Source organism: Lepidothrix coronata, unplaced genomic scaffold, assembly GCF_001604755.1.
Source record: "Lepidothrix coronata isolate B3197 unplaced genomic scaffold, Lepidothrix_coronata-1.0 Scaffold5, whole genome shotgun sequence".
NCBI classification, from domain to species: Eukaryota; Metazoa; Chordata; class Aves; order Passeriformes; family Pipridae; genus Lepidothrix; species Lepidothrix coronata.
In genome coordinates this window covers 5,167,008-5,281,248 of record NW_016690185.1, presented here as the reverse complement: position 1 = coordinate 5,281,248, position 114,241 = coordinate 5,167,008, and the positions used below count along the sequence as shown (strand labels likewise).

At 40.2% G+C, this 114,241-nt stretch overlaps 2 protein-coding genes and 1 long non-coding RNA gene across 5 annotated transcripts; 2 read left to right on the top strand and 1 right to left on the bottom strand.

Moving 5' to 3' along the window:
* Nucleotides 1-16,954: 16,954 nt before the first annotated feature.
* On the top strand, nt 16,955-90,097 carry ROS1 (ROS proto-oncogene 1, receptor tyrosine kinase). Of its 2 annotated transcripts, XM_017829170.1 has the most exons (44): nt 16,955-17,228; nt 18,924-18,977; nt 20,660-20,719; nt 21,412-21,438; nt 24,213-24,273; nt 24,911-25,059; nt 26,213-26,351; nt 26,829-27,030; nt 27,693-27,769; nt 30,076-30,198; nt 31,158-31,342; nt 32,707-32,804; nt 33,331-33,839; nt 34,798-35,010; nt 35,879-35,989; nt 36,514-36,695; nt 37,647-37,838; nt 42,832-42,932; nt 44,494-44,708; nt 45,040-45,197; nt 45,800-45,962; nt 46,805-47,067; nt 47,658-47,721; nt 48,354-48,556; nt 49,082-49,293; nt 49,801-50,087; nt 51,066-51,242; nt 53,655-53,872; nt 54,530-54,671; nt 60,110-60,342; nt 61,258-61,434; nt 62,444-62,618; nt 63,094-63,211; nt 66,045-66,232; nt 66,857-66,946; nt 67,662-67,797; nt 68,212-68,374; nt 68,651-68,715; nt 71,320-71,449; nt 72,404-72,501; nt 73,112-73,315; nt 74,456-74,590; nt 79,817-79,980; nt 89,698-90,097. In XM_017829170.1, exons 1-44 carry the CDS (start codon nt 17,106-17,108, stop codon nt 89,841-89,843), a joined length of 6,930 nt encoding a protein of 2,309 aa, XP_017684659.1. In that variant the 5' UTR covers nt 16,955-17,105; the 3' UTR covers nt 89,844-90,097. The 2 variants fall into 2 exon arrangements, with proteins under 2 accessions (XP_017684659.1, XP_017684668.1); XM_017829179.1 differs by lacking the exon at nt 37,647-37,838.
* VGLL2 (vestigial like family member 2) lies at nt 86,692-109,918 on the bottom strand. Of its 2 annotated transcripts, XR_001877078.1 has the most exons (5): nt 109,774-109,918; nt 107,205-107,496; nt 104,988-105,500; nt 103,145-104,032; nt 86,692-86,706 (listed from the first exon to the last, which is right to left on the bottom strand). XR_001877078.1 is itself a non-coding variant. In XM_017829192.1 (4 exons), the coding sequence occupies exons 1-4, from the start codon at nt 109,852-109,854 to the stop codon at nt 103,989-103,991; spliced, it is 930 nt and encodes a 309-aa protein (XP_017684681.1). In that variant the 5' UTR covers nt 109,855-109,918; the 3' UTR covers nt 99,934-103,988. The 2 variants fall into 2 exon arrangements, 1 of the variants encoding a protein (XP_017684681.1); XM_017829192.1 differs by lacking the exon at nt 86,692-86,706 and having other exon boundaries at nt 99,934-104,032.
* On the top strand, nt 109,738-110,993 carry LOC108504364. The gene is made up of 2 exons (XR_001877083.1): nt 109,738-109,830; nt 110,389-110,993. It is a non-coding gene; the product is annotated as an uncharacterized LOC108504364 (long non-coding RNA).
* Nucleotides 110,994-114,241: the final 3,248 nt, after the last annotated feature.

The following is a 114,241-nucleotide window of genomic DNA, read 5'->3' as shown; positions in this document are numbered from 1 at the left end:
GGGAGGCTCCCCCAAAACCATGCAGCCCCCAGCATTGCCTGAGAAATCCCGAAGTTGGCAGGCCATGTGCATGCCCACGTATATACACGCACAGTCGTATATACATGTATGTTTATAAGGAAGCAGGATTATTTTGCCTTTGCAGGCTAATTCCCAGGAGTCGCTCCCGCTGCCATAGCGGGAAGGGTCGCGGGGGTGCCTACGCAGTGGGGGGACACGAGTGGGGCCGGTGGGCAGCGGAGCCGACGGGGCAAGGGGGAGCGTCCGACCCCTTCAACATAGCCGGGGTCGTGATGGGGCTTCTCTCCTGTAACCTGCTCCTTGGAGGGCATCTCCATGCAGGGCTGCAAACGCAAGGTTAACCTATGCGAGCTTTTGTGCGTTACCATTATGGGCTGAATTAAACACAGCCTTTGTAACGATGCTGTGTGCATCTTTCTGTCTGGGTGGGATGACCTCGGCTCTGGAGAAGACCTGTGGCACAGAGAGGGACACAGGTGCGTGGTAGGGAAGCAGTGCCAGTGACCACAGGAGACCCCCATATTAAGCAAGCCCCAGCGGTTGGCCTTTTAAAAGTATTCTGGAGTGTTGAAGGTAGCCTGTCTGACTCTATACAGGCTTTTCAGGGGTGAGTTGCTGTGAGGCAGGTGGATTCACACTGCTGGCAGGTCAGAAACACTGTACTGCTATGCTAAAATGAAGTACAGAATTAACTTGTATGTCATAGAGATAAAATGATTAGGTTTTATATTATGTTAGAAAAAAGTGAAGTTTAGTAAACCTTTATTTTAATTGAGTTCTTGTTTTATAAGCGTTAATGTCTGTTTTTTAACTTTTCAGACACCATATGTGATCAGGCATATTTTTTACCACGTACTCAGTACATTATATTCTTGGTATATGTATTTAACACACGTTGTTAGTATTTGAGACTTACCCTTCTTTACAAAGGAGAGTTTGAAATCTAGACTAAAATGCTCTAAGATGTAAGGCAGAAAGAATGTTTGTTAATGCAGGAGTTTGGTGGTCAGACTAAGCCTTGCTGGATTTTGCCAACAAATGGCAGCATCCTTCTGGTTGAAGGAGGCTGGGATGGGCTACTTGCTTCAAGATTCTGAAGGCTGAGAGGCTTTTAAAGAGGAGTGTGTCCATGTGAATAAAAGTGTCTTGTACTTGTACTCGTCTCGCAGATTGTCAGGAACAAATCCATACAAATGAAGGTGATTATGAAGAGGAAGGGACCAAAAAGTAAAATTCTGCGACATCCTCAAGATTGGATTTGAAAACCTCACAGAATTGATGAAAATACTGTAGTCATAGAAAATAGTTTTTCCAATACCAAATACTGGTTCAGAATGTACAAATGAGACCCAATATAAATGAAAACACGAGGGAGATAAATGAACAGGACAATATATATGTTGCAAAACATATATCATCCTTGAAAGAGTTGCAGTTATTTAAAAGCAATATAACAACACAAGAGAGTGCATTGTTTTGTGTCAATCTGAGCAGGCAATCAAAAACAGTCAGTCACACACGGGTTGGTACTGGGAATTGTACTGATTTGTATTCCATCAACTGAGATCTAAAATATGTTCTCTAAAAACAGATTCAGGTTCTAGTTGTATTTGTTAAGGGTTATTGTAAATATTGAGAGAACAGTCCTGTGGGTCGATCCCAAGTAATCTTGGCCAAGCAGTGATGCAATAAACTGATTCTGGTGAGCTTGAGCAATTTAATGTGCAAAACATTAAATTTGCCATGGAGCTTGCAGATAATGTCACTAATGTTGAGCTCTCCACAGAACTTGGGTGGCTGGTAATTGTTAGAGGCAAGTTAGCAGCTTTGGAAATCCAAAATGGTTTTTGCCTGTCACACATGTTTAGGAGGCTCAGAGCGAGGAGGAAGCTTTCTCCTTCTGCTGGGTGCTGGAGGCTTGGCAGTGCCCTCTGGAACAGATATACAGAGAATAATTTCATTCACAGTTATTTTTATTTCAATGATTTGTAGTAAAATGGTAAGTTGTGCCCTTGAGACTGGTGATGTAAAATGTCTGGGAGTGGTATTTGTTTTTTGTTCATGGTTGGTACAGGAGAGCACTGGTCGAAGGAAGGGCATGCAGGTTGCCTTTTCAAACTTCTCACCACCCAGGGCTCATCCGGAGCTGATTGCTTGCCCAAGGCTACATGTTTCCTACTGCAAATGTATATAATGCTCCCGTGGAAACTCTATACCTCTTGCAGGTGTTGGAAGCACAGCTTTCGTATTGACTTCAGTAGGATAATAATAACAATGTAATCAGTGCAGTAGCTTCTGTATTATTTATTTTGCTATTAAATTCACATTACCATACCATCTCCCTGTCAGTTTTCAATATGCTGTAGGCAAAGAACTTACTGTCATCTTCCAAGATTAAATAATCATTAAGACAAATGAAGTAGTCTATAGCTCTCAAAGCTCTTATTCAAGGACTTGTGTAACCCATCACATTGCTACATTGGTTCATATGTACTTTTCCCAATTTCTTTTTGTAAGGAGGAGAGTTAAAATGAGCTTTTAAATAAATACAGTTTTAAAGGCAAGGACTTGGAGTCAAGGCAAAAGATTAGTTTGGAAAGAAGGCATACATGGAGCCTGACTAATTAAAGTTTTCACACAATGGGAGCTTCACAATATAAAAGTTCCCTGGCAGACCACTTCTGGCAGCTTAATGAAGCTTATTTTGGTCACTAAAACTGACTTAATTTGGAAGAGCAATAATTCACCCAAGGACATGGATGGGCTACTTTTTAGCATGAGCATGTGCCCTTCATTTACAGGTAGGTAGTTTTCCAAACATACGATTTAGGAGTATTTTGTGTGTTTGATGAAATTGGTATTAACTGAGTCACCTGCAACTAGATAATATGTATCATCTCGTATTCATTATATGGATACTTTTACTGTGCAGCCACCTGCAAACGAGAAATTCAGTTTTTACTTCACAGCTCTCTGGCCTCGGGGTGAAGAGCAAGAGAAGAGACTTCAGGACAAAATCAGCTCAGAACACTTTAGAAGGTGGTTGGTCAGTATGGCAGGGACATACGCAGGTTTCATTTATAGACTTATACAGTTTCTAGCTTCACAGATTTACCTTCTTAACCTATACTTTTTATATACTGTTGCATACTTGTATGTAGCATGCGTTGAAAAGCTGCTTCTAAACAGACGTAAATAATCCGATGAGTCCTTGAGTGCCTCGTGTGATGTTAAACTGGTAGTTTGTCTGGGGCAAGGGGCAGGGGAGGAAGAAAAAACACACTGGAAAGTTCACCTAAGCTTATCTTGCAAACATGACACTTTCTTTCAAACATGCTTTCTTTCAAAAGCATCTTGTTCTGTACATGTTCTGGGAAAAAAAAATAGAAGCCAAAAACATAATACACACAAAGACATTCAAGTTTAACCTTCTTGGAGCAGCCTTGCTTTTGTGTGGCTAACAGGAAAGTTCCTGTTAGTAAGTGGAAAGCGTTTTCTTTGCTGACTTTATAAAAGAAGGGGGAGGAATGGAAAGCACAATGAGATGGAAAGGACCCGAGGTTACAAATTGCAAAGCACAAGAGCAATTCTAGACATTGAGAGGTATGCTAATCTCTTCATTAGCAGAAGGATAGCTTGCAGATTGAGAGGTCTTATAGCAGTCTTTATACATGGGCCAGGTTTTGCATTTTCACTGGGGCAAAACAAATGATATAATGAATTTACAGGATAAAGCTGAGATCAAAGTGCTCTGGTTGCTGATCTCTGTGTATTCAGATACTGTGTTCTGCCAGAAGTGTATGTGGTGGTTGTATAAAAAAGCCAGAAAATAAAACATGTAAAGTAGCAGCCTGAGATGTGTCTAGATTCAACATTTGTATATCATATGCAAGGAGCCCTCTCTGTTAAAAATGGTTAGGCTACAGCAAAGTCAGAGCTGATGCTAGGCTGTGGCATGGCTTAGAAAGTTTGACAAGTTCCTTAAGACACACATGAATTATTCTGTATATTTAGAGTATTTAATGGACACAGTGCACTGTGCTGCGTTTTTTCCATAGAAAGGCTTCATGCCATGCCCATGAAGCAGCAAGAACATTTCAACCTGTATAACATCACCCTCTATTAAGGTCTGCATACCATTAAACCAGCAGGAGATGGACTGACCTCCAGGACTCCTCTGGGCTTCTGGATATTTATCTAACTACAGTTGCAAAAAAGGTCTTACCCATTTGTAGTAAACTGTGGGACTGAGTTCTCCTTCTCAGAGCCAGCCTTGGTTCTGGTGACATTCATGTTAGCAACTTCCATCCTTGCTTAATGTAAGCATCCCCCTCCAGGTGTGAAAATGCACAGGAGTGACGGAGTTAGTAAAATAACCTTTCCACTTTTTAAGTGGTTCTGAGCAAGTAGCTAAGAGGATATCCTGACCAAGTGCTTCATTAGTACTTTAAGGCAAACACGAGGTAAGAATCAGACAGAAAAAAAAAATCCTGATAGAAGAAACAGTTTGACTTGCACTAGCATAGGTCACTGCCCACACCCATATGGATGAGTTAGAACCATAGAGTGGCATTATGCAATTACACTGGTAACAGAAATCCCCAGGGGGTAGAGACCATAAGTATTCTTAGACCTTAAGAATATGGAAGAAGAAATTACAGGCAATAAATACTAGGAGAGAAAACTAAAATGCACTAGGCTTGAAGACTTTGTCTTTTCAGGACACAAGAACTATAGGTCTTGTCTGGGTGGGAGTGATAGCAGGGCTCTTACCATCACTGGCAGGAAATGTCCATGGGATAATTGGATGCTAAGAGATAGGCAGTCTCATTCACTACAACAGCAGCAGTTGGGTGTAACTCTAATGAGAGTCATAAAGGGGATGAATGTGCACTTTTCATCACTTTAATTGCTGTAACCTATCCAATCATGTCACCTATTATGATGTAATTATGAGATCAAGTTGAAGACTAATCGTTTGTCCCACTGCCACATATTTTGCAGTTTCTCACAACTGCTCAGTAGTCTTAGGTCATAATTTTTCTTAGTTTCAAGCAAGAAGAAAAAGTTGCTAATCATCTGGATTTTGAAGATAATCAACAAAACATGCTCTGCTGCTGTCAAGAAATATGGGGCAGAATGTTCCTTTTCATTTAAACATATTGTTTTAGTGTTGCCTTGAAAAATATTATGATCTAGAGATTCATGACACTCTTTGTCAAAACAGAGCCTACTATTTTATAACTTACTAGTTGGCAGCATCCTTGATCAATTTGTCAGTGACAAAGCTCTCATTGTTTTTTATAGGTGTTTTAAAGAGTTCTCCTGTTTTTGTAAGGTATTAGTCCGCATACTTTTTAAAAATATCAAATTTTGTCCCTTAATGCATAGATAGTATATGATTTTTAACTGTAGCATGTTTGGGATTTTCAAGAGGGAGTTCACAGCTGAATTTGCATAGTCTGCATTTTTTTCTGTGAGAAACAAGTGGTCTTAATCATTACTCATGTTTATGAGTCTGCATCCAAGTAGGAGCTAAAAAATAACTTGTGCAAACTGTGAAGCAATCCCCTGGTCACTTGCAGGAATAACCAACTGTGTTTGCATCATGACTTAAATAAAGAGCAATTGGTCTAATTATATTCTTCCTCCAAAAGGTGTGGAGTAATGGAAAGTGAATGAAATTAAGTAGTTTGACCATTTCTGATATAAAGACTGTAGCACTTTTTTATACTGGAGAGGGCAGTTTACATGTTGTTTTATTGATCATTATACACCTGGCTATTTAAGTAAGAGCTTAAAAGCTGAAAGCAAGTACGAGCTGAGTGACTGCTTGATTTAATAGAAATCATCCTGTTTACACCAGATCTAACTCTTCCTAATTTCGAGTGTTCATGCCATGCTGCAGTTTTTTTGCGTGGTGTGATATGAACTTAGGCTGAAAGCCTCAGGAGTTGAAAAGTAAGACCAGAGATGGCCTTCTTTCCCTTCAGTTGATTTGTTTCAAGAGAGAGGGTTGGGAATCATGCTTATTCATTTAGTAATTAGTGGTGTGCTCCATCCCTTCTCCCTGTGCTCTGTTCAGGCCCTGTGGAAGTCTGCAGTCCTCACGAGCTTCACGGAAGTAAGCCAGTTATGCGTAGTGGAAGCATAGCTCATAAATCTGCAATAATCATTATGTATGGAGAAAAAGATTCTTGTGCAGCTTTTCTACATAGCATTGCGTCATCACACCATGGAATCACAAGGTCAAATTCTTGTAATTCATAACTATCACAGCTGTGGGTTACAACTGTATATACAGTTTAAGGGTTCACTGTCAATAGCTTTTAAGGCCAGGCTATTTGTCAAATGTAAAAACCTGGTCTAATGTTATCTGTTTTATAAAGACCTTTTTGCCTTTTTTGAAAATAATTTAAAAAAAAATGTGGGCTTGAGTGAATATTTTCTCATGTTTACTTACAGTATTCAATGTATTTTTGTGGCTGTTTACAAAATACAAAAGGTTAGAGCCTGCCTTAGGTTCCTTGTCAAAGATAACTGCTCAACAGAAGGTAAATATAGTATGTTGGTGAACATCCAAATCAATTTTAAACTTTCATTCCTCATAAGATAATAAATGACCAATAATCGAAATTTTTATCCCTGAAAGTCAGGTTTATTTGGACAGTATAATTTCTCAAATATTCCGTTTGGCATCCTTCTGTCTACTTCTTTTCATTAAAGATATTGTATACTTAGTTATGCTAGACATGCATAGTGGTCGTTGTTCTTGGCCAGGGTTCACAAATGGTCCTAAAGGCCTTTTTCAAAATATGCTATATGTAGTTTAGCCCCAGTTAGATCTACCTCTTAGACTTAAATTGAGCCTGTATTTAAATTTTTTCCCCTATATCCAGTATGGCATTTGTCCACCGAAATCAGATGTTCTTTATCCTCTTTCCCTTGAGCATGATGGTGGTTTTGGTGTAGAATGGCGGGGTTGGGCTGATTGCCCATGTGGATTCAGCCCACAAATTCATCTCCTGTGGGCTGCTTGCCTGCACAGATGACAGATGTTAGGGCCAGGGCCAGGAATTCACCGTGTGAGTAGCTCTGCTGCCTAATCTAAATTTCTAGCTCCTGCTGCCTGGGCATGCTGAGTTCCCACTCTAAAGGCTCTGCAGTAGATGTGTTTTCTTATCTGTTTCATGCACGTTTGCCCACACCTTAAAATGTTTGAGTGAACCCTTCGTGGCTTCATGTGAAGACATTCCTCCAGTGAGTCAACAGCTCTGAGCATCTAGGTATAAGGAAACCTTCAGCTGGCATGACCAAGCCTGGCAGACGGAGTCAGAGCTGCTGACAGAGCAGCAGCTCTGTTTGGCCACAAACAGAGCTGCTGTTTGTGGCCAAAGTCCCTGCAACAGTCCCCACTATCCAGCCACAGTTCCTGATGCGTCAAGAGAAACAGGCAGCTTCACTGAAGAGATGCCAAATGTTGAGCACAGTGTTGGTGCAGCTAACCACAGCTAAGGCTGTGTTATTGACTGCTCCAAGCAGGGCAAAACTAACCCTTATAGTAATTACCAGGCCTAGTCTTGCAGTGGAAACATATACTTTTTTTTCTCAAAAGAAGACCCAAGTCCCTGTGGTTTCTGACTTTCTCATGCACCACCCTGCTCATCAGGTAACTACCAGGACTCAGCACCACTTCAAGGGTCACCATAATCTTTTAGGCTCAGACTTCTGCTGTCTACATTTGAATACAGTACCATTTAGACATTTACAGGTATTTGACCTACTGTTTCAATAAAGATGGGCATGTTATAATAATCAATCACCAGGATTCATGTTGGCACTGTTGAACTGTCTTCTAGCTGACTTCATGGCTTTTACTTGGAAAAGAGAGAGATCAAATGGATTTTGATTCATTCTCATTATGTGATTCTTCTCCCACACTCCCACCAACGTGCCCTCATTACTAGGGATCTAGAGAGGCAAATCCTATCCTCTAAATGAGCAGGAGCAGGAAGCTTGGCTGCTCTTCAGCCTTCTATCAGTTACAAACCACTGTTGGAGCACATGTAGGCAATTTTATGTTGGTTTCTGCTGGTTACAGAGTTTGGATTTGGTGGACCATGAACCTTTACTTACTTCCTTGCATCTTAAAACTTAAAATCAGTATTTTTTTTCTTGATGTTCCTTGTTCTGTGTTAGTGTCCCAGGAATTTTGTTGTTGTTTCAATTGGTGGAATTACACTAATGTGATACAATAGCAAACACTGAAGCAAAGGAAACAAAACCAGCATGACAGAGATACCACGGTCAGAAAATAATGATAACATTTGCAGACAGCTGTTCTACCAAGTGAAGGCTAACTTTTTGCTACACAAAGGAAATATTTATAGCTGTTCTATTTTACTAGTCTTATAAAAATACACTTACAGACAATTTCTCATATGTATTATATTTATCTGAAAAACTTGTGTGAAAAAGCAGTGAACTATTTTGATTGGTATACAGATATTGTATATGTACCTGGGCACCTGGAACTTTGTGCACCTGGAAACTCTACTAAAGGAAACATTACTGCTTAGTAGTCCTGCTTGTGCAGAGTCTCTTCCTTCAGATTAGTTCTTGGACCTAATCTAAAGCACACTGAAGTGACCGGTGGAGCTTGTGTTGACAGCGGTGCCCCAAGTGCTCCTTTGAGCCCATGCTTTCTAGATGCTGATGCTGTAGTGTTTCAAGATATTGCTGTATCCACAGCTCTTCATTCTGCTCAACTTCTGCAGTTTGCAAAGCAATGGAAGAAAGCATTTGTCTGCAGCTCTGCTGTTCAGCCTTCACTTAAATTCTATTAGGATGGACATCCACCAGTACACTGGACAGTGAACACAAATGCCCGGCAAAGCTGAAGGGTATGGTCTCTACTGTAGTTGCTGCTGTGGATTACTGCCAAAGGGCACATTACCCTTTTTTCAGAGTAGTCTTTCTCTGGTTTATAATTTAGTACAAATTCCAAACTTCACTCTAAAATAAATTAAAAAAACCCTCAAAACAAAAACCCCTAACCAAATTAGAAGAATTTTCTCAGAAATAATTATTGCAGTTGTTGTTTTAAAATAAGTAATAAGTTCTATATAGAGGTTTACTCTTTATAATGTATTCCTTTCTTCTTTGAACTCCACTGAGTCCTTTCAGCCTTAGAAGAGGCATATGTGTGCTTATGTTTGTGCATGTAAGTAAAACTGGAAAAATAATGTACTTTTCATAAACCAATTTATATCTTTAATCTTGGGAGCATAAACATATGAATCAATATGACATCCCTTTTTTAATGTTTCTCCAGTCTTAGCCTGCTTTACCTTGAGGTTGTGTTTGTCTTTACAGCTTAAGCATGTTATTGTTTTGCAAATCTTTTAGGAGTCCAGATGTACTCACAATTAAGGGCCAACTCTTACTATTTGTGTTATCATAATGCAGAAAGAGGTCACAGCTCTGTTGTGCAAGATCACATTCAAACATGTCACAAGCGGCAGACCCTGCACCCCAGGCTTCTCTCTGTTAAGGGACAATGATGCATCAGACCTAAATTTAGTTAACAATAGCAGCTGTTAGAGTGAAGGTTCAAACCAGCTGGGTCAAAGGGTTCCTTTCTTGGCCTTACTTCCCTGCTTCCTGGTGTTCACCTGATGTTGTGTTGAGCTAATTCAGTTTGCTGAGCTAGCAGAACATTTTCTTGACAACAAGGTGAATGGCCTTCTGCTGTGTTGGGGACCTGAATTAACTCAGTAGAGGATCAAAACAGCACAGGAGCTGGTGCACCAGGAAGCGACCACTCTGCTAGGGCAGAACAGGGAAACTGAGGTCTGGGAACATGGTAGGGAATGCCAGGTCTAATGTCTTTCACAGAGTGATAACTCCTCTCAGCATTGGTGTGCACCCTCACTGGCAGTGTGCAGGTGTAGCTCTGTGTATCTGCCCCCTTCTTGCTCTGGCAAGTCTGCTTGACTTCTCAGTGAAGAAAGCTTCCTCAGCTGGAGGGAAGTTTCCTCAGCAAAAGAAAATAAAAAACTTGTTCAGCACCCAAACCACCACCTTTTTGTGAGTCTGACAACATGTCAGTCCAGCTCTAGGGGCAGCACACATGGCTGTGGGCAGATAATACTTAGGATGTTTAAAAGCATTGTAATTAATTTAAAATCAATACATCTAAATTCAAATGACTGCTGCTGCAGTCGATGGAGATGGCAGGCTCAATTCAGTGGCCTTTTGAGGTTTTTGGATGATCCCTCTGGCTCTCAGCTACTGGTTCAGAAGGGCAGGGGCTCCATTGCTCTGGGTGACATCTGCCAGCCTGGGGCCTGAGGGTACCCCTGGGATCAGCATTCCCTGCCCCACTCCACAAGGTTTCCTCCACCCCCCACCTCTGCTCTACCCAGGGACCAGGACCCCATGTCAGCTCCTGAGGCCATCAGCTTCTGCCCCAGTGATGCCACAGGCAGGGCCAGTCTCCAGCCCTTTGCCCTGCCCAGCCATGGGCCCACATCCCAGTCTGGCCTTGGCCTGTCTCTGTCCCCAGGGAAGTGCCTGATGGTCACCCTGACTGCCCTGCTCCTGGGTAGGAATGGGATTAGATGCTGCCCTGGGAGGCCCCTGCCAGGGTGCCTAGACATTGACAGCCCTGGAGTAGTATCTGGGGTACCCTGAAATAGTGACCTGTATTTAGGGACTGGGACCAATCCTTGTGTTCCCTAGAGCAGAGGAGCAGGTGCATAGTTGAGGAGCTCAGCATGGGCTGCCCCTCAGCAGGTTGATTTGAATATGGGGCCTGTGGAGGTGTGCTCAGGCCTTCCCCCCCATCCAGAGGGGCAAGGAATGGCCGTGTCTGAAATTGTGGCTGCTGGTGGTATTCCAGAAGGGTTTAAAACCCTCAGAGGATGAAACCTGAGTTTGACTGGACTGCCTGAGGTGTTGGCACATGTTAGTGAGTGAAGACAAAATTTATCTCTTTGCCTGTTAATGCAGGTGGAAATGATGTGCTGGACTGCCATCCCCAGGATTTCTCATGATGGTCCCAGCTAACCATGGTTTTCCCAGGGGATTTTTCCTTGTCCCTCAAACAAGAAGAGATCAGACATATCTTCACCTGTTTGTTACAAGTTTGTGTTTGTTTGTTTGAGGCTCAAAAACATTTTAGAGAATTGTTTAATTTTTTCCCCTACTACGAGGAACTTTGCTTTTGCTTGTGTAGATAAAGGGATCTACTCGTTCCTGTGGACTAGTGTCAGTGCCTGTACCCAGGGGTATTCCTCAACGAAGGAGAGGAGGACAGGAAGTTTTGGAGAGAAAGGCCGAAACTCTAGATATATACCAGAAGGTTATTAAGCAGTACATCCAAACACTCCAGCAACACACACAGGCAGGTGACTGAAATGGTCAAAACAGCCCCTGTTAAATCCCATCTCCTTAGTGGACACTGTTGCTTCTTTATCTGTTAGAAACTCTATGCAGGTGGGCTCTCTTTTGGATTGCTGCATAAGCAATTTCTTTTTATGGAACTACTGGGAGATAAAATGTTCAGGTATTTGGGAATGCCATGGAAACCGGGAGGTGTTAGAGATAAAGACTTCTGTGGGAGATGTTTATGCAAGCTGAACATCTGATTGTTCTGAAGATCTCTACAAAGATCCTGTAATCTACACTATTACTTCTGCAGCTTTTGTCTTTTTCTCCTAATCTCGGCTTTATATCTGCTTATACACTGATCTACATGCTCAGAGTAATAAGTCACTTGCTCTGTAGTATGCAATCTTCTTTCCTTCTGTTCCTCTCTAAAAATCTTTGCATGCCTTTTCCATGCAATCCTCTTCAGAAATGCTGCAACAGGCCATTTTACACTTACACTGTTGCACTGCCTGATACCTGTGTATGTTGAAATCTAGTTTTCTTCAAATTTCAGACTGCACATTTGATTAGTAAAAATCTGGATATATCTAATAGACAATACGGTTGAACAAATCACTAAAAAGCTTTGCAAATACTGTGCTAACCTATCCTCTTTAAAGCAATACAAAAAGCAGTGCAAGCTTTACCTACTTAACAGCAAGGCTTTTGTTATCAATTTGTGCTTGCTCTCTTTCTCCCCTGGTGTCATGTAGGATGATTACACAAACATAATTTAGTAAGCCTTAATATATTCTTTTCCTTTCAGATTTGAATCTTTCAGCGACATACATATAGATCCATGTTACCCTTTAGCACTCCATGTATTTTCTATCCTGGTCTAGCTTTCACATCTCTTAGTATTGTTAATCTCCACAGCTCAAATTTGCCTAGTCTGAAATCCATCATTGTACATCCATCATTTCATGAGGCATTTCTCCAGTCGTCATTACTGCAGATCGATAGAAACAAATCCCTGTCTCCTGACTGGTTTAGCTAAGTATCTCATGCATGACTGTCTTTCCAATTTGATCCAGTTTAACAGTCTGCTTCTCCCTCCCCCCCAACCCCACTTCTCTAATCTGCACAGATAGATATAAATCTTCAGCCAGACTCCAGGGGGTTTCTCTTGTATGGTCTTCCCTCTGTTTGTGCACAACACTCCCTGACTGACTGGCTGCTATTGCCAGACAAACAGCTGTCTTAGCAGTTGCGCTAACAAATAAAAGGGGCAGGAGGAAGGCCTGGGCAGTGAAGGGAAGGTTTTTGCCCTTGGGGTCCTTGTTCACTTACTTTAGTGATAAATTCAGAATATAATGGGGGCCCATTGCTGAAGGGAAAACAAGAATAATCTGTGATCTTTGGAAAAGAGTAAAAATCCATCACCTCTAGTGAGTGCTTCACATCAGCATATTTTTTCAAGATGACCTCCCCAAGACAAAGGAGTTAGAAACTGATAAGTAAAAGCTGAGATTTTTCTTTTCATTGCTCTGCCCTATAGGCTGGCTGAGGGATTGATAGTCTCTCCTGTCTCACCTCTCCCAACTTTCATCCCCATCAAGGACTCACGAGTGTGGTCCATCTTCAAGATGTTTTTAGTGCTATGTAACTGGACAAAACCAGCCCAGATTAGACACGGACATCTGTGGGCTTTGGGTGTCCCCCTCCTTACCTCCTCAGCCATTCCCTCTTCCATTTTTGTTCTTCCAATTGCTGCTGTGTGCTGCTGAAACTCTGTACAGACATGTTTAAGTGGCAGCACATAGACAAGGGTTTCATTAGAAGAGATTTTAGATGCTGGACTCACATGTGGGAGCAGATCAAAATTAAATTGCTGGAGTGGGTATTGCCTTGAGCTGCTTGGACTACCTTTATGATGGAGTTTGCTGCCACAGGGGCAGGGATGATGACCTGGCTCCAGGACTGGGTCAGCTAGGAGCTGCCCTGAAATTTGAGAACTTTTGTCCTGTAGTATTAAAAAAAAGTTGCCATCAGTTGGTGTTAATGCACTGCGCTATAACCTTTGGCAGCCCAGAAGATGTTTCCCAGCTGATCTTTCTGGCTGTAAGTGCAACAACCTGTGTCTGTGCACTGGGGTGTGTGGTAGAGGAGGCTGCCAACTCACTTTGAACTGATAATTCAGTGCAGCAAGGCCCTAAAGCTCTGTGTCTTAGATCATTAGTCTGCTTATATTGTACCATTCATGTATACATATACACAGCCGTGTGCATGTTCACACAGAGGAAAGGTTTGTCTTTGTGGATAATGAAAATTTCATGTATAAAGAAAATAAGAGTTACTTGTTTTACTGGCAGTAATAATGTGCATGTTTCTCCTCAAGATATGAGGGCTGATTATTTGTCTGTACATAGTTCTATTTATCTCAAAAGGGTTTGAAAGATGAGTCCATAGTTTGCAAAGTGCTCTGATATATGCTGCTGTTCAGGTAGGGAACTGTAATGGAGTTTTCTCAATTTTTGTCCTCGTTCAGAGTCTTCTCCCTTGCATATCCTCTCCTTGTGCTGGTCTTTGGAATGAAGGAAATGATGTTTTGTAAGCAGATCTATAATATAAAGGACAAGGTTATTAATGATATATCATAAAATTTGGATCCACAACTCCATGTCAGGATGCAGTGTTACAACAGGGATGCATTTAAAAATTACACTTAATGCTCGATCATTTACAGATGTTGCAAACCCTCCTTTTAAAGTTTGGCTTCTAAAGCCCATAAGTATTCTATTTATGAAGAATTTCTGAAATTCAGGTGAAAAATCCCAAGACACAGTTGACTGTTAGTGTTTGTTCGATCAGCGTATTCAAAGGAATATAAAAAAGAAAGGAGATATTTCAGTGGTTTTTTTTTCTTTGAAAGTCGTGGTTTATGGGATGTTACAGTGACACCTGGTGGAAAACAGTGTTGAAAGTCTAAGAAAAAATTCTACATCATTCGACTAGTTGTTCATTTGAATAGTGTCTTTAATGTTATTATTTTATTAACTATCGATAATGTTTAGAACCCATTTCTGCAAAGTATGCATGTACTACCCATATATGAGTGTGCAAATGCTCACTGACAAGAATTGTTGGCATCAGTAATAGCCAAGCTTTCCAGTGATACAGAAAGGGTTAGTTATGTGTATTTCATAGTAACCAAATTTCCTTGTCCTAAAAGCCAAATGCCAACATTTTTATGGTACTGTGGACTTTTTCTTCAGACTTTAAGATGCACCTTGATTGTAGAGTCACCATCCCTGAAAATATTCAAGAAACCACCGGACATGGCACTCAGTGCTATGGTTTAGTTGGCATGGTGGTGTTCAGTCCAAGGTTGGACTCAATGATCTTGGAAGTCTTTTCTAACTATAATGATTCTATGATTCTGTGTTTCTCATCTCCTACTGCTCCTCCCTATACATCGCAAAAAAAGACCCAAGACATCCTAACAATCAACCAATTTCTAAAAAAAACCAAACCAACAAACCAAAATAAAAAAGTGCTGAATAATTAAATGCAATTAAAAGATTTTTAAAAAAAGTTTGAACTTAGACATATTTGTTTACCTGCGCTACATGTAAGATAGTAACTTAAATCCATACCAGCCAGCATTCTTAATCCTAAGTGACCACATAGATCAATCATTGAACTCTGTCTGATTTTGATTCACATCAGCACTAGCCCAACCAGAAACAGTCTGGCATATAGTAAAAGCTAAGAGCCATAACCCATGGGTATTTCAGTTGCATCTATCCTCCTTTGGGGTATGACTGGTTTTTAAAACGTGGATGTGGGTTATCCTGTGCCACTTGCTAGGGCATGGGTGTCGGTACATTTATTTATTAGTATAGACCTGCTAGTCCTGGAAACCAAATACTCAGGGTCCTAAATGTCCTAACTATCCAAAGCAGCCTACATCTGCCTGTCACCAGCTTCCTCTTCAGTTTTGCTGATTACATGAGCTCTGATGAAGGTTCTTCAACCAAGATGAGCTGGGTTAGCAGAGAGCTACTGTTTAGGCAGTAAGACTAAACTGACTTATTTTGGCTGGAACTAAGGAGTTCCCCCTTCAGCAGTTTTGTTCATGGGCTGGGGCGGGGGTAGCATCTTTTGGAGTGGAGAAGTGACAAGCAAATGGGGCAGTAATTCCCCCTCACCTGTGTAGCTGGAAGCCCTTAGCTGAAAGCTAAGCTCACCCTAGATAAGTCTCACTCTCATCTAGGAGTTCCCGTGAGTAGTGGTGAGGACACTGAGATAATGCAAAAGGAACCCCCCAAATGCTTCTGAGAGCAACTGGCAGAAAACGAAGGAACCCTCTCCACAAAGTCTTTCCTTCCTCTGGCCACCTTTGAGCCCCGTGTTTCGCAGTGTTCATTGACTGTCTCCAGCCTGGCTTACCCTTTCCTCCTGCCTTGGTTGCTTTTACTTCTTTCACTGCAAGGACAGAGCAGCACAGAGGATTGTTCTAGAACCTGAACCAGAGAAAACAGCATCAGGTTCATGCTGAGCAGTTCACTCCTTCAGTTGCTGGGTTAGTGTTAACCAGATTCTTAGCCTATTTTATTACATGACTGTAGAAACACTTGCTTGGTAAGTGAAAGGGGCTTGGAAAGATATGGTGGAAAAGCAGGTACCCTCTTTAAGCAGCAATGACAGGATGTGCCAGCTTCAACTGATCATCAAAATGCTATATTATTTATAAAATAGCAAATTTTATTTCTAATGAGTAATATACATACACAAAATGTTATAGCATTTGTTTTTGTATATATATATATGTAAGCTGGATTGATTTTCTGCTGCAGAATGACTCTGTGAATAGCTCTGCCAACACAGCACAGATATGCCATGGACCAGGACTGGATGTGTCTTAAGCTTGAATTTCCACTGACCTCTTTAATGTGAGTCTCCAACTCTTCACCACTCTTTAAATCAGGTACATGATTTATTTATCAGCTTCAATTTTCTTCCATGATTTGGGTACACATTTACTACCACAATTGTGCCTACTCATGTAGAAAGCCCCTAGCAGTTTGGTTCTGCTTATTTTGTTTGTGTCTAGATTGCATCAGAGGGCAGACGGGAGGCTGTTTTGAGTGGTATTTTGGTGTGGAAATGGAACATTTGGAAACAGTCATTAAAACAGAAAATTAATTAAAATTTTTGTCATGCCTGATATGGCCAGGTGAGTTTTAATAAGGTTGTTCATCATCACAAGCAGATTTTCTTAGTTGCATTCACTTGAAAATATTTAGAAGTAGCCTAATCACTGTAAAAATTAACTTTAGGCCTTTATTTCCCATTCTTTCCCTGTTTCCGTGTTGCTTGGAGCACCTGATTAAAAATATTGCACTTAGTTTCCGTTTTACGTTAATGATATTTGTGTAAGTAGATACACTGACTTTCATTGGTCTACTCTTTTGTTTCAGTGGTTTAATAAGAAACTATGAAAGAGATGTTGCGTAAGTTTGAGACAAGTGCTCCAGGAAGCTGAGAAGCTGTTGAAGGAACAGAGTGCAAACAAGGATTTTAAGAATATTCTAATAACCTGACATGCAGAAATTTCACAGTTGTGTCTCTGTCACCCAGACTAAAAGGAGTTTGTATGGCCAAGTGGAGGAAAGAATCAGGCTGACAGACAAAATTAAGTTTGAGTTATGAGAAACGCTTGCCTGTGGGTTTTCCCGCTAAACAGACTTTTCTTTTTTTACAGTCTATGGATTTCTGCAGTGTACTGTACTTTCTCGAGGAATTGCCAAAACTTATGTACAAGTAACCTGGTAAGTTTTCAAAAACTGCACCTAATCTTTTGAAACACAGATGGTTTTTATCACTTTATACTACATATCAGCTCTTCCAAAATGATTTTAAAGAATGTATTCTAGTAAAAGCAGAGTTTGAGAGCCAATGTTTGACATTTGAATTTTTGGAAACTGATAAAGAAGAAATCCTACTGATTAGATTGAATGAAATTACTATGAATGCTAAAGACCCTGGAAGGTGGGGGAGATAAACATTTTTTCTTTATTTATTCACTTTATTAAGTAGCTTCTGTCTAATGCAGGACTTTTTTTTATAAACCTAGGAAAACTGTAAATTCACAAGAAATGGTCTGGGAATCTGTGGCTTGCACAACTATACTGAATTGGTTGCAGCTTAATTTTCAAGTTAACTGGCTTAAATTGTAGGTGTTTCTATAAATATTAAAATTAGTGGTCAGATCCTTAGTCTTATGCTTTCTTAATGTTCCTTTGAATAGTGGTGTGGAATTCAATACATTTCCTTCTACAAATGCAGAACAAAGATTAGCAAAACCTCTCAAATCCAAACAATTATTCTGCTTTCAGGAATTGCCTCCTTGCTTCTATTTACCTGAAATGTTGATGTGATTTAGAGGACCATGTATCTTTGCTTTGTAAAAAAGACATTTTGTGCCTTGGTGCTAACTAACTGTGGAAACCTGCTGCAGAGGACTATCACTATCATCTGCTCCATTTTATTTCATACATTTCCTGACAGTTCCTTTAAAACTAGTTCTAACTCTTGCATCAGTGAAAGAGTTAATTATCTTCCCTGATGGAAGCCTATCGTGCAATGATAACTTTAATGAGGATCCTTTGATTTAAGCTTAAATTAATTCAGAATAAGAAGTAAGTTGCTCTTCCTTTCAGCTTTGAAAGACAGGAAAATCACGTTCATGTTCAGTGAATGTATTGTGTAAGGCATTCAGATGAGGAAAATGTAATTTTAGAGTCTGAGAGATGTAAATCTTATTTTACTCCTCCAGTCTACTTGTTGTGTTCAAATTTGCTTTGTGAAACTTTGATTCTCACTATTGTCACAATGTGTCTAGTTTTGCAGAAAATTTCTTTCTGACAGTTGTTTTACTAAGGCTGGCCCTACCCGTTTTCAGGTCAAAACTTAAGAGCTAAGCTTCTCTAAGGTTGTTGCATACATCCTCAAATCATTTACATTTCACAGACAGTGATTGGTTTTGCACACTTTGAATTGCATAAAAAACCCAGGCACAGTAGCTGGAGAGCACTTTTGGCAGGAGAGGAAGGATGGTGGAGGTCACCATATGGCTGGGTAAAACCCTTCAACAGGCGGCCAGACAAAAGGCATTTAGCTTGAAGGAAGGTCTTTCTGCTCACAGAGGTCAAAGCCACTTGGCCCAACATATTTGTGAAGCATTTGTTATTGACTCAGTGAACCAGAATCAGGAGATAAGAGCCAAACTCCTACCTGAGATAATTTAATTAACACCAACCGATTCTTCCAGTGTCTCTGATGGTACTCTGACATTAGTCTGAGTGAGAAGCTACTGGTGTGTCAACAATAAATTTCTCCAGGTGAGGAAACATTGGTCAAAGAAAATTTGTTTTACAAGGAACCAATGCTTTATTACATCTTAATCAAAGAATTTTGGGGAAATATTCTGGCTCTTTTTAAAAATGTCTGTATTTCTCTTACAGGAAGGAGAACTTGGAATTACTAACCTTTGTTATGTTAGTGACATCACTGGAGCAGTGAGTAATGATTCACTTTGTTGTTTAAAGGCATTTTATATTACTGCTGTTTGAGTATAACGGGTACAATGATCATATTGTCAAAGTAAATGTGCACAGTTGCTTGTCTAGCAAAAGTCTCTAGGTTGTGTGGTTAGACTTGGCTCGCATTCCTAGAGACATGGCTATCTTTTTTGTTTAAAGAAAATGTGTAAAGGGTATGGATCTCTAATGTGAGTCATGTTCACATTTGTGATCTACAAAGTTCATAGTCTCTCATTTTTGAGACAAGAAGTCAAAATGAGTGTTACCTGCAAAATGCATATCAGTAAGACTGTCTTATTAATTTTCCATTGTACAGTTAAGTATTTTGCTTTCTCAATGATTCAATGGTAGAAAACTTATAATTACGATTATTGAACATTTATAGTTTCTAGGACTTCAAATGGTTGTCTCTATCATGAGAAAACTTCAGCTTAACATGAGCTTTCCATAGGAGCATTCTTGGAGGACTTCAGCTGATGTTTTCTTAGTTCAGATTTCAAATGCAATTCAAGCTGGTGGTTACACATATTCCTTGAAGAGTGCTGGAGAACTCAGTCATCAATATTTTCTGCAGAGACTGGTGGGAAGCAGCCTCTCAGCACCTGATATCTAGTGAGGCTGGGTCATTTATGATGCTGGGACCATAAAAGTCTGGGTTGTCATGACAATACATAGCAAGGTTGACTCTCCTGTTTAGATTACAATTATCTTTGCTCAGTGTTATCAAATCTTAATTTGTTTTTTCATGTGGCTTTGCAATACTCAATATCAGAGTCTTCTGCTTCTAAAGTTGTTCCAGCTTCCCTTTTAAGAGAAAAACCTTCATGATCATTAAGAAGTGGGACGGTAGAAACAAGAAAGGTCCAACATAAAAACTGAACTATATAATATTTATTACATCTTTGAAAACTCAGGGTTTTAAAGCTGGTGGCTTGCCTATTGGAGGGGGGGGAGCACTCGTGTTGAACAGCTTTCCACTGTGCTTGGCTGTGCTGCATACTGCATATCTGTTACTTCTCCACAGAGAACAGATGCTAAAATAAAGCTGGGATGGTTGGAGCACTGGCCACACACATCATAGCTGGCTGAATAAACTCATTCCCAGAGCAATACTGAATGTGGACTGTCTTGGCCAGGGCTCCTTCTGCCCCTGGAGCTGCATATCAGCCCTTTCCCAAGGCCTATGTAAAGCTGAGCACCCTCCTGAAGTGATAGTCACAGTCTACTCAAGTGTCCTGCTATCCTTTAAGTGCTCTCAATACAAGCGACAGTGTCACAGTCTTTACCAGAGCTGAACAGGCAATTGAACATCTCCAGTTTTTCATAAACCAATCTCTAAGAATGATTTCTTTTTCCTTTTCACTGTATTTGGTTTTACATTGAGAAGGGCACTATACAACATAATTCTCTTACTGTAAGATCTGAGTACCTATAATGTTTGGTATATTTAATATATTTTTTACAGAGTCTAAGTGCTATAAATATCTATTTTATTGCTAAAGAACCAGATCATAAAGGAGATAAGTGACTTGGTCACGCAGAATGTTGTACTACAGCTGAAAATTGAACCAATGTCCTTACCATTAGAGCTGAAGTATCTCTTCTCTTAAAAAATGTACTTTCAAAGTCATTTTTAAAGCCACTCTCTGTCTTTGCAGTGCATACAGGGATGTCAGTTTTGGAATGAAACGGTGCAAATCAATTGTCCATTGAAATGTGTGAGTATTGCCTTAGCCTTAGCTCTATAGCACTTGTCTCCAGTCCATCAGATGGCTTATCCAATGACAGACATTTGAAATCTACTCAGTAGTGTTTCTATGAAAAGATGTAATGTCCATATCTTTTCTCAGTTTGTTTTATAAATTTATTTATAAATTCTGTTTTGGGAAGCTACTAATTCTTGCTATGCAAGTTGCCTGTAATATCAGAAGTTTTCATTATGTTTGACAAAATGCGTGGGCATTCATTAAGCTCAACCGCTCAACCACTCAGATTTTCAAACAGTGAGAAAGAACAAGTGCTTTTCAGGATTTTACTCTACTAGGGACTGTCTCAGAGTTGCATGTAGATGTAAATGAAGCACATGGTCTTTATTAGATTGATTTCTTGATTTTACTAAAATAGATGGATGAGAACTAGCACTGCTCTGGGACAACTGCCTTGATAATTTTTAAAATGCTCTTTTTCTTCTGGACCTCTGGAACACCTAAATCTCATTCATCCTTAGCATCGTTATAGTGTTGACTTTCTGTTTTTTCAAGTGTGTGTTTTTCGTCTTTCATTATTTGCCAAAGGTTTTGTAGTGTACTTTCACTGCAAGAAACTTCTTATTAATAGGCATTATCTGTTTGAAATACTCTGTGATTATATTTATACTAATCCCATATTTTATTAATTTGTTTCTCGGCAGAATGAGACATACACCAAAGCGTGTGAGGTAAGTTAAATGCTATCAGAGCAGTAAAAAAAAAATAAAAAAATAAATCACAATTTCAGTGATTACTGTGTCCACATAGTGCTAAGAAAAAAAAATGTAGACACACAAACTTGTCAATTCAGGTCTAATTTTTTTATACTTCTGAAGATGAGTTAAGTACCTGAATCCTTTCTTTTCAGCATGGTGGCTAAGGTCATGTTTGTGTTAAACACTGCTCTATGGCAAAGAGCATTGCTGTAATGAAAGCACACTAATCTCAGACCTATTTAAACTATGTTCTAGGCTCTCACCAGAGTCTTGTTCATCCAGTTTTTCATTAATGACATCAAAGACTATCCAGAGAGAATGCTTGTTAAGGTTGGTCTAATACTAGCTTGGTAAGAAGTGGAAACAAGGAGTGAGAGCTAGAAGACAAAAGATAAGTGGGTCAACAAAGTGCTTTTAAAGAGACAATGCCTTTCTGGGGCCCTTTTATCCTGAACACAGAGTGTAAGATGGGATAGGATAAGGATGAGATGATAAGGATGAAGGTTGTTCTCAGCTGGGGGCAACACACTTCAAGCAGGTGATGGAGGAGTTGGAGAGAGTCCTGAGTAGAATACAAACCCATTGACAACCTGGAAATTTGATTGAAAGGATCATTTTTATTTTTTTAAATACTTTTTAATCTATCAAATTCTTACTATAAGAAAGTTTTACTAATGCACTAAACAGTGGTTTTTGAATTTAGGAACTGTCCAAGAAGTAACCAAGTTACTTTGGTAAAAACACAAGATTAGTGCGGGGGTTTTGTTGCTTTTGGTTTTGAGGTTTGGTTTGTTTGTTTGTTTGTTTGTTTTGTTTTGTTTTGTTTTTTTGTTGTTGGGGGTTTTTTTGTTTTTGTTTTTTTTTTTTGTTTTTTTTTTGTTTTGGTTTGGTTTTTTTGGGTTTTTTTTGCTTATCTGGTTATGCAATATGCCACTTAAATTCACTGTCACTGCAAGGGCTTTTTTTTGGGATTATCTTTCCACTGGATTGGTTGACTGACTTCACTACCCACCTGGTCAGGTGTGCATCATGTCACTGCACAAAGAGGATCAGGTCATTGCAGTCTCCAGAGCAAAGGAGTGGGAGTAAGAGTAAGACTTTTCTTTTGACATTAGCTCAGTTCTGTTGTGTGACTACACCTTGGGACTGAAATCTGGTAGTATTTCTCCTTTCACCTGGGAGCAGGGGAATGCCACTGAATTTGGTGGGAATATTCACAAGAAAGGACAGCATACTCTGGCTCATACAAGGGCATTTCTGATGGATGGAGAATATATGAAGATTTATTGTTTTCAGGTAGAACACATGACAAATTTTCCTCTAAATTTGTAAGGCTAGGAACTTTTGCAATCCTCAAGCAAAAATTTGGTTTATGATTCAGGTTCAGACAAAAATCAGAAGAAGAAAGAATAACACAACAAAAAACAAATGCTCAGAAATGTCTGTGTTAAATGAAGCAGAAGGAACTATGAATCAGTATGTAATCTGGGGACACTATCCTCTAAAACTAAACAAATATTGGCTGTAAATCAAAGCTCCAGTGTAGAGCTGATAACTGATATCTGCTAATACCCAGTTCTTTGCCCACTAACAGTCATGATGACTCACTTGGAAGTATTTCATTTCTCTGAATATGAAAACATTGGATAAAATTTTTTAAGTGCTTGCACTCAGCATTGAATGTCTACATGTGAGATACTGTATATAGGAGGATACTGCTAGGCAAGTTTTCAAATCTGTCTCAGCTGCAACTGTGTTGTCTGGAATAATATGTCTTATCAGTTTCCAGAGGGTGCCAGAAGTGTGTATCCACAAATCATAGGAAGAGCAGTTAAAAAAATTTCCTCACTTACCATAATGAATTGCTTCTTAGTGATCTAAAGGTTAATTATCACTTGAAAGGTGGCTGCTGTATGAAGGAAACGTCAAGATTTTATAGGCCAAGTGAACTTGAAGAATAAAATTAGCCCAAATGAAACACCTGTCTAGCAAAGGTCAAACCACCACTTCTCAAAAGTTTTCGATTTTCAGGAGACTCTAGAATGTCATTTTAAAGCTACTGAAACCCACCTGGAACATGTTTCAACCTGTTCTCTACCTATAATGCATGGTAATACTATATCTATGTTTCCTACCTAAACTGAAAAGTCAGGAATTTTCTGTTCTTAGGACATGAATGTGGAGCTCACTGCCCTGGGATATTTGTTATGTTTGTAGCTTGTAGACACAACTGTACCAGAAGGAGTAACTACTGAAAAGGAAGTGTGAATTAGGCGTGACTGCTCTTACAAATTGCTGATTTCAGACTGTTTTGAAAATTCACTGGAAGTACATCTGTAAGAATGCGCCTCATTCATAAGGAATACTTGAAGTGGGAAAGGGTGAAATCCAACATGTGGAATACATCACTAACAAGTCAAAAACCTTGGTTAAACTCCATAGTTATCTCTGAAGTCTATTTCCAACTTTAATATAGCTCCATATTCGTGCTTTCCACAAAGGGACAATGTGTAAGTAGGTAACCCTTAATTCAGTGCCCAGTGAATTGACAAAAAGGCTCTCAGTAAAATCACTAGAGTGAGTTTATGATACTGATATCTTTCAAAATGAATATGATTATTTTCACAGGGTTTATGTATATGCAAAATGTCCACAGAATTTGTATGTATTTAAAACGTGTCTGTATGGTTCTGGAAGGAATTTTGCCTCTACACAAAGCTAACCAGTGACTTCTGTACCCTACACAGACAGTTTCCTGTAAGTTTGGCTGTAGCCGTGCAGAGGATGCATATGGAGCTGAAGCACAAAGTAAGTCTGAATAGAGTCCTGTGTCTAATTGACAGTGATAAATTAATTTTTAAGATTATAGTCTTGTTCTATGATCTGGATTTCTTTAAAAAATAGGAATGACTTGAGTATTTTCATTAATCATTACCACTCATTATCACTCATTACCAATATTACCACTCTTCTTTTTTTCTTTAACAGATACACTGAAGTTTATCTTAGAGTAAAACTTCTTTCCCTCCCTTTCATGGACATGAGATTTTTGAATCCAGTCTCAACTCTTTAAGATGATACCTTGGGCTGATGTAGGGCTAATGAAATAATTCCCTTGAAAATCTCTTCAGAGGCCTCCTACACCTTCTCTAGGTTTCTATTCAGTAAAATTTTACTAAGCACCTGTAACTGAAAGTGCATTTATAAAAGTGCAGAGTTGTAGTCACATTTGTTCATATTGAACTTGGCCCATTTCAGGCTTACTTATCAAACTGTCTTTGAAATGTTATGGGATTTATTCAGCAACATTTTCAATATATTCTTTTGTGTGTTTTTATTGGCTTCACCACTTTCAGGTGTATGGGGTAATAGGCTTTTACCTTTGAGACACAGAGATTGCCTTGAAAGATTTTTTCCTTACAGTTGCATTTTATTTTCCCCTCAGACTACTTGAACAAGCCTAGAGCACCATTTGCATCTGCCATTGGAAGCCATAGTGTCACATTAGGGTGGAAGCCAGCTAATATCTCTGGGGTGAAATATATTATCCAGTGGAAGTACAATCAGCTCCCTGGAGACTGGAGGTACACAGAGGTAAAGGACACTTCCTTTTACTTTGCAAGGAAATAGGCTTTTTTCTGTCCTTTTTTAAAAAAATATTGTTAGGTACATAAAAGAGGTTAGCAAAATCATGAGTAGCATGGAGAAGCTGAGGAGTGGTCGATTATTGCCCATTTCCTTCAACATAGGAACTAGGGAATTTGACATAAACTAGCAGGTAGCAGGTTCAAAACTATCAAATGAAGGTATCTCCTCACAGAATGTGTAGCTAAAATGTTCAGCTGATTCATAGCCTACCTGGATGTTAAATTACTATAAACTCCTTAATATTAAAATTGCTAAAATTACTAAATAGGGTTGGAAAAGTGACTGGAAAAATTAAGGACAAAAATATTGAGTTCTACTAAATGTAAACATTCCCATAGTTTCGTGTTGAGCCACACTTATGAAATGCCAAGACTGAGAGTATTCAAGAGAAATACGGCTGTTTGCTTTCTTTCTTTTTTTTTAAATGCCTTTCCCTAGGGAAATTTATTTGGTTCTTGTCAAAACACAATACTTGGCTAGAAAGAGCTTTTTGCTGACTCATTACAGTTATTCTCATACTATGTTCTTTTGCGTCAACTATACACTTGTTATCTTGCCATCATCTCTATTGGACCAATTTACAGAATATGACAAGTTGCTGCTGCAAATCAAAGGTAAAGGTAATTGGCTAAGCAGGAAGTTCTTCTGAATGAATCATTCATGAAATAATAGGGAACAATTACTTCAGACAATAAATATTTCAGTGTAGCTAGGAGCCTTTGGATCTTACAACTGTAGTGTATGCATCAGCAGTTTAAAATACATGGCTCATAATAAGTTATTATTTTAGTTTTTTTTTTAGCTACCTTCTTAAAATTTACTATTATATTGCATCCATCCTTCCCTCCATCCGCTCATTATTTAGGTTTGGTCACATGTTCTAAGGAAAAGAGAAAAAGTTCTGAAAAGATGGAAAATTAAAGTTTATGAGGAAAATAATTCCCAGAATTTCCTCTTATTTAAACTTTGGATGCTGAACTTTTTTATCCTGAAATATGTACGTTGTTGTATGAGACCTCTTTTGCCCTGATACCATCCTACATATTAGCTGCAGATGGAGGAAGGCAAAAAACCCACTTGTGTCTGTGCATTAATCTAGGTAATATCTGAAACTTCATATACAGTCAAAGACCTTCAAGCCTACACAGAATATATGTTTCGAGTAGTTTGGATCATTACGTCTCAGCTGCAGCTCCATTCTCCATCTAGTCCCAGCTACCGGACACATGCTTTTGGAGGTAATGAATTGTGCTGTTAATTACATCTTTCAGGACTTTAACAGAAACATTTAGGTTTCATTGCTGTTTCTTTTACAGAAAACATTGATGTCTAATCTTCAAAATGATGTGTGTGTTGTCTGTTGGGTAGCTGCAGAAGACCAAACTAAAATATCACAGGTTCTTTTTTTTGAAGTAGGGCTCCTTCCTCCTTTTGGTTTTAAAAGCAAGCACAGAAAATTACATGGTCAAAATTGTGAGGACACACTGGACACTTCTGTGTATAATTATGCATGCTAAATTCTTGACTGAAACACACACCTGTTTTCCTGGACATTAAAAAAGTTAACTGTTGTTGAAATTTTATGCTGTCCCTAATAATGTTTATTGGTGTATAAATGGATTAAGAGGTATGAAACCTAAAAATGTACTTAAAAAAAGAAAAACCATTAATGTCTTTAACACCATACCAGAGTCAGATATTTCTGTCTCTTGCAGCTCCTGCAACAGCTCCTGTCATTAAAGATATTCAAAGTTCAAGTCCAAACACTGTTGAAGTTAGTTGGTCTCCACCACTTTTCCCAAATGGATTGATTATTGGATACAACTTGCTCCTGACCAGTGCAAATCATGAATTGTTGAGAGCCTCAAGGGGCCATAGCTTTCAGTTCTACTCCACCTTCCCAAACACCACTTACAGGTACAAAAATAAAAGATAAATGACGTGGCCAAGTGTGCTGTCACACTTCTTACTCCCATAGCCCAGAGTATGCCTTAATACCACTTCTGCACAATTATGCTATTTACTTATGTTCTTGCCAAAATGAGGGGTGCTTTCCTTGAGGTAACAGAGTTATTCCAGGTACGTTGGCTGCTTATGCAAAAGTCAGATGGGTAGGAAGGAAAAGCAACTTGATATAGCACCGGGAGGCTGCATTGTCTTAGCTGTTGTTTTTAATTTTTTTACGTTTGTGTGACATGTTTTTAGTATATTCAGGAAATGATATAGCAGTACTCTCTAGTCCTTTAAGAATCTGGAAAAATTCCTTTGTTTTTATTAAACATGAAAGCCTGCATTCTGATGGCACTGGTAAATACAGATCTTCCTTTGAAATGAAATTGAGTTGTTCTTCTCAGTCTGCAAATTTATTTTGACTTTAAATTTAGAATATTCTGTTGTTGTTCCGCCTTTGGGCAATTCAGATTTTGGTTGGTTTTGTTTTTATTATAAATTTCCCAGAGCATTATATTTTCTAAAAGGCAAACACTTCTGTAGCAGCTTCCCTACTCGATATAATGTTTCTCAGGCAATCTTTCAAAAGAAACCTGCAAACCAAAACCTGTCTCTTTGGTTTACCATAGGTTCAGTATTGTGGCAGTTAATGAGATTGGTGCTGGACCCCCTGCTGAAGCCAACATCACAACCGCAGCACCCAAAGGTACAAGAGTCCTTATCACTGTCTGTTCATGGGGACAAAACTCATGTTCATTGGCCTGCCGTGTACCTGGGAGAAGAGAATAATATTTAGACTGTAAACAATGTATGTCAAGGAGTTGTATACTGATGAGTCAATAACATTTCAGAGAGAGTCCTGTTCTTTAGCTGTAGACATTATTAGGCTACACACCATGGTAATGACCTGTGAAGCTGGCAGGCCCAAACAGATTTGGCCTGAGTTGCATTACAGATGAAAAACACCTCAGTGGTCTGGGGTGGCGACGAAAAAACATGATTCTGTTTTCTAGATGAGATTTTAACAGCTGACAAACAAATATATTTCTTCTAATAATATTAAATACTTAACATAAAACTCTTTTGTTGAAACTTCCCAGTTGTCTCAAGCCAAATATGTGAGATCATTTCAATTTTTGTTGTTCTTTCATGAAAGTATTTATTTTGCTATATGAACTAATTAATACTGAAAGTAATGATACTCTGTAGGTATCTCTCAAAGAACTGCAGAAAAATTAATTAATTGCCAGAGAAAGGTACACGTTGAGATAGAGCACAAGAATGAAATCAATGTTACCAAAAGAAAACAAAGCATACTCCCCTCCTCCTGAAGAAATTCAGTTGTCAAACACCTGGAAATACTTCAACTCTATGAAAACCCTTCAAACCTGTCTCTGAATCGCCAGTCTTCTGCTATTGGTTAGAGAAATTGAACTTACTTCTCTAGTGCTTTTTTTTTTTTTAATAATAGTTCAGACTCTGATATGTCCTTACTTGGTGACTCCATGGAGTTTTGCTCTAGGGTTGGCTGACCCTGAACCATAAACATTTGTGTCTTTTGTGAGAAGTCCAGGCCATGTTCATTCATTATGTCAATATGACTACCAAGCAATTAATTTAAGGTAGAAAACAAACAAACAACCCTTTCCCCCCAAAAAAACTTAATGGGGATGGGGAACCTCCCTACTTCCCCTTACTAGTCATCACATAAAATTTCAGTTGTTTCCTACTGAATTGCATGGGCACATGCCTTCTCCCTGTGCTAACATTGAACAGGAGCAACCCTTCCTCATATATTGTGTTCAGAAATGGTGTTACTGCATGAGATACTGAGCTGTGTAGATCTGAGCCCCAAGAAGAGTCAGCAAAAGAATTTGATTGCTGTTGTAGATTGCAAGAAATGTTACTTGAAAAGAGATGAGGATGTAATATTGCCCTGTTGTACTCTGCTCTGGAGGCGTCACTATCAAAATTACAGTGTGTGCATCATGTGAGAAATACATGCAGCTCAATCTATGCAGATTATCTGGGAATAAATTAAGACAGTGTTTAATGACAGTTTTGTGATACTCATATGAGGAAATGATATCTGATAGCAGACAACTGTTTACACTGGAGAAAAAAAAAGGAAAGATGGTTTGGCAATGGAAATCAGCCAAATTCATACTTGAAATAATACACCACTTTTTGAAACGAAGGTTACTACCTCATGAATCAATTTCACAGGGTGTGTGATAGATTTTCAAGGATCTGAGATTCAGAAACAAGGTAATCTGTCTTTCTCAGAGTCATGCATAGCCCAGACAGAAGGTGTGGATTTACTGCAGATGTTTTGATATAAGTTACTTGGACCTGAAGCATAAAGTCAGCTTATGTGACCAAATCTCTCCTTCTTGACTTTAAATTCTGTGACTTTATTAGAAAAAAAACCATTATTAAATTTATCAGCTTTGAAGTAGATGATATTATCCAATTGTCATCTTTATGAAAGATAAAAGCTACTTGTTTCTTGAATAAATCACTTGTCAACAGGATGAAACATATGAAATAAACATAATTGCCTTGCTCTTCCTCAGCTCTGTGGGATAATATTCTAGTTTCACTGAGGTTTTCAAAGAGGTCCAGAGGGGTTAAATATCCCACTTCTGCTGGATCCTGGTATCATATGGATGTCTTAGTGCCTTCATTTCCTTGGGAGTCAGTAGAGCTTCATTTGCTCCAGTTTACTTTTTCTCACTAGGGACTCACTATTGTTGCAGGAAATGATGGTGTGAAATTCATGTGGTGCATTCTCATCCTGTGTGAGGAGCCAGAAGGCACTGTATAATAACTCCGTACACTTTCAACACTCAAAGAGTTTAGGTTTTAGTCTGTCATTCCAGTGTAAGAATATATTCATACATGTACATATGTGTACACGTGTATGTACATGTCTATTAATGATGTATCTGAGCTAGCAACATTATTCTCTGTGCTGCAGTCATCTAAATTTTGAATTTTGCTGTTTTTTAGTTAAGGAAAAAGCATCATGGTTCTTCCTATCTAGGAAAGAGTCTTTAAGGAAGAGATACACAGAATATTTCCTTGCAGCTGCTCAGTGCCTGCCAGATGAAATTATACACCACCACATTACAGGTAAAATCTAATTGGACTCTCTCCTTTTCTGTCAAGTGTGTCTAAGACCTTGGTGTTCGCCAAGGGCAGAATGCACCTCACATAGCCTGAGCCAGTATCTAGCCTCCTTTTATAGTCAATCAAGAGAAATAGGAACTTTCAGGATATGATTAGACCTATTTGAAGTGACAGGCATTGGGAAGAGATGAATTGTTCTCCCCAGTGCAACTTTTTCTTCACTGTATTTAGGCAGCTGCTTCAGAGAGAGACTTTTACACTGTAGGTATCTAAATTGAGGTAACATGAATGCATGTTTCCCTATGATTAATGTCTATATTTTCTCAACATGAATATGGGGATGTACTTCAAACTTCAGAATAAAATAATACCTAACGCTAAAGGTACTGGCTGGTGTGTTAGCATACTAATGAGAGATTTAGTAGTCAAAGTCACCAGACAACCTTGTTATCTCAAATTCCTCACAACTCTAATGTTTCTTATCTACACTGCTCCTTGGTGACAGTGTGGAAATCTGAGTTTACCAAATTTCACAGAGGCAAAGACTCCAGAGAAAGAATGTCGCCCCTGACTAAATAGCCTTTGACAGTGCAGGGGTGGCACAGATTATGTCAAGCTTGACTGTTAAAGTGAATTGTACTTTGTGAGGTGATGCCAATTGCATCTGTTTGCCCTATAGAGGGGCAATCAGTGTCGGTTTGCATATTACATATCTCCTCTTTGTCTGATTACCTTTCTGAAGGACAATTCTCTATAATAACGTCATTTACATAGCAAATGGGAAAGTTTCCTTATTGCTTTAAAGAAGACAAGAAGCGTAGGAGAAAAACCAGTTAACTTTTCTCCTATGATGATGAGTTGCAGATTGAAAAATACATATTTTTAAGGCAAATAGAAATATTAACTGAAAAACTGAAAATTATTTCTTATATATCTGTGTGCACATATCTTTCTATTTTTAGGAATTTCTGTGAATATTTATCAGCAAGTTGTCTATTTTTCTGAGGGGAATTCCATCTGGGTGAAAGGAGTTGCAAATATGTCTGATGTATCTGACCTAACACTCTTTTATGCTGGCTGGGGTAATATTACGTCCATCTCAGTAGACTGGCTCTACCATAGAATATACTTTGTCATGAATGAAAAGGTAATGCTCTAGGGCTTACTTAATTTTTTACTAAAGTTGAACCATTACTGTGATTCATTTTACATGAGAAAATACGGTTTATATGTAGATATGTATGCACAAAATATACTTACAGAAATATATTTTTAACTTCAGTAATACCCACATATTTCATAATTTAAAAAATAAGGAAGACCTGAGTATCAGATCATATTTAAAGTAACTCCCCTATGTGGAACTCTGGCTCCTTGTCTTATTTTCCCCTTAGGACATAAGTCTTTTAGTTTTAACTGCTTTGTTTTTGAGACGGACTTCATGCCTTCCTCATACCCAGTATAGGCACTTTGTTTGTCCATTTGGTTCCCGTCTAATCTGTTTGGTACCATCTATAACGCTGCTCTCTCCTTTGAGAACACACGCAGGATCACTCTCGAGGAGAAAAGGCAACGCAGAAAGAACCGTGTTTTGCAGAATATACCACCCAAAGAGTCTTTCTGCTGTGCCTTTTGCAATCGGATATGTCTGTCTTGTATTGGCCTCATAAGTCTCCAACGTGCTTGTAACAAATGTGGATAGAGCCTTCCCAAATCTTCATTCGCGAAGTCCAGCCATGAATCTGTTTGGTTCCTGCTTGCCTCAGGAAGATGGTCAGATAACTAGTTAGTGATTATAATGCCCTTCATAATTGACAAAAGATGTTTAAGAGGGAAAGTGTTTCATACAATGATGACAGCTCTGATTACAATGGCTTCAATCTGAAGTAAAAATGGAGATGGCAATCCTGCACTTGATTTCCTACTCATAAAACATCAATTATGTTAACGGTAAGACTCTGAATGTACTTATGTAGTCTCCTGCTGTACTAAAGACTAGAAACTTGCCCTAAATGGTTAAGGGGGCAATTTTTTTTTTGTAATCCTCTTGCCATGTCTGATTTTTTGCTTACTGCTCAGGGAACAGGGAGGAGGAAAAGCAGTAGTGATAAAAAGACACAACTGAGCTGTACATGAACAGACTGATGGCAGAGAGTTCTGAATCCCAAGCTATTGTTTCCAGAATCAGAAAAGCACTTCCCTTCCCTGCCAGATCATTTCCCAAGTATAGTTTGCCTAGACCATCAAAACTGGGCTTTTCCCTCCAGCTTAGAGGTAGGAAGAGAAGATGACTGACAGAGAGCTCTTTCAGGGTAAGCTGTCATGGCTGCATTTGTGCTTGTGTACAAGTGTTATATTTGGCTGACTGACAACTCAGGAGCCCAGAAGGACCTAGGATTTTGAGAGAGCTGTTTCATTGCCTGATTCCCCCAAAGGAATCTTGGGTCAGCTTGTTTGCTCTTTAGCAAACACCCTGTGAATGCATGACCAGTTTTTCTTCTCATTTGCCAGATACATGTCTGCCATTTAGAGAACTGCACGGTAGTTGAAGACATCACTCCTCTTTATGTGACATCTCCTAGGAAGGTTATAGCTGATCCCTATAATGGGTAAGTGTCCTCCTTTGAGCACTTGATGTCAAAGGTGCTATAAAGCTCCTCTCTAAATTTCTCCACTTCATTAGTCATCTGGGTTCCTGTTTCAAGCACTTGCATTAGCTAAACACAAGTGCAATTGGTAACAAATAGCAAACTACAAAACAATTGGAACAAGAGTGGTGCCATGCAGTGTTGTTTTCTGCACTTTATTTCTTAAGGTGTTAGTAGAGGAGATAAAGCATTTCCAGCACAGAAATTTGAGTTTCAGAAATTTTGTGCTTTATGAATATGAATCTCTATGCATTTTAAATGTTCATGTTTAACACTTGAAATATTATGGAAGAATATTCTCCAATAATCTGCTATCAAAAGTCCCAGAAAGTAAAAATTTATGTGGTTACTTCTTGAAGTATATATATATTAATACTGCCAAAAGCATTTTCCTGTTGTGCACATCTCTGAGCTTTTAAATTATTTGTGTGTCACTTACAGAGTGCTTGCACTGTAGTTATTTGGGTTTATTTTGCTCCATGGCCAGTTATATTTTCTGTCTCCTGGAGGATGGCATATACAGAGCAAACCTTCCACTCTTTCCTGGCACTGCCTCCACAGCTTCACCAGTAGTGAGATCCAGTGCTCTGAGAGCCTTCATGATCAACTTCCAATCTAAGAGACTCATTTTCTTCAACAAAACAGAACATGCCTTTGTGTCAGGTTTTCTTGATGGTTCAGAATTTCGCATGCTGCGATCACACGTGCCATTTAATGACGTGGAGAGCTTTGTTTATGAGGATAACACATTTACAGTCACAGATGGCTCTGCAGTTTTTCACGAGGAGGTCTCTCCAGGAAGTTCTAGCTTCAATGAGTATACTGTGGATTGCAATTTGGTGTATCCAGAATACTTTGGCTTTGGCAACTTGATTTTCTATGGGGCATCAGCTCAGCCTTTTCCTTTACCAACTGCTCCTCGTCTTGTCATGGTGCTGTTTGGATTGGACCAAGCTGTGATCAGCTGGAGACCACCTGAACACAGTATTGGAACCAGTAAGTTCAGTTGTTTCTCCCTGAAAGTCTACTCCTTTTCTTTCTAGAAGAGTAATTTTCTGGTTTCCCTTTTCTTGATTTGGGCTTTAGTGACTTCAATTGCAGGTCCTCATAGAAGTTGTGGAATTACCTCAGTTTGAAAAATGTAAGCCATAATTTGCCAGTAAAATAGCCAAATTGTCTGTCTGAATTAATACAAGTGTATATTGGTAACTCATCTGTCCTCTCCAAGGATTTTAAGTAAGGCTTCATCTTAAGAGTGGTGTGGAGCAGCAGTAATATTGGTTGCTGATATCACACAGAACATGTATGCCAGAGATGTAACGACTTTTGATCAGTGACTGTGTTACAGTTTCTATCCTCTGTGTATGAGTCTTTGACCAGCAGAAAATTACCTGGTTGGGGAAAATTTTGGTTCTTCCAACTTCATTCTTCATGGGGGATTGAACCACTGCTCTTGGTTGGTCCCAGAGATGAAGAGTGTACATTTTTAATTTATCCCTCTCCCAATTCCCCTGATACTGGCATTTTTGAAAGGAGTCTCCAATATACAGTTTTCTCAAAGAATGTGTATCATCTGTTGCAACCTAGTATGGCCAGTCTTCGCGAGCGAAGATTTGGGAAAGGTCATTGACCCTTCGAGCCTGCGCAGTGGATTTTTTAGGTGAGACCCAGTGTGCGCTGAACTGAGCCCACCCTTTAATCCTGAGGTTCATCTGCCGGGGCAGAGCAAGCTTGGACAGTGGCAGTGAGGGTCTCAGGACGTAGGTTTGTTTAGAGTGACCTTCTCTTAGATGAATTGCCTTACAGGGCTAATGAGCTCCATCTGCCCAGGGGGCTGGGAATCGAACCTGGGTCGCAGCGGTGAGAGTGCTGCACCCTAACCACTAGACCACCAGGGGCCCCACTCTGTTGCAACCATCTCTTCTGTAATAACATGATGATTTGCTTCTCACAGGTTTATCTGCTTGGCAGAAATGGACCTATGATGTGAAAGTGTCATCTCAACACCCGTTTGAGGAGAAATGGATTGTCTCAAATGTTAGTAACACGAGGCTTACAGTGAAGGGTCTGGCCAGCTTCAAAGTGTATGAAGTGTCAGTTAGAGCTGTGTCTCCTGCTGGTGCAGGGCCATGGTCAGAGTCATTTAGAGGCACAACTTTAGAAGAAGGTGAGAATTGCTTTGTCTCATAGGAAAAATGAAGAACAAGTTTTATATGCAGATCTCCACCTGGTGAGGCCTAGACCTTGGGCAAAGACTGTAAAATAAGGGACACGGAATGGTTTGTCTTAGAAACATTAAAGAACACAAGATAAATAAATTTGCTTTTAGTCAAAGTAGTGAGATTCTTAAAATAGTATAATGATATTAAATATTATTTATGCATTTAATATTGCTACTTATCTACATTTTTCTAATGCAAATACGCTATCAAACACATTATTTGATACATTATCAAATTAACAGTATGAGACGTGTTATTCCTTTCCTCTGCTCTGTAAAGAACTTTCTACATTGAAGTGGTTTGCACACTTGGGGGTTAACGACAGTTCATGGAAAAGTGCAGCTCACTGAATGCTGAAAATCCTTGGTTTGAGCATAAATAATGAGAGGAAATGGATGTGTGTGAGATGTCTGAGATTTGTAGGTCTTTGGAATGTGGTTTGAAAGCTAGTTCACCCATAATAACCTATGTCTGAGGGGAAAATACCATTCAGCTTGAAGTGCTGGACTGGCTCTTAAGATTAGGGGTGACTTTTACCTGACTTTGGTAAGGCCAGGTCAAAACACACAGTGGTTTTTAAGCACCTAATAGGATTTCAAAATGCCTTATTGTTCTGTGTCTAAACCTACCCTTAACCTCTGTGTTTGTCAAATTATGATATTTTCATGCATTTCTTTGTCCACTATTCCTTAGGAATAAGTGTTAAGGGTGATTTTGTAGCTTTCCAGAAATAAGAACCCCGTTACTGAAATACAAATATTATACAAAAATTGCTTCTTAGTGTGCAAAACCGCTGTTTTCTTTCTTTATCAGCTGAAGAAGATCCATGTATGTTGGCAGTGGGGCCTGAAGGTCTCTGGAAGCAGCGATTGGATAGCTATGGGCCAGGAGAACTCCTCTATCCTCATATAGGAAACATTTCAGGTGAATACTAAACAAATTGCATGCTGCTGCTACAGACTTATTGGAATTTATTAGGTTTCCATAAATTTCAGCAGCAGAATTGAAAGACAAGTGTTCCTATTGCAGCAGTCTAGACTTGAATATAGTGCAGTGCAGTGCAGTGCAACAGCTTCACTCAGCCAAGCTTTTGTCCTCATTCTCTTCTATTTTATGAGTCAAATGAATCCCTAGTGAAACCCTACTGACATCACCCCAGTTACAGCAGAGCTAAAATCAACTCTCCGACCTAAATAGTTATGTCTCCAGCATCCCAGTATATGCTTGTCATACATTTATAGTCATCAGGGCTATATATGTATTATTTATATACATTGTATTCCTATAGAGAAACATCTATCTTCATGTTAGCTGAGCCTAACTGTGGATTTGTATTGATTTTTAAAAAGCTGAAGTGTCTGGCTACATTTTATTCTTTAAAAAACATGAGGGTTTTATTTGCATGTTTGTGAAATGCTTAATATCTTCCTTTTTTTTTTTTCTTCAAGACCTCGATTGGTATAATAACACTCTTTATTGGATTAATTCCATGGGGGAAGTTCAGACCTGGTCATTTAACACAAGAAAGGGTACCACTGAGAATACTTACATACCTGATGTCAGAGATGCAAGGATGCTGGCATTGGATTGGTTGGGTCAATGCTTGTATTGGGCTGGCAAAGCAAATACGGTAGGTATAGCTGCACTTCTTAAGAGAAAAAACATCCATTATGTCAACAATAAAAGACTGTAAGGCAGAATTTAGAAAGATAACCCCTACTTCTTGCAATCTGAGATGCATTTGGACCTCTGTTATGATAGTGTAGAACATGGGGGTCTTTCTTTCTTTATGTGATTTTCCAGAGTTACACAAAAGTTTGGGGTAAAATGTTCACTAACATTCACTAATCCAGGATAGTGAATTTACCAGGTGCAAAAGAGGCAAATCAAACATGCTATCAAAGGTTTTGGTGGATTCAACATTTTAAAAATGAGAGAAGATAGTGAAAATGGAGTCCACCAAATTGGTCTTGTCTAAGAAGTAGATGGACTTTATTTTAATCAAATTTGACACTATTTGTTTACACTGAGATTTTCAAGATTGACCTCTGTACTGTGATATTTTGCAGATCACTGCAGTTAAAAAATAATTACAAGTGCACTTTGTACACTCATATCAGGAACACTGACATGTGAATTATTTAAAAGGTATCTGACTTCAAAATTGTAGTGCTAATTTATGCAGTGCTGTCAAATTATGCTTTCATTTCTTGTAAGTGCAAAGTCAGAAGCTGTTTTAAAAACTGGAGCTAGAAGGCCAGATTTCACACTGCCTTGCACCCTCATTTACACTTGTGAATAGTGAATATGAAGCGGGTGAGAAACTCTGTCAGACAGAAGGCTGCCAAAACTGGGAAAATGAAAGGGAAAAGCTATTTCAGCTTTTTTTCTTTTGTTACTTTCTGGCAAAAATGAACTAATAATTTTTGAGCTATTCTTCATCCTTATACTTTGAATGTAAAAGGTTTAGGCTTTGAAAGTCTAAGGATTGCATAGGCTGTGGAAAAGTCGCCACTGTATACTCAATTGAGCATGGCTGATGATTTAGGTGTGATGTTAAAAGCAATTCTTTTGTCCCTAGATATACAGAAAATCGCTGCGGGGGGGCCATATGGATGTTGTGGCTCGTGTCATGCTCCCAGTGAAGGATCTAGTAGTGGATTCAGTAAATGGCTATTTGTACTGGGCCACAATGTATTCAGTGGAGAGCACAAGATTGAATGGAGAGGAGTATCTGATGTTACAAGAGCAGCTACAGTTTTCTGATAAACAGGTGACTGGTTTTTTTTTGTTTATTTGTTCCGGGTTTTTTTGGGTCATGGGGGTGTGGGTTGGTGTGTGTTTTAGTATTTAGATCTCTTGAATATAGTCGGTGTTCATGGCTGCCAAAATTGACATTTTACTACCAGAAGAATAACATGCCTTACTTACAATAGTTTTGTATCATTCTGAGAATAGGGTAAGAATTAAGTGATGTAGTAGCTGTACTAAAACTGTGGCTCACAATTCTGAAATCAGATGTTTGCAATAAAATGTGACATTAGAGATGTCTTTGTGGTTGTAATGCTGGTCCTTCCCAGGTGAAAGGTACTTGCTTTTCCCCAAATGATTTAAGTCTAACGGTCACTTCGATCTTTCACATCAAAATAAGTAGGCAGAGCTCCATAGCATCCTGCCTATTTTGTGATGTTGCCCAGCTTGCAGGTCCTGACAGGGCCAGTTTTGGGGCTAGACACTTGCCAGGGACATCAGATTTGTGCTTCAGGCCACAGAGGTGCTGCTGTAGAGACAGGCTTTGCCTGTGGTGATGAGAGAGGGGGAATGGCAGCTGGTGCCATACTTGCACTCAGCGCAGCTGGTCCCTGCTGAGGCCTGGCACAGCTCGCTGCTGCTTCTGCCACAGTGCTGATGAGGGTGCCACTGACAGTCTCCATTCTGCCTCATCCTGTCCCTCCTGTGGTGCCAGGAACAGCAAGTCTCATACTTTGAGAATTGTCAAGGGTCTCCTCTCCCAGCTCACCTCTTCCCTTCTCCATTTTCTCTTTATCCTTTGCCAAGTCAGATGCAGGCCTGGCCCCAGCTTGGTGCCTCTTTCTTTGCTCCAGGCTCATGGGGAACTCCAGAAGGCTGTGAAGAGCAGAGCAGCTCCTCAGGGAGAAGGAAAGGGGGCTTCTTATAAGAGTGAGTAAAGACATTGTACAGTATAGGAGGAAAAAGGGGATGAGGGATTATCATTTTAGCTGTATTAGGGTGGAATACTCCTCCTACATGCAGGAGTAGGCTGGTAGAGGGCAAATAGAGATACCATTTCCACCTATGGATCATCAAAGACCCTGCAGTTTGTGAGAGTTCATTAACTCCTCTTCCCTACCTGAAGACATTTTGATGTGCTCTGAAGCCTGTACAGACAACCTCTGTATCTCTGCTGATCTCTCCATGCCTTTTCTTTTTCTTTCACCCTCTCTGAAGTCCTATCAAGTCTCTTAAAACTTTGGATCACTGCTGGCTCCTCATAGATTATTGTTGTCTTCTCCAAAACCATCCTGCCTCTGCCTCCACATGGTATTTGTTCTCATTTTTGCTAGGCAGGATTCAGTGTTGCCTATGCAATGAAGGATCTCTGAGACTGAATATTTACCTCATGAAAGATTTACCAAGATCTTAGCAGCTGCATATCCCTCCCTCCCTCCTTCCCTCCCTCCTGTTTTTTCTTCTTCCCTCCCTCCCATGTACCTGGAAGAAAAGTGATGGATGACCCAATTGCCTGGCAAGTGAATCCCTTACTCTCTTAAAAGGGACTCAAGAACTTCAGGAATCAGTGTAATTGGGACTGTAGACCCAGTGGTAGCTTTGAACCTTTTCCAGGTTGTGTCCTGAGCAGGTCAGACTGAGGGACTGTTCCATCTACTGTACTGCTTTTACTCTATGGAGTCTCTCTTGAGGGAGAGCTGAATGCTCCTCAGCATAAACCACAGCCTGTGTGGGCTTGTACATTCTGTCCCGAGTGCTGGAGTGAGACATAGTTTGACTGCCACAGAACTGGTCAGCATAGATATATTATTTGCTGCAACAGCTTTCTTTAAAACACAGCTCATGATAAAGAAGCCTTTGTTTTTATTCCATCTATTATACAATTTGTGTTCCCATCTTACCTGATGCCAGATTCTCTGTTAAAGACCCATTACAATTTTAGAGATCTATCTTTCTTGGTTAGCTTTGTATCGTTCCCCAGAGCATTTCAATTTTCTTTCCCAAAGGAAAAGAAGATACTGTTTCTCCAATTATAAAAAAAAGCCAGGCCTGGTTTAGCATGTGAAAGGGAATTAACATTCAGAAAGACCAGCTAATCTCACAGGTCTGTTACATTCCTGAGGGCTTGGGAAGAAGGAAAGCTCTTTCTGGTGTGGTACCTACTCTACTTGTAAACCTTAATACAGAAGAAATGGAGAACTTTTGTACATGACAGAAATGTCTGTGCTGCAAAAGGTCAAATATCTTCCAGTATTAGCCTCCCACCTCTCTTTTGAAGGTGGCTGGTGTGGACTGTCTTCATGGGAAAATATATGCTGTACAAGCCCAATGGCACACTTAGACTTATCACATATATTCTGAATGATCTGTTTCAAAGGATCCAAAACTTGCAGTTTATTCTAAGAGGTGAACACTACCTTCCTTATCCTTCTCTTTTGATTCACTACCTGCTTCTCTTAATCGCCTTATGCTAACCTCAGATTTCTTGTTCCTCTTTTCAAGAACCTTGGCAGCAATGAGACTTCTTGTCTGCTCCTGTCATTTTTTTTCTGCACCTTTCTCTATGTCAGTGATATCAGCCTTCAACCATCCACTTATTCACACCTCCTACAAGCAAGCATCTCCTCTGCTGATTCTCTGCTGCCCTAATCTATGCACTGACTTCCTGAACTCAACCTCCTGCTGTGATGCATACAGGAAAAAAGCCAACTAAAAATACTGAGATTGAGAAGTTACCAGTTATAGCTTACAGGTGTTTATTAAAATAAACCCCAAAATAAACCAATCAGAAAAAAAAGGGCAGCACAGCATTCTGTAATGGCAGAATTATTGAGCTGGTCATATTGTCTCAATATAAAGATGCAAATATATGTTTGCACAAGTACTAACGTATCTGCCTTGCACAATGGAGTTCTTTATCCTGGAAAGAGCACTTCTTACCTCAGTATTAAAATGCAGATGTAATCGTTAATTGTTGTTATTCAACAGTTAAAGCATGTTTTCCACATAACTGCTTCTTACTGGTGTTACTTTTAGCTTGAGTGCTAGGAATAGGAATTGAAGAGACTACTGTGAAAAAGACAGCTTTCCTAAACCAATACAAAGGCAGAGCTTTGAAAGTCTAATTTCTTTGGCAGGAAGGAGATCCCTTTATTACAATTATTTTATTTTTCAATCAGCTCTTTAGCTTACCTAGTGTGTATTGGCATAGCCTGATTGATTTTAGCAGAGCTATTCTGGTTTATACCAACTTAGAACCTGGCGTAGAACTTTCAAAGCGCTTAGTAAGCCATTTAGGCTGTACAATGGCTGGAACAAAAGTTATTTGTAAGAGAACAGCAAAGTGCACTATATGGAAGGGGCCCAGGACCCTCTAGGTGTCGTCTCTTAATGTATCTAGTAAAAGGGTGTTTCAAATAGCTAAATTTATACTCAACATCTTATGATGTTGAGTTACATTGCATCATCACAACTACATGATGTGTCCAGAAACTAGTACCTCTCATGAACTGGAAAAAGTTTTTCTGTTTTTGAAGCACAAGAGAAGGGGAGATGGTAAATTACTACCTAACTCCTGAAGATGAATAGTACAATTATTTATTTGCCTTTTATTAATGGTGATACCAGGGATTAGGAGAAAGAAAATGGACACACCTATGGGAAAATATAATAGTTGTAGAAAAAAAATGGGGCAAGGACAAAAAGCCCAAATGTTTAAAGAAAGAAGGATAAATTCCAGAAGATGTCATTTGTTGTTGAGCATAGGAGGGAGAATAGGTAAACAGGATAAAATATAACATGGTTAACTAAATATACACTCAGACACGTACATGCTGTGAGATATTTTTAACAGGACAACCTACGGGAGCAATCATTCAAACCTTAATTTTCTGACATACAGTGTCAACAGAAATATGTCAAGAATGTGATTACATAAGGAGCAACAGACAACTAAGTGATATAGCATTTGCTTTCCTGTCATCATCTTCTGCAGTTTATTAATGAAGAGTTAGGGGAAAAAAAAAGGCTGTTCCACTTACATCCATAATGGAAATTTAAGCTTATAAAAGAATAGCTACAGCTAGTGTTTGGATGAGAAGTTTGAGAGCTGCTGGAAAACATGTTCAGAGAGGCCCATAACAACCTGTAAGCTGTGCTAATGATATAACATAGACTAAACTTGATAACATTTAGCAGACTAACTTGTGGAAGCAAATTCTTTTTTATTTGTAGAACAGATTATTAGATGTCTGATTTCTATTACTGTTGCATATGGTATTGAATCTGTTGTTTACTGCAAAAGCAAGAAAGTTCTATTTTGTATATTAGATCCTATGAAAAATTAACAAAACAATCTTTCACTTTGCTTAAATGAGGGTAAAACATTGAAGTAATGAACAGGAAGATTGTTTAATTTCCTGCACACCCCCTCTTTTTAAAATAATGAATTATTTACTAAAATGTAAATATTTAAATTTCCCACTTAATGAAATAAACAAATAAAAATTTTGCACCTATTTTTCATAAGTAATGCAACACATTATATATTCTATGTATAGACTCAAAACCAGAAAACAAAGACAAAAGATCTGAAATACTTCTTTTAAAAGGTGATTCTGATGTTCAGATTGGATATCAACCACCTGTTTCAGACAAAGATTGTTAAAATACTGGAGGTATTCTAGAGATTTTGATAGGTAGTTCCATTAATCACTTTATCCACTATTGCCATCCTATCTGAAGTACTCAGATACTCTGAGGATGAACACTGTGACAGGTGTTAATAAAATCCTATCTAGAAAATAACCAGCTGCTATAAATAGGTGTCCACCAAGCACCTGATTATTTTCTAGAGCTGTCTCTTTTTGTGTTAGAATAAACATTCATGGTAGTAATGTTATTTTTGCCAATAAATACCCATGCATGAAGTTGTCTAGACAACAGTTATGCCTAAGGGCTTTTATCTCAGAAGTGAAGATGTGTTCAAATTGCCATTTGGACTGGTTTTTTCCTAGGTGGTTGGTTTAACTTTGGATCTCACCCAAGGTTTTCTTTACTGGCTTGTGCAAGATAGTCTATGTCTAAACCTATACAGAGCTTCTCTCTGCAAAGAACAGTAAGTAAATGTATAGCAGAGTTAAGAAAGTCTGTATTTTCTAGCTTTTGTGATACTCTTTGAGAAAAAAAGAAATTATCCAATGCTGGACACACTATTTACTAATTTAACAATGAACAAAAAGAAGAGCTAATGATCACAACTGGCTGATTGCAAACTACATGTTGAGATGGTAACAGTCCTACAGTGAGAGAAACACAATGTGGAAGCTCAGCTTAACTGAGATAATGCTCATTAATGTTTAGACTTAGTTTTAGGAAATAGTCACCATTTATTGTCTATTTTATCTTAGCATTTACAACATCTGACAGTTTCCAAGTGCCTAGAGCTCTTTAACTTGTTCATCTTGCATGAAGCTCAGGACTCAAACTGACACTACTTTCTCATCTGAGCAATCAGTACTCAGCAGGCTTTCCTCTTGATCATCCTGAACATGAAATGGCTGCATTATTCCTAAATGGTGAAGTTTAAAAAGACAAAACATAACAAAACCATGTTTATGGGTTAGCTTGAATGCTTACTAAGACCTTGAGAAAAGTGGTAATTTGTTCTCTAAGTGCCAAGTGTGTGATGAGTGGTAGTTTGTGAAACTAATCTTTTGCTCCTTTCCATGTGGAGAATGCCTCTATTTTTTTTTCAAGCATCAGAATAAACTTCTTAAACTTACCTGAACAGCATCTGTATTTACATGTGCTTATAATGTTGCAGGATGGCTTTGTGTGGAATCAGCTGAATTTTCTGACTCGTTTTAGACTTGCTATGATTAACAGAAAATACTTAAAAGAATCAAAATACCTTGATTAGTTTTAGCTGGAATATGCAGCCCCATTGTGAACCAATTGGCCACCATAAATCATTATGCCTGACATGCCAGAATACAGAGATCAGAAGTAATCCATCCTAATGGACCTGCTGGTGTGTCAAAGCTTTTCCAAATTTGTTTTGGATAACATGCATCTAAGCTTAAAGACATTTCTGAGATGGCAAAATGATGCCTCTAATGAAATATATAATCTCTTACACAGAAGATAAATTGGAACCTAAAAAGACCTTTTTAGTTTTGACATACAATATACAAGGCAGATTAAATCATCAGTGATCCCAGTGGAGGAAAATTTTAATAGAATTTAATAAAAGAAGGAAACTAGCAGGGTCAAATTCATCTGGGTTTCTGATATAATGAAGTGGAATGAATCTTATTCTGAGAAGTAGACTCTGTTTCAGTGAAATTGCTGAGAGAAGATGAGCTGATTGTTCAAAATATTCACTTTTCTGCATCAGAATATTAAACCATTTTATAATTGTTTTCCAATGAAATCAAGGGAATGAAAAGGGCTTTTTTTGTTTGTTTGTTTAGATTTTCTTGCAGGTGTTTCTGCAGTGTTTCATATTCTGAAAAGTGTTCTGATTTAAAGAGCTTAAAGAAAACTTTGTTTTCCTGTCTCCTACATGAGTATTAAGAATCTGAATTATGAGAAACATAAATGTGTCAAACATTGCATAAATCTGTTCTCTCTACATGTGTGCTTTCAGTTTGCTAATTTCATACGCGTTTTCACAGTTGTGGCAATGCCATAGTCACAGAATTTGCAGCATGGAGTACTTCAGAAATATCTCAGGGTGCACTGGAATACTACAGTGGTCGTCTGTTCTGGATTAATAGGCTTCAGTTCATTACAACCCAGGAAGTAAATCAGAGCCTTAGCGTTCCCTTCTCACAACCAGCACAGTTTACAGCCTTTACCCTTGTTCATGCATCACTTAAACCTTTGCCAGGTACATTATTTTCTTTATCTAAACTCCTCAGTAACTCCTCACTGCCAGCCTCAAATTCTTCATTCTTGAAATTTTTTAGTTATTTGACAAAGGATAAGGACAAGTGCAACTTCTTAATAAATATATCAGGATATTCCTAGTTATTGTGCAATTATAAAAGCTGGTGGTATGGGTATGGATAAAAAGAATACGTGATGGTGTTATTCATTGTTTCTATTTAAGACAGTTTATAGGATTTTCCATACTACTTTAATGTTTTACGTCAGGTTTGAAAAGTCTACCTATTCTTTACACTCTTTAGGTTATTATTATTTCTTCTGTTTATGGACAGGAAATTTGTCTTTTACACCAAAAGTGATTCCAGATGCAGTGCCAGAGTCTTCCTTCAAGATTAAAGGAAATTCTTCAAGTTTTCACATCACTTGGAGTCCCTCCACAGAGGTGGAATGGGGAGCTGTCTTTTACTGCGTGGGATCAAAAGCTCTACAGGTGAGGATATTCATGCAATCCTTCCCTACTATCTGCATATATTACTGCATCTACTTGCCGATATATCTCTTTTTAAACAGAAATTCAGTTTGTTTCTTCTCCAGCATTTACAAATTGGTCAAGAACAAAACTAAATTGTAAATGGAATGCAAGTTGTCCAGGTTCTCCATCACTGCAGTCATCACAGGAGGAACACGGGCTTAGCAGTAGCTCTGGGCTAGCAGCTGGGGTGTGAAGAGTCAAGCAAGGAGTTCACAGTGCTCAAAGACGTGTGAGAAAGCCTTTCACAGTAACTCAGAGAGAGAAGTGTCCTCTGAGCTGACAGTGGACAGCCTTTGCCTGAATGTGAAATCTAGCCCTCACCCACACTTAATTTTAGTGCATTTGGCAAGTTTTTCTTTAAATTCAGGGGGCATATTGCTAACACATTGCTACACATCACTACAATACCACAGGAGCTGGTGAAACAATGATCACACAGGAAGAGAAGCTCTGTTTTGATTTAGTTGACCAGCTTACTGAGGGAATTTTGGAAAACTTAAGGCCTTTCTGAGTGGGAAAAAAGTCTTGCTTTACTTTGTTCTGTTTTATTTCATTCACAGTCTCTGAAGAGTGAGCAGTGCCTCCATCCCCATAACCTGACAGTGCCATCCTACCAAGTAGATTGGCTGGAACCATTTGCACTCTTTGATTTTACTGTCACTCCATACACATACTGGGGCAAGGCACCAATGACATCTGTATCTCTTCGAGCCCCTGAAGGAGGTACTAAAATTTTAAATCCCATTCCTCACTTGTAATGGGTGCTGGGGCAAGGTCTATGTCAGCAAGTGAAACCCCGGAGAAGGATAAGCAGCTTTTAGACCTAACCAGCTGTAGGCAGAGTTGCAAGGACATGTTTCTGAGCATCTTTGGCAATTATCTATTGCACACACAAAAGCACACAATTGCAGTAATAGAATTCAGAACAGAAAATGCATGACAACATATCTGCCATGTGCTTATGACCACGAGCAAGAAGAGGAACTGGGATCCATCACAATGAATATCAAAGGCTGCATGCAATATCTTAACTACTTATTAGATTTTTAGTAAATATCATGCGCTTTTTACTTTTGATTCAGTTTTTATTTTTTCTCTTATGCATGTCAAAGTTAAGTTAGCTAAAATATAGTGTTGAGGGACTGGAGCATTGAGAAAGCTTATGAGATACAATAGATTTTGAAGTGGATAGAAGAGGAGATAGAGTACACTCTGTATTGTGAAAATTCTTGCTGCCCCATAGTTACCTACAGGACTTGGGTAAATAGATATATCCCATCTCAGTGCAGGAGTGCATTTTTTTTTCTGTTTATACAACTCTTTTTTTTGCTAGGCAAGTTAAATTCAGATACCAACACACCAATGAAAAACAGAAAGGAATTGCCATGAAGTTTTATATAATCTTCTGTAGTTTACACCTCACAAATTGCTATTTGTCTCTGTCAGCATTCAGGCTGTAAAGCTCTGGCCCAAAACTAAAAGAGTTAACTATGAGGTAGAGTTTGTCTTTTAATAGAAGTATTGCTTCTGTGGTTTTTATCTTTTTTTTTTTTTGTTTGATACAGTTCCTTCAGCACCTAGAAACCCTAGAATATATGTATTACGACATAACCTACATGAAAATGATGAGAAAGTCCTTGTGGAGTTCAGGTGGGACAGACCTGAAAGGGACAATGGAGTATTAACGCAGTTCAGGATTTACTATCAATTATTGAATCAGAGTGGCACTGCTGACACTTTTACAGAGTGGAATGCAAGCAATGTTAAAACCACCCTGATGCATTTTTCTCTCAAGAATGTGCTTCCCAGCCTCACAGTAAGGTTTCAGGTATGAAAAATTAAGCTTATGTCATGCTAGATGGTAGTGCAGTCTGATGTGTTTGCCTAGGAGATGGTACTGGGCTTAGGGCAAGAGCTTGTGGTTTCTGCGAGGACTCACACAGCTTCCACAAAAAAAGATTAAAACTTGTCAAGAAGTCATAGTCTCATTGTGATAAAAGCTTTGGAACACACAGAATGTGTGCTTGAAAGACAAGTTAAAAGCATGAGACCATGTAATAGACCAGGTATTGATGGGGAGAACACCTTGTTGGTTGAACCATCAACCAACAGTAGGAATTGCTCCAGGCTGGGGAAAGAGGCAGGACTGTCTGGAGTCCTTTGAGCTCTAATTGTTAGACGAAGCATGGATTGTCACTCTCTAGCCCACTGCTTAAAATTGTCTTCATAGCCACGGTCCAAACCTGAATGTTGCCTTTGAACTGAGCAGTACTTATGTCAAACAGAAGCACACACGTATATTCCTTGGTGAGCAGACAGTGGATCTACTGGTTTTGTCATTAACTATGACTTTACAGACTTTCAAGTGCAATCATTTATGCTCTTACTTAACATAAGGAACAATCTCCTGTCCCACAGGTGCAAGCCTTCACCTCTGTAGGTCCAGGACCTTTGTCTGAAATGGCAGAGAGGAATACATCAGGTATGGATGATTTAGTTGCCCTCTCATAGTTTGTGTGCAATAGGTGGTGAAATCGATAGTAGAAGAATCTGGCAATTTGATAAATATTCTCCAACACTTCATGTGACATTTGTTCCACCTTACAGCAGACACCACAGAGAAGACAGTTACAGCTTCTGACATGAAATGATGAACACATCACTTATCGTTAGACTAAATTTCAGGAATTTCAAGCCTTTCCTCAAAACTATGCTAAATTAACTTACCTAGTCAACTCCAGGAAATATGGCACAGTGGCTTTTGATCTGTAATCTGCATACTGCTAGAGATCATAAAATATTTCTAATTAGGCTGTGAATAGTAACCAGGAGAGTTAGAGATCTACTAGAGATCATAGGTTATTTCTAGTTGGGCTGTTAAAATTAATTAAATGAGCAAATCTGTTTTATCATGCTTAAATTTGTTAGGTAAACATCCACAATGCCCTTGAAAATATCTGAGGAGTTGATTGTGATGACAAGAAGGCGTCTCATTATTTTATTTATTTACTGAGAGCAGGTCCATCATTTATTTATATCTTGTACTTTCCTTATGAATTACTGTGATTATCGAGAATATTTTTAATAAATTCTGCTGTGTCCTTTTCCTTCCAGATCTTTTCCCTGTCCCAACTCTTATAACTATTACTGCCAACAATTTGTTTCTTGCTGACATAGACAGTAATCATACCATGTGGGAACTTTCAACAAAGACAAATGTAAAGGACGTCTGTTTTACTGCTAATGATGACAAAGCATACTATATAATACAAGATTCTCTTTTTATTCTGAATATGCAGAATGCTTCAAAGTTTCAGGTATTCCTATGTTCTTCCCTTACTTGAGAGAATCTAGGAAAGTATGTGTCATTATTTTGTGGCCAACTGTGTTTTTGAAAAAGTAAAATGGGTGGAGTATACCATTGATGAAATTATCCTATTAATCACAAATAGCTTTACTGACATCTGCTTTGTTGATATTTAATCTGATATTTAATTTAAAATTCACGCTATTAAATACAAGAATTTTATTTTTTGTAACAAATTTATGTAATTTCATTTCATTCTGATTTCAAGAATACATGAGCAATATGGAAGCAATAATTGATATTTTTTAAACAATAGTTTGCATAAATATATAATATTATATATTTTATATTGTATAAATATATAATAATTGTATAAAAATATTGCAATCTTCAATCCATGGTGTCTATATTTTGACTTCTACTTCCCAAGTAGACATTTCTTTCAGAAACAAATCTAATTTCACAACGTTCTAGCATAAGGTTGGAAATTTCTGGTCTTAAGCAGTTTTAGTAATGCTTTTATTTTTTCCTTAAGTTTTTCAAAGATGCATATCTTCAAAATGTCACAGCCATAACAGTTGACTGGATTGCAAGACATCTCTTTCTTGCCTCGAAAACACCGTGGAATGAAACTCAAATATTTGTTATTAATCTTGAGCTCAAGAAAAAATCTCTAAAAGCCTTGAACGTGCAGTTGGGCAAAAGTAATTCAACTGCATCATCTCTGTTGTCATATCCTTTCTTAAGGTAAGGCATATATTACTAATAACTTTTTAAAACATACTTTAAACATTATTTTCATTAAATCTTCAACTGTTAAGGACCAAAAAGGACTTTTTATAGTACATGAGTTTTTGGCATTATGTAAGTCTCAGAAATTTTTGGGTGTAGTTCTACTTTTATACAGCTAGTTGAGCTTGGTCATATCTAATTTCAAAAGATGTCTGTGTTTGAGTAAAGATTTCAAATCGTACTTAAATACTGACAGGTTTTTCCATCTAAGTAATGTAAATGAAAGTCAGCATCAGACAACAATTTTTTACAGTAACCACTTTATTCAGAATAATCAGTTATTGTGACCTTCCACACAAAAATAATCAGTAAGCCCTTGGAATCACTTTTCAAGTACACTGCCCTAGTTACCTCATTTTAGAGATTTGGGAGGTTTTTGGCTAATAACTCACAGGACTGCTCTTGGGGCAGATTGCTCAGATTGAAGTTTTTCTACTGTAAGAATTGCATTTTATTTGATAGCCGCTTGTACTGGATGGAAGAACTTGATCACGGAAGCCACATGTTCTATTATGATATTCTGAATAACACGGTGCACCACATTTTGGGATACATATCAGTAGAAGAACAGATGAGGAACTACTGCACCTGTAATTTGACAGAAGCAGAACTAGGAAGACCGATGAGTATAGATGTGTCTGACTCCAAGAATCCCCAGCTTCTCTTCATCAGAGGAAGAGATGAAATTTGGGCCTCAGATGTGGACGGTTGCCACTGTTGGAGAATTACCAAAATACCAGGTTTTCAAGGTCTGAGTGCTCTGTTGAGTTTCTAGGTAGTTTGTGATTCTTGCTGTCTCTTACATCAAACAATATTCATTTCTGAAAACAGCAGTCATGGAGCACATTATTTATAAAACAGATTCATCTTTAGTCAATATGGACAAAATGTTTGTTCTACGTTTCCAGTTGTGTACCCTGTTGATACAAACTGGGAGGAAGAGCAGTGTGATGGAAGTATGTATTCTAGTAAGATGTAAATCAAATGAGATGCTACACCCTCAAATGCTACCTGTCAACAGATTTCACTTAAAGTATTAACACTTTATTTTGCTAGGGTTTCATATTATCTACACCTATTAGAGTTTATCTCAATGACAAAATACAGGAACATATTAAGTCATGCTTGAAAATGGCATTGGAGACTTCAATATATGGGGAGGGTACTTCATTAAGGTACGGTCTTGTATGACAACTTATCTATATTTCGATTCTTGTAATAACACCTAATCTTGGTTGCTTGATTTTCAGCTCAGTTCTGGACGAGTGCTGGTAAAGCTGTTCTGTTACCAGAGGAGTTGTCTTAATTGTTCCTGGGAGATGGCAGATCACAGTGGTTTACATCTTGGAAAAAAGATGAAAATTCCTGTAGACAACTCTCGCTTTCATGTTTCGTTTCTTGTGTTTGGTGATAGAATTACAGTTCTCATAATTATGGATAATAAAACCCCTTCGAATCTACACTTGTAAACTGAAATAACAGTGTCTCACCTTCATGAGACCTACTTGAAAATATCAGAAATCTCTTTTCAAGGAGTGGTCTTTGAAGATACATTATGGCTATGTTGACTCAACCCATGTTGACACACTGTAAATACAAACACCCATCTACTCTTGTAAAATTGTTTGCTCAGGGTTGGACTCAATGATCCTTGTGGGTCCCTTCTAACTCAGCATATTCTGTGATTCTGTGATTAAAAAACTTAACTATGCAATGTTTTCCTACAGGTAAGAAAATCAGCAGCTTGACTGCAGATAAGAAATTTATATACTGGAGTGCAGAAACAAAGGAATACACTGAAATTTGGCTAGCAAATAAAGAAAGCACAAGATACTTTCTTCACAAGAGACAAAATCATAAGCTAAAAATCTTAGCTTACAGCTCAGCGGCACAATTGTATCCAGGTAGAGGGGATTTGGGTTCTTTTGTAAATGTAACCAACTTATTTCAGAAGCATGTATTTAAGTTGCTGATGGTGCTATGTGTATTCATGCAAAGTATGCTTCATGGATTCAGGTACCTTCTACAGGGAAACAATTTGCATATTTTTTAAAAGGATGAATATAAGGACTGGCTTTATGTTAGATCGCATGAAAAGTCATGATGATGAACATTGCCCATGTTTGTTAATGCCAAACCATGCCTATTTTCAAAGTTGTGTCAAACTTGGAGATTTAGAAAAGGTGGTGCACATTAAAGCACAGAAAAAGAGCAAATGTGTTCCACAGAGTGTTGTAGCAAGAGTTTGATAATGACCCCTGTTGTGACACTTATTTCTGGTTTTGTTCACAAGTATATAAAACTGAAATAAAAAGGTCTGCCCTTCCAAAGACAAAGGGGTAAGACTGATTATTAAAATTGTTTATAAAGAAGTACCTGAGACAGTTATAGGTTACATTATAGTAGACCCAAGCTTCAGATAGAATGCCTAGTATTTTAAACAAATCATTGTAGAATAATGAAAGAAATAAAAAAAAAATAATTCTAATAGAAAATTAGGATTCATGGTACCTATAGGGATTATCTTTGTAAATGCAGAGGGTGAGAATATATTCAAAATAATTCTTTAATTCTGGTTCTGTATAAAAAACCTGACAAGTACACAAGAGAATATTTTAACAAGGTAGAATTCATTGGAATAAAACAATGTCACATTCTTTTGGGTAGCCAGTAGTGTTACTCCTGCCTGCAGCTGCTCTTACCAATGCCCAGGCTATTCTTACCAGCACTTTGGGCGTGTTTGTTTTCATGAGACCTGTGTGGGTTTGACATTGGTGCAGGAGCCTGGTTTGGCCCTGACACAAAATGTGCCATTCCCTGTCCCCAGGGGATAGGGTTTCCTGCAAGAGCCCCAGGCTTAGCTGGCTTAGAAATGGAAGAACCAAATCTCAGTCCAAATGGACTATTTATACCCAGAGATTCCTACAGAGCTCTTCTTATTTACATTGCTGCAAATATATTTGGAGGAATATACAACCTTGGTATCTGGGGAGGAGGGCAATAAAGAGAATTATTGACACAAGTTTAAAATAAAAGTAAGTGAACATGCTAAAATAAGAAAAAGAAAGTTCTCAGTACTGAAAGCAAATGGTGTATGTGTGGAACACTGGTGTTTGTAAAGACCATCTGGGTTGACTGACATGCTTTTTATTGCTTTAGTGATGTGAGCAAGGAGTACTGCTAGAGTTTCCTTTCATTCTAACCTATTTAATTGCCATCCGGAGATGTGATGTCAGTTGATCATTTGACACATTAGAAGTACTCGGTGAAAATTATTGTCTTGTCACCGATTCTCTGAGAGAATGATTTCTCTTCAGAGTTAGAAGGAAGGGGACTGAATATGTAGTGAAGGATTTTCTTGTCAGGGTAAACATATTTCTATGGAACTGCCTGACAGAAACTTTAACACTGAAAGTGACTCAATTCTTTATTCCATCTGGGACTTCTCCCATGGGAGTTTTACTACTCTAGTTAGATATAAAATTGACAAAGATTTAACCTTACATTTTCTTCTGTTAAGTAAGACTTCTTTAGTTGCTTTCCCTTCTATGCATGAACCTGACTTTGATAGGAATGTCAGGGTTGCTCATTTAGGAAGAAAAGATATTGACTATGAGGTCAGTTGTTCTGGCCTAATGGCAAGCATTGGTCCTTGTACCTTCTTCCCTATGCACAAGAGTTAATCTTCTCCTTTTAGCAGGAAATCCATTCAATATATCTTTATTTTGTTTTTAAAAGTGTATCAAGTGATGAGGGATTTTTTTTGTTACTTTTTGTTAACTGTCAGAGTGTAGTTTCATATTGCTTTCTCCTTACAGACTCCTTTTCTAGTTCCAAAATTTGTCTTTCCTTCCCTGTTGTTGCTTTGCACATGGAAAGATGCTTGGAAAAAAAAACAACCAACAAACCAAAACCATTTAATTGCTAGAGAAAGGTACTCTCTATTCCTTGTCACAGGAAATATTCTCTATTTCCTCTGACAAGCGAGTTTGGGCTTATCAGTGTTTACTGGCCTTGATAACACAGTAACTACAAATTGCATTTCCATTTTCTGCTTAAAGAAGAACATAAATTCTTTATTAAAGCTGTATCTTATCAAGCATAAATGAGACTTCCTTTGGTGACCATTATTTTTGTGTCCACGAAAGTCATCAAATAAAGTACATTCAGGTGGGTTTTTCTTCTCTTTTGATTTGTAAAAGCGGAGAGAATACTTTGTAGTTATGCTTTCTGCTAAGAACAGTGGTAAGATCCCATGCAAGCTTGGGTTAATCCAGCCATAATTAACTTTTTTTTTAATTTTATCTCTTTCCTAGATAAAAGATGCCTGATGGTATTGCCAGACACCGAGAAACCTACTATCCTTGCTACAACCAACACCAGTTTTACATTAAGGTTACCATCTGTCACACCACAGCAGCTATGCCCTGGCATAACACAGTCTACACCGACATACCTGGTATTTTTCAGAGAAATGACTGACAACTGCAGGAACCCAAGATACTGTTTGTCTGCTCTACAGCAGAAAATGTTGGTATGGTTATTTCGGAACAGAAATGCATGTGATATCACATATAAACAGGGAATATGATATCACTTGTAGTAATTTTATAAACCATTCTGTAACTTTCTATCAGTGAGTTTTTTCATTTCTCTGTTCCAATAGTAATTCACCTTTCTGTCTGGTATTTGGTAAGTGGTAGATTTCTTAGCTTTCCTTTATGCAAGCACTCCTCTACTTTTCAACATGCCTTTGCTAAAATCCTGCTGAAATAGGTCTTCAGTTTCTACTTGTAAAATGAGTGGTTGTGGTTGATATTAATCTGTTGAAATAACTCTTGAAGCCATCCAGCAACCAAATAGTTTGCCTTTATGTTCTTTGTGGTAGTTGTACTTCTATTCATAGTTTTTTCTTCTTACATTTTTTTTAACTTTGCCTTTTCCGGAATTGCCATTGAAGAGTGTGGTACTATACTTTGGCTTGTTTTTGGGTATGTGCTTTCTTTTCTGTAGTGACCTATTACCAAAACTATGATTTTAACATTCTTTTTTTAAACACTGAAGTATAGTACAATACAAAATAACTACTTTATTATTTTTTTTTAACATGCATTTCACTGACAGATGTTTGGGTTGACATATGACTCTCTTTTCTGAGAATGCATGTTTATTATCTGATTTCTAATTACAGGAATTTCAGGATCCTATTGCTGTCCTAGACAACCTACAGCCATTTTCAAGTTATGCCATACAAGTAGCAGTGAAAAACTACTATTCAGAAGAGGAAGTGCAGCCTATGGGAAAACACACAGTTGGCACAACTCTATGTGGAGGTTTGTTTCATATTTTATTCTAATTTTGAACAGAATTCTCATCTCAGTTAAAGAAAGGTATATGTGAGTTTGGTTTGTAAATCAGGAAGCAGACAAATTGTCTGCTTAAAACTTAACCTGTTTAGATCTTTACAAGGTTTTGGCAACCAGACTTGATGAATTTGTAAGATTCATAAGACACATATGTATTCTTTAATGTTTTGGCTCATTGGCTTCCTGAGGAAAGATAAACTATGGTTAAAATTGGGTAAACAGTTGCAGTTTCTGCCTTGGACCACATCATTTAATAGGTTGTATTTGAATGTATATGTGGTTATGTATGTTTAAGTATGTGTGTTACATGTTCATTCAGCACTAAGACTTTTTCCCCTTGGCTTGACATCATTCTCATAATTACTGTTTCTTAAGGTCATGCAGATTTGTTTTGTTGTGAACCAGGCTGAAAAGACAATGCTTTGTTTTTACTTTTGGCCTGAATGACAACAGCCTGTTTTCAGTTGGCTTCAAGAATTTTGGTGCACCCTTTGCACATAAAAGACCCTTTTAGTCTTTTCCAGATAGGAAGAAAAAGCTAGGATTAGGGCTTTGCATGTGAATGTTCACTGTGTCATTTAGGAGTGGACTGGTTAGAAGTTACCTAAAAATAAATAAACATATTGGTAAACTTATCTAATTATGGCAGAGGGAAACTAAGAAATCTGTGTGTGAGTGGATAGGTGAGAGAGGCTTTAGTGAAGGCAAGAGGCTAAGATAAGATGTTAAGTGTGTTGGGTTGACCCTGACTGGATGCCAAGTGCCCACCAAATCCAATCTATCACTCCCCTCCTCAGGTGGACAGGTAGGAGGCTCATGGGGTTGAGATCAGTCACCAGTTACTATCATGGGCAAAACCAGGCTCAATTTGGGGAACTTAATTTAATTTATTACCAATAAAATCAGCGTAGGATCATGAGAAATAAAACAAAACCTTAAAACACCTTAATCCCAGCCCTCCCTTTTTCTGAGGCTTTACTTCTAGTTTTATCTACCTCCTCTTGTGCAGTGGTGCAGGGGAGGTGCAGAGGGAGGGTTGTAGTCAATTCAGCACATGTTGTCTCTGCCACTCCTTCCTTCTCAGAAAGAGGGCTCTTCACATCCTTTCCCTGCTCCAGCATGGAGTGCCTCCCATGGGAGACAGTTCTCCATGAACTTCAACATGAGTCCTTCCCACAGGCTCGAGTTCTTCACAAACTGCTCCAGCATGAGTCCCTTCTATGGGCTGCAGTCCTTCAGGAACAGACTGCTCCGGCGCGGGTCGCCTGTGGACAAAAGTCACAAGTCCTGCCAGCAAGCCCTCTACAGCATGGGCTCCTCTCTCCACAGGTCCACAGGTCCTGCCAGGAGCCTGCTCCAGCACAGGCTTCCCATGGGGTCAGAGCCTCCTTCAGGCATCCACCTCTTTTTATGAGGGGTTCTCTAGGGGCTGCAGGTGCTCCACCATGGACCTCCTTGGGCTGCAGAGGCACAGCCTGATGTTCTATGTTCTTCACTATGGGCTGCAGGAAAATCTCTGCCCTGATGCCTGAAGCATCTCCTGTCCTTCCTTCTTCACTGACCTGAGTGTCTGCAGAGTTGTTCCTCTTACATATTCTCACTCCTCTCTCCAACTGCAGTTGCACATTTTTCTTTTCTCTTTTCTTAAATATTTTACAGGTGCTACCACCACTGCTAACGGTAGTGGCTTTGGCCAAGGTGGTCTTGGCCTTGGGTCCATCTTGGAGCCACCTAGCATTGGCTCTGCTGAACACAGAAGAAGCTCAGGGGGAGTTCAGCTTGTCATATTTGATGAAACTTGGGGCATATAATAGTAAGGAAAACCAACTCTCTGCCGCTTTAGTACAGACCCATGTATCCCCTCTGTCCTTGAAACCATCATGACCTGGAAACTTTCATCAGTTACTAGAAGAGGAATTGAGATTCACATGCAGCTCAAGTCCAAGGTGTCCTTATTCTTTGAGAATACTACTAGTCTGAGCTAGATGCCTCCTGTGCTTGGAAACACCTAAGTGAGGGCAGGAAGATACTTCAGCTCACTCCCTGCTTCACTCCACTTGTTTGCAGCTGTGGGGCAGCTAGTGGGTAAATTCCCTGAAGCCCTTGTTGTCTTCCAGAAAGAAAAGGGTCATCCAAAGATGCATGTAATACTTTTGCACATACTGTCTTACATTGTAACCCAACCCAATAGAAGTACCTTGCTCAGCACTTTTTCTTGTTTTGGATGTGTGTACTCATGCACATGTGTACCTGTCTTCCAGAGGAGTTGCTTTTGTGCTTCTCTTCAGATTATTTTCTCATAATTGGAGTGCACCTGCTGAACTCTCTGAAAATATGGAAAACTATTATGAGAGGTAGCTATTCCCTGTAGTATACATAGTGCTTGCTCTTCTGTTGTATCAGACTTGCTCTGAAGCTGTCGCCCATTTATTGTGGCAAGTGTCATCAGCCAGTGTCAGCTTGATCCACATAAAGTCATTGCTTGCATCAGGCACCTCTGATAATACCTAAGTCAGCAAGGCAGAATTATATATAAGTCTACGTGGCAGCAAGTCTGTGCTCTGCAGGAAATACTGAGGAGATTGTACCTAACGATGCTTGCTGTTGAATTCACAGGGATGTGGAAATGCTATGGACCTCATCTTCACTAGTTTTCCTGCCTGGCTCTTGTCCTGAAGAATTGGAGCAGTTTTTCTTTGAGAAAGGAGTAAAACTGAGAGTCACAGTCCACCTGGTCCCTGGGCATTGGCTCACTTGGCCCAGGTACAGCAGGGATGGCTATAGCTACATACAGCTGTGCAGGCTGGGCAGCTATGCAGATATTGTGACATGCAGTTAGGGTGCCACAGCAGGATTTCTAAGGTTTCCCTCCCTCTTTCTTTACCTCTCCTTGGCTTTTGGCTGCTTCAGAAGGTGCTAAAGTAAGTAGAATTGAAACAAGGACAGCCACCGCTATGTTTTTCTTGCTTGCCTCAATGTCTCTCTCCCTAGTGATCAACTATGTCCAAGGAAACACTTTATTCAAAATACCTGGCAACAAGTACATGCCAGGGGTCCTGTTTCCTTTTCTTCTTCCCTTGGGGATGTACTCTGTGATTTCTTTAAAGGTTCATTTATAGAATAAGTAACCTCTCTTTCTGCCACCATTGTCCACGGGAGAGCATCACCTGTGAACTGCCAGTGGCTTCTCTTATGCACAGATCATTCTCTGGTTTTTGTCCCGGGAGCAGTCATATTTTCCCCCTCTGTTTAAGAGGAACCTCTTTTCATCTTTCAAATGAAAGTGGAACAAGAGGTGCAGGCATATTGCCACTCTTCTTTTGGAATCCAGACATATTATACTTCGGAAGTTCTCTTGCAACTATGCTATTTTTTTTTCCTCTCAACAGTCAGATCTCTTAGCATCTGCAGCATCAAGCAAATAGGCTCTCATCCTATGTGGATCTCTGAATATTATGAGCCAGTGTCTTCTACCACGTCTTCAGTGACAAGACTAGAGGAAATGGCCTTAAACTGAGACAGGGGAGATTCAGATTAGATATTAGAAAAATTTTTTTCACTGTTAGGATGATCAGGCATTGGAATAGGTTGCCCAGGGAGATGGTGGAGTCATCATCCCTGGAGGTATTTAAAAAGCGTCTGAATCTGGTGCTGGGTGGTTTGGCTTAGTGGTTTAAGGGATACAGTGCTGGGTGGATGGTTGGACTGGATGATCTTAAAGGTCTCTTCCAACCTTGATGACCCTATGATTCTATATTTTCTGTATTCTAAGGAATCTATGGGTAAAAAAAAATAGATTTCAATTCTTTGCATGGGAATCCATATATATAGTATAAAATTAGTGTGACACGTTGATTGAATAACATTGAATACTATTGGGATGCCGCAAGAATTCACACCATTACTTCTTCGTATGGTAAACCGATCCATCCTGCAGCAATGTGCGCCCTTTCAGGGGTGAAACATGAGGGTAGCAATGAAATGGGAGACTGAATTGCTCCACTGAAATGGAATTTTTCAGTCTCAAGTTAAAATGAAACATGAAACTCAGAATAGGCCTTTCTAGCTGGGGCAAAACAAAACATCCGGATCAAAATAAAGTCCTAGACAAAAGCCAAACCAAATCAAACAACCAAGCAACCCTCCCCCCAATATCCCAGCCCACAAACTCTGAGCATTTTTAATATGTATTTGTATCAACATCCAGAACGCTTTTCACAATTTGTTGAAAAATTTCCAACCAGCTGTAAATAGAAGGTATATGTGTCCTGACAATTATGTTCTCAATTTCGTGAATGTAACTGCTAGTTTAAATTGTAATCAGATGCTGCTAGAGCCTCTTGAAGTGCGTACACTATTTTACACCTCTGAAGCTGTGTGAATTCCTTCTGCCTTTCTCTCAATTCTGTAATGAAGTAAAAGAAGCTCGGATTAATCTGTGCTTTCCATCAAATAGCAAGATAGAGGGAATGAAAAAAGAGGAAGACAACTTAGAAAAAATAATGCATTGCTCTTGCCACAGAGTGTCACTCTTACTCCACATATGTCTAAGCCAGAAAAATGAGAAGTTTGTCTTCTTTATTTGTCAAATTTCTGCATATTTCATTAAATAATCTACAGTCTTGCTACTAGGACATAATTGATAGCATAGGGACTCATCATTCTGATATGCTGGGAAAATAAGTGAACTTTTTACTTATCTGGACAGTTCAATAGCAAATGAACTTTTCAATGCAGAGGTGGGGTATGCCATATACTATTTCAAAGTCTGTGACCTTAAAGCTTCAAAGGAAAGGTTGTTTTCCCCAGAACAATTAGTGAGTAACCAGCTGGTATGAACATCAGACCAGCAACCCAGTTTGTTCCTTACACAGCTCAGCCAGATCATGTTTTTCTGAGTAAAATTGCAAATGATGGCAAACAGTGCTTAGTTTTGGGTTTTCTTCCATCAGAAGTTTCTGTTCAAGAACAGACTTTCCAATTGGAATAGTGCACAGGTATTTCTGTGTGTGTGTGTCCAAGTAAGCATCATATTAAACTCACATCTGAGACCCTGATTAGGAAACCAAGAGAGAGCAGGAATTCAGTGATATGACTATAAATGTAGTGGTACAGGACACCAGATTTTTTGGTATTTTTTTGTCTGCTTTCATTGTAGGATAGCCAAGAAGATACTAAAAAATCCCTCAAAATATTTCAAACTTGTCTGCAGCTGACTGACTATACAAGAATATGAGTTTTACACGTGTAAAGTGTCAGTCCTGTAAATTAATCATATTCATATACATCTAACCTTATTCTCCTTCCCTGGTGACATTTCTTGACTTCTTTAAAAATAAAACAGACAAAAAAACCTCTTGTGAGATCTGTACCTAAAAGAAGATTCATTTTTCTTTCTATTTTAGTACCAGAGGCAGTTGATACAATTAAAACATTAGTTTTGTCTGACACCACCATCAATATATCTTGGAGTGAACCTCTGAAGCCAAATGGACCTCTTGAATCCATCCGCTATCAAATCGCTGTCAATTTATTACCTCCTGTTCCAATGACACCCTTGCGAAAAAGTGAATTTTCAAATGGGATGCTTGCCTGGTCTGTCAGTGGGCTCCAACCTGGAATAAGCAATTCATTCAAGGTATAGTTGCATGTAGTTTTATTGGTTTGTTCACTAAACTGCAAATATTTTGACTGACCTTCTGTAAAGCAGACAAATAAAAGTGTCCAGTATGGATTCGTAACAAAATGTACTGCTTCTCCCTTTACAGATGAAGACTTAAAAGAAAAACAATAAATGATGTGTCTTGACAGCAGGGCTGTCAGCAGAGTGACATTTTCAAAAGCAAACAAGTAAACATGTTGTCTGCAGAATGTGCTCTGGGTACATCACAAATAGTCACAGTGTGGTTTTCACAGTTGGGAGAACATTCAGATGATGGCAGGAGGGGATCTGTTCTGGTCTTAATTTGATTTTGTACTTTTGTTAAAAGCTTGGATGTTACAATGAGGAATATATGTATGTGTGTGTATACATATGTGTATATACATATATATATATACATATGTGTGTATGTATACACACACGTACCTAAATACCTGTATGAGTTTATGCAAGTATGCATACCCAAACATAGGTCATATTGGACTGTGGCTTAGTGAAAGGCAACATCCTAAGGCACCTCCTCACTTTGTGTTTTTGTGGTTCTAAAGCCCTGCCTAATGTGATGTGAGATCTGCATGTCTGTGTAAGACTATGTGGAATTTAAGAAAGGTCTAGAAAGAGAAAAGTCTTGGTAAGATAGCTGAGATGAGAAACTAAGAAGAATCTCTGAGGAAGGGAAGGGTACTCCATGCCCTCCAGGCCATGGACTTCCAGCCTGAAGGTGTGTGACACTGCAGCTATGAGGTTTAAAATCTTTCTACACCTGTATCTGTATTGCCTGAACATTGTCTTGTTTGAAAACAGCTAGTCTTCTAAACATTTTGAGTTGCTAAAGCAAAGCTGCCTTTCTAAGTGGTCTGGTATTGTATACTTCATTCATTTCCTTACTAGGTTCTTGCTTTTCATCCTGAGGAGAATTGGTTTTCTGAAAGTGTCCCTGTCATCGCAAAAACTTTTGAGACTCCACCTGCACCTGTCAACATAGTTCCCAGAAATACAAGTTTCCAGCTAGAATGGAGAGCTCCTCTGCACATCAAAGAATCCAGCTTCTGGTTTGAGCTGTGTAAGGTAAAAATGCCACTTACGGTTTTTGTTCATATTAGAGTGAATTTAAGCTACTCTCTCCCGATGAGCAGGACAGGGTGGGTGGCAGGATGTACATGAAGAGTCTCTGTGAATAATTTGGGCATGATGATGTCAGTCTTAGTGTCTCAGAAGGGGCAGGATGGAATCAGCATTTGCCAGGAACAAGGAGGAATGCAGCTGGAGCATTTAGTACTCCATAGTGCCAAAGGACATCCTGGATGACCCCATCAGAATTACTCCTGGGTCTCCGGTTTCAGCAGAGTCCTCTCCCTGTTTCCTCGCTGCCCTGCCCCAATCTGGCTTGCAGCTATAAATCCTATGTTTGCTCTGCACAAGAAAAAGAAGAAAAGGGTTTTCAGCAATAAATATTAGCTACAACCTAGTATCTGAATTTTATTTTCCTGTGATAGAGGCTAGGAGAAAATGCTAGAGACAAAGACAGATCCAGAAGTGCAAACTGTAGAAGTAAGCACTAGAGTGACAGCAACATGGATGAAAACTTCAGATTTTAATGCTTGAACCAATGAACACTGAAAAAGTCGTGTGCTAAGCTGAATCACATAGATTCTTTAATATATAAAATCAGATTTATTAGACTTACACCAAAGATTTCCCTGCCCTAAAACAAATGTCATAGTACAATTCCTCTAAACCACCTCTTTTCAATTGTGTCATGGCAAGCTGAACTCATGGGCACATCATGGTGATCCAGAAATACAAGGAGAAGGCTCCTCTTGGCTGTGTAAAGCGATCACTTAATCTATTGATCTTTATTACCAACAAGACTTGTAGGTCTTCTGAAAACAAAGAAAAAAATTAGAGTTTGTGACCTTGGTCTCTAAGAGGACAAAGTCCCATGATTGAAACAGCATGTGGCATATCCCCACTACAATATTAAGAGGTGGAAAAGTAATAATTCTACCCAGGAATAGAACTGTGACATGCTTCAGAAGAGCAATAAAGTTGACTCTGATGATTTTTTTTTTTGTAGTGGCCAACAAAGAGTGACTGGTTTTCTCCTGCAAGCACTACGTGCACAGCAGATCTTGTTTACACATGCAACCTGACAGGAACTCTTCCTTCAACCAACTATTTTGTAAGAGTAACAGTAGTTTATGTTACAGGACTGAAAAGCACTTCCTCTTCAACAAGCTTTAAAACTACAGGTAAGCACTCAATGTAGGATAACAAGATTTTAAGACTATTTTCAGGATGCGAATATTAAACATAATATTTTCTAAAATTTAGCAGGCAATTTTCTTATACTAAGAGCCAATAATTCTGCGTGTTTGAAAAAGAATAATACAATATCATACCTTTGAAAGTAATAGGGCGAAAGAAGTGAGGTTTATTTCCAAGTGGAGCAGAGGAAAAGAGTGATGGAAACTGAAATGAAATGCCTATACAGATATGAACTCATTACCGGTGAAAGGCTACATGTGAATAAAAATTTTGAAATTTATCCGTTGCAAAGAGAAGGCCAAAGATACATTCCAGATGGGGATTATTGCTGTAGATCCTCCATCCTTTTGTGCGTCTAAACACCCATGTGCACATCTAATTTTTTTCTGGGCCCGTTAGCCCTTTGTCTTGCTATAAACACATTCTAAAGGTTCTGTTTCTTTCCCTGTTTGGCTTAAGCTGGTGTTCCTAGTAAGCCAGGAGTACCAAAAAGAGCAGAAGACTCTAAAAACTCCATACAGTGGGAAAAGGCTGATGATAATGGAAGCAACCTGACCTACTATATCTTAGAAAGCAGGTAAGCTATGCATGCAGGTACCCTTCCCATAGGTAGCAGCCCAGAAAAAAATCAGGTGTGCAGGAATTTCCAGGTTGGCTGTGATGGGAAGAGTGAAGTATCTATGATGCAGAAGGCCCTTCTCATTGGGATCCCTTTCTTAGATAAACCAAGTAGCCATAATTTCCAGAAATTCCTGGAAAACTTAGAAGAAAATATACACTAGCAATATTTTCAGACCAACTTTGAAATATGGTGATATATTTGGATCTTTGTCAGTGAATTAGAAGATTCAGAGATAATTTCAAATCACAAATTTCAAGTATGTAGTTTGTATTTTTGGCTAAAATATATGTATAAATATCTTAGTGTTCAGAGGACTCATGAAAAGGTCTTATAGCGTTGCCAGAAGTAGAGTATTCCCAATAACATGGGATGACTATTGTTACAACTTGTCTCAGAAGGGGAGGGTAACCCAAGTTCTTATTAATGAATCCCTTGAGGTGTATTGGAGTGAAATGACATTGAATAATCAGTGTTTGCAAACATATGTATGTAGAGTTTATTTTGGAACAATTTTGTTTCAAAGGTGAACAGGTATGTTGCCATTTTGGGTGTTATCATCTATAGTAATATAGAAGTATTAAACCATCTATAGCAATATAGCAATATTAAAGCATAAAGGGGAAGAAAGGATAAAGTTGGAAATATATATATAATCACAGCCCACTGGATCCAGTGATGAAACTTGGTAGTTACAGGTTCCATGTCAGTTGGTTGATGTGGTGGTCTTGGTCCGTTGGGGCTGGGGGAAGCCCCCCCCAAAACTCCAATATTTCATGAGTAAATGTACACTTCCAGCTCAGGTGGGAACACTCTGTACCTCCCCGAGGCAGGGAGTTTTACCATGGATCATGTCACAGGACATGTCACAAGTTTTCCATGCTCCTCCAGAGAGGTTTTCACAGCAGAGTCATCATGTAAAAGGGAGGACGTTGGCATGATAAGAAGAATTTATCCCACCTTGCAGAATTTGTCTCTTCTTAGTCTCTTTCCTTATGTGGAAATCCAGTTTGTAGCTTCAGGTATGCCTGCACCTGGGATAGTTGGACAACAGCACCCACTTATCTGATTTGAAGGTCCTTTCACAGTAGGCATGTTCAGGGAGGGGTAGATTTGCTGGGTGAGCAGTTGTTTCTTTGCAGATTGCAAAAGTCTTTTGGTGATCTTATAATGAGTAAGTCATTAACTGTTTCAGTCTCTGATAACTATATAACTTTTAAAATACTCTGTCATCAAATACAGACTGCCTGGACTATACATGTCACACTAGAGTGCCTGTTCATGCTTATTCCTGCATTGACATTGGAAGGGCTGGGTGGGCAGGTTAGAGTATATTGCTGTGGGCAGTGACTCTGAAACTTCTAATTTTTTGACCATGACTCTGGAGAGATCTGTTTAAAGCAGTCAGAGCAAAGCTTAATTAACCATTATTTAAAAATGAGAAGAGTCCATCTTCTGAGATCTCAGCCACGTCATTGTTTGAAATCACTACTTATGGAAGGAAGTAGTTTGCTAAACTCAGCTATTATTTCTTTCTTCTCAGTTAACTCTCTGCTTATGAAAGCTAAGGACTGACAGCACTCTGGAGCTGGGCACACCTTACCTATATAAGTTTTCACCCAGACATATTTTCCTGGTGCTGTAAGCTTCCTCCGTACAGCTCTGCGAGCATACGGGAGCACTGACCCACATGCTATGAGTCAACAATAATTTTGATATACCAGCAGCCAGTCTGTTTCTGACTTACTGTGGATGGGTAAAGAAAAGTCAGTCTCTTGGCCTGTGTCAGGGCCGTGCATTAGCTGCTGTGTTCTCCAGACTCCAGCTTCTTACTCGTCTCTGGAGTCATGAAGCATCGCTGAGGTGGTCTTTTAATTAAATAAGCTTTTCTCCTTCAGTCTGAATGTGCACATGCTGATGTTTTTGACTGAATTTCACTTTGAGCCTCGTGGCCCTTTTACATTAGGTAGAAAAATGTTAGGTCATTTGCACAGCATTCTAGAAAATATTTGCATACCCCTTTGAAACAACCACTTTTTATCATACAGCTCTAGTAGGGATATTTGTACACCAAGGACATGAAAATATAGTTTTCCTATGTTTTTTTGGTTTAGAAGCATTTGAACTTTTTTCTGCATTAAGGTGTGTTGGGAGAATGATTGACATGCTCATGAAGGTCATTTCACATGATATATCATGGTCTTGCATGACATGAAATGATGTTTCAGATATGGCCTTTCAAGTTTTAATACATGGTCTTCTTTTGCTTTGTGAATAATCAGCTCTGAATTTATTGTGAGCAGTCAATCTCGGTCCAATGGGAAGGTGGCTAACTAAAGAATTGTGTCTTCGCTGCCAATTACTTACTTCCTGTTTAGCTTTTGAAACCTGAGCCACTGAATTACTCTGGGCCTGGGCAATCAAAAAGCTCTAATAGGACAGGAAAAAAATGGTTACTTTTTTCTGAAAGCTAAATAAGAAAATTTTGAAATTGTGGCTGTGAGGCATACACTGAAACAAGTGAAAGTGTGCTGTAGCTTTTTATGTCTAAAATGTTCTAGCATTTAATTTCCAGTGTGAAGATAAAGACATGTGATTCTTAGCATTGCTGAAATGGCACGACACAATTTTTTGCTCTGTAGCCAGAATCTCACAACCAGATTGAGCTTTCATGCAGGCAGAGAGATGATGTAAAAACCATGGAACTGAAGCGAAGAACGGGGGGGGGAGCAGTAAACTGCCCTCATGGCATTAATGACTTATCTGTGTTGTTGTGCTGTGCATGTTTCAGGAAGCAGTCTGGCAACACTAGCAAAATGAAGTTCTTGTGGGAGGTGGTTTACAATGGCTCCTGTGGCAGTATTTGCACATGGAAGGCCAAGAACTTAGAAGGAACTTTCCAGTTCAGAGTAGCAGCTGCAAATGCACTGGGAGTTGGTGAATACAGTGACACAAGCAAGAATATAGTTCTGGGTAAAGGTATGTCTCATACTTTAGTGTTCTTTTATTTATTTTTTTTTAAATTCTAAGTAATCACACCAATTTATGAACAGAGACTTGTGATGTTGCTGCAAAGGTAAAGTAATGTGTCTTGTAGGTAATAAATGGTGACGTTTATATGATGGATCCCAGCTGCTAGTGCTCATGCAGGCTCTTTTGCACAGAACAGTGGGCCTGAAATGTACTTCTGCTCATTTATACCAGTTTGTTTCTGTGGCCCTGCCACTGGTTTATGATATGATTCTTGAAAAAAGGCAAGCTCCCACACTGGGCAAAGATGTGAGAATTACTTCTTTCCTTTGGCCAGAATGTTAGACCTACACTCTGTGGGTGCTTTTGGAAATCCCACCTTGAGTGGTTAAACAGTTCAGTATTTTCTCTTTCTGCATACACTGTAGGTCATCACCACAGAAATGGCCCAGGTCTGGGGGAGAAGGATTAGTCTGACCAAATGCAGACATCCACATACAGTCTACAAGGAGCTTTGTGCAGAGGAAGACATTTACAAAGCAGGCTGCTCAAGGGTTCTCTCAGGTCAGCTCCATAGGGTTGATAGTGTTTGTATATACAGTCATTAACCAATTTTCCTCTTCTATTTAACAGAAGGCACGGGCACCACAGGCACCATCACTACCATTGCTTCTGTGATTGGAGTTGTGCTGAGTTTGGCTGTGGTCTTGCTATTCGTTTTTGGTATGTGGCTAAATTTTTTACATATGCTTGTTTTGCCAGGCTTCAGTAAAAGGCAGTCCAGGAGTTGGGAGATGACTGTCCTCCAGGTTTAAGGAAATGCTGAGCTATTCCTAGGATGGGAGCTGGAAGGAATTTGCATATTCTCATTCTTTGAAGCCCTAAAGATAACCGTTTATATTTTCAGTATCAAGAATAGGATGCAAATTCACTCCATCCTCAGGCATTTCTTGTGTTGATTACCTGCAGGGAGAGCACAGGAATGCTGAGGGAGCTCTGATGTTCATATGTATCCTTATAAAAACTTGTACCTTACAATTCTCAAGTTTGGAACTGCATTTATTCATGCAAGAGTCCCATTATCTTTCTCTTAAGATTTGTTCCTGAAGAAAGGATGCAATGATTACCCTGAGATGTACATGTCCACATCTGATGGTCCTGTCCTCTCACTCCTCTTCCTTTCCCTGGGATGCATCAGCTGCCCTTCAGGCTTGCCACATACAGAAACAGATGCTTGACTGGTTTCTCAGCACAATGAGCTGAGTATGTGTTTTGTGGGGAAAAGTTGGCCGGATGGCTGGTTGGAAATGACTTGCATCCATGAGATGCTTGGGGGCCATGTTGAACTGAATAACAAAAAGTCTGTAGCCTTTCAGCCTGTTTGCACATTGGGATGCTCTCAGAGCGAAATACCTGATCATCTGCTTTTCTGTTCCAGTATGGCACCAAAGATGGAAATCCAGCAAACAAGCCTTGCCTGGACGGATAGTGTTTATCAAGGAAGATAAGGAACTAGCTCAACTCAGAGGGATGTCTGAGACAGTGGGAATAGCCAATGCCTGTTATGCTATACGGTATGTCCTCAGGGCAGATGTATTTTCAGGACAAAAACATGTAAGAGGGCTTCCCTGTACCAGTTTTCATCAGGGCACTCATTCCTGACACCTCAAGGTAGAGTTAAGGGCTGCGTCTGTGCTGCAGGGCAGGTCTGCTCTGAAGGGCGCGCTGACATGTGGTCTCCCTGGCATGGAGCCTGGCCTGGATTGCCCCTAGCCCACCCTTCATGCTCACCCTGGCAAGAAAAGTAAGTGCATGAGGAAGGAAGTTCTGGTGTTTTCCAATAGCTTCCAAAACATCCTGGCCTCAACTAAGCTTCCCTTAAATGTATCTGATGATAGAAATAATACCACCTTCATTTGAAGAAGAATTTTAATAAAATTTCAAACATTTTTAGGTATGAACAAGTGATTAGTATTGCTGTTTTGTAGTACTCTTCCTTCTCAGGCAGAGATTGAATCATTGCCAGCTTTCCCTCGGGACAAACTGAACTTACACAAATTGTTAGGAAGTGGAGCATTTGGAGAAGTGTATGAAGGGACTGCAGTAGATATCCTGGCAGGTGGAAATGGAGAATCCAAAGTAGCAGTCAAGGTAATTGTATCTGTATATTTCTCTGGCAATGGAATGGGATGGGCAGATAGGTTTGTCTTAGAGGTTTTACCTGAGACATGGGTGCTGACAAATCTGGGTACTTCCTTGCAGCATTTCTTGCAAGTCACTTAAAGCTATGCCTATCTCCTTGTAATGATTTCTGGAAAATAATGTATATTTAAGGCCATGTCTATGTATGATTGCTTTACGTAAGTGCTGTGTGATGATGATGGTGATGACCAAAGTGTAACTACGCTTTTGCTTTCTCTTGAGTAGACTTTGAAGAAGGGTGCGACAGACCACGAGAAGAGTGAATTCCTGAAGGAGGCACACTTAATGAGGTAGGGACAGCTCTGCCACTGGGCACCCTTCAAAGCCAGCATCATGTGAAGATGGTGGCCTTCCAGAGGAATGAAAGCAGCACTTTCCTCTAAACAAAGTATTGTGGCACTTTTAGGGTGTTCTCCTGTTTTTGCTAACAAAGTAAATCACTACAAAACTAAAGTTATAAAACAGATTAGCAAAATTTAAAATATATATTGCAAGTTCAGTATGCTCATAACATGAATTTATTTGGGTTTGAACTGGTGTATTTTGGTATCCTTGCTCATCTGAGACTAAGTTAGTTGCTAAAGGCAATCAAACAATATTTGGCTAATCCTGTTCTACCAAAACAGATCAGAACCAGCTGATGCCTTCAAGTTTTAACTTACTGTGAAAATTGTTTCTAAAAAATGTTCATATTTACCACTAGAGGCTGCCACATACCTTTTCTATTGAGGTAGACTTAATGCATCTGTCACCAATGCAAGAACGTCACATAGAAAGGTTTGTGTTTCAGCTGAAAATCTGATTTTCCAGAGTCTCCACAGAAACAAGTAGAAATACAACTGAAGTTTTCAGCTGGTAACATTGGACTAAGAGTGTAGTTTAATTTTCGGACACACCTCGGCACTTTGACTTTTATTTCATGAATGCAGAATTAGAAGCATTTTTAAAAAAAATGAAGGATTTTATATCATGCACAGAAAATATTGTGGTTTTAAATTTGAAATTGGTTTTCACAGCATTCTATTTTTGGTTACATATTTAAAAAAAATCTTGCATTTTTTACCTAACTTTTTCCACATACTGTACCTGAATGGGGTAAAAGGCTTGTGAAAACCGAAATGTAACCATGTCATTAAAACAAAAATTAATTATAAACAGTAGCAGTTGTATGTAAATATCTTATAATCTCTCTTCAGTCTATCTAGCAGTCATAAACCCAGTTAAGGTCTCTTTTCTGTGTAGTATGGAAATTATATGGACCCATAGTTGAAGTCTCTGAAACTTCCCCAATTCTACTTTCTTGTTGCACATAATAATCCAAACCCAGAAATCCTGGGAGAATATATAATTGAAAATTATTGCATTTAAATGTAAACATTAATATGTACACCAATAAAATGAGTCAGAGAAATTAAAAGAATAGAAAAGTTTAAGTATTATACATTTCTAGTAGTCATTAAACAATAACAATAAAAAAGAGATATTTTTATTTTTTATTTTTTAATGTGAAAAATAACAGTTCACACAGGGAGAACTTAATGATTTTTCTTTATGTTCATCTGTAAGGTCTCATAAATGAAATCAAGCATAGAAAGGAAAAATAAGTAGATCTGATTGTTTACAAACCTTGATGTAAGATTTAAAAGAGCAACTTTTATTTTGCTTGCCTTTTTGGATGTTCATTAAAATTTGGATTGTAATGCTATCCATACTGGCCCAGTTAAGCTGAATATAGGACTATTTAGTACTTCTATTATTGCTATGCAGCAGTGGGGAAATTGAGTTGTCTCTATTACAGAAAGTCATTTGTTATTGGTAATTGGTGAGTCATTTGTGTACAGATATATGTAGGAAATCCTTGTCCCATCAGTTGGGAAGTAAGGAATGACAACTCAGTGGAGAAAGGTCTGTATTGGTTGTAAGGAAAATGCCAGGTGCTCCTTCCCCTCTTTTTGTTCCTGAAAGTGCCAAAATTTGTCTGATTGAGAGGTATGTGCTAGGGGCCAGGGGCAACTGTCAAATTCTAAATCACACTTTTTGTTAAAGTTTTGCCCACACCTGAGACTACATGAATTAAAAGAGATTAGAAGGAAAATGTCCCTCTGCTTTATTTGTTTACACTTGTGCATTTGACAGCATTTTGGACACCATCATTTCTCCCAGTAGACTCAAGTTTCTCTGACTGCTGGTGCAAGTGCTTTCACACGGTAGTGAGAAGCAAAACCATTTTCTAAAACAAGAGATGTGATTGTAAAAACACAGGCACTGACAGAAGCAAAAATATTCTTCATTTTTAAAAAGTGCTAGGTCTGAGAGTGCCAATTCCTTTGTGGTAATCTTTGTCCTTTTAGACACACAGAGACAATTACTTGTATACCTATAAGTATTTGTCATGTGTATTTTGTTTCTCTTGAAAATGTACTGTGAAAAACAGTTCCCCTCTGAATTGTGAAAATTATATATTGCACCTTGTGCTTTTACCTTTCTCTGTGTTTTTCTGAATCCTCAGTTCTACTATGAATATAGTAGTAAAAGTAATTTATTAAAATAATATAGATACTTTCAATGTAAAGGTGCCAAATCACATTATTCCTAGAAGAAAATGCCATTTGGCTACCTTTCTTTGTTTCCTGGAAATAGAATGAAATGTGCTTTTTAATATAGGTACATGTATTAGAGTGCCTGTCAAAGACAGTGTAAGCCTGTGTTTTGAAGGGATGTCCCTGAATTCTCTCCATGACTGAGCAAATCCAGGCACTGAATCACGTTGTTCATAGAGGCAGGATTGTAAAGGCCAAACTGCTCATTCATTGCTTACACCTATATACATTTTGTTAGCTATCAACCAGCTGGATTTCTCATCTGTAGTCTTACAGTTGTTTCCTTCTCTTTAGTAAATTTGATCATCCCCACATTCTGAAGTTACTCGGTGTGTGCCTGTTAAATGAACCTCAGTATCTTATACTGGAGCTGATGGAAGGAGGGGATCTACTTAACTATTTACGAGGAGCCAGAAAACAAAAGGTAGGATAAGGAACTGCCCTTTCTCAAAGTCCATGCTGACGTTCAGCTCTTTCTGTACCTGCAAAGTCTGAACTGGTTCTTCCTTAACACCCTGAGACTTCAATATTGAGTGCCAAGCTTGCATTCAGTGGTGCTGTGAAGAAGAGTGGATGTCATTAGATTACTGACCAAAATCATGGTTTAGTCATGAGATGTCTGTTGAATTTCTCTCTGTCAAAATCATAACCAGTCCTTTGAAAAGTGATCATAAATAATGGTGGTCATGTATGTGGTCTACTAGGCATCGTAGGGGTTTTTTGTCTTTAAATAACAGCAGTATCATTAAGGTGTGAGGCATAGTCCAGACATATAAGATACTATCCCCATATCCTCAAATTCTTTAGAAGGAAAGAGAAAAAAATAAAGAATGAATAACTTGAAGTAAATTTTTTCATAGTTAGTATGCAGATTAAGAATGTGGGTGGTAGGACTGTAGGTCAAAACGACTCAACAATGAAATTTTATATCATGATAGCAATTGTACAGTTCATTTACATGATCAGATCAAATCCACAGTCAGTATTGAACTGTACGGAAATGTATATACATGTACTCTACTAGAAATACACCACACTGATTAATACAGCAACAAGAAAACCTGATCTGATAGTGGGAGGAAATTTTCAGGATCCCATTTCTTCCACAGCTCTGAAGGTCCTAGGATATTTTTAGTCCCAAATCAAAGAACAGGATGCATTCACCTTCCTTATAGTGTAGTGATTTGGCAGTTTACCCTGCTCCTAATTAATATTCACTCTATTGACATATAGAGATTTTACACCTCTGCTTCTACTCTTCTGGAAAAATCCTACACATTTCAAATGAGGAAACAATACCATCTTTACATAGGGAGGTTGTCATTCTGAGTTGGTAAAGCTGAAAGGTATGATTAACCTCTGTCTTTCTTTCTTGTAGCTCCAGAACCCTTTACTGACAATGACTGACCTCTTGGATATATGTTTGGATGTTTGCAAAGGCTGTGTCTATTTAGAGAAAATGCATTTTATACACAGGTACAGAACTTACGTTTGTCTTCACAGATTTACCCACAGAGTCGGGACTAATTATCTTAACTGGGAAAACTGCCTAGAAAGATGTCACAATGTAACAGGAAAGGGGAGAGCACCGGAGTAAAATCTAATGTTACACTTTTCTGCTAAATATCATCTGCAGTTCTCTCTCAAAATGCTGGGCTACTCTAAGATCTGAATCCAGGGCTTACTGACCCTTGGCAAGAATCATACCCTGTGCAACAGAGAGAAGGGCAAGTGGAGAGATCCAATTTACTGTTCTCATCTGCCTAATGGGTAGCTTTAGAGGACACAGACTTTTCTCAGAGAAGTACAGGGAAAAGATGAGAACCAACAGGTACAACTTACAGTGAAGGATATTAGATAATGTTGTTCACAATGCAAGATCAACAACTGAAACAGATTGTCCAGAGGGGTTGCATCATCTCCAGTCTTGAAGATATGCCAAACTAAACTAAGTGAGGTCCGAAGTCCCATGATCCAACCTTGAGGTTGGCATGGCTCTGAAGAGAGGGTTGAACCACGTGACTTACAGACCTGAGTTATTCTGCAACGCAAATTCCATCCTCTTTTTTTCTGCCTTACAAATCAGGGACCTGGCTGCTCGCAACTGCCTTGTGTCTGAGAAGGAATATGAGAGCTCCTCCCGGATAGTAAAGATTGGTGATTTTGGGCTTGCCAGAGATGTCTACAAAAATGATTATTACAGGAAAAGAGGAGAAGGCCTACTCCCTGTCAGATGGATGGCTCCTGAAAGCCTTATTGATGGTGTCTTTACAAATCATTCTGATGTCTGGTGAGTTACAGCAGCTACACAATTGTGGGAATAATATTAAATCCCACAACAAGAAAATATTAGTTCGTAGGAGGAATTACAAGGTTGTATATTTCCATCTCTAATAATATTTAGGCTAAGACATATTTCCTCCTAAGTGATATTTTAATGGGCTAATGAAAAGTTTGGCACCACAAATATATGATATATATATTATGGGTATATTTCTTTATGCTTTGAGCTCTAACTTTGGATTCTGGATTCAAAGTCATGAATGTCACTTATGTCACTTAAACAATTTTGTACTAGGCCCACAATGTGGTTTTTACTTGATCGGACAGTGAATCGACTGCCTGCATGCTGTTCCATTTTGTTTTCCATTAGGTTTATTGGCACTTCATTCCTACAGCCAAATACCCTTACCATTTTACCCTCTTCAACTGACTTCTTTATTTTGAAGATCAACTTTCTCAGTGTCATCAGGGGAAGGTCAAAGCACTTTGCTATGGAGGTTTACCTAAAGTGTGTATTTCAGTAACTTTGAGTGTATGGTGAAGAAGCAGAGACCCACTGTCAGAGACATGAAAAAAAACCCCAAATAAAACCAGATCCACAAAACCTGAGATTCACACTAGCTTAGATTTCGTGGCCACAGGTACTCAGGTGGGTTGTACCCACCAGTCTTGTCCAAGTCCTCAGCCCCTGCACCAATCCATTTGACTGCCACTCTTGCACTTATCTAAGCAAGTGGTTTAGTGCTCTGTGCCAAACCAAATGAGGTGCTGATTGCTCCATGAGTGGGGCTTAGGAGAACTTGTCTCTCTCCATTTAAAACGTCACCTCTAGAGATTTCTAAACACTTGTTTAAGTGAGGACATGCTCAGTCAGGCAGTGTTGCCCAGGGAAGATGTGGGTACTCAGTGTCTTCTGAGCTGCATCTCACTGAGTCTGGGAAAGTGTGTCGGTTCTACACATCTATTTTAGCTGTTCCAGAGACTGGCTTAGGGACAACAACAAATTAAGACTTCTAACTTAATTTTTCTGAGTCTTATTCTTAGGTTAGGCATATTTTAGCTGTTAATAAGGAGATTATTCATGATGACTATGGCTATTAATTTTTCTTTCCTTTTTTTTTTTTTATTTCTTGGTGGTGCTTTTTAGGGCTTTTGGAATACTAGTGTGGGAAACATTAACTTTGGGTCAACAGCCATATCCCGGTTTGTCCAATACAGAAGTTTTACACCATGTACGATCAGGAGGAAGGCTGGAGTCTCCAAACAATTGTCCTGATGACCTGTAAGTTAATTTTGTTTAAATGTTGTTGATAATATTTATAAGAAACAAGAGACCTGTTGCCAGTCATACCCACGAAGAGCTCAACATCGTTCCTTTTTGTTTCCAATAAAACAGCTAGCTCTGGTAGCTGCCAACCTCCCGTTAATTCATCCAGCAGTGCAGCCTGTGAACAAGAATATAAGTGTTGAAGTTGAATGGCGAATATTGGTCTTTTAAATAGAGTTTCAGGGACAATATAAAGTCAGTCTTGGGCATGAATCTGGTAGTAATGTGAGAACAGCCTGGGAGTACCTGATGGTATTGGTTAAAAGTTAAGATGGCTTCAAAAAGAATTTACTGGTTTAGTAACAGTAGATATAACTGGCTTTCTCAATGGTAGATGCAGGAATTAGGCTAATATTAGAATATATGTGAAAAATAACCTGCGCTTTCTTTATAGATAGAACTCTTGCAAAAACCAATAAGAAAAGCCGAAGCAGTACAGGAAAAGGGAGGTCTGCAATTCTGCTTAGTCTTTAGCTGGGCTGGATAAATAAAGCATTGAATTTCTATTTGTCTCTTGAGTACAAAATTCAGGTTTAATTCCAAAATTCTTGCAATTAAAAGAATAAAATAAATACATCTAGTGGATCAAACCCATACTGACGAGAAATGTGTAAAGGAGGAAGCTGAATGTGAACTCAACAATCACTCAATATTGTCTAATTTCATTTCTCAATTTCTTTATTACCCACTCTGTCCCAACAATGCATGTGACAGCTGGTCCTACAAATAGGAGAGGCTACTGAACAATTCTTACTTCTGAGGCTGAGGAAAAGGCTTGAGAATAATTCTGTGATTGGAAAACCAGTATTTCTCTGATAGATTTCACAGTCAATTACCATGCTCTGAATTCCAAAAAAGATGATTATTTATCATTTTGTAGATATAGCTGAAACATCATAGTAGCAATTAATAAAACCCAAATCAAACCAAAACAACCAAAACACCAAACCAAACCAAAGAAAACCAAAACCTCCCAAGCTTTAGCACTTGGAGGAACTGGAAAACTGAAGAGATTAGAATTTTAAGAACAGAGGGAAAACTGGAAGTCACAGAACAAATGAGAGCCCAAAGCCATTTTATTTTTGAGATCTTCTGAAAAAGGTTTCCTCAAAAAATTTCTGACAGCTCTCCTGCGAATAAAAAAAGGATAGGAGGCAGCTATATCCCTGTACTAATCTGACATTCAAGCTTAAGCAAAGGCTCATAAGTTGCCTTAAAACAAGTGACCAAATCTTAAGAAAACTTTGCTTGAAGTAATTTTTAAGGTGCCAGATCTTGAACTTAGCATAGCATAGGGCTTAAATACTGGTCTGCCTGTTGTAACTTGTAGGATCAATGCCTAATAGTGGGAAAGCCAAGGAGCTGATGAGCTTAGGCTCTTGTACCATCTTTTATCTCATTTGGTGAACACTCAGCACCTGCATGCAGCTTCTGTCAGTAGCATAAATAGCTTTTTGCTGCTTTCCTAGGTCATTAATGGCATGCTGGGATTCTTGACATTCCTGTTTCCCTCCCTGAGGTTTTGAACCTGCATCAGGACACCAGCCATCAGTAATTCTCTCCTTGGCACTTTGGCTTGCTCATTGTCATTTGACAAAACAAACCATCACTGACAGGAAAAGAGTTCAAAGGCCAAAGTACTTCAGCTGAGAAGTGTTTAGGAATCTGTGGTAGGCTTACACTGCAAGTGCAAGTAGGGCTGGCACAGAAACTTTGGGGTGAAAAAGCACTAAGAAAGTGGGATTGGGATTTTTTTTGGCAGGGTGAGAAATTCTCTCCCTTACCTCCACAAGATTTTGCTCCAGGGACTAATCATCTACTCTTCCCCAAAGAAGTGTGGATAGGTAAAGCTTGGTAATGAATTGGGAAAAGGGGCTTGGGGACCTATAAATGATACTCGTTTATTGAAATATGAATTAGATCTATGAATGGAGCTACATTTGCAGTCAGATCCACATCTGGTACAATCATTTGAGTGTGAGACTTGCATGCAAGAGAATGCCAAGGTTCGGACTGATCTGAGCTAACATAGATCCTCAGTCTGTGGATTACAGTCAAGAGAATTTGTACGAGCACCATACCACTCGCTGACCTGATTTTGCAGTTTCACAAAATGCTCAGTCCCGTGTAAGTTTACACAACTGACTTCGATGAAGAAATTTTAGTTTGGTAACTAAAAGCTTTTTGCTATTTGTCTCTGGGAATGGCCCCCTGGAGGGACTAAGAGAATGAGAGAGAAGAAGGCCTTGATCAGAATGCATCAGATGAAAGCAGAGACTCTTTTTCATTGTAACAACTTTTTCTAAGAAAATCCCACATTGATTATATTTTCCATTTCATGAGAGAAAAAACTGGTAATTCTGCCCTGTAGCTTCTGTGCTCTGTAGCACATTTCAAGAATTGTTCACTTTCAGCTTCCAGGACTGGATACTGAGTATTAGTTATTTTTTTTTTCCAGGCCCTTGAAATTTAATTTGCCCCATGTAAGCAGCTCTATTGGACATATGGTTGTCAGTTGTTGCACCCAGATAAAACACAGGTGTGAAGTGTAGGTGTGTAGGTTTACATCTAGGTGTAAAGGCTAGTTCTTAAACCTAACATAGACCTTTAGCTGATGTTGTGTTTGGAACTGTTATTTTGCACTTTTTCCTGAAAGGCTTTCCCTATAAAGTAGGGGAATCCTCCTAGTCTCTTTCTTATGCTAAAATGATGCACTGTTTGCCAACATATGTTTGGATCCCCAAATATATAGGAATATGTACAGGATAAAAGCTATTGTTTATAAGCAACTTGGCATATTTACCTGGCTTTCACCGTCTCGATTGACCTTGTGCTGATGCATTTCTGAGCTAGTGGAAGTTTATGTTGTGTGACTTAAAGCTTTCAATATCATAGCATGACTTGAAAGCTAAATATCGTGCCACAAATAGCTGTACATGCAAAATTTGCAAATATATTTTGAGACAGCATGGAAGTTTTTGTCATTAGAAACCTAAGGCCTACCTGAATTAAATACTTGGTGAAAAATACCAGTTCTATCTGGTATCGATATTTTAAGACAACTAACAAGTAATTTAATTTAGTAAATAAAAATATGAAATGTAATTAAAAAGAGAAAATTACAGTACTGAATGTTTCAGCAACAATTAATATCACCACTCCATAGCAAAACTGAACTGCTTTATAAAGCACATTGTCCAATAAAAAATTAGTTACTTATAAAGACAGTGATTGGTCATAGGAATACAAAAATATTCAGAATCTACACTCATGATGTTCTTGTTTCATAAATTAAAAGAAGGTAGATTTAGATTGTATATAAGGAAGAATTTTTTTATGATAAGAGTGGTGAAAGACTGAAACAAGTTGCCCAGAGAAGTTGTGGATATACCATCCCTGGAGCTGTTCAAGGCCAGGCTGGATGGGGCTTTGAACAACCTGGTCTAGTGGAAGATGTCCCTGCACACAGCTGGCAGGTTGGACTAGATCATCCTTGAAGGTCCCTTCTAACCCAAAACATTCTATGAGTCTATGACTTATGTATCATTTCCTGTTTCCTTCTTCTTCTGCTGGCTTATGGCTAGCTGTTTCTTCCTTTCAGTTGAAGGAGCGGTGTACTCCATCAGCTCTTTTACTTCACTGCTACACCTTCCACAGGGCTCTGCTCATGAGAGCCCAGGTGCTAACCTGGTGGAGCACAGCACCTGAATTCATGTATTTTGCTCGGATATCCTACCAACAATCACAACCAGAAAGCAGATGGTTTGGCTTCCAGCATCCAAGGCTGGAATTTAGTGTGACAGACATTTTGCAGACAGCAGAAGGAAAACCAATTCTTTAACCTCATTTTGAGTCCTATTCAGTACTTTTCATTCTATATTTCCAGTGTCATCAATAACCAGTACACCTGAAAGCAAGCAGATGAAGTGATTCAGAGTGTTATGAAGTCACTACCATTTACTAGATTCTTAAAATGGATTTGCAAAATTTCATGGGATCATTTTCAAAAAACAGAATCACTCTGTTCAACTTGGAAACCACTAGATACAGGTCAATGAAAAATGGTTCTGAAACAATTTTTCTACTCACATTATCATCCAACACTAATAGTTTAATGAAAAATATCATTGAAAAATCAGAAGTCAAGAGATTTTTCCCAGCTGTCACTAAGGGTGAAGGACAGCAGTTATCTTTTTAAGATGGATAAGCAAGGATCTGAGCAAGCCAATTCATTTCACATAACAGAGTAATGCCTGGTATCACATAGCAGTAGGTTTGGGAGCGTGTTTGTCAGGGGAGGGTTTGAACTTAGGGCTTAGAGGTAAATGCTCCACATTCCATGAGCAGCTTCCTGAACAGGCCTTTCACTGGCTGCTTTCTGGTTTTGAGACTCTAAGACCTCTTTCCACTCCTAACACTTAGCATGTCCAGGTGTTGGCTGTGTTTTGGTTTTCAGCCTGTCTCCCACTGGCTTTTGTAGGATTTGGTTCCTTGACTAAGGAATAAAAACCAGCCCTATCCTTTATACAAACAGGAGGTAAAGTTTTCCACTGAATGGTAGAGATAGTGTTGTACAAGGTGGGCTAGAATCCCTGCACCCAGAGGAAATTTATACCATTTTTGCCTTTGATGGGAAAACTTACTCCACTTTGTTTTGGTCTGGAGGCAGAAATCTAAATTAACACTCTCTGTGCTGGAGGGTTTGCCTTGAACTTCCTCTAAATTTGAGTTGAAGGAGGATTAAATAAATTGAAAACTTCAGGTTCATTTCTGGATTTACGCTTTTTTTTTTTTTTCTGTGAGAGAATTTCCTCCTTCTCTGCTTCCTTAGAAAATATTTCTGGCTTCTTCAGTGAGAATAGATGTTAATGGCAAGTGTGGTTTTTAGTGGTGGTGGGTTTTTTTGTGTTTTGTTGTTGTTGTTGGTTGGTTGTTGTTTTTATGTCATAGCTGCTCCCAATATCAGAAATATCCATCTTTGAAAAATTAAAAGGATTTAAGGTGAGTATTCCTGACATCTGATCTTTAATTTGTTTTTCCTTTCCTCAGCAGCTGATGATAATCTTTGTACCACATAGAAAGTTTTCAGGCCAAGCTTGCTTCTCAGATGTTTAATGGTAAGTGTTGAGATGAATAATTCTATTATCGTTAACGTTTGCATTGTAAATTTTTCTTTTTCAGATGTGATTTAGTGACAAGATGCTGGTCCCAAGAACCTCACAACAGACCTACTTTCTCTTATATTCATGCCAAACTGCAAGAGATAAGACACTGTCAACTGTCCTTCACCCACTACCTTGAAGAAAAAGAGGCATCAACTGGAGTCATCAACCAAGCTTTTGAAGGTGAGTCTGGGCCAGCACCTGTTCTTGTGGCCTCTTCCCTGTGAGCAAAGTGGAATTCAGCAGTGCTTTTCATTGCATTTGTCACTGTCTCAAATTCTTTGCCTGTAAAATGGAAACAGCAAAGACTTACCTTGATCATAATGAACTTGTAAGGATTCATTAGGTGCCACTAGGTACAATGCATTAGATAAAGCATGTATAAAATTACCAAGCAAAAAGGCCCAAATGAGGTTGCAATTGAGCCTGACTTACAGGGACATCCAGCTTGCATCTAAATTTTTGATATTTCACAACCCTGTTCCACTAAAGTAAATGTTTAAGTTCCTTGTACAGCCGGGAGAGCCTTAGAAGGCTTCTGTGTGGAAATCTGTTTCAATTTCAAAGGCATCTACACCCTCTCCATCTGGTAAACATAGCTGTTAGACACGTACTATAGGGCTACTGATTCGGTAGTCTCCTGAAAGTGAGGCATAATTTAGGTTCCCAAGTATGGCAGCCTTTATCCAAGCCCAACCTGTGATAGAGTCAGGTCTTCCCTGTGCTCTGCACACTGTGAATGAGCAAGCTAGGTGATGTTAGGGAAGACACACTTAAGATATGGGAAACGACAAAGCCCATTATGTAAGAACATTATTCATGTTGTGAAGTCAGGAATTAAAAAAAATAAGTGGTGCTAAATTTGAAGCTGTCTATGCAACTGTGATTTAAATCACCTAAATATGGAAATGAATGTCCTGACTAGACCAGAACAACAATCTCTTCACGTTCTGCAGTAATTCCTAACTAACTAAATATTGAGAAAGTGACAAATATTAGCAAACAATGAATCTGAATCTGCAAAAAGAAAGTTTTTATCAGTTGAAATATTTCACTTTTGTTTCACAGATCTCTTTTTTTTTTTCATTTGATCTGTTTTCTTTCTATGGTTTTCTAAAGAAAAATATTGAATGGCAAAGGAGGTAATTTCCATTCCAAGAAATGGAAAAAAACCCCAAACCTGTCTGTTTCTAAAATATCTAAAGACTTTGTTTTGGTGGGAATTTTTGTGGGTTTTTCTTTTTCCCCCTTCAAAAATTGTTGTTGAACTAGGAACTCGCCCTGCTTCACAAACAGTTTTGACTCTTCAGTATTTTGTCTTTTCTTAAAAACTTCCTGATCCATCACACTACTCAATTACACAATTACATAGACATTTTTCTACAGGAGACTACCTGTTTTCAATTCACTGGCATTGTCCAGTGCTCACTTAATGCTAGTCTATTTGATATTTTGCTAATCTTTATCATTTTGTGTAGCTTTATAAATGCCCGTTTATGCCCATCTTGATTTCTCTGTATGTCAGATCCAGTCTGTGCATGACATGTTTACATGTCATTGCAAGACTAAAATCTTTATAAAGACGTGATGGGACCAAAGTAAGCCAGCACTGATAACCTATCATTTCATGCTTTTTTAACAGCTGATTTTTCACCCTTAGGCTATAATGAAAAGCTTTGTTTATTTGCATACATTGGAATTCCTTAGTTTCTTTAAGGGTATCTTTGTTCTGAATAGTGGCATTCAGGAAAGAGATACTTAGTCTGGCACAAATCTAAGCCTGGCATTAGTTCAGGAAAGGAGTACAGCCAATCAATTAGGCACTATGCCCAAGCTAATAGCCTTTAGCTAATAGACTTTATCTCACCTACATGCAGCTGTCTACAAGCTAGAAGTCTCATCTAAGATACTCTTCTAGATAGCTCTGTAGTCAGAAGTAGAAACAGATATCTCCAGAAAGTGATAACTCCTATGTTTTAGACATGTATCCTAGCATGAAAGGAGTCACCTTTTGCTTTATTCTTCACTAATGATGACTGGTGTCTAGGTGACTTGCTATATTCATGGAGTGAATACAAAGAGTCACAGGGTGGGTAAGATTGGAAGAGACCACTGGAAGTCATCTAGTCCAACATCACTGCTCAAGCAGGGTCCCTTAAACACGTTACTCAGGATCATGTCCAAAATACAACATCTCAGATACAGTATCTCAGCCTAGATGTTTAATATTCAGATGGCTACAGGAACACAACATTCACTGGGTATGGGGTTGTACTGATTCAACTGCTCACACCTACTCTTGAGCTACTGTGGCTTCTAGATAAGACATCCCTGTGCTGTGTTCCCTAGCTCCACAGGTGACAGAGACATCAAAACTAAGGGAGTTAAGAAATTCTTGTGGCATTACATCAATATCTGTTAAAATCTTTAGCAAGGCTGAAAATTCTAAAGAGAAGCCTACCCTTTTGCTGCTTAGAATTGGGGAAAGGGGCTGGAACATAGGTTGCTGTCCTTTTGGTGAAGCAGGTGGCACAGATGTAACATGAAAGAATTTTAGTTTCAGTCTCTGCAAATCTCTGTTTAACATGTGTCAACTAAGCATGATCTTTCCCTTGCTGTTAACTTGCTCAATCTCGGTAAATAATTGCTTTCAATGGGATGACAAATATATATTCTTAATGTAAAAAACATTAATTTGCCAAGATTTCAGGTTCTGCCACACAGCAGAGATCACAGAGAAAAAGCCATTGCTTTGTTTGTTTGCCAGGAACAGAAGCAGTATTCTTAGAAATGACCAAGTTGTTGCAAAGGGAAATATGGATCGAGGCTTCCATGAAAAGTTTCACTTTAAATTATAAAAAATTGATAAAATTAGTTTACTGCAGAAAATGTTGTTGTATAATGGACTTTCAGGGTTGTCCTAATAATAGTAGTACTCCATAATGTATGTTGTATTCAGGAAAACTGTTGATGGTGGTCACTTTTAAAATCAGACTCCATTAAGTCTGTTTACAGTAACTTAGTTGGTAAAATCAGGCCCACTCCAGTAAGCAGGGTAATTCAGTGTAGGCAGAGCTTTGGCTCTCAGAGGTCATGCTTGGCACACTCCCTCCCAGAGCCTTAGACTTTTCACCACTAGCTGCTGTGTTTCTTCTTCTGGCTTTCCCCCATTCTTCCCTTTGCTGTGTACTTGACTGAAGGCCTAGAGTCCTGGTGATGTCTTAATGTTGTTGAATTACCTGATCAGGGAGATGTGCATGTCAGTTTTCTGTAGCTGTCCAGCCTTAAATTAATTCAACAGGTTTTCTGCCTGCAGTGTAAATCTCATGCAGTGGAGTTCAGAGAAATGTGGACTCCAGAAGCAAGACTGATTTAAGCAAGAAAAGGCCACTCAGATTCTAGCTAAGCTTCCAGACTAAAATGCATGCTCCATTATGACCCTGTCGAAAACAGTTTAGGGCTTGGAATATGTCTTAGTTTGTAATTTGTAAAATATTGTATAATAAGTAAGTGATTTTAAAAATTTGCACTAATTTTTAGCTGGAACTAAGTGAAGTACTTGTGTTTGTAGTAGTAATAGAAAGATGAGAGGTAAAACAAATCCAAAAGACTATTCCATGATGGATTGTCCTGGACAACATTTTCCAAAAATGTTACACGGTCATTGGCCTTTGTGTGTAATGAAACTCCTATCATGAGCCTCCTGCCAAGAAATGTTTGCTCTCACCAGGTGACCTGGTTCCAAAAGAAAGAGACAAATGTCAAGCAAAGTGAAACAACATGCCTCAAAATAACTGTGATACTTAGCCTTACATGGAATCATACATCTTTCAAACCGCCTTGAGTCTTTCCTGCTTGTAGGTAGCCACACCTTTAACAGATCCATACATGCTGTCAGTGCTTTTCATAGGTGGAAGAGCTGAGAAGCACTAGATTTTCTCAATAATCTTAATGCCAGTGCAATATGACTCACAGATGGCAAGTGTGGGTGAACTAATACAGACAGTATGTTAGTGGTCTGGGCAGCACTCTAACAGGATAGCATGGGGATGGCAAAAGAGACACATGCTGTGCTATTGCAAGAGTCACCCTTCTAAAGCAGGTGTCAAGTGTCAATAAATACGCCTGAGCAATACCAGCACCTCCTGGCACTGCTGCTTTGGAAGGGAGGGAAGGAAATGCAGGACCAGGGTCTGCCAGTCTAGAGTTTTTCCTTCTAGCTCTTACAGGCTTTCCCAGGACATTAATTGTGGGTTTAAAGTAGCAGTAATGATATTTATTTGAGTGAGGGCAGCACTAACCAGCTGAGTACTGAGACACCAGTGGGTTTTGAATTCAATGGGACTTTACTGAGCAGAGGCCCTGTCACCAGGGCCTTTCATTGCTGAAAGATAGTCTGTTCTTCCCCCATTTACAAGAGGTGCAGTGTGCTAGAAGGATGGCTCTGCATTGCTGTAAAAATAACTGGACCATCTATTTTCAGACATAAGTTTTTACATTTACACATATAAGACAGCACTGTATTTTTTCAGGTCCCAAGAGTGTCTCTTTACAGACAGAAACACCTGTTTGATTTGGCAAACATTTTTGCCGACATCAGACAACTGGGCATTAAGCAGCTGGAGCGACTCCTTGCCTTTATGACCCAGGAGGACTATTCTTATCAGGGCTGCTCCCCATAATCCCTTTTGGTCCTATATGGAAAAAATGTCTAATTGCTCAGAAAAAGTAGCTCCTGTGGTGAGAGAAGATGCAGGACAGTTGGATGAAATCCAGGGTAAAAGACTAAAGACTAAAAGGAAACACATTTGGCCTCAAAATGATTTTTAAACAATTTTAAATGATTTTTAAATCCCTAAGCTGGAGATGTTGCTTGAAAAATGTGGGAAGATAAAAGAGTTAGAATTTTGTAATGTTTCCTTTTTTTTTCTGTTTTTCTTTACAAAGCCAGTAACTTGGTGTATTTATTCTTTCAGCAGTTCAGGTACTTTCTAAAACTGTCACGTGTACTTTTTTAAAATCTCTGTACAAAACTTTGCACTGAGGGGATTTGATATTAAAATATAGAATCAGTGATTTCATCATTAATTATATGTTGCACTCTCTGCTGACTGAGTAGCTCCTGTTTTCTGTTCCCCATGTAAGAGTCATCAGTTTATTTTCCTAAACCCAACTGCCTTTTAAAAACTGTTCCACACAACTCTCTGAACGTAAAGTAATCACTTGGGCTTCCGTAATCACGGAAGCTTCTCTAAAGCAGATGTGTTGATAAGAGACATTTTTAAAACCTTGTATCTAGTCTCCTTTGTATTTTTCTGAAATTCAATAATCCTCTCCCCACTTACCTTAGTGAGTGGCTGACCCAAAGCCAGCAGAGGTCAGAGAAAAGGCTTCTTCTAAAAGAGTGAGCGGTTACAACACTGCAGGAAAAGGGGGACTTGATGGTGTGATATCTTTTTTGTACTCTAGATAAATGCTGTTTGATTCCAGAGGATGCATGTGAGCCATATGATGCTGCAAGTAAAGTCATGCTAATACTTTGCCTTGAACTGATGGAAAAAAAATCACGTGATATAATGTTATAAGAGCTGACATCTGTGTAGACAGATGTGGATAGGTATAAGGAACTAAAACATAAGCACTGCATTCACGCTATCTGTCTAGACTGTTTGATAGTCAGCAGAGAGTTGTAGACACATTCAGAGGATGTTAATGCATTAAGGCAAGGATGCAAAATAAGCATCTCCACAAAGCAATTCATTCCTCCTTTCTCTCTCTGTTGACTGCAAAGACAGCCTAGGCAAGGAGCTTAAATTGGGCACGTAAGATATGGGTCCTCAAAACTTGGTAAAACGAATCCTGCTTTGTGACCTGGAGAAGGAGAGTGCTTTCCTATTTGTATAGCCTTATTGCATTGCAACAAATGTGGAATTGGTCTTTTTTGTTGCTTTTATATTATTAATTATAATAAACTAGAAAAGAATCATGTTTATATCTGTAATTCCTCAGACAGCTTCTTTGCACACAGAGATTTCAGTTCACAGATCTCTAAAAAACCTATTAAAATAAAAAGAAAGACAAGCAGTCAATGCTCCAAGGAGATTAGAGCTGAGGAAATGCAGGATGAACAAAATTCTCACTTTTAACACATTCAAAGTCTGACAGAATAGCGAAGCTCTGTGAGTCATCCTCAAACCATGCAAGATCATATGCTTCATTAGACAGGAAACACAGATATATCTCCACTGATATATAATACAGAGCGGAGTATTAAAACGGATATATATTTGTTCTATTTATATTCTTACTGGCAATGTGCAGAAATTGAAACACAGCACCTCCAGCTCCAGGTGGCCATCAGGTACCAGGAAAATATTCTCTACACAGGAACTATCTCCTTGGGATAACCAACACAGCTGAGGTAGAGAAGTCTAGGTTCAATAGACTTGACAAAGACATGTCATCATGTGCTCCTCTTGAATGTGGTCACAGTGGCCATGCCAGTAAGGCAGCCCGTCTCTTGTTTACTGCCACATACTTTGTGTGGCAGTGACAAAGGACAGAGTATGCATGAGAAAAACAGGAAGATATTAATGAGAAAAAGCAAATGTGTCTGCACTTCTAAATACCTTACCACAGTGAAGGTGCTAAGCATTGCATGAGATTATGTTACCCAGAATCAGTAATGTCTCAGGCTGGCTACTTAGCTGGTGTAAATTGGTGGTATCACACTGGTTTCTGTGGACTTTGTTAATTTATGCTAGCTGAGGATCTGGTCCTGAAATAGCCGTAATAGAAGATCAACATCTCCAGATCAGTTTGTTCAGTCTCTACCAATCAGCTTTTCTACTGACATTATTTTTCTTCTTATGTGTTGTCACCTTCTTGAATTTAAACACAAAAAAAACCCTTCTGCTTATCAAGACATCACAAAAATTTGCACCCTTCCAGGCAGGACTTCAAAACATGTTGTGAGCCCTCAGAGTCTACTAAGCAGGCAAGGAAAGACACCGCAATCATGAGGCAGCACCATGGCTACTCTGTGGCAGGAAGCAGCTAACTGAGATGCTGAGACTGGGAAGGGGGAAGCACAGATTTTATCAGGTTAGGGCCAGTCTCCTCAGAGGAGGCTAAGCAAGCAAACTATTCCTCATTATGTATGAGTCAGGCGATAATAGTTTCTTGTGTCAATTAATGCATGGCTCTCTAGAGTAAGCTTCTGCCTGCTCCTCAAGAGATGTATTGTAATTAATTTACCTGCAGTTTAGCTTAGAGGCTGTGATTTATGCACAAGCTTTAAACATCAGCTTTAAGCACAGCACTACCAGGAAAAGTGTCCAGAAAGGTCAAAGCAACATGAATTTAAGACCTGAGACGTGTCTGTCCAAGTAAAATGCTGAGTTTTGAACCTGCCATTTTAGCTGTTGGAAGCAGTCTACATGAGACATCTTAGAGCTCAGTGGGAACCTGCTTCTCAACAGAGTACTTCTCAGCCTGTACAAAGCTCTGGACTGACAGAGCTAGCCTGTCTCGTGCCCTGAAGTAGGTTGTTTAAAGTGAGCATGGGTAACTCTACACTATGCAGCAGTTCACCAGTGTAGACAACCCCTCAGAATTTAAACATTTGGAGTTGACTCCCCAGCACGACTTCAGATTCCATGAAGGTGTTTCTTGGATGTCTCCTCTTGGGGTGTTTTGTTGACTCAGCCAGGCTTTGCTTGTGAAATCTGAGGGGATCACATCACATGGTTTATCCTGCATTTACTCACGTATAACCCAGCATGACTATACATCAATCAACTAATTTTAGCAATGTTAAAACTGAAGAGAAAATAACGATATCTCATAAATATACTGGCCTGCCTCTCCACTCCAGTTTCTCTCTATCTTCCTTCAATTTCTTAATGTTTTTTGAAATATTATTCAGAATTCTCTGACTTGACTTATAGCTTCTCAAGGTGCTGGTGTGCTTCTAGCCCTCGCATTTCTAGGGCAATTTCACATTTATCATTATATTTTTCTTCAATTGTTCATTTTCAGTATTTTCTGCCTCCATCCATCGTTTTGCTCCAACTAAACCAGCAAAAAGTATTTGCTTGCTTTGCTGACTTACACAACAGTCCAGCATTGCACTATACAGCTTGAGATCTTCGTGTAACTTCTTTGGCTTGTACAGCAGAGCAGTGCTAAACTTTCATAGGCACTGAATACTGCACTAAGAGGTGACTCAATAGTGAAGGAAAGGGCAGTTACAGTTAAAAATCTCATTGTGAAAATGGCAGTGTATCTTATACATGTCGTGTCATAGGAGAAAAGTCATGAACACTGTATTCTTCCTCCCTCTTTGGATATGATAAGAATATTCTGCAAAAATAGACTTTCTTGATTATTTCGTTCCCAAAGCTCAAGAAGCAAAACCAAGGCAAAGTATTTGATTTTTTAGATCTTTTTCTCTGTAATGAGAAACACAGTTGTGCATAGGCTGAAAAAGGATTATAATATTTAATATATTCTGTAGTTCTTCAGACCTGTTGGGGAAAGAATTAGTAATGTATCTATATATCTGGTAAAAATATCTCGGTGACCTCATACTCACATTTGTGTAAACATCACCTCATCAGTTCCAGATACTTATACAGGAAACAAATCTGAATGCTCCTCTAGTGTTCTATACTTAGGCAGGTCAGCCGGCATATGTCTGGTCTGTAAATACCCAGTTTTACTTGGGTCTTTATTTTAAGGTTTCCCTCTTAAGAGTTTGCTGTAAATGTGCCCTCAGCATTTGCTTGTGTACCTTTTTAAAAGTAACTTGCCCCTGGGGATTCCCATTAAAAATTTTATTAAACAAAAAACAAATACAAAGAAGAGTTGAACTGATTGGTAAAGGCTTAGTTGGGGTTGAATTACCAAATATTGTCATAATAGTCCTGAACTGATGAAGTGAGTATCAAATTATTTTTCATTGCTGTCAGTCACTGTGGTATGTGACCATAGTTTGCTACAGTTTGTCCCCAACCCTGTCTTGCTAATGGGTTTCTAAAACCAAAATTCTCTTTCAGACTTTTCCTGATAATATTGCCTAATGGACTCTAGCATGTGAAACAAATTTCTCACTTTATAACTGGGGGAGATGTGTGATTATAGTGGTATAATAAATTGTGTGTTACCTGGTGGAACAGCACAACAGTTGCAATTCCTTTGAATACATAACCCTGAATGTCACATGCTTAACTTTTCAGTTATGAAGTAAAATAAGGGAGGAGTGTAGTAAAAGAAGGTACATGTTGTAGTAAATGCAAAAAATAGCAACATTTATAACTTGAGCATTTAGTTAACCATTTTTATATTTTTAAAATATATATCCCCTGCAATAGAGTTTAAGCAACTATGTATATATGAACTGCATCAAATTAAGGAAAAATTGAAAGTTTTTAAAAATAGGAAAGCCACAATGGATTGACAAGTTTAATCTTCTAGAAAGACAGAATACTACAAGTCGTCTAGAGAGACAGTATATAATGATTTAGTAGATATAAAACTGCCTATGTTACAGGACTCTTTAGCAGTATTATTAGCAGGTTTACTACAGAGGTACAGATTGAAATCACTCTGGCTTTATGCAGTCTATCTTTACAATGAAAGGAAGCAAGTCAAGTATTCATAACTGTATTGCTGCCTCTGGAGGTATGAATGCTGATGACCAACCTTCCCCAAGTGATTTGCTTAAAGTTCTAATCCACACAGGCATTAGCAGAACATGAATTTGAATAATCAGTCACTCCTTATGCAGTCACTAGACCAGCTTTCTGCAACAGCTGTCTGATCTTGTTTGCTTTCAAATACTATATGTATATTATTGAGCTGTTATATTTTTTCTCCTTTTTTTTTTTTTTAATGTAGATAATGAGACTCCATATGCAGATTCAGACAGTGTTCTTTCAGCCACGTTAATGGAAACAAGGAATCAAGAGGGCTTAAGTTATTTGGTATTAGTCAAAGAAGGCAAACAAGATCAAGGAAGCATCAATTCTACTGAACATTCTTAAGTTTGGTTCCCCCGGAGAAAGAAGAGAAAAACTCTTTCAAAGAAGACAGAAGCAAAGGAAAATATTCTGCACATCGTCATACTTACAGAGGTGTTTAAAAAAAGCCCCAACAACTTTTTAATAAAGCTACCAGAAAATATAATAAAATACTGAATGATGTGCACCAGAATAAGACAACAATTATGTATCCTTTGATTTTCTACATGTTATGGTTTGGGTGCTTACACAGGAGATAGTTTAAGGTAATAAAACATGTATCAGACAATAAGTGATTTTACTGTGCTATTGATTAAACTTATGCAATCACGTATGCCTTAGGTACAGGCAGTTCTTCAAAAAAAGGGAGCACTGGTATGTTGTTTCAAAGAGCAGACCAGCTTGTTCATGAAAAAAACTGAAAAGTTGAAGTCTAGCTTCACTGTGCACAAGCAAGATTTTAAAAATTGAAAAAAACCATAAATGCTGAGCTTCAAATCAGAAAGCAACCAATGAAGGTTGTCCACTGCTGCAGATGGTCTGCTTCACTATTTAATTTAAACAAATGCTTGCAATCATCTTGCATATTAAGTTGCACAGCAAACAGTCTGTAAATCTGGACAGTTCTGTTTTCTTACATTTCTTTTACTTTCCCTTTTTAATGTTCATCATCCTCACTTATTTTTTATGAGACTGGGTGAAGGGAGATACTTTTCCTTGGTGTGTTTCAAGATCAACTCAAAGTATATAATAAAATTAAGTCTAAATCATTACTGAATAAAAAACAGGAATAAGCTTTTTGGAACCTTTCATCATGAGCAGTAGTTAGCAAATTATGCAAATTATTCCTGTTCGCTGACATCTTTCAGGAAGCTAGAAACATGCTATGACTTTTTGCAAATATTTGATAATGTGGCATACTGGAGAGTAGTAATGGCGCTATCTGATGTCAGAATGTATATATTTTCAAGATGCAACTCCACTGAAGTCAAGCTTCAAAAATTTCTTAAATGGAGATTCAACACAAATAAACAAGAAATTTGGACTTCGACTGTTTTACTCAAATGAAATAGAAATTAAGATATTTTGAATTAGGATTCTTCAAAGTCCCTGACAAAGCCCATTGAAGCATTTTGTAATTATATAAATAGATTTGCTAATAACAACAATTGCAACACTTTGCTATTCTCAGCAGACTGTGAGCAAGAGATAAAAAAATAAATACTGTATTATGTTTTCTTCCTCTTCAAGTGCTTCTTGATTTGTTGTACAGCCATTCCTTCCATTTCAATAATATAAAATTACTGATGTTTACTAAGCTGTAGCATGTGTGAGCCAGAAACCAGGAGGATCCCAGTTCCTTATCACCACACCTGGATGTCTTCACATGTGTGCGTAATTCCACTTAACTAGCGAAGACTGATCAGTCAGCAAGCCACACACAGAGGTTTGGGAAAACAATGGGACTTCATATATCTTTTTTTTTAGCAGGAGAAACCTTCAATCCTGCTAAAATTTTGTCTAGGCAACATCTTTCACAGTCCTCACGAGTGCCTGTGGTGTGACATCCCAAGTGGATTCAGTTTTGTGTAGGTCTGCAGTGGAAAAGGATCATGGAAGAGCCTAACTAACATGTAAACTGGGTTAGTGGGCAAGGTGAGCATTGGTAACAGACAGCAGTCAGGAGTAATGTCCTTCAGGTGTAGTGACAAATATCCAAACTGGCACAGAAAGAAAATTCTTGTTTTGTTCACATCTTGTAAGTGTTGCAAGACAAGGCTAGTTTTAGTGAAGGATTTACAACATCATGATGAGAAAGAAAGCGTCAAGTCTAATAATGCACTGCTAATAAGTGAAATCTAAGGGTACTGGCCAGTGACCTATGCCTTTGGTGCAGAGCATGAAAAATGTATTGGACTGGGTAAACCCCAAATTTATCAATCCAAATCTAAGGATCCTGATCTATAACTTGCTGAATTCAGTGGAAGACACAACACCTAACCTTCCCCACAACTGAGTCATGCTCAGTGATACAGTGTGACCATGAGCATGGCCCTGCTTATACACCGGTGATAACTCCATTGTCCCTATCTCATTTTCCTGCCTTAAAGAGGTAAGTATGCAAATGCAACTTTTCTACTGAGTTATAGTAAGGCTGAATTTGATGTATGCAAATTTAACCTCACTCGCATCCACCCATGATGCTACTTGAAGAGAGTTTCTTAATCCCTCAGTTTGTTGTATCACCCTTCTCTTTATACATCTTAATCATTTCACCTTCTCTATCTTATTGAGGTGTTGCTTCCTCTCTTCATTCAAACTCTTCTTGATGATTCACGTTTTTCTCATCAACATTTATTCACTGTCAGGAGGTCACATCTCACCTTCAAGCAGCCAGGGCCTGATGGCACCTTTTGCAGCTGCTTTTGGACACATATAAATGAGGTGATGATAATGAGAGACCACTTTAGCATATTCTTTCTTAGGCAGGTGTAGTAGGTTGACCCTGGCTGGACACAAGGTACCCACTAAAGCCGCTCTCTCACTCCCCTCTGCAACTGGACAGAGGAGAGAAAAAAAAGCAGCTAAGGATTCATGAGTTAAGAGTTGGGAGAGGTCACTTACTGATCACCATCATGGGCAAAACAGACTCAAAGTGGGGATATTACTTAAATTTATTACTAACAGGTTCAGAGCAAAAGAGTGAAAAGTAAAATAATCTTAAAGACACCTTTCCCCTACCCCTCCTCCTTTCCTTCCAAACTCTACCTCCTCCTCCCCCAGCGGTGAGGGGAGATAGGGAATGGGGGTTATGGTCTGTTGTTTCTGCTGCTGCTCAGGAAGAGGAGTCCTTCCTCTGCTCCTGTGGGGTCCTTTCCACAGGTGACAGTCCTTCACAGACGTCTCCGGTGTGAGTCCATCCCACAGGCAACAGTTCTTCCCAAACAGCTGTCCCATTGGTCACATCTCCACGGGGTGCAGTCCTTCATGAATGAGCTGTACCAGCATGGGTCCCCCACAGGGGCCACAAGTCCTACCCGGGAAAAACCTACTCCAGCATGGGCTTCTTTCTCCATGGGCTGCAGGTCCTTGGCAGGACCCTGCTCTATCTTGAGCCTCCCACAGGGTCACAGCCTCCTTTGGATATCCACCTGCTCCAGCATGGGCTTCTCTGTGGGCTGCAGGTGGGTCTCTGCATCCTGATGGTCCTCCATGGGCTGCAGCGGCACAGTTGCAACACCATGGTCTGCACCACGGGCTGCAGGGGCCTCAGCTCTGGTGCCTGGAGCACCTCCTCCTTCTGCACTGACCTTGGTGTCTACATTGTTGTTCACGTATTCTCACTCTGCTCTTCCCTGGCTGGAATTTTTCACTGCACAATAACCTCCTGTTCTTAAATATGTTATCACAGAGGTGTTACTATCACTCCTGTTTGGCTCAGACTTGGCCAGCAGCAGGAAGCCCATCCTGAAGCCAGCCAGCATTGGCTGCACCAGACAGGTGAAGCTTCTAGCAGCTTTTAACAGAAACCACCCCTGTAGCTCCCCCACCACTACCAAAACCCAACCATAGAAACCCACTACAGCAGGGAAATGGATAATACCTGGTCTGTGTTTGTCTCTGACTGTTAGTACCTCCTCCTGTGGCAGATCAAGAAAAAGAGTCAAGAAATCATTGAGTTCAAGTGTCTTGACTTTCAAGGTTATAGGTTTTAAATAAGTATATATGGGTTTAAGGGTAATAATGTAATTTAAAAGAAATATGTGTTTAGAGGAGAAAAGAATCCTGACACGTCAGAAAGGTTGTATGTGAGATAAGGGTACAAGTGAAGCAGTTCTTGTGATCACACTTACGTGACACACTTCTGAGAGAACTCGTCTTCAAGCATAAAGGCAATAACTTGCATTCTTAGCTACTTCCTTTAAGGTGTACAGTGAGACTGAGTCTAGGTTGTGATGTCTATGTAGTAAGAGAAAATCTTTCTGGATTCCCTTGTAAGTCAGAGGAAGCCACCTAAATAAGAGGAGATATCTGTCCTAGGAAGATTCCCTCTGCAAGAGCTACAGTAACCAGAAAGTGATGTCTGAACTTTTAATCATAAATGAACAAGGGTCGGCCATTCCAAAACATTCTGAACAAAAGCATCATTCTCAGACTAGTATAAGGTACATGAACCTAATCTTCAGCTGCTGTAAATCAGTTAAATACATTAAGCTAAGTTGATGGAGAGCAGTAGGGAAACTGTCTCCAAGTCTTTAGCTTAGATTTGGCCTGAGACAGGTAGACCTATGCCCAGCCAATTCCTGAACAAAAGATGGCGAATCTCCTTAAGTCTTCTCCTCTTCATTTTATTGCTGAGCACCACACTATACGGCATGGAATACCTCTTTAGTTAATTCAAAGGATTTGGTTGGTTGTGTCCCCTCTCAAACTCAGTCTATTCACTGCGGAAGGGGCACAGTGTGAAACAGAGGCAGCTTTGACTTTGTACAGGAACTTTTCAGCAAGAACTAAAATATTACTCTGTTATTAGTATTGTTTTGGTTGCAAATTTAAAACACAACACAAGGCAAGCTGCTATGAAGAAAATAAAAACTCCAATCCAGCACAGTCTCTAAACTGCCAGGGAAGAGGAGATGTGTGCCCTCAAGCGCTGATCAGGGGATACCCTAGGTGAGTCTCTGGGCCACAGCCAGTTAGTGTCTCAGGCTCTTCCATGTTCCTTGATGCCAGCACAGACAATTGGAGAGATCACTGAGCCGCAATGGTGAGCATGCTGCACATATGATACCACACACACAACCCATGACTGCTGGGCTCTCAAATGACTATGGTTGAGCTCTGAGCTGTGTTTGGACAGACATGGACATATTGTGTGTCTTTAATGGGATTATTTAGTCCTGCAACCGCAGACTTGACATTCATATGAACAGATGAAAAATATTCTGCTTCTACCTATGATTAGTATTTACTACAATCTAACACAAGTGCTGCAGTGATTAATTAATATTTGCAAATTATTTTGTAAATGTGAGGGCAGATGCTACATGTTTATTAAGGCAGCATTTTCAGTGGCATCAATTCTAGGTCTTCTATCTTCATGTCCCTTGGTCTACAGCAGGTGGTAACACCCAATAGTCAGTGCACTTCTGTTTTTCAGGGCCGCTTGCAGGGGCTTTTCAGCTGGTCATCAGTCACATACTGATGACTAGATCTATCCAAAACATGTGTACCTCATGCTTTCCATTTGGGACCATGATCAAGATCCTACAAAGCAAAAAAAAATGTTTTATGACAAAAATATTGAGTCCTTACTGGATAAAATTACAGAAAGCCTGTGTGTGTGTGTGTGTGTGTGTGTGTGTGTGTGTGTGTATCTGCTGCTGAGAGATAAGCCAGGCTTTAGTGGGATTCATTCACTCATCCCCATGTGCCATAGAGGAAGTGCTCAGCAGTTCAACACGAGCAATAGAAACATGGCTGTTGAGAGCTCTGAAGGGGAAACTTATACAGCTTGAAAAGATGATTTGTTGAGATATGAAAGGCAAAAGACATGATTGCTTGTATCATATTGGACTGAAAAATTTGAGTGTTCAAGATGATTTTTTTGTCTTTTTATGTTTAAATTCAAGTCTCATCTTCTCTAGGAGACATTATTGTCAGTCATTCAATGGCATGATCACAACCTTTGGGAAACTTAAAAATGACCATCAGAAGGGCAAAAGGTTGTGCAGCTACACTGCTAACACAAGTTTTTTCTATTAGTCTTTGTTACCTGCAGAAACTAAGTAGTGAGAACAAGAAAGACAAGAACTAAGTTCACCTCAGCTTAACTTATCTGAGAACCTCAAGCCAGGGCCCAGGGTTGAACCTAAGCTTGGTTTTCCTCAGATTTCCTATTACCCTATATAACAGAGACTAGTAACATCCTCTAGATCACAAGGGCCCTCAAAATTTGGTTCCTTCACCACTTGTATAGAAGGGCACAAAGATCCTTACAGCAGTGTCACTGCACCCTTGCTTTCCACAGCTGTTTTTCAGCAGGGAAAGTTTTACCATCTCTTTGACTTGACTAATGACTCCAGGTTATTTCCTCTTTCTTTAATTTTCCTTGACATCTGTGGCATGCTGTCTGTGATGGTTTGAGTCCTCAGCTGTGGCTTTACTGAACAGAATTGGGTGAAATTGGTCTTCTGTAAGTCAGGTTTAGGACTACGCATTTGAATAATAACTGTGAGGGCAAGCTTTGTTCTAAATTCAAATTTACCTCTTTCTACACAAAGTTGATATTAATTCAGCTATAACAGACCCGAAAATAGGTGTTACAGAAAAGAATATCTGTAACATAGCCCTGGCAGGTCTGTTAATGAAAAGTTCTAATTCACCTTCAGTTCTTTTAATTCATTCTTGAAAATTTTTGTTACCCACACACTCTGGAGTGAGTTGCAGGAGCTTCCATATCAGGTGGCTTTTGCAAATGATCATGGCTCTATTTATAATGACACTTGGCAACTCTAACTGACATTATGTTTTAACTCTAAAAAATAACCAGAAATGCAGGCTATCAAAGCCAAATGAAGATACCAAAATATTGTCATTATTACTACTGACATGACTGATATTGCTGAATAAAAAAACCTTTGTTATAACGTATTAACCTCTTTGTGTGACATCTTCCATTTGCAGGACATTCATCACTGCCTTCTATCTTTTAGAGCAAGAAAAGAATGGTAAAATAGCCACTCTCTGTTTGGATATTAATCCCTTTGCAACACTGTTGCATAGCTGTATTTTCTTTTTGGAGTAGAAAAGAATAGAATCATTTAGGTCGAAAAAGACTTCTAAGATCATCGAGTCCAACCATTAACCCAGCACTGCCAAGTCCACCACTAAACCATGTCCCTAAGTCACACATCTACACATCTTTTAAATACATCCAGGGATGGTGACTCCATCACTTTCCTGGGAAGTCTGTTCCAATGCTTGACAGCCCTTTCTGAGAGAAATTTTCCCTAAAATCTAATCTAAACCTCCTCTGGTGCGACTTGTTTCCTCTCATCCTGTCACTCGTTACCTGGGAGAAGAGTTTGACCCCCATATTCTTACAACTTCCTTTCAGGTAGTTGTAGAGAGTGATCCTTTTCTCCAGGCTAAACAACCTGAGTTCCCCCAACTGCTGCTCAAAGGACTTCTGCTCCAGATATTTCACCAGCTCTGATGCCCTCCACAAAATCACAGAATCATTAAGATTGGACACATGTTGTCAACCAGCACCTCATACCGTTGGCCTTGGCTCACTGATCCAGCCTTTCTGGATCTTTCTGCAGAGCCTTCCTGCCTTCCAGCAGATCAGCTCTCCCACCCGACTTGGTGTTGTCTGCAAACTGACTGAGGAAGATCTTGATCCTCTCATCCACATCATTGATAAAGGTGTTAAACAGGGCTGGCTCCAGGCTGAAGCCTGGGGAACATGACTGGTGACTGGCTGCCAGTTTGATGTGGCACCATTCACTGCCACACTGTGGTTCCAGCCACCCAGCCAGTTTTTTACCTAGTGAACAATGCACCCATCCAAGCTGTGAGAAGCCAGTTTGTCCAGGATAATGCTGTGGAAAACTGTGTCAAAGGCTTTACTAAAGTCCAGGTAGACAACAGCTACTGCCTTTCCCTTGTCCACTAAGTGGGACATATTGCCATAGAAGGAGATCAGGTTGTCAAGCAGGACCTGCCTTTTGTAAACCCATGCTGCCTGAGCCTGATCCTCTGGTTGTCCTGCACGTGCCATGTGATGGCACTCAAGGTGATCTGCTTCATTCAGATCTTTTCTTCAAGGAATGCTTTTGGGAATGCCTACCTCTCTATATATAGACATGAATTTCTAGGGAAATTATTACTAAAACCTCTCTAGAATTTTTTTATTCAATTTTGTATTATGAGTAAAATATTTGATCTTGATGGAAGCAATATAAGAAAAAGTGTTGACAAAGTGACTAGAGCTGCAAATATCCTTTTATCACCATGTTTGATCAGTTGGGCTTTGGCTCAGATCACAGAGTCCTGCAACTCCAAAGTAGGATATATGTTTCTGAGAAATGAGAAGCAACAAATGATATGTGAGCAATAAGATGGCTTTAAAAAAAACAAGCCTATATGCAAGGAGGTTGGACTGTAAATAAAAACTTTTGACAATTACTCTAAGGACTGTGTAGAAGAAAAATTGCAAATTCTTCTCTGTCTACATGTTGGTTTTTTTTAAATTGCAAGACTGGCAAGCTAAATGGCAAAGCAAAATAATAAAGTGGCCTTGGAAATACATAACCAAAAAGGGTAAACAAAATCAAATACAAGTGCCCTCTTAAACACAGGGTTTGCATTTTCTTAGCTGAATAAACTTTCTACCTTGACTCTCAGTGCTCTCAGTGAAGTGGAGGTCATGGCTAGTGACAACTGGGAGCTGTTCCCGGAGGCTTTCTTGCCTTTTTAGGTTATGAGGGTCTCTGCATGTTTAGGATAATATGATTGACAGCTCCACTCCGGCCCCAATTAGCACCCTATAATTTATTAGCTTCTGCTTTCAGATTATGCGCTAACTTCACAAATATTTCAACCACGGAAACAGCAGCTATCAAGTGTCTCTTTCCTGATCCAGCTCTCTTGGACTGCAGTTAAATACAAGGAGGGAGCTGTGCAGGTCTGTCAAGAGCAAATAATCATTTGTGTCTGTGTACAACTGGGGCTGTTGCAGTTCTTTAAGACTCAGCTTCTGGAAAAAGCGGTTGTTCCACTGGATCAGGGATCAGAGGTTAGGGTTTGGTTCCTGTCACAGAGGAATGATGCAGGATTGAGATCAATGTGCTGGCTATTCCTGAAAAGGTCTGTGTTTGTCCAATTCTGTTTATTATGCAAAGACCGATTCCATGCAAATAACACTGGGAAGTTTGTGACCCTCCTAATGCTGTTTCTTTGCTCCTTGTTGCTGGAGTGTGGGGCCAGAGTACTAAGTGCAGAACATAAGAGAGTGGGTGAGGCAGGAGAACAGAGACAGGATGAGATGCACAGTCAGGGCTGGGGCCAGAAGTCAAGGAGAGAAGAAGCAAAGAAGTTGAGGAAGTGTGATGAAGGAGGAGGGCATCTTGCATCTGTACCTGGGCCAGATGGGGCAGAAGGAAGTGTGCCATGCAGCAGGGAGATGGGGAGATGGAGCACACTCAATAATGTTCAGTGTGGTATTACATCTCCTAATGGGACAGCACTCCTGTCGGGTGTTTATCCTGTCTTTAACATCAGTGAATAAGCAACTGACACATACCTAAACAAACACTCCAGTCCTCGGCCAGACTGTACTTTTGTGGGCTGCAGCTGAGCATGGCAAATGGAAGTGCCTATGCATGAAAGTCAGTCCCAGGGGCATGCACACCTGCACGCAGCACCCCTGCACGGCACCCCTGCACTCCTGCACAGGCTTGTCCAGCACCTTCCCTTTCTTTCGTAGGACTTGATACAGAGAGGGTAAAGGCAGGAGGATGGCACCCTGGTATGCCTCTGCTACAAATTGCACTCATGGGCTTGATGCACATTATTTACCAATTACGCCTGGCTAAGGAGGCAGCAGAAGGTGCACTGCAAAGGTAGCTCCTCCTTTATGATGAGAGGGACATGAACAGTCCATACTGAGCCACTTGTCAGTACAGTCAGTTTAGATAAGTGTTACCATGCTGGGAACTAAATTAAGAATCTGATTACCAAAGCTATAGTCCCAAACCTTTCTTTTCTTTTTTTTTTTTTTTTTTTTTCTTTTTTTTTTTTTCCTTTCCTTTCCTTTCCTTTCCTTTCCTTTCCTTTCCTTTCCTTTCCTTTCCTTTCCTTTCCTTTCCTTTCCTTTCCTTTCCTTTCCTTTCTTCTTCTTTGCTTTAGCTTTTCTTTGCCTTTTTTCTTCTCCTCCTTCTTTTTCCTTTTCTTCTTTTTTTTCTCTTTTTCTTTTTTCTTTGTCCTTTTTCTTCTTCTTCTTTTTTTTCTGTCTCCATTTTTTCTTTTTCTTTTTTTTATTTTTATTCTTTTTTTGTGTGTGTGCGTCTATTCACAATTCCCCATGTAAAATTACCTATCTTACAAAATCAATACCTAACTCCTCCTAATAATCATAAGTCTCTCTCCTTTCCCTGCTGCAACTGCTCCTCTGGGTGGCAGGCCCAGGAAGACAGCCAGGACACCACAATCCCCGACGGGAGCTGGCTCATCCTTCTGTAATCAAAAGGGCACGTTAATTACAACACTTGCCCAGAAAAAGACACACAGTGACTGCCAGTTAGAGAACACGGATGCATTCAAAGCCACCAGCAGCATTTTCCTCCCTTCCAAGAAGGGACCAACCTTTAAACCCTAGCTAGAGCTTGTCGTGAACCTAAATAGGACTTCAAAGGGAAAGCAAGAAGGATCAGCAGCTCCTGACCCAAGGAGGAGACAGGGCAGATACATTTCCCCAGAGGCGGGCAACACACGGGGGAGGTGCAAGGGATTATTCAGACTCTCTTTCACCCTCTGTCTCCTCCCCTCCTCCTCTGCTGGGGGCTTCTATGGTAAAAACACTGGAAGAGGAGATGGGAAGTAAGAAACATCACCCTAAAACTCTCCAACATTAGACTGTAAGTACAGGGGCACATATATGTGTTTAAGAGTTTTATGCTGCATTGTTGCAACTGTGGCTATACCGAAGAAAAACCTCTGAAATAAAGTGCAACCACAAATACACAAAGTCCTATCTCACTTCCATTCTTCCCTTGACAGATCCCTTTTAACCCTTCAAAGTGTTCATTAAAAGAGTATTCCTTCGTGCTTTGTTAATTTTCAGTTATTTTCAGAAAGAGAAATAAGTATCTGTGGTGAATTATGTCCAGAGCTTGTTTTGCAAACTCCTTGTAGAGAGGATACTCTTGCAACTGGGCAGCAGCAGACACTCTCGTCATGCCCAGCACTGCCATACTCTGCAGCAGTTCCTGTCCCTCTGCCTCCTTCCCTGGATTCTGCATGAACAGGTTGGTATCTGTGTCCGTCTGTCCCAGAAGGTCTAGTCTGTTTGTCAGGTGGGCAGCTACGGAGCACAAGCAGGTGCTAACCTCTGCATGACACTCAGAAAGGGCAGCAGGAGGATCTGCTCTTCAAGCTACAGGGGTGGGAACTCACAGCTCTGCTCTTTCAGTGTGTGACAAGCATGTGACGTGTAATACACACGTAATGTATAAGAAGGGTTTCTTTTGTATTTCCAGATTTGCTGCAAGCATTCCTGATTAAGGAAGTAACAATCTATGATGCAAAGAGGAATAAAACAGACTTCCAAAATGGCACAGAAGTCATTTGCATTGTTACTGCATTAGGAGCTGTGGTTCCAGCCCTGCAGACTCATGTCCAAACCTTAAAGGTAGGTGCTGTGAGCAGTCCTCCAGGAGTCAGAATGAGCAAAACTGCAAGGATTAGCCAAAACAGGACATGTGTGCTTTCAGACTGCAGTCCATCCAGAGTAGGAGCATTTTTAAAAAGTTGTTTGCACACCTAACGCCTTGAGGCATGATCTTGGCTTTGGTGTTTGGGTGCTTTCATGCTACAATAGTAAAAAAGAATACCCACAGAACAAATGTCAAACCCGATATTAATGTATTCATTGCACAAATTTTCATGCTTGAATATGGTCAGGGTCAAAATGTATTGTAAATACCAATGTAGTAAATGACTGGTTTATGCTTACACGAGTATTGCCAAATGTATTGGGCTGCATTGCTCAGCCCTCCTCATTTAGAATTGCAGAGGAGAGACGGGGGAAAGGAAAGAAAAAAGAAACAATTGTGGTGAAGCACAACCAGTGATAGAGTCAGATTTATCTTTTTGTAAAAAAAAACCTTTAAAAACAGCCTGAAAAAACACTCAGTCACATGCTCATAGAATGATCCTGTTAACTTCAAGTCTCTGCAGCAATAAAGTTAAACACCATTTTTAGTTACTTTTCTCCTGCAAAGTCCTGATGCTTTCTTCCTTGAACACTTCAGAATATTTTTGCTTTAACCAGTAATATAATTTCTGGGGTCCTTCCCTTACCCTTTGCAGCTTTTCTGGACTCTGGCTATTTGGAAGGTGAGAACAAAATGCTCAGGGGTACGTCTGGCTGAGGAAATCACAGCAAGTCCCCTCCTGCTATTTGCTGAGCACTGGCCAGGGATGCTCTGCACACATTCTTCCTTGTCAGCTTCTCACAGTATGTACTCACACTGCTTAATCATACTCTTTCTATTAGGCTTCCTAATCTTTTCCAGAAATTGAGTTATCCTCAAGCTGAGACCTAGAAGAGGCAAATTTGGGTTATTTATAACTCCACTTCTGACACATAGTGAACATTATGTCAGCTTATGTGAGAGTGTTGGAAGGCAAAAACTCTCATCACAGCATAAAAGTCCATTTTTTACTGCTTTTCCTAGTGTCAGAGGGGTAGTGTTAGGACTCTCCTCATTTATGCTTTGTACTTTGTCAGCCTCCGAAGACATTACATTGAGAAAAAAAAACAGAAAAAACACAACACAGTAGTGTTCAAATCAGATGTTTTGCCTGTAAAAAAGTCAGCTTTTAAGCATAGAGTAATCTCTATTTCTGCCCTGTTTCATTAATTATTCATCACTCGATAATAACATTTTAATTTACCAGTGGAATAGCAACGCTAAATGCTATAGTCCCCTCTTCTAGCAGCTTCATGGAAAAATATCTGCTACTATGGAGAGCCCCTTACAGATCTTACAGATACACCACACACTAAAATGTAGCACTGCAAAAGTCTCGCATTTTTTGTGTTTTGTATTTATCGCTGTATATTTTACTCACTAAGAAAATATTTTCAACTGTTAGGATTTCTATTTATCTTTAACACAAAATAATAAAATAACTCACTTCATCCATGTGAGAGATCCTTTTTCTTTTTCATCCTGAAGTTTCCAGTTTGACTCATTTCTCTTATTTAGCTTAATTCTGCATAAAAGTACACAGGGTGAAAGAAGGAGATACCTTTAATATAGCTTTCCTACTGTTAAATAGCTACCTTATTCCCTCTTTTAAAAAAACAAAACAACTAATAAAGTGACAAAATGACAGCAACAAGTGGACAAAGAGAAGTGTTAGAAGCAACTTGGACCTATTGTCCATCACATGCTTTTCATTCTGGTATTCCCTTTAAAGGTTGTTGGATTGAAGATGAGCCGTTCTTCTCCAGACTCCATTCTCCCCCTGCTTTAAGGGGGTTTTACTTTCACCAGAAAATGTTTATTGTAAAAAAAAAACAAAAACAGAACACAAAAAAAAACCAAACAAAAAAACCAAACACCACCCCTCTCCCCCAACCAAACAACTGTTATACATCCAATGCAAATGTTGTGCCAAACTCTAAGAAGTGCCACCTTGGTTTTCATCAGTTGTGAGCGGAACAGCTGCATATCTATGAGCCCAGGGCAGGTGGCCCCAGCCAGACACTTGCCACTCACAACCACAAAGCTGAAAAATCTGACCAGTTCCTTGACAGTCTGAAAATGTTTGTGAATTCCAGTTTCTTCTCCTTTTACTTTTCTATAAAGGAAAGTAAAAATCCAGTTCAAAGCTGCTAAGTAGCTTTCCCATGTTTGCATTCAAGAAATAACTTTCGCTGCCATAAAAAAATATTCACACCACTAAAAAAGAACCCCCACAATTTTCTCTGTTCCTTGTATGAAGGCCAGTCCTTTTGCATCACCATCCATGATGTCATTTGACTCTTTCAGAGTAGTCTGAATTCAGGTCTCGGTGTGGGGTCTGCTTAAATGGAAGTTCAATGTCTTTGGCTCTCCTCTTGCATCAGAAGGATTTTCCTTTCTGAAACAAATCTAAAATATCGCCCTTGCAATGCCAGGTCCTTTTAAATCCCGTTGTCTTTACCAGAACTGCGGGGCCACGGTGGGCTTGGAAAAGGGCAGGGGGGAATCTGAGAGTCTTTGAGTCAGCACATCAGCTCAGAAGGGATCCACCACAGAAGGAGTAACGGCGAGCTGCAAACCAAGATCAGAAGCTGTTACAAACTGACCCGATTTCAGCTCTGAATGCCACCATGCCTAACAGGCAGAGAGCTACAGGGGATAGCCAGGGGAAGAAGAGTGAAGGACAGCTCTAAAACCAGTACAGATCCTTGCTTTTATCCTGAGTCTGCAAACCTGAGAATGGAAAGAAGAAAAAAAAAAGGGAAGAAGAAAAATAGGTACAGGCGTTTAAGGACAAAGGAAAACAAAGTGCATTTCTGCCAGCTGAGATCAGTCTAAAGCATGGGGTCTCTAGAGCCCCAGAAGGCTATGAAGCAAGGAGAAGAGCCCAAGCCAGACTGGAGCCTGGCACACGTCCCTCCTGCTGTAAATGAGGACACCGAAAGGATCCATTAGGGACTGTGATAACAAAACCAGCATGGAGCAAGCTTTCCTTGCCTTCACAACCACTGATTCAGGATCTGCCACTGCTAATTGCCTGCATCCCTGATTTTATCACTGCTACAGTCACACAGCCTTGGTTCCAGACACCCCACCAGGCACTACTGGGGGAATGCCATTGCCCTTTTTGCTCAGCAAATGCAACTGGGCTTTCATTTCAAACACTTGAGGGAAAAAGTAAATAAGGAGAGGAGATAGTTCATGAACCTGCATGGGGTCTAAAAATTATCTGCTCTGCTGTGGCTGCCCACACTACTGCCCTCAGTGCAGCATGTGGGGAGGGCCAAGCAGTGACCTTTAGGGTTGCTTCGTCCTGCTCCCAGCTCTTGCTGCTCAATGTAGAAGCAGGACCAGGGCCCAGACAAGAGTACCTCAAAGCAGCCTGTACCCTCAGGGCATGTTTGCAGGCATCGGAAATTCAAATGATGTTTTGGGGATGTGATGTGTTGGCCTATCCCATCCTCCCTCTCCCCATCCTCTCTTGTCTGGCCTGAGAACCCCAAGAAGAGCACTCAGGACAGAGCTCAGGTGTTGCATATGGGGCCTTCACCCCCAATTTATTCTCTCACAGCAGCATCCCAGCCACTCCCCAGGGTGGTCCTTCCCTACTACTATGGATGGTGTGGAGTCAGGGAGCAGGGGTGCAGCTGACTCAGGGAACTTGTAGGCACCAAGGGCAGCTTATTACCTGTGTCAACATTGAGGCTGATGCTCTGTGCCATGTCTCCTGCTGCATTGGGGAAAGGGCCCGGTGTCGTCCAGGCTGCAGCAGCGCCCGCTTCGCTCTTGCCCAGTTCACAGGGGGGACTGACTGGAGTGGACACGGAGGCGGGGGTGAGGCGGTGGGGGCGGACGGAGGCAGTGGGCACCAGAAGGGAGCCGTAGCGGGGGTCAAAGTGGGGCCCGTAGACCTCGTGCATGGTGGCGGGGCGAGGGTAGGCAGTGCTCTGTGTCCCAATGTAGGGGTGGTGGTGGTGGTGATGGTGGTGGTGGGCATGGTGCCAGGGCTCAGGGCCACCCTGGTGCAGGTGGCCATGCAGGGAGGCGGGTGCGTAGGGGTCGGTGGTGGCGGCGAAGGGCAGCTCGCTGTGGGCAGCAGCTGCCAGGGGGCTGCTCAGGCTGGCTGGGACTGAGGAGGGCTGGTACGTGCTGTTCCAGAAGGACGGCGGGAAGATGCGCTGGCTCATTGGGAAGGAGCCATCTGGGTGAAGGAAGTGGAAGAGAAAGTCAGCAATGAGCACACCCAGTAAGCCTTGATCACCTTTCCCTAGGCCTCTGTCCCTCCCTGATCCAACTAAACCAAACCTCGCATTCCCTTTATTCTCTGAAAAGCTACCAAACACAAGAACTTGCTGCAAACAAACACAGATTCCTCTCCAGCTAAACATCCAACACATCTAGGCTATGGCTTATCCCTGAAGCTGCAACTATTTGCTCCAGGTTTCTCTTAGTATGTAGGTGGGCAAAAGGCTGTTATCTAAGGTGAGGGAAACATTTCTTACATAGTGGAAACTGAGTGAGAGCTATTATACGCCACTGAAATTTCCAGGGTTGGACTTTTCTCCTTTGTTTTTGTAATAATCTCCTTGTATAAACGTTTATGTCCAACACCTCCAGGAAAGCAGCTGCTGCCTCAGTGCAGTTTCAAAGTGGTCAGGAACAGTGAGAGTTGACTAAAGGCCAGCTTGAATTTCCTTAATTTTCTGGGGGCAATTGTCCACCTATTACACCAGACTTATGCCTGTTTCTTAGGTATACAGTCAACACGTTTGGGAAGCACTCTGTAGACCTTTGGAGATATTGGGGAGGCAGGGTAAAGGACAAGGACCCTACATTTTCTTAGCCCGGTAAGCAACACGCAAGATGGACTGGTGATTATTAACAGTATCGGTAGATGTTGTGCATGATTAATTGAGAATGCACACAGTTCACAAAAGAAATAAATAAAACCATGCTCCTGATACACATTTACCAGGAAGTATGTCAGCTCTGAGCCCTGGCATTACTCAGTAGAGGGGGAAGAGGTTCATAATGAGCAAAAACACTCCTTTCCTGCCATCAGTTGAATATCTTTCACACGGGAATTATTTAAACTATTTCATTCTTAGACATTACTGACAGCAATTCATACAGAGGCTGGGAAACCAGCCTTGGCTGAGCAGGTGGCCCTGTGAGGGAGAGTTACCAAAATTGCCCACAAAGAAGTGCCAGCCCTAACTCTCTGGTGGAGAGAGGATGGGGAAGGTTATTCCTTTCTGCCCTGGGTACCTCTAGGCCTGTCCAGAGTGAATCAGCTGTGCATAAGCCCTGGCCTTAACCTTAAAGGCATATGGCCACAGCCATAAGTAGGTCTAGAAGCCTTCATTTTCAGAAATTTAGGGACCTTCCTCCAGCAGCAATCAGGGTGGTGATACATGCAGGGCAAAATATGGGGACAAACACAATTAGTTTTTCAGAGGTGGGAAGCTGATGAGATGGTTCCCACATTTGCTTTTTGCTTTGTTCCCATCATTATGACCACACTGAACTGAAAGCTAGCGTCAACAGGGCATCCCCTGCACAGTCACAGTGCAGGGGTCACTTCATAACTGTTTTGGCTCTAGCCCCTTCCAGGTAAAGCACCTGCAGGGTAAAGAAAGTTCATTTCCCCATTCCACCTCCCAGGCTGCTTCCCCCGGCCCACTGAGGTCCGGCATGAACTGAAGGGCTTTATTCTTTTTTTTTCCCTTAAAAGAGCCAAGAAGCTGACAGCTCTCGGCCCGGGACATTGGCTGCCAGGGGCTGCCCGCCGAGCACCAGCCGCCGAGGGGAGGAAGGAGGGAGACGGGATGTCGAGGTCCGAGGTGCCTGCCCGGAGGGGGACCCCGCCGCCCCCCGCGCTCCCCCCGCCGCGCTGGGTGCTCACCCCGCCAGGAGCCGGCGTTCCGAGTCGCCTTCGAGCTGCCGAGGGAGAAGCTGCTGGGTTGGCTGAGCGCCCGGCTGAAGTGCTCGTCCACCACGGCGCTGATGTCCCCCTGGAAGTAGGTGAAGAGGACACAACGGGAGCTGATGTACTCGGCCTCGGGGGGTCGCTCCTTCTCGGGGCTGCAGTCCTCCTCCTTGATGCTGGCCGCGGGGTGGCTGGAGAAGGAGCTGCTGGCGCTGGCGCTGCTGCCGCTCTCCGGGGCTTCTTGCATTTTGGAGTAAAAGGCGAGTTTCTACGAGGAAGGAAAGAAAACAGAGCCGGTCACGCAGCGCATCAAGGTGCGCTGCTCCCCACTGTGCCAGCCGGCATGCAGCGCTGAGGCCTCTCCCGTGATCTTTCCGAGAGGATGCAAAAGTCTAATCCTCGGCTGCCCGCTGTTCCCTCAGCACACACCACAACCCCATACACCCCCACATCGCCCTCCGTAAGTGCAATTCTGCACCGCCCCTGGGAGGCAGCGAAGAGGCTGCAAACAGGGCAGGTGGCCCGAAACCCAGAGTCGCCGGCCGGGATGGAGAAAGAACCGCCGGGCGGGGCAGGCGCGGCCAGGCGGGGATCACACGCCCTGGTCCTCCGCACCAAGCCCGGCATAAGAAGACGCTTTGCAGATGGCTCCGGAGCGGACGGCGGCCGCCAAGGGGCTGCAATGCGGGGGGAAAGGCGGCGGGCACGGTCGGACGGCGGCCAGGCACACAGGGAGCAGCGACGGCAGCGGGGGGAAGGCAAGAGCCGCTCGGTCCCCGGCTCGCCAAATCTTCTGCGAAGAGTGTCCCGTAACTCACAGCGGCGAGGAGAAGGAAAGGAAAAAAAAAAAAAAGACTCAAACACATTTCAGAGCAAAGCACATAATTTCCCTGGCCTGCAGGAAGCTCTAGGTATTTCCTACAAAATTGTTCTGTTTTTACTGGATTTCGATGAGTGGGAAAACAGCGGGAGTTGAAAAGTTTGGTGGATGTTTCCCATCTTTATCTGCGTTAGCATGCCTGCAGGTGCTGGGAGTTTCTTAGCAATAAGCTCTGAGACGTGGAGCCCGGGCTTGGATTATACGGGCAGAGCTTTGGAGCGGCCGGCGAGGGAACCACCGAGGGGATGGGGCAAAGCCTTGGGCCAAGACGTACGATATATATCATAATGTCACTCCTTCGCGACGACCGCCTTTCCACTTGGCTCCCAGTTCGGCCATTGAGGTAATGATCATCCCCCTTAATAATGTCATAAGCAGTGTGCCGGGGGGGGGGGGTGAGGGGGTGATTGGAGGGAAGGCAAGGTGGGGGAAGACATCATCTGCTTTTTGTAACGGGAATTGGGTCCCGCTGCCGGGCAATGGAGACGGCACAGGGTCCCCCCACGCCGGAGGCTGCAAGGAGCGGGGCCGCAGGGAGCGGGGCCGCTGACCCCGGCCAGACTCTGCATGGCAGGGGGTCTCACCCGCCTCGAGCCTGGGGCGCTGCTTCTTCTATCCAGCCCCTTTTTCGTTACTCTGGTGGACAAAGGAATTAATTTCTGGAAGTAGTAAGGGCGAGGGAAAAGCTGGAAACGCAGAGGGGTAAAAGGAAAGAGGTGTGCAACAGGTGCAGCCCGGGGAAACGAGCCCTGACCCACGCGGGACGGTGGGGGTCCTGAAGCGAGCAGATCCCCGCGCACGACGGGCTGTGCCTGCCCGAAACATTCCCGCGGCCGGCAGGATCCTGTTACGGAAAACCGGGGATGAGTTGATACCCCCGCCCGCGCGGGCGGAGCCGCATGCAGCGCGGCGGCGAGACGTGGCTCCAGCCCACGGAGCACCCGCAGGTCTCGCAGGCGACGGCGCCGCCGGGAGCCCCGTGGGGCTGGGGGACGGGCCAGGGTCCTGCCACCGAGCGCGCCCCGGGAGCGGGGAGCATCCCTCAACCCCTGGCCCCTTTCGCTGCCGGGGCTTTTCCCGTCATCGACAAACCAGGGAGACTCTGTAGCCGCCCGGCACTGTCGCCTCCTCCACTTCCAGAGCGTAACTCCGGAGCACCCCTCCGAGGCGGCTCTAAAATCTCTGCACGAAGTGGCTCCCGCGGCGGCGGCCGGGATGCCGGCGCGCAGGGGTGAGCAGTACCACGGGTAGCCCGGCCTCGCAGCTACCGACGGGCTAAACACACCGCGGACATCGCTGCCCCGAGCCGCCGCGCTCGGATGGAGCCGGTCCCGGCAAAGGAAACAGACAAACAAATATTGGAAAACGAACAAACCAACCCCCTAAAAATGCCTCTGAGGGTTAAAATCGCGCCCAAGCTCCCAAGGCATCCCGTAGTCCGTCGGTTGCCGCCGGTGTACGTACCCTGTGGAGCCCTGCTCCAAGGTGGGATGCGATTCTACTCCGATCACCATCTCAGGCTCCCAGATCTTCCCCCCCCCGCCGCCCCCCTTTCCCCTCCCCTTCTCCTTTTCCCTTTTTCCTTTTGGTGAGGCCCCAGACGGCCATCCTCCAGATGACACCCCTCCCACCCTCTGCCTCTTCACCGCTGCCCCCCACACTTACCTGATGATAGGGGCTGTAGGCTGCTGCGAAGTAGGGCTGGGGAGGACCGTAGACTTGGTACATAACATCCAAACAGCTCATGGCTGGCCGCGGCCGAGAAGTATTTTTTTCGTCATCAACTCGTGTTCTGCAAAGTGGACAATGCTTCGCGGGAGGGAGGTTCCAGGGGGTTAAGAGGCACCACGCACTGGTGGGAGGAGTGAGGGGGGATGAGGCCGCAGTGGGCTGAGCTGGCACCCCCTCCCTGCCCTCTCTCCCTGCCTCCCGCCCTTTCTACAGCGTGGCTCCCTCCCGCAAATGCGCTGGGGCCGGAGGGGCTCCGCGGCCGCCGGGGGAATTTCAGCCCCGTGCCTGGCGGGTGGCAAAGGGGGGGGGAAGCCAGGGAGATCCCCCCCGCAGCCGGGACTGCCCGGGAGCTGTGGGGCGGGAGGCGCGGGGAGGGCTCCGGCACGCGATGCCCTCCCCGGCCACGCAGGGACCGAGCGACGGCTGCGGGGTGCAGGGGAGATGTGGGGCGCTGGGAGATGAGGGCTCACACAGCGAGTCAACCCATATCCCGCTGCGTTTCATTTAATTTCATTTATTTAATTTCTTTTCACGTGCCTCCTGTGCCAGGTGCTGCCCCGCGCCCCCCGGGGAGGATGCCTCCGTCGTTCCTCCTGCCTCGTCGGGCCCCGCTCCTGGCCGGGGAGAAGTGGAGCTCCGGGAAAGGCAGGGATCGGGATAACACCCTCCAAATCCCACCAAGTCCGGCGTCCGCCGGAAAATGCCACCGCAAAGTCACAGGAGTTGAGAGGTCTGATGAATTCAAGGAGGAAAATCCAGTTGCTCCCGTGGAGGAATCTCCCCAGACACTTTTGAATCATTTCAAATCCTGGGAACCGCGATGCTTTTGCATTAACAGAAATTAAAACAACGCCGATGGCAAAGTCACGTCAAAAGAACAAATTATCGTGAAGGTAAACTTGATTTCCTCCTCGGCTTTCTGCCGAGTGTGACATGCAAAGTTGTAAATAGGTGAATGTATCTTCACTGCTCATTTTGACGGAGTTGCATAGGAACTAGATTACTTTCTAACAGAGATCTAAGTTCTCATTTCAATACCAACTCTTTGAAACGTTCATCTTCGTGGTAAGGGTCACAACTACAGTGAAAAGAGACCCGAGCTTGTTTCTTTTTTTCTTTAAGAATCTGTAATAAAGCAGAAAAAATATAGAACATATGATAGAAAGATTATTACTTGGTTTTCAAATGCTGATTGCTTACAAAAGTATGGGGAAAAATCTGAAAAGAATGAATGCTTTGAATTTTGAAGACCTGGAAATATTTGAACTAATTTTAGCAGAAAATCCTCAGAATTAAAACTAAGTATTGACTCTATTATGTTTTCCCCAAAATGTAATTTTCATATTGCAAGTGCTAGAAATTGTTCTAAATGCGTGCCCTTCACCAAAATGATGTTTCAGTGCCCAATGAGCATGTTTCAATATTTTCTGCATCATGTGCAAGATTTGAAATTCATATTTAAACAAACTTTTTTCTCCCTCTTTTAGTTTGGTAAATTCATTTTTCATATTGCAATGCAGCCTGGAATGCCGTGGCTGAGGGTTCTGCCTCAGCACCACTCTTTCCCCCATCAGCAAATTTTTTGTTGGTGGCCAAGAAGAAGAAAACAAGTTGAAGACCTGTAGGTATTAGGCCTTAAAATAAGAAATGTATCTTATACTCTATAATTTTATTTCTCCTGAGTAGTAAGCAAATAGTCACGACACAGGGAAGAACTCACTCTGTGGCTGGTGTCCAAATTAAGGCAGTCAGCTAAAGAACACCCCTCCACTCCTCACAGTGAGAGACTAACACATCTTACCTGGGACAATGAGATCTCACTTCTCCTCTGCGTCCCTGCTTGTGAGAGGTAGGGAGCTTTCCCAGCCCACACAGATCTGTGCCTATTTTAAAGGTAGCAGTATGCTGGGCGAGGTACCAAAACCAGCCCATTTCTCAGAGACTGAGTCCAATGGACACATACCCCAAAGACACAGCACGCCTTGTACAAACCCTTCACCAACGACTCTATGTAATAGCAAAGGTAGGACCTGACAATTGCCAAGGCTGAACATTTACTTCTTGTCTAGAAAAACCCAGAGAGTAACAGCAACATGTGAGACCGGGTGCTGCATTGAGGCAGATGGTCTAGCTTGTGCTCCCTGGAGAATTTCTCATTGAGGGCTGAATTTAGGGATTTTACCTCACATTCAAGTATGTGTTAGAGGAATCAGGGCTAATGTGGCTTGGTATGAATCCTGTTTCTTTTATAGACAGTTATTTGACAGTAAAACTGTCCAGTGTAAGACACGAGTAAACTTTAGTGTCTTAATGCAGAGCAATACAGACATTCATGTGAAAGTGCTGACATTGTTTTGCCTCCTCTGTGCACCCTGTGAAATCAGTCCTAGTATAGGAAATTATCCTGGAAACCAAGGGTCAGAAACTATATTCACTAATGATCTCACTGCATATTTGCAATTATATAAAAATAGTTTTCCTTGGTCCTAACTACAGAATTTTAGGTGGATTGAGTGACATAAAAAACTACAAAGCCTTGGAAAGAAACAGCTGAGTTACTTCAGAGAGAAAATTATGACAGCAATAAAAGAAAGCACAGCTTTAGGAAGGACATGGGTTGAGAACTGGCTGTGTACCATTAAAACACTGTCTTGGGCCTACTCCTATGGCCATACACTGGTAAATGTTTCATAGCAGTAATATGAAAAGAAAATCTTGTTTTTAGGAATACAGAATGATGGGCTCTGATAAACAGCAAGATGTAGAAAATTACAACTTGCCTCAGAAAACATTTCTATAAAGCAAGTCAGTGTTATCATCTAACTAATCTGGAACTTTTCACAAAAGAAGAATTGTGTATTACTGTGAATGGCTCACCTGACAAGCAAACAGATCATCAAACAAAACATCAACATTCAGAAAGACTAGAACAAAAAAGTCATGGAAACGTGATAAGACTGACCACATTTGTTGTTCACCTTCCCTGGAAATCCTACATCCAGTGCTAGTCTGCCAGCCCCCAGTATGCAAACGTTTGAGCATCAAACATCACATTCAATGAAAAGATTAAGTATTTAACATCAACATCCAGAATGGACCTTTCTGTTTTTTCAGTCTTACCACATATATAATTCTTGCTGTTCATAACATGCTATTTTAGAAGCTCAAGGAGACTTTTACTGTTTCCAGAAAGGCATGCTTTCTCAATTAGAAGATATTACGAGATGGATGGACGATCCCACTTCCTTGCTGCAGCCATTTGCCAGTCTGCTTAGCAGGCTTCAGTGTTTCTCACTTCTAGCTTGAGTTGGGCTGGCTTCAGCTTCAAGCTGCTGGTTCAAATAATGCCTTACTTCACTTATCTAAACACTCCTTTCATATGTAATATTTTCTGTTATGAAACTTATTTTATTCCATATAATAATATAATTTTTTCCCTGCCAAAATAGATGAAGTTCCTTAACTTTCTACAGCAATTCTTCACATAGTTTGTGTACTTTTTTCATTTGCAACCTATGTAATTTTTCAACATTGTTTTAAAAATATTGGCACAAGAACTTGATATTATCTAGCATTTCTCTTGCTGAAGGCACACACAAAGTAAAATACCTTCTTAGCAGCTGATGCTTATAGCTGTTGTGGTTTTTTTTGCCACAGCACGGTTTTAAAGATCTGTCATGCTGATGTGCTCTCCCACTGTGATCACCAGAGTATTTTCAGTTTTCCTTCTAAAAGTATGCAAAAAACATGGACTACTTGGTGATACGGAACTGATGGTACTGGGAAGTTTCTGGCATTTCTTCTAATTCTTACATAGCTGACTGAGACTGCAAGTAACTAGGCTGAAAGCTGTAGCGGTCTCATGTGAGCTTATGGCATCTGCTCATGACACCTTGTAGAGTCATACTTTACAGAACATTTTCCATCACCTGACTTTCTTGGTCCTAGAAGTGCAACTCTTCAAACAGCTCCATTTATGTGCTGTTTCTTCTTGAGAATGCCAAGAGAGCTAGCAACGGGCTCAGGTACTTCTGAATGTCCCATTTCCCACTTTACTCACCAGTCTTCACGCTACTCTGCTACCTGCTAAATTTGTTACTGTGATATTATATCAACTTTCAAATTACTGATGAACATCTTGCATTAATTAGTTCACAAACTAACTAATATGACTGTCCCTATACTGTGTTCTCATATTATACTCATATGGGCAGTATTCATATTCCTAAATACTAAAGATTTTTTGTTGACTCATTTCTTGCAATTTTTTTCCATTTCCTGTGTGCATCACTTGTATTGTGCGGTACCTCCTCTACGAGATGATAAAATCGGTTTTAATAGTCTTCCTATTCCTGCTCTCTACTTTACTCTCCAATGTTTCAAACTGCCTGTAGGATTCAAC

Bases quoted from the DNA above. Each gene is read 5' to 3' on its own strand.
- ROS1 (XM_017829170.1), top strand. From the start codon at position 17,106: ATGAGAAACGCTTGCCTGTGGGTTTTCCCGCTAAACAGACTTTTCTTT. The intron at 27,770-30,075 runs GTACAAGAGTCC...GCTGTTTTTTAG, and splicing joins CACAACCGCAGCACCCAAAG to TTAAGGAAAAAGCATCATGG. The intron at 73,316-74,455 runs GTGAGTTACAGC...GGTGCTTTTTAG, and splicing joins ACAAATCATTCTGATGTCTG to GGCTTTTGGAATACTAGTGT.
- VGLL2 (XM_017829192.1), bottom strand. From the start codon at position 109,854: ATGAGCTGTTTGGATGTTATGTACCAAGTCTACGGTCCTCCCCAGCCC. The intron at 107,497-109,773 runs GTAAGTGTGGGG...CCTTCCTCGTAG, and splicing joins CCTACAGCCCCTATCATCAG to AAACTCGCCTTTTACTCCAA. The intron at 105,501-107,204 runs GTGAGCACCCAG...TCCTTCACCCAG, and splicing joins GAACGCCGGCTCCTGGCGGG to ATGGCTCCTTCCCAATGAGC.